General features: G+C 43.5%; 1 non-coding gene and 2 pseudogenes across 1 annotated transcript; 1 reads left to right on the forward strand and 2 right to left on the reverse strand.

Annotated features, from left to right (window-relative positions):
• Positions 1-7,830: 7,830 nt before the first annotated feature.
• Positions 7,831-7,959, reverse strand: LOC142454047 (small nucleolar RNA SNORA25). The gene has a single exon (XR_012785579.1). It is a non-coding gene; the product is annotated as a small nucleolar RNA SNORA25 (small nucleolar RNA).
• A 14,027-nt stretch (positions 7,960-21,986) lies between these two features.
• Positions 21,987-23,065, reverse strand: LOC142452494 (microtubule-associated protein RP/EB family member 1 pseudogene; annotated as a pseudogene).
• Positions 23,066-44,075: 21,010 nt separating this feature from the next.
• On the forward strand, positions 44,076-60,699 carry LOC142452495 (rho guanine nucleotide exchange factor 39 pseudogene; annotated as a pseudogene).
• The last annotated feature ends 83,480 nt before the right edge of the window (positions 60,700-144,179 follow it).

Raw genomic sequence — 144,179 nt, forward strand, 5'->3', positions numbered from 1 at the left:
GTTTCACAGTACTTCATTCCCTGGGCAGTTTTCTCACTGTGATGTTGTTTGGGCTTGGCTAGTTTACTATCCACTTACACTTAAATTACATCAAGGCACAACCTGAATCAAAACAAAAACTGTTCTTTGGGAAACAATGGCCGGAAATCATAATCTCGGTCCTAATGCCGGAACTGTGAGCTCATTGAAACCAAAAAATCTCCTTGCTCAAAATGGCGCCCCATCCTTTTGTAGCAGAATCTTATGCTGATCGGATAAGTCCCTGCTCTGAGCACTTTTCATTATTGCATATGAAGACTAAGTATCACGAAAAACCATGCCGAGCCCATCCAAATGGCTCATCACTTTGCCAAATGCAAGGAGCTTTCTAGTGAATTGATTTACACCTGAGGCGGAAATTGGCATCGTTAACAGCGCTGGCCCATGATAAGCAAGTCACTGGTCCTCATTTCAAGAAGCATCCATCTATTGAAATATTAAAGTCAGCCCCTTTTGTAAGACCAGATAATTTAAGTAATCCAAATAGCAAGTAATTTGCATTTTTAAGAAGTGAAAGGGCAACAACAAAAAGACATTTAGAGTGAATTCCACCTCCTAGCAACCTCATAGGATATAATAGAATTATCCCCCTGGGATTTCCAAGGCCAGAGTCTACAAGGAGCACCCTGCCATGTCTTTCTCCTGTGGAGCAGTTGTTAGGTTTGAACCATCAACCTGTGGTTAGCAGCCAAGCACTGAACCAACAGGACACTTCCACCAAAATATTGGTATTTTGAACAGTAAACACAACTGATCTGTTCCCTGATCATGAGAAACTGTTACAGTAAAACCTCTGAAAGCAGAAACTGTGTCCGTGGGAGCCTGTCAGAGAAGGAAAACTTGTCAGACTCAGACCAGCAAGGCCCGGTTCTCGCAGGTTTCACTGTGCTTGAGCATATCACAAGTTGCTCTATTAAAAAAATGTGTTTAAAGGTTTTTTTAAAATATGGAAATAATTAGTAATCTGTGTTTCCTTTACTTGTGAGACTGTTTATACTAAGATTCTTTTTAAAACATGGCACAAGAGAAGGTTTAACAAAGAATCCCATCTATATTTTCTCTTAAACATTGCCATTTTGACATCAAGTTATATTTCTATGCTTCTGGTAACATGGTTCTAACGTGCTTCTCCTTGCCCCCCCCCCCAAAAAAAAAAAAAGAGTGAAAACTTTGCTGCAGAATCCCACGTTGCTTCTTTGATTGAATAAATGAGGGCAACCCCCATCTGACGTGGGAGATTTTAAATCTCCTGTCCTGACGTCAATTTGATGCCCAGAATTAAGTACCTGTGAAAGCCAAACAATCTCATAAACCAAGACGTTTCTCTCTGTTTATTCCTCAGTGCTCACACTCCATTCTGCCTGTGACCTAGCCACCGTGCCGCACTCCCACAACTGCACCATGTTCGGTTTGAGGTTGATAAGCTGGTCTCCCTAGCCTCGCCCTGTCACCTCCTGTCTCCTCAGCCAGCTTCTGCCTTAGCTCCCACCCACTTAGCTATTGGGTGTCTACTTCAAATGTATAAGGTCATTAAAAGTTGAGATCAACTTGATGGCAATGAAGTTGGTTATTTTATTTGTTTGTGTTTTACTCCAAATGAGTATGGTGCTGTCAGATAAGTATTGGGTGCAACTAATCTCAAGGTCAGTGGTTCAAACCCACTAACAGCTCCGCGGGAGAAAGGTGAGGCTGTGAGATCCTATAAATATTTACAGTCTTGGAAATTCAATACAGGATCACTGAGTTGGAATCTGCCGGATGGTAGTGGGTTGACGCCAAACGCAAACATGCACTTCAGCCTCCTGATAGCCCGAGAGCAGGCTTCATTGAAATGATCCCATGCATATTTCCCATCTCCTCCTTCATGGACCATGTCCCTGATAGTTATGTCTCTGATTTGTGGATTCTCGAAATTTCATTTGTGAACTGCCTCTGTTTTTCCTACATTCCCTACTCTTTCCCTAGCTTCAGGTTTCTTCTCTCCCCACCCCTTTTCTGTATCTCATGTTATATTTCTCTGAACTCTGAACACTGTCCTTTTGTTGTCAATCCAGTTGGCCCAGTTGGGTGAGCCTCATATATATAAATCTCTGATCTCCTAACACTACTTCACTGCCAAGTATCTTTCAAATAGCTTTGGGCATTTTGAGACTGGTAATAAAATAGAAGAGTTTTTGACAGCATGTAATCTTAATTTATTCCTTAAACTAGATCTGTAAAGTAGGCATTATTATTTCTAGCTTGGTATTATTTTTAAAAAAAACTCACTGACCCATAGTGATTCTAAAGGCAAAAACAGAACTGCCCTTGTTTCTGGGGTTGTAAATTTTTATAAGAGCAGAAAGGTTTTTCTCCCTCAGAGTGGATGGTGGGTTTGAACCACCAACCTGTGGTTAACAACCCAATGCATATCAGTTAATATCACTTTAAGGAGCCCTTGTGGTACAGCTGGTTGAGCACTGGGCTGCTTGGGTGGCTCAAACCCAAGAGCTGCTCCATGGGAAAGATGAAGCAGTCTGCATCCAAAATGATTCACGGCCTCAGGTGCCCTGATGGACTACTTCTCCTCTGTCCTCTAAAGTTCACTGTTGACATGAATCAGAATTGACTCGCCGACAGTGGACAATATTATCTGACCAGGTTAACCACGAGGCACTTCATGTGGCTAATTTGGCAAGGTCTTCAAAAATAAAATTATAACCCTATGAGTAGTTGTATTATCATCTCCATTTTAACGAACAAGATGTGAACTTAATCAACTTCCCTAAGATTAGGCACCTCTTAAGAAGCATTAAGAGAAGAGGGAAGAAATACAGAGTCCTTGTACCAAGAAGAATTGGCCGCTATTCAAATATTTCAGGAGGTAGCCTATGATCAAGCATTGATCGTGTTGAAGGAACAAGTTCAAGTTGCACTGAAAGCAAAGGAGAAAAGCAAGGCTCCAGGAACTAAAGGAATAGCACTGGAAATGTGGTTTCGCATCAGGAAAGGTGTGTGTCAGGGCTGTATTGTTTCACCGTATTCACTCACTGTAAATGCTGAGCAAATAATCCAGGAAGCTGGACTATCTATAGAAGATCCTGGCATCAGGCTCGGAGGAGGACGCATTAATAAACTGGGAGATGCAGGTAACAGAAATTGGTTTGCAGAAAGCCTGGAGGATTTTAAGCACTTACTGATGAAGATCAGACCTCATTATGGATTAATCCACATCCTTCATTGTGGAGTACACCTAAACGTAAAACAAACACCAACCGTCACCGCTGGACCGTTAAGCAACTAAGCGGGGAGAAACCTTTGATGTTGTGAAACATTCCATTATACTTGGATCCACAATCAATACCCATGGAAACCGTATTCAAGAAGTCAATGATATATCATGTTACAGAAATCTTTTTAAACAATGATTAAAGCACAAAGATGTCACTTTGGGGACGAAGATGCTCCTGCCCAAGTATGGCATTTCCATTTGTCTCATATGCATGTGAATGTTGATGTGGTAGTTATATAATCTGTTGTCATGCCTTCCCCTGAGGATTCTGGGAGTTCCTCCTTGGAGGCACGATGCACCCACCCCCACCCCGAGAGACATTCTTGATGAGAAGCCACATAAAACTACCCTGATTCAGCCAGAGCCCTGGAAGCTGAAGAAACCACGTGGAGACTCCTGTCAGCACCACTAGATGTAATACTTCCAACCCACTGGCCTGTGATCTTCCTGTATTCAGCATCATTGCATGTGTTTTGTGAGTCTGAAGAGAACTTTATAGATTGGTTTCGGACATATGGGCTAATATCACACTTATGGACTTTATCTAGACTGGGCTGGGATGTCTTCTCAATATTCAATTGCTCTTGTCCATAAAGCTCTTTCCCATACAAATGCGTGTTTATGAATTTGTTCCTCTAGCCTACCCGGACTAACACAGTTGAGCAGTGAATAAGGAAACTGAAGACAATACTTCCTGCCGTTGAATTCTGGTTTTGGTCTTGAACGGACCACCAGAAGAATGAATGAATATGTGTTGGAAGAAGTACAATCAGACTGCTCCTTGGAAGTGAGGATGACAAGACTTTGTCTCAGGTCCTTTAAGCATATTAACAGAAGGGGCTACTCCCTGGAGAAGGCCATCATGCATGGTAAAGTAAAGAGTCATTGACAATCCTCAATGAGATGGATTGACACAGTGGCTGCCCCTGGGCTGAATTTAAGCAGAGCAACAATCATGAAGAGGACCAAACACCAGGGAGTGTTTCATTCGGTTGTACTCTGGGTCGCTATAAGGAAATACTGACTCAATGACACGCAACAACAACATCTGGCACACTGTTCAGTATTTGGCTGCTAACCAAAATATCAGTGGTTTGAACCCACCACATGCTCCCTAAGAGAAAGACGTGACAGTCTGCTTCCATAAAGATTACAGTTTTTGGAGCACGGTAGGCAGTCCTACTCTGTCCTATAGGAGGTAATGAGTCAGAATCAACTCAATGGCAACTGGTATAAGATCCAATTACATGGCAGAGGTGGTGCTTGCACTCAGGACTGAATCTGTAGTTGATGCTCCAGTCTGTCAGTTCAATTTGATCCTTCAACAGTGATTGCTTCCCCTGTTTAAAGGGGAAGAGGAGGGAAGAGGGCAAGAGTAGAATGCAAGGGAAGGAATCATCCTATAGGGAGCTATTACATGGATCAACCAGGAAAGGCCAAGGCACACTGCTGTTATTGATTGGCCTTGAATCGGCTCTTATTCATGGCAATCCCATGTAAGCAGAAGGTGCCATCTTCTTGTCGGGTGGCACGCTCAGATCCATCGTTGTGACCATGGTGTACTTTGAGTGGCTTTTGACCTCAAGGGCTCATCTTCCAGCATCACATAAAAAATATATATTGTTGCTATTCATAGGGTTTTCATTGACCACTTTGCAGTAATCAATCACTAGACCTTTCTTCTTAGTCTTGGTCTGAGGGTCTACTGAAACTTGTCCACCATCAGTGGCCCTGGTGTGTAGCTTCTAGCCTCACAACAATGCAAGCCACCATGATACTGTAAATTGACAGACGGGTGATGGATCTATTAGATACCTGACACTAATTTCTTTTCCTTCCTTAAAAATATATATTTAGGGACTACTCTGGCAGGCCTTGTACAGGGTGGAGATGAGAATGTGGAAGCAGTAATTGAGGATGTACTCTATTGGGGATTATGGGCTAATGGAAGAAGTTGTATTGCACAAGTTATTGTGGGGTGATTTCAGGTCATTTTCGATTCATGGTGACCCCATATGACAAGTAGAACTGACCCATAAAGTTTTCTTGGCTTTGATCTTATGGAAGCAAATCAGACTGGAGGTCTTTCGCCCATAAAATTTCTGGGTGGCTTCAAACAACCAACCTTTAGGTTAACATCCCAGCACTTAAGTATTGTGCCTTCAGGGTGAGGACATAAATCGTCAATGTACATGCTCCCTCCTGCATGACTCCACTCTGAATGTGTTCTCACCTTCCTTATGAATGCTGTGCTTATGCTTCCAGGACATCTGGTGGGTTTACTGTTGCCATATAACTATTTTCATACAATAGTTCTCCTGTTAGGAGGGTCATCCCTTCAAGACGGGAGGTATGTGCTGCTTCTTTGGCATTCTTGCCAGCTGTTAGCAGATAGAGACCTTAGCTCTGCATTCAACACTACAGAGACAATTCAAAACAACTTCTCAATGTGCATAAGGTTTCAAAACCAAGGAATTTCTACTTCAGTGATTACTTCAGGTTCTTTTCGTGAATGCTGCCTTGAAAAGGAAATGATACTGCACTGTGTGGCAAATCCTCTCTGGAAATCATGGCCAAGCTGTGATTATGTAAGATGCATGCTTGGCTGAGTCCGACTATTTCATTGCAGTCCCTTTTAAACAATTAAGCCGGATGTTTCACTAACATTTAAATACTGAATTTTCTTAGAAATATCATTGCAAACCAGTTTGAAGTAAGAAGTATAGTTAGAATCAAAATAAAATTAAAAAACCTCGCTTCCATTCAGTCAATTCTGACTCATAACAACCCTATAGGACAATGTAGCACTTCTCTGGTGGGTTTCTGAAACTATAAGTATATTCTATTTGTCTCTCACACACACACAGAGTCTCTAAAAAAAATCAACCCAGTGCCATGGAATGATTCTGATTCATAGTGACCCTATAGGACAGAGCAGAACTGCCACTTTGGTTTCTGAGGCTGTAAATCTTTCCAGGAACAGAACACCTCTTCTGTCTCCCTTGAGACTGACTGCTAACATTATTGCTTGAGGTTAGCAGCCTAACTGGTAACCCACAACACCAATAGATTCCTTTATCTCCTTAAAAGAGGGGTGAAAAAAAAGTCCCCAGGTGGTACAAATGATTGACTGTTCCACTACAAACTACAGAGTTCATGGTTCAAACCCACCCCAAGGAGCCTCAGAAAACAAGCCTGGTGATTTAATTCTAAAAGACATTATGGGACGGAGTTCGTCACTAAAACACATGTGTGGTCATGAATTAGAATGGACTCAGTAACTATTTATTGGGTTTGGTTTTTATTGACCACAAGGTCATCATTATTTGCTAAGACTTCGTAGGAAGATAGAGGAGGAAGTAAAATAAATGCTGATGGTGTGAGACATACTGGAGCAGTCGATCTCGTTTGCAGCCTTTGTCTCAGCAGTCGCTCCGGAGAGGGGCTGTCTGAGCTTCATCGGCCCAGTCTCTCTGCACATACACACACACCACAGCGTTTGAAAAAGTTGTGGGGAGAGGAAATTAACAGATAATACAATTTTTCACGAAATTTCTAAGCCTCCTCTCATGTCTGTTTCTACGCCTATACATGTTCTCTCTTCGCCAATGAACTATCACCACCACCTTCAAATCTCAACTGCTACCCCTAGAAAGTTTACTAAGAGTGGAGCAATCCAGGTATCGCACTGCCACAAGGTTTTGCTCTAATCAGGTAAAAGAGTTATGGCCAGCTAGCTAGGAGACTAAGCACTACTTGTATGTTATTTAACCTAAAATCAGGTATGGATTTTAGGTTATTTAACCAAAAATCAGGTAACCACGGAGCAAAAGACACACTGAAAGTTTCAGCACCTAATGAAGTAGTTAAGAGAAGCCTGGTGGCAGCGCAGACGACGTGTTACCTTACCAGCTGCTCTGGAGGCAAAAGACGAGGCTCTCTGGTGTGGTAAAGATTACAGCTGTGGACACCAGAGGGGCAGCTCTGCTCTGCCGACAGGGTCCATATGAGTCAGAATGGGCTCAATGCTAGTGAGTTTGCTTTATTTCACTTTGAGTTTTACAAAATAGGCAGTGCGATCACCAGCACCGGAGCTGTTGAAACACCAGGGTATTTTCCAAGGCCCAGGGAAAGTGACGCCAAGAGAATCAATCAGCCTTGGAGAAGTGCTGATCTCTAACGATCTTCCTCTTAGTGGAAGTGACATTTACCCAGTCTATTTACATACTGCTGTAAGTGAAATGAAAGGGAAAGGTAAGTCAGGACACAGACTTACAGAGACAGGAATTGAAAGCCACAAGGGCAGTTTTGTTTTAGGGGGGAAGAACTCAGAAAGAGGAAGTTTCTTATTTAAACAATTTAGTAGAAGATAGAAAATCAGAAAATTTAGCCAACAGGAAGTGTTGGGGGGAGGGCACTCTGTTTTGATGGTTGCCTTTTTCATTGATTCATTCATTTGGTGGAAGGGCAGTGGTAAATGTTTTAACCATTAATCAGGATACATTTTTTTTTCTTTTTAACATTGTATCTCCACAGGAGAAAACATAGCACTATAGAGTGACTATGGCTTTCCGTGGAGAACTTTCATCTCTGGTCACAGCGTTAAGAGCTCTTGGTCTCAGAGCCACAAGCCCTCTTTGAGATGACCTGCAGGATACATTTTTTTAACAAAATGAAAATTATAATTAAATCTATTCAGTTTAATTTTAAAAGACCTATTTTTAAAGCCCAGTTAATAAACTCTGTTCTTATTTCTATATTTTTAGGTCATGTAAAAATTGCAGTTTTATAAAATTCAAACATTAGAAAACTGTGTAAATTAGCAGGTGGGGGTCCCATAGAATCCTCTGTCTCAGAATAATCATTGATAACAGTTTGGTTTCTATTGAATCGATGCCTTTAGTCACCTGTGAAAACCTGAAGACAAGAATTTGTATTCATTTTTGAACGTGTAAATGTTCTAAACTATATATACTAATCTGTAACTGATCCGTTTCACCAAACAGTAAGCAGACTTCCATGCCAGAGTGTTCTATTTTGATTTGAGGCAAAGTAAAAAAAGTATTGAGTCTAGGACTCCCTTTCCTACATGTACAGGTTTATTTAGAAGAAAATGGCTTTAAGCTTGTCTCTGCAGTCAGTGGATGACTGTAGTTAGGTTCTCCCAGGAATGCCCTTGTCAAACAAGATCTAGTCCAAACAGTGGTGTCCAAAGGGGATCTACTGGGACAGCTATGTTCCAACACAGAGAGGTCATCTCACAAGGTTATGGTTGCAGTTTAGGGGGCTCCCAAGGGGCAATATAGACAGATTTTTTTAAAGGAATATATCATGAGGGCTTAGTAGGAAGAAGTTTTAAGAAAGCTGAAATCTGCATTGGTAAGAAAACAGGCACGGAAAGTTTCCAGGGAATTATTTTCCATCAGGACAACGCACCTGCTCACCATCCATCCCACAGCCCTAATCGTTGCCCTTTGTCTTCTTTTGGCCCCCATTCCGCAACGAAGATTGAAGAGAAGCACAATTCAACTCCGTCCTCGAGGGTGCCAATATTCCTGTTTGGTTGTGGTGTAAATTGAAGACCACAGTTCCTTGAGCAGGTTTTAGGAATTATGTTTTCCATATTAGAGAGATCTAAAGATCTAAATAGAGGCTATATCCACAAACAGTTGTTTCAGATTTTGTTATTTTGGTTGCATGAAAGCTTCTATGGTTTTGTAGCATTGCTTATTGTTTACTTACCCTCAGGTCAACTCATGGTTTTCAAGAAGTATTACTGTATTAATGAATTATGGCCAATTGTGTATTAATGGACATTTGAATAATTTCCAGGCTGTTTTCTGCTTCTTTTATTTAGTATCATAAACTGCTGCAGCAAACACCTTTGTATATAAAATTTTTTGCATACTTGTGTGGCATTCTTAATACAGAATTGCTAAAACAAATGCCAAGACCTATTTATAATTTTACTCAATTTGCCAAATTATCTTCCAAAAGAGTTATGCATCCTCAACAGTCTATATTATGACCAACATTGGGTATCATCAATCTTTTTCTTTTTGTTGTTGTGGTCAACCAGGATTTATTTATTTACATTTAGCTTCTCCTCAGAGTTTACCTTTTTTTCTTTTTAACATTTTATTAGGGACTCATACAACTCTTATCACAATCCATACATATACATACATCAATTTATAAAGCACATCTGTACATTCTTTGCCCTAATCATTTCAAAGCATTTGCTCTCCACTTAAGCCCTTTGCATCAATCATCAATCTTTTTCATTTTTGTCCAACTGGTAGGAGAATTACAGTTCCTTATATTAATTCAAACTATGGAAGTTGAGAATCTTTGCATAATACATTGAATATTTTTACCTCTGTCCCCCCAAAAATGACAACCCCTATTCTTGGCTCATATTCTTATTTTGTTACTTATCATTTTTTTATTGATGTGTAGGAATGCTTTGTTCTAGGAATAGTAATGATTTGTACAAGTGCTTGTTTTTGCTCTCAGATCCATTGCTCTCTCCTTCCCCTGGATGTGTGGCGGGGGGGGGGGGGAGGGGGCAGGGGGTTCACCACCATAGACTGCTTTCCCAGGGTTCCTTACCATCGGCTACAGGTGTCTAATGAGAGGCATTAATGTGAGACTAAAGAGTGTGGTAGCAAAATATTGACCTCTTTATTTTGTCATTAAAATTATTTTTTTATTGTGAATTACGTGAAAATTGACAGAGCATATCATAGTTTTACACTGAACAATCCATTCAGATTTGGTTTCATTTAATCCCTCTTAATGTTTCATCACTTATCCCAGTTTCTCCGTTTCCTGTTCCCATTCTACCTTCTATCCTAAACTTCTTTGGAACTCTGTTCTTCATGAATGCTGATCTTTGGTCTTAAGTGACTGATGGTTGTAAAATGAGGGTGAGCTCTGTTCCAGACCTCAAGACTGATGAAGGCTTATCGTCATGGGTGTCCCAACACTCTCCCACTCTATCCAGGACCTTTTCGTGGGACCCTTTTCAGTGCAGTTAGTAGCGGTCGGGCACCATCTAATTCTTCTGGTATCCATGCTGTGGAGGATGATGTTTCTGTGGCCCATTAGTACATTGTACTAATAGTTTTCCTTATGTCCTTCTATTTTTATCACTTTTTTTCCCTCTGGAAAGTGGTCAAAATATTGACCTATTAAAGATCTCCATTTAATCTTCAGAACCTGTGAATGTTTTGCTTTACATGGAAATGGGGAATTAAGTTACAAACAGAATTACAGTGGCTAGTCACTTGTCCTGAGAATAGGAAGATTTCCCTGGATTATCCAGATGGGCCCAATGTAATCACTCTGAAAAATCCACCACCATCGAATCAATTTGGACTACAGCAATCCTATAGAATTGCCGCTATGAGTTTCTGAGATTGTATCTCTTTACAGAAGAAAGCCTTGTCTTTCTCTCATGGAACTGGTTGGTGGTTTCGAATTGATCTTGTAACCACTATATGACCAGAGCTCCTAAATGTAATAATAGGGGTCCTTAAACGTGAAAGAGAGTGACAAAAGTAAGCCTGAGCCTCTCATTCCAGGACTTTAACCCATAATCTTTCCCATTTCAATCATTTTTCCAGTAATCCCACATTCCACAAACTTGATGCTGTTTTCAATTGAGCTCAATTGGCCATGACGGAACTGGTTCAAACTCAGCTTACTGCCCTGTTGTAACCCATTGTACTAATTGGAATAGGAATGAATTGTACTAATTGGAATAGGAATGAATTGCACTAATTACGATAGGAAATGAATACAGAAGGCAGAAGACAGGAAACGCCCAGACCTTTCCGCTCCATCCTCACTTCTTCAAGCAAAATCTCCAACAGCCTCTGTGACTTCTCTATGTACTCTGCTCGCACCAGAGAGATCAGTGTGGTTTGAGGTTCACCCTGGCGCTTGTTTTCAGGAATGCCATTCGTCCTTTTCTGCTTTCAGCCCAGAGACAAAGTGACTTTCTGCTCTTGCCTGTTTTTTAAAGTGCTCCTTTGACTGTTCTGCTCATCTGTCCCCTATGAAAACCATGTTCATATTAGATCATCTGTTTAAAATGTTCAGAGTCATCCTTCCTTCCCTCAGTGGAACCCCGTAAAGTCAAACTGCTCCACAAGGATCCCAAGACTGTTCTTTCATGGAGCCACAGAAGGGGTTCAAACGGCCAATCTTCTGGGAAGCAGCTTGTGGTAGTTACACACTTTCATGTCAACTTGATAAGAGAATGAAGGGGTGGAGTCTAGACTGTCAATCAGGTCACAGCCTGATTGGTCCCTCCTTGTGGGTATGGCCCTCTTATCTCTCTCTCTCTCTCTCTCTCTCTCTCTCTCTCTCTCTCTCTCTCCCTTGTGGGTATGACCCACTTATCTCTCTCTCTCCCTTGTGGGTATGACCCACTTATCTCTCTCTCTCTCTCTCTCTCTCTCTCTCTCTCTCTCTCTCTCTCTCGATTGTGGCATCAGAAGAAGCAGGCCACTGTCTCTTCTCTGCATCGCCATTCCTATTGACAAGCCACCTAGAGCCACGCTGATGGCAGCTAGCACTGAGATGCTTCCACTGTTTTTGGATCCACAAGACTTTTCACCCAGGGGCCTGTGATCATACAGCCTTCAGCGTCATTGCATGTGATGTGTGAGTCAGAAGAGGAATTTATAGACTAGTATTGGGTTATGGGCTATATTGGACTTATGGACTTGATCTGGACTGGGCTAGGATGGTTTCTCAATATTCAATTGCTCTTTGATATAAAACTCTTTCTTACACACATGTGAGTGTCTCTAGATTTGTTTTTCTAGTCTACCCGGACTAACACACAGTTGGTAAAAACCATTTTTGACACATGAAGTCACCATGTTTTTGACTTTCCATAGTAATGGATTTCATTGCCTGGTTGTACTCTGCTTGATACAGTTTTCAAAATAGTGTGAATACATTTTCTCTATTTGATGTTTGCTTGCCTTTTTGCAGTGTTTTTCTGCCATTCAGAATTTTTAAAACTACATGTAGTTACATTTTTTTATCTTAAAAAATGACTGATGAGTTTTATGTTACAGTTAAAATACTTTTTCTCCTTTGAAATTGCCTATAGCTTTAAACTCTTAATTGAATAATAATTAGAAAAGTACACATTTTTTAAACATTTAAAGTTATGTCATGTAGCCTGGATTTGAGAATAAGTGTAACTGAAGCATAATGTATGTTCTCTTCCATGACTAGCTTGTTCATAATGCCGGGGAACAATAGTTCCTATTTCTCTCACAGAGTGGAAATGCTATGTTGATTAAGCACTTAATTCTAAATATACTTCATCAATTTCTGTGTCCTTCCCTATTTTATAATGTGTTGAAACATATAATTGTGTGAAGCACTCCCCTCATCCTAACTACTAATTCTCAGAATTTAAAATGTATAAACATTTAGAATTATGAAAGGGCCTTGCCTCTACAAGAAAGAATGAGTCAATATCAAAAACAAGCTCTAGGACAGGTAATATTATTAATAGATTGTCTTGTGTAACCCTGTGCAGGTATTTACCTTTTGTTTCCCAGCTTAGCCAGGACCTGGCACACCTAAATATTTAGTAAATAAATGACTCCTAAGTCGGACGGAACATTAAAGGTACGCCCAACACACATTCTGGCTTAATTCCAATGGAAAATCAATATAACTTGGTTTTGCTCTGTCTTGTTTTTGTGCATGTTATTATCTCTGCAGGTCTGTCTAAATAAGATCAGCTGGATGAACAATCTGGAGGAGAAAACAACGGGACCGACAGTTCCGGGGGGACATGGGATCGGGGGAGGTGGGAGGAAAGGAAGTGGTGTTAACAAACCAAGGGACAAAGGAACAACAAGTGATCCAAATTGGTGGTAAGGAGGGTATGGGAGGCCTGGGAGGGCATGATCAAGGGTAATGTAATCAAGAGGAATTGCTGAAACCCTGGTGGGGACTGAGCATGATAGTGGGACAGGAGGAAAATCAAGGGAAATAGAGGAAAGAGCTGGGAGGCAAAGGGCATTTATACAGGTCTAGATAAAGACATGTACATATGCAAATATATTTATATATGAGGATGGGGAAATAGATCTATGTGCATATATTTATAGGTTTAGTATTAAGGTAGCAGAAGGACATTGGGCCTCGACTCAAGTACTCCCTCAAAGCAAGAATACTTTCTTCTGTTAAATTGGCATTCTATGATGCTCACCTTCCAGACACAACCACTGAAGACAAAGTGGGTGAATAAACAAATATGGTGAAGAAAGCTGATGGTGCCCAGCTATCAAAAGATATAGTGTCTGGGATCTTAAAGGCTTGAAGGTAAACAAGAGGCCATCTAGCTGAGAAGCAACAAAGCTGACATAGAGGAAGCACACCAACTGTGTGATCATGAGGTGCCGAAGGGATCAGTTATCAGGCATCAAAGAACAAAAAATCATATCATTGTGTGCTCACCTCCCTGATACGACCACTGAATACATATGTGTGCATAAGCAAATGCAGTGAAGAAAGCTGATGGTACCAGACTATCAGAAGATATAGTGTCTGGGGTATTAAAGGCTTGAAGGTAAACAAGGGGTCATCTAGCTCAGAAGCACCAAAGCCCAAATGGAAGAAGCACACCAGCCTGTGCGACCACGAGGTGTTGAAGGGATCAGGTATCAGGTATGATCAGAACAAAAAATCTTACCATAATGAATGAGGGGGGGAGTGTGGAGTGGAGACCCAAAGGCCATTTGTCGGCCACTGGACATCCCCTTACAGAAGGATTTCGGGGAGGATATGAGCCAGTCAGGGTGCAGTGTAGCAACAATTAAACATACGACTTTCCTCTAGTTCCTAAATGATCCCCCCCCCCACTATCATGATCCCAATTCTACCTTGCAATTCTGGCTAGACCAGAGGATGTACACTGGTACAGATAGGAACTGGAAACACAGGGAATCCAGGGCGGAATGATCCTTTCAGGACCAGTGGTGTGAGTGGCGATACTGGGAGGGTAGAGGGAGGGTGGGTTGGAAAAGGGGAACTGATTACAAGGATCTACATGTGACCTCCTCCCTGGAAGATGGACAACAGAAAAGAGGGTGAAGGGAGGTGTCGGACAGGGCAAGATATGACAAAATAATAATTTATAAATTATTAAGGGTTCATGAGGGAGGGGGGAGCAGGGAGGGAGGGGGAAAAACGATCTGATGCCAGGGGCTTAAGTGGAGAGCAAATGTTTTGAGAATGATGAAGGCAATGAATGTACAAATATGCTTTACGCAATTGATGTATGTATGGATTGTGATAAGAGTTGTATGAGTCCCTAAGAAGATGATTAAAATTTTTTTTAAAAAGAAAGAAATTTTGTCAGTCCTTACTTTTCATCTAGATATAGCTCTATATTTGTTAAACTATTTCAGAATTCTTAATAATAATTTTAAACATAAAATCAATACTCTTTAAAATACTTTAGTACTGCAATATGTTATCCTTTTGATAATAATCACATATCTTTCATGACTGTAAAATTCAGCTTATAAAACATATAAAAATGTCATCCTAGAAACATCTAGATTGCTTGTTTATGAGTGAATAATAAATCTTTCGATGACCTTTCTTGTTCCTATACTGTATCACAGTAGATCAATGGCAACTTGATGACTGATGGTACAAGGGATCAATGGTACTAAAATAATGTCCTCAGCTATTTTGACCCTCAACGCCTGAGATCAAACTTGAAGCTGACTAGAATGTTTGGCTGAATACCTTGGCCACAAATAAACTTCAGCATTACCTGGATAACACTTTTGTGATACAGACTCACATTTCTCGCTCTAGACCAACGGTTCTCAACCTGTGGGTTGTGATTCCTGTGGGGATCGAACAACCTTTTCACAGGGGTCACCTAAGACCATCAGAAAACATATTTCCGATGGTCTTAGGAGCTGAGACACCACTCCTCTATCTGTCTCCAGGTGTGTCTGCCCCCATGCAGAGACACCCACCTACAAGTACTGGCGTGAAGACTGTTACCCATGCTACATCACGCTTCAAGACAAAACTTCATTTGTCATTAAAAATAAATATTTCACACTATATAATCACATATTGTTTTTGTGATGAATCACTATGCTTTAATGATGTTCAATTTGTAACAATGAAAATATATCCTGCATATCAGATATTTACATGACAATGTATAACAGTAGCAGGATTACAGTGATAAAGTAGCAACAAAAATAATTTTTATGGTTGGGAGTCACCACAACATGAGGAACTGTATTAAAGGATCAGGGCATTAGGAGGGTTGAGAACCACTGTTCCAGACTAACTTAATTTAGGCTTGAGTTTCTGAATTTTTAAGGAATTACTCAATATTTCTGTTTTTAATAGAAACATTTTGAGAAAGCTAGTTGTTGGTAACTGCCACAGAGTCAGCCTGACTCAGCATAAGTGTTCATAAATTAAGTAAGATACATTAACTCATTGATGGGAAAGCCATATAAGGGAATAGAATACAACGGAAATATTCTTTTTTATTATTATTAAATGCTTTTATTGGGGCTCTTACTTCTCTTATCACAATCCACACATTCACCCAGTATGTCAAGCAAATTTGCACATACGCTGCCATCATCATTTTCAAAGCATTCTCTTCCCACGTGAGCCCCTCATATCAGCTCCCCATTTCTTCTCCCTCCCTTTCACTCTCACCCCCTCTCAAGAACCCTTGATAAGTTATAGATTATTATTTTCATCTTACATCCTCCTCCTTTGCCCCTCACCCAATTTTCCATTGTTCATCCCCTGGAGAGGGGTTATAGGTTAATGGTCTTTGTGATCGATTCCCCCTTTATCCCTGCATCCTCCCTCAATCTTTTCGGTGTCTCCATTCTCATTGTTGGCCCTGAGGGGGTTATCTATCCTGGATTCCCTGTGTTGCGGGTTCTTATCTGTAGCAGTGTGCATGCTCTGGTCTAATCCGATTTTTAAGGTAAAATTGAGGTCATAATATTTGGGAGAAGGAAGCACCAAAGAACTAGAGGAAAGTTGTGTGTTTCATTGGTGCTATACTGCACCCTGACTGGCTCATCTCCTCCCCACAACCCCTCTGTATGGGGATGTCCAATTGTCTACAGATGGGCACTGGGTTTCCATTCCATGCCCCCCCCCCATTCACCTTTGGTATGAATATGGAATACCACCAAGAAATATTAACTGAGAAAACAGTGTAGACTATAGATCATTTTTGTATAAAAATACATAAACATATATATACACATATATACATTATATATGTAGATTTTATAATGCTGCTCTAGTAGATCATTACAGAATTCATGGCTTATAAATGTTACTGTCTTAAAGTTCTGTAGATCAGAAATCTGACATGGGCATCACTGGGCTAAAATGAAGGTGTTGGTAGGATTGTGTTTCTTTCTGGAGGCTCTAAGGGAGAATGGTGCCTGACTTTTTTCTTCCTTGACCATCAACATTCTGTGGCTTGTGAACACCTCTCACCATCCTCAAAGTCAACAGCATCTAATCACATCTCTCTAATCATTCTTCAGTAGCTGTATCGCCCTCTGACCAACTTCTTCTGCCTCTCCCACTTGTCAGGATGCTTGTGATTACACTGCAGCCGCATGAGCAATCCAGGATAGTCACCCCTCCCGTTTTAAAACCAGTGGATCATCCAGCTTAATTCTCTTTTTTCCATGTATATTCACAAAATCTAGGAAACTGGATGCAGACATTTAGAGGGGCATTATTCTGTCTGACAGCATATTTCTTTACATATATACATTTTATTTATTTATAATTTTAATCAAAATTTAGGTGGAGCTAATCAGATCATCCCATTTGTAGTCAACTATATAAACTACTAATTAAACTCCCAAACAGGTGACCTTGATTTATCCTTCTCCCTCTTGAGGACTACTACCTTCCACTTCACCCATTTACCGTATATAACCATGTATAAGTCCAGTTTTTCAGCACTTAAGAAAAAACTTTTATTGAGGGCTCTTACATCTCTTATCACAATGCATTCATTCCCCCTGTGTGTCAGGCACATTTGCACATATGCCGCCGTCATCATTTTCAAAGCACTCTCTTTCCACTTGAGCCCCTGATATCAGCTTCCCATTTCTTCCCCCTCCCTCCCTCGCCCACACTCCCTCATGAACACTTGATAAGTTATAGATTATTTTTTCCATGTCTTACATCATCCTCCTCACCCATTTTCCATTATTCATCCCCCTGGGAGGGGGTTCTGGGTTGATCCTTGTGATCAATTCCCCCTTTCTCCCCCCACCCTCCTTAATCCTCCTGGTATCTCTATTCTCCTTGTTGGCCCTGAGGGGTTTATCTACCCTGGAGTCCCTGTGTTGCGGGTTCTTACTTGTAGCAGTGTGAGCACATTCTTTACCACAGTTTTGTGGTAAAATTGGGTGCGCCAGCTGATATCCGGGTCAGCCTGTACTCCAGTGTATACGGTAGCCCAGGTGAAGCACAGCCATCAACATTCTGGCTCATTGCTTTCTTTAGCTCCCCTCTCTTGCCCAACTCCTTCCTTGGCAATCTCCATAGTTTGCTTCCACTGGTATGAATGACTTTATCTTGTTGTTTGTTTTTCTCCCCCTTTTAACAGTGGTCTCATATAATGCTGGCCCTTTTGTGATCAGCTAATTTCACTCAGCATAATGTTCTCCAGAGCCAACCAGGCTAAGGGTGCTTCCTAGTTTCCTCATTGATTTTTTAGTGATCCACAGTATTCCCTTATGTGTATATTCCAGTGGTTTATTTATCCATTTGTCTACTGATGGACATTTAGGTTGCTTGCATCTTCTTGCTCCTGTGAACAGTACTGCAGTGCGCATGGATGTGCATACATCTGACTCTGTTAGGACTCTTCTGTAGGGTATACACCTAGCAGACGGACTGCTGAATTGTACCGAATCTCTATTCGCAGTTGTTTGAGGAAGAGTCATATCGCTTTTCATAGTGCTTATTATAGATGTACATTTCACAAGTCACCATTCAGTTATAGAAAACATCATCTCTAGCTAGAGGATTGTTATGAATTGGAATGCGGTTTGAGCTGGGTGAAGCAGAAAGGAATTTATTTCAATGGCCTCAGAACTATTGACTGAAGACCCAACGGAATTTTAGCCAAGTTTCCAGGAATGATTTCCAAAGAACATACTGTAGAAGTAGGCCACTCAACAGCTGGCCCGTCTGTCATAATCAGGTATGTGTCCATGAGATCAGGAAGCTGGAGTAAAGCTATTGACTGCTGAACCCACACCACCTGTGTGACAGGAAGCCACCTTTGCTGAACTGGGAATCCGGTACTCCTGCTGTTTTGATCTGCACTGCCTCTGCCGTGATCCACACTAGAAGAAGTTCACCTCACTTTCCGCAGTTCAAAAATCAAGCATCATATAGGTGCATCTGATTAAAAAAATCCCAAACCAGTTATCACTTAGTTGATCTTTTTGTTTTCACTTAGTTGATCTTGACCCATGGTAAATCCATGAGTTTCAGAATAGAACTGTGCTCTGTAGGATTTTTAGTGGCCATAATCTTTCATAAATAGACCACCCAGGACTGTTTTTTCCCCAAGGCACCTCTGATGGACTAGGACCTCCAATCTTCCAGGTTACCAGCCAAGTGTATTACATTTGTACCACCCAGAGGTTTCTGCAGTTGATTATTAATATCACAAGTCAACTATACAAGACAAACTAGAACTCTTACTTCCAAAGCTGCACATCTTTATGGGAGCAGACACCCTCATATTTATTCTTTTGGAGTAACAGGTGGATTTGAACCAAAACCCCTGTGGTTGGCAGCTCAATGGCTCAGCCCACTGTTCCACCAGGCCTATATGCGTTTGGTTGCCCACCCATTGCTATCAAGCTGTTTTCAACTCACAGCTACCCTATCCAACGTCTCCAAAGCCGCACATCTTCACAGGAGCAGATAGCTTCATCTTCCTCTCTTGGGATAGCTGGAGTGTTTGAACTGTTGACCTTGAGCAGACCAGAGTTTACCTGACAGCTCCTACAGGGCTCCTTTTTGCATCTGATCAGAGGGACTTCAGTCACATCAGGAATTCTGGTACTTAGTTCCCATACCTGGTATTTTTAGCTTTTCTAGCTTCTTGCAATACAAGAAGGCATACTGGAAAGAAGTTGAGAATGGATATAAACCAAGATATCTGCCAGGAACACATGATAGAGATGTTTCTTGAAAGAATTCTTTTTTGTTGCCATCAAGTCAATGATGACTCATCTTGACCCTTGTGGAGAGGGTACAACTTTCCAAGATAGTAACTGTTTATAGGAGCAGAAAACCATATCTTTCCCTGTGGAATGGCTGGTCGATTTGAACTCCTGACCTTGTGGTTAGTAGCCCGATGTGTAACCATGACCCACCAAAGATCCTGGGATGAAATGGATACAACAAATTGGAATAGTGAATAAGCTTGGGGAGAGGAATTGAATTTCTGGATGGGATCGGCAGACACTTTGCACGGTATGTACTTTTGTAACTAGTGAATTATAACATGCACAAGTATTAATCATTCAGAACTAAACTATTTTAAAAATTGTATAGGGCAGACCAGAACTAACCATCTAAAATGAAAAGATAATCAAAGCTTCTGAGACAGTCCACAGATTGGGTTTAGCAACTGTGATAGTAAAAGTTTACTTTGCCAACCTGGCCAATAAGCACATGTGGGATTAGTTGAAGGGCAGTGAGATAAATAACTTGGTGAGCCTTGCTTTTCTTGTTCTCTGGTCTCTTGTTCTCTGATGGTCAGACGAGTGTGCGGCTGCATCAGCTAGTTCTTTGCCTCAGCTGGCAAGGTTCACTTCCTGTGAGACATCCCTGAGGAGAAGCCACATGGACCTTCCCCGATGCAGCCCTGTGTGCTAGAGAAGCCGCGTGGAGACCCCAGCCAGCACTGAGATGCTTACATGCTAACTGATCCAGCCTTTCTCCTGCATTTGGTGTTAATGTGTGTGTTTGCGAGTTTGAGGAGGACTTTGTAGATTGGTGTCGGACATATGGGCCAATATTGAATTTATGGGCTTGGATAGCACTGGGTTGGGCTGCTTTCTTAATGTACACTTACCTTTTATATAAAACTCTCTCTTAAACACATATGGATTTGTTTCTCTAGTCTACCCAGACTAACACAGCAACCATATCAATAAGTACTTGTTGAAATAGATGTGTTTTCTATTCCATACACTTGAAGAGGTCCATTGTTAGGTGAAGCAGTGGTTGTTGATTACTGGAATTTAGCCTTATATTATTATTAATTATTTTATTATTTATAGATAAGCCAAATCTTTGCTGCCACCTAATTATGTCCTTTGCCTTGTATTTTGCTCTAATTTGTCCCTTCCTTTCCCATTTCTTAGGATGACTAGTTAACTGACATAGACACACACCAAAAAAAACCCCAAACATACGTTTAATTACCCGTCACTTGGGTAAGACTAACCACTGGGACATAACTCCCATAACCATAACCACAATTCCACTATGGACACTTGCAAGAATTATAGGCATGATGCCCAAAGGGAAAGTGTTCTATCAGATAGTCTTGCAAAATGAGAAAACATTTTACAGAATAAAGCAGAAATCATGCTGAGCCTGAGCGCTTTGAAGAAAGACTTCTTGTATGGAAGGAAATGTGGACAGACATGGGGAATCCCAGAGAGATGCTGTTTTAGTAGCCGTGGGTGGGTGGGTGGGTATAATGAGTTGGTTTTTGCTGAATATGAGTTGCTCGAGATGGCCCTTTAAACAGCAATGTCTAGGCCATCAGATGAAGTGAGGAACTGAAATTTAAAAGTGTGCAAAGCTGAAAGATGCCTTTACTCTTCATCCTTCCTTATAGAAGCTTCCCTAAACTGCTTTCCCACAGGCGAACCTCTGTGTGTTTTCAGCATACATAAAGATAGGAGTCTCCCTCTTAGTCGCACAAAGGGAAACCCTGGGGTCGAAAATGTGTGCAGATAGGAATCTGTGGCCTTCCTTCTGAGGAATGTGCAAAACAGCTGTAGCTGCATTTGGGCTATTGGTCCTTCTGGGCAGAGGTCACTGGGTTGACTTGTGTGTATTCTCAGAGACGAGAGAAGCAAGGGGGAAAAGGGTGTGCCGCCTCTGGGGGCAAAGGGAGCATCCTGGTGGTACTGTAGTGTAAGGTGATTGGACCGTCACCACAAAGCCTGTGCTTCAAACCCACCAGCCCCTCTGTGGGAGAAAGATGAAGCTATCTGCTTATACAGAGACTCATAGCCTCGAAATCCTATATCAGGTCGCTATGAATTTGAATCAACTCATTGGTAGTGGATTTGAGTGCTTTTGTTTAGTGACTCAATGTGAGTCACTCATTAACACCAAACCCATAACCATTGAGTCAATTCCAACTCATAGTGACTCTACAGGACAAGGTAGAATGGCTTCTATGGGTTTCTGAGACTACATCTTTTCTCTCTCTCTCTCTCTCTCTCTCTCTCTCTCTCTCTCTCTCTCTCTCTCTCTCTATCTATCTATCTCTCTCTCTCTCTCTGAGCCAACTAGATGTGAATACTGCCCTGCTACAAGGCAGAAAGTTCCTAACTCAAATGTATGGGAGAAGGAGTGAGCCTTCTGCACAGTGCAGTTTACGAAGAGGTACTTTTTGCTTCTGAAAAGAAACCAGTGAGCCCTCTAGGAATCCTATAAGCACCTGACTTGGTGTGAAGAATCCAGATAGTGCTCTGCTGGTCCAGGCTGTGAATACTCTCCTTGCTCCTCTTGTGCACCGCTCCCCTACCCACCCCCTTTCATCTGGTATCACAAAGTGCCCATCTGTGGCGGAGAGAATGCCCACGGTCGTCTGCAGAAAGGGTTGTTTCCCCCTCATTCTCCTGACAAGACAACTCAATGTTCCTGGGCTTCCCAACACAGAAATCCCGCTTCTTCAGGTCATCAACTGTAAGTTTCAGGAAGGTGACCTACCGCATCAATTCGGCTGCTTAGCCGCCCCCAGGGCCACACGCAGGCGACGTTAGCAGGTGCAGCAGTCCTGTGTTGCGTGGGTCTCCGTGTGGCTGCTCTCCTAGTGCTCAGCGGCTTCTCCGGTTTCTTCAGAGCTGGAACAACAAGTGAAGGGGCTACCGCTGCCTCCTGACCGTGCGTGGCAGCTACAGGGTCATAGTCTTTGCCATCGTCGTTTCCATCAAGAAACTTCTTGAACTACTGACCAAATGTAACACTGTCCTGAAACTTCCCTTGCAAACTTTTCCCACGGGGATGATTTTGTCAACACCCATCCTCTTAAAGCCCGCTTGTAGTATTGTGAAATTCTGAATATATTCGCGGTCTAGCTTAGCTCAGAATTTCACTCTCTTCAAGGTAATGGAACCAGGAAACAGCATGCCCATGAACTGGCAATAAGCAATCTCTGAGCACAGCTGTCTGATCTTTGTCAGGTTCAACTGCAGGGACTCATTGATCCTAGGCAGCATGTCCAGTCAGGTTCTCGCTGGTGACTGACGTCCAGTATATATTCTCTGCCAACTTCGGCTTTCGGTTGAACCTCGACCAGGGCCCATGCCTGGCTCCTGGCTCAGGTTCTGTCTTAGTCTCATTCAAACCGTCTTCGCCCACCCACGGGCCCGTGGGGTGGTAACTCTCTAGGGAAGCAGAAAGCCACATCTTTCTCCTGTGGTGTGGTTGGTAGTTTCGAACTGCTGACCTTTCAGTGAGCAACCCAGCGTGGGTCATTACTTGATGAAAAGATGAGGAAACACTTAAGATAGGTCCTGGATATCAATCCCCGCCCCGGTCCCCCCCCACACACACAAATAATTAAACAAATTGTAATAGAGTTGCCTTCAACAGTTAATCACTGACTAGAACCAGGAAGATAATTCTCAAGTGCTTCCAAAAATACAACTCTGTGCTAGTAGAAATCTGCACATATGCCCCTGGGCCCTGGAGCAGTCACTGGCCGTGGAGGAAAGAATATGCTTCCAAAAGTGACCTGACCCGTGACCAGCAGCTGGACTCCAGCAAAGAGCAAAGCTGCTACGACACGTGTCAGCTGCGGCGGCAGCACTGCAGGGAGACCCAGGAGAGCAGCAGGAGCGCAGCCCCCACCTAGGGCTTTGGCGTCTTGGGTCCCACATGACTTGGCTGTTTCTAAGAGTGGCCTGAGAAGTGCTGCTGTGGAACCAGGCCTGAAGGGAAGTGGTTGGCGACTTCACCGTTTCCCTAATGCCCACTATAAACATTTTGTTTGGGGAATAAACCTTACTTTTTTTAGCCAGCATCCTGGGAAGTGCGCCACTGACAGCAGGTATTAAGTAGCATCACTCTGTTGTTTGAGCGGCGCCTCTGCAGTAGACTAACACGCTGTCAAGTGAGTTAATGTGTCTGCTGAAAAATACTCTCTGGGTGTCCGGAGGAAATTCTGAGAGCACAGAGGTGAGCTGCCTTTGTTCTGGAAGCCCCTGTTGTTATTAGGTGCTGTCAGGCTGATTGTCACTCATTGCAGCCTCCTGTGATAGCGCAGAACTGCCCCCAGAGGGTTTTCTTGGCTCTAAGCTTAAAGGGAGCAGATCATCATGTCATCCTCCTAAGGAGGAGCTGGCAGTGCCACTTTGCTGGAGAAAGGAATTCTTTGATGGAGGGAAGGAAGAAGAGTCAGAAAGTTCCTTGGGACCCATGGGTCAGACTAGTGCCTCTAACATAGTTCACTCACATATGAACATGGTTCGTTAGGTTCCAAAGACCAGGTCATTATGAGAAAATTGACCTTATATGAAAATAGACTATGATCACATCCAGTCACAAGATGGACAATGACTATGGAATCACATAACTGTGAAATCGCGTTATGCCTAGCTGCCATTTTCATACACACCTACCATTTTCATCTTTGCATACTACCAAACCACTGAAAATCGTGACTCAGCCAAGCTGACACATAATCTCTTTTTTGGATATTTATTTCCTTTATTACTCTAATCACTCTAATACTTGGAATTTTCATCAACTACATATATATTTATTTTTATTTTTTAGCTGACACCTAATCTTAACCATCGCAACCAGACTCATTCTTGCACTCATTACTGCCAGGTGTAGCTTTTGAATATTCAAAAGAGTTGGATAGTAGACGTTTTACTGTTGGTGTGTGCATAAAACGCTGTATAGTGAGAAAATCAGTAAGTGAGAAGCAGGCCTATTACTACTCAAAGCAGTGGAACCATCTTTATTTTCCCAAATGAGATCTCATGAGCAAGAGCCATGTAAAGGCAGAGCTGTTGTGTTTGAGGGTGGATTGAGGGATATAGGACCCTTCCACCTGTGTGCTGAGCAAATAATATGAAAAGGTGGACTATAAGAAGAATGACACGAGCGTGGGAGCAGAGCTGATAAACCACCTTTGGAACGCAGAGGACACAGCCCTGCTTGCCGAAAGGAAGACTCGAAACACTGGCTAAGGAAAATCAAAGTCTACAGTGTTCAGTATGGACTGAAACTCAAGGTGAAGAAAATCCAAATCCTCACTACCAGACCAATAGACACCATCCGCATACACTGAGAGAAGAGATTTTTGTTGTTGTTTTTGAGACAGGATTTTTATCTGGCTTGCATGCACAGTCAATGCTCAAGGAAGCAACAGTAAAGAGATCATCACACAACAAGTTCCACTGGGTAAATCGCCACAAACCTCATTACAGCGTTGAAGAGCAAAGATGTACTTTGAGGACTGAGGTGCACATGGCCCAAGCCATGGTATTTTCAGCTGCCTCATATGCATGGACCTGCTGGACAATGAATAAAGAAGACCAGAGAACAGATGCATTTGAAATATGGTGGTGATGAAGAATTTGCAAAGTCCCATGGGCTGCCACAAGAGCAAACAAATCTGTCTTGGAAGAAGTACAGCCAGAATGCTCCTTAGAAATAATGATGGTGAAACTTTATCTCAAATTCTTTGGACACCTTGGCAGGAGAAAACAGTCCCTGGAAAAGGATATTATGCTTGACAAAATCCATCAACTCGATGGGCTGGCACAGTGTCTTCTGCAAACAGCTCAAACAACAACTAGGACAGTACAGGAGAGGCTGTGTTTCATTCTGTTGTACTTAGGGTCTTTATGAGAAAAAACCTACTAGACAGTACCAGACACAATTGACATGTGTTTTCCGTTGTAAGCAGGGTGGTGTAATGAGTTAGACTACAAGTCTACCCAAAAGAGCATGTGACAAGATGACAAGCCTACCCCAAGGAGTGTTGGAAAAAATACCTTCCCATCTCTTTTACAGAAAAATTGCCCCTGAGGAAAAGAGGAGAGAGAGAGAGAGAGAGAGAGAGAGAGAGAGAGAGAGAGAGAGAGAGAGAGAGAGAGAGAGAGAGAGAGAGAGAGAGAGAACGAACCACATTCTGGCACACCAAGCCTGGAGGGTGATGTACCTGTTCAGAGCAGCTAGCTCACAGAGAGGACAGCAGAGCTGGCCCCAGCTCCAGACATGACATCTGTGCCCTGGATCACAGCGTTCTAGAGGACATCACGGAAGATAGAGTTTGGGGAGCAAACCAAGAGGGGAATATAAGAGATCAGCAATGGGAACAAACTCATGAAGCCCAGGAAGAATCCTCAAAGTAGACTTCTGACTCAGGGGCAGCACTTGACACCTCATCTGAACTGGTTGGGGTGTATTCACAAAGGTCAGCAGGTAGACCTGGAACTATTTATATGTTGGGTTTTTGGGGTGTTTTTGTTTTGATTTTATGTCTATCTATACAAGATAGACAGGACAGGCAATTTCAAAAAGACAGCAACAGGACCAATGGTTTGGACTGGGGCTGGGGGTAGATCAGAGAGGGGTATATGGGGGGGAGGGGAAAGGTGAGCCAATATGCCAGGAACAGGGGAATAGCAAGGGGTCCACAATCAATGGCAAGGATGGTGTAGAATCCCTGATGATGTTTGATCAGTTGAGATGTACCCAAGAGGAATTACTGAGAAGCGAATGCTGGGCGAACAAAATAGTGGGTAGGAAGAAAATAAAAAGAAATAGAGGAAACAACATGGAAGCAAAAATTATATATGTAGGTATAAATATAGATATGTATATATGTAAATATATAAATATACTTTGTATTTATCTCTGTATATGTGTATATACATGTAAACACAATAAGGAAGCAAATGGACTGTGGGCCTCTACGTAAATTCTACCTCAGTATAAAATCTGTGTGTTCTACCCCACATGAAAGAAGCACACCATCCTGTGTGATCACGAGGTGCTGAAAGGGATCAGTTATCAGGCACCAAAGAACAAAAGATCATATCATTGTGTGCTCACCTCCCTGATACGAATTGCTGAAGAAAAATGGGTGCATAAGTAAATGTGGCGAAGAAAGCTGATAGTGCCCGGCTATCAAAAGATATAGCAGCTAGGGTCTTAAAAGCTTGAAGGTAAACAAGTGGCCATCTAGCTCAGAAGCAACAAAGCTCACATGGAAGAAGCACACCAGCCTGTGTGATCACGAGGTGTCGAAGGGCTCAGGTATTAGGCATCATCAGAACAAAAAATCTTATTATAGTGAATGAGGCGGGCAGTGCGGAGTAGAGACGAGCCAGTCAGGGTGTGATGTAGCAATGATGAAAAATACAACTTTCCTCTAGTTCCTAAATGCTTCCTCCCACCCCTCCCAACTATCATGATCCCAATTCTACCTTGCAAGTCTGGCTAGACCAGAGGATGTACACTGGTACAGATAGGAACTGGAAATGCAGGGAAACTAGGACAGATGGTCCCTTCAGGACCAGTGGTGTGAGTGGGAATACTGGGAGGGCAGAGATAGGGTAGGTTGGAAAGGGGGGAACCGGTTACAAGGATCTACATGTGACCTCCTCCCTGGGGGACGGACAAAAAATAGTGGGTAAAGGGAGACTTTGGACAGGGAAAGATATGACAAAATAATAATTTATAAATTATCAAGGGCTCATGAGGGAGTGGGGAGAAGGGAGGGAGGGGAAAAATGAGGAGTTGATGCCAGGGGCTTAAGTGGAGAGCAAATGTTTTGAGAACAATGAGGGCAATGTATGTACAAATGTGCTTTACACAATTGATGTATGTATGGATTGTGATAAGAGTTGTATGAGCCCCTAATAAAACGATTAAAAAATCTGTTTTTTCTAATAATGTGGCAATGTATGATACTCACCTTCCTGGTGTGATTGCTGAGGGCATAATGGGTGCATAAGCAAATGTGGTTAAAAAAAAAAAGCTGAGGGTGCCCAACTATTAAAAGACATAGTGTCTGGGATCTTAAAGGCTTGAAGTTAAAGTAGTGGCCATTTAGCAAGAAAGTAACAAAGCTCACATGGAAGAAGCACACAAGCCTGTGTGATCATGAGGTTTTCACAGGAATAGGTATCAGAAGTTCAAAAACAAGCAGTCAAAGTGGAGACCCAGAGCCCACCTGTAAGATAGTAGGACAGTCCCTCACAGAAGGGCCACATGGAAAGGATAATAAACACAGGGTTCAGTAGAGCACTGATGAAACACATAAGTCTCCTCTAGTTCTTTAAAATTCCCTCCTCCCACTACTATGGCCTTTGTTTCCCCTCACTAATCTTGCTAGACCTGTGTATGTACGTTACTACAATTGAGGTCTTTCAATGCACAAAATCCAAGATAGATAAACCCCTCAGAAACAGTAATGGGAGTAATGATTCCGAGAGGTTATGGGAAGAGAGGAGGGAAGGGAGGAAAGGAGAACTGATAGCAATGATGTCTGTATAACACTATTCAAGGGGATCTAACAACAGAATTTTTGGTGAGTGGATACATTGGAAGGTGTAATTTATGAAGAAAAAAACCCCATAATAATAATACATAATATATTAAGGTTTCAGGTGGGGGGGTAGGGTAGGGAGGAGGGGGATAACGGGGAGCTGATATCAAGGAGTTCAACAAGAAAGAAAATGTATTTTGAATGATAATGGCAGAAAATATACAACTATGCTTGATCTAATGGGCCTATGGATTGTAATTATATATGTAATATATAATAAAATGTTAAAAAAAAAGAGCAAGCACAAAATAATTGCCCTTGAAAACAGTATGAAACATTGTTTGAATCTGATACACAGGAGGCTGCCATGAGTTGAAATCATAAACAGCAACCTGATCGGCTTCCTTGATTCATTTCAGCCTCTGGCAAACAAGCACACAATCGTCCCCACCCCACAAACCATCACCACTAATAGACTTACACTTACTCCAAATCCACCTGCTTGCTTCCTAAAAACACTTGGCGTCCCTCCCAAACACATTATTTGAATTTTATGAAGCAGAAAGCTATGGTTATATGTAAACCAAAAACAATGGAGAAAGGTGTATACACAAATGACAGGTGATAAGGAAAAGCTGACAGAAGAACCAAGAGAACATCCGGTGGCTAGAAAGAAGCCATATAATCATTCCCATTTGCCTTTGGTCCCAGTCTGTTACTCTGCTCAGAAAGATTTTTCATGTAGTTTCTGCCTTAGCAAGGAAAGAAACGCATTTTTGCATGAAAAAAATTTGAATAAATGAAACCATCATATTGTAAACTACTTACTGTGTGGCTGTGGTTGGAGATTAGAAAGAATGATGGCTAAAATTATTTATTGAGCATTTGCTGTTCAAAAACTACCTTACTTGGATCATATGATTTTAACTTACACACTGCCTTGAGCACTGGTGTTTGCAATATTTGCAAGGATGTAAACAAAATCTCCACTTCTCAACCGGTGAAGCTGAGCCTCCGAGAGGTTAATGATTTGCCTAAGTTTGTCAGCTCAGGTCTTAGCATCCATATCTGACTTCAGAGTTCACGCCCTGCTTAGCAGGCTATGCATTGCACTGTCAACCACAAGGTTAACAAGTCAGGCCCACCAATCACTCCGAGGGAAAAAGACAAAGCTTCTGCCCCTTGAAAGATTCAAGTCCTAGAAACCTAAAGGGACAGTTCTACTCTGTCGCATGCTGTTGCTGGGTTCTGTCAACTAGATGTTCACTTTATAGGAACCAGATGTGAATAGAGTAGAATTGTCATATAGGGTTATCTAGGCTGTAGTCTTATTTGGTTGTTTGTTTGTATTATTATTTTTCAGGTTAAAATGTGCATGTCATATAACTCGATCATTCAGTCATATCATGGAGAATTGTGCAATCACTCCCACATCGATTTTAGAGCACTCTCCCCCCCCACCCCGTGGTTAAATCGCCTTTAAGATGATTTATGTATAATGATCTGTTCTAGTGCTTCCTCCCCACTCCCATCTTCATATGCTCTGTCCTTTAGGGAGCATATCACTAGGGTGGGGTTTTTTTCTCCAAGAAACTTCTGGGTTCCAACGGCTAACCTTTCAGTTACAGCTGAGTGCCTAACTGTAGTGCCGCTCTCATCATGGCCAGGGAGTCAATTCCGAAGCATAGTGACTCCATTTGACAGGGTAGAATTGCCCTGTGGGTTTCATAGGCTGTAATTCTTTTCGTTTTTCAAATCATTTTACTGGGGGCTTGTACAACCCTTATCACAATCCATCCATCCATCCATTGTGTCAAGCACATTTGTACATATGTTGCCTTCATCATTCTCAAAACATGTTCTTTCTACTTGAGCCCTTGGTATCAGCTCCTCAAGTTTTTCCCTCCTTCCTCTCAAACCCTTGATAATCTATAAGTTTTTATTTTTTTGTCATGTCTTACACTGTCTGATGTTTCCCTTCATCCACTTCTCTGTTGTCCAACCCCCAGAGAGGGGGTTATATGTAGATCCTTGTGATTGGGTCCCCCTTTCTCCCTTGCCTTCCCCTTATCCTCCTGGTATCGCTACTCTCATTACTGGTCCTGTGGTGTTTATCTGTCCTGGATTCCCTGTGTTTCCAGTTCTTATCTGTACCAGTATGCATACTCTGGTCTAGCTGGATTTATAAGGTAGAATTGAGATCATGATAGTGGGGGGAGGAAGCATTAAAGAGGTAGAGGAAAGTTGTATATTTCATCATTGCTATACTGAACCCTATACTCCTCCCCACCACCCTTCTGTAAGGGGATGTCCAGTTGCCTACAGATGGGCTTTGGGTCTCCACTCTCCAGTTCCCCTCATTCACAATGATATGATTTTTTGTTCTTTGATGTATGATATCTGATCCTATTGACACCTCATGATCGCAAAGGGTGGTGTGCTTCTTCCATGTGGGCTTTGTTGCTTCTCTGCTAGATGGTTGCTTGTTTATTTTCAAACCTTTAAGATCCCAGATGCTATATCTTTTGATAGCCGGGCACCATCAGCTTTCTTCACCATATTTGCTTATGCACCCACTTTGTCTTCAGTGATCATGTTGGGAAGATGAGCATCATGGAATGCCTAGGCTGTAATTCCTTTGGGGAGTTGAAAACCACTTCCTTTTCCTGTGGAGCAGCTGGTGGTTTTGAACTGCTAACTTTGAGATTAGCAGCTTACCATGTAACCCACTATGCCACCTAAGCTCCTGTAAGGCCATTAGCGCTCCTTATTTCCTATTACGTAAAGCTCATTTAAAGTGTGGAGATGCTATCTTTTATCAAAAACATTTATCATGCCACATCTGTATACCATAAAATACTTCTCTTATAGTTCCCACGTTGGGTAGGTACTTTGAGTATCTAGAAGGATTATGATGGCCAACAAGTGTGTTGAAGTAATTGTCGTGGCTGTGTACCATCTAGTTGCTTCAGACTCAGCGATCCTATGTACCTCAGAACAAAATATTACTCAACGCTGCACTATCTTCATGATTGTTGGGATGCTTGAGCCCATTGTTATAGCCACTGTCAATCTCTCTTGTCAAGGTTATCCTTTGTTGCTGGCTCTCCACTTTACCATGCATGCTGTCCTTCTCCAAGGGCTGCTGATAACATATCCAAAGTACATGAGGTGAAATCTCACCATCCTTGCCTCCAAGGATCATTCTGCTTGTGTTCTTCCAAGACAGATGGTTTGTTCTTTTGGTAGTCCACGGTATTTTCAACCTTCTTTGTCAGCCTCCTAATTAAAATGTGCTGATTCTTCTTTGGTCTTTACTATTCACTTGTACAACTTTCACTTTCACATGCACAAGAGGTGATTGGAAATACCCCACCTTGGGGCAGCTGCATCATAATCCACAAAGCAACATCTTTGCTCTTCAACACTTTAAAGAGGTTGCATGCAGCAGGTTTGCCCAATTCGGTACCTTGTTTGATTCCTTGACTCCTGTTTCCATGAATATCGACTGTGGAACCACGCAAGATGAAATCCTTAACAATTATGGAAACCAACTTGGCAATACCTAAAACAAATGGTAATTGACCCAGCAATCCCCCTACTGGGCATATACCCAGAAGAGATAAGAAACAGACCACAGCCAGACATCTGCACTCCAATGTTCGCGGTGCAGCTCACGATTGCAAAGAGTTGGAAATAACCTAAGTTTCCATCAACGGATGAATGGATTAGAAAACTGTGGTACATACATACAATTGGGTGCTATGCATCCCTAAAAGAACAGTGATGCACTCATGAAGCACATCCACACATGGGAAGAGTTGGAGGAAATTATGCTAAGCAAAGTAAGCCAAGCATACAAGGACAAGTACAATATGAGTCCACCGAAGTAAGCTTAAAAAGCACTAGAGGCATAGGGGAAAGCTACAAAATGCATACAGTCCTGGGGTCAGGCCCAGGCACTCTGGTTGGGGTCAGACCCAAACCAAGGATGCATACAGCAGTCAACTAAAAAGGAAGGGAAAAGGGGGTGGGGAGGACATGGATAGTGGGTGAACAGGGTACTAAAAACCCACCCATGAGGAGGGTATTGTTTATGTCTCCACAGGAAAGGGAGAGAGGGTCTAGACCTCCGCCTGTATGCCAAGTCTTGAGGGCAACATACCAGCATAAAGCAGCAAACTAATAGTAAGGCCCGCAGCCGGCCGGCCAGCTGGCCCCAATCCCAGCTATGTCGACCCCCTCCCCAGAAGATTGCAGTACTACAGAGGACAGCACTGAAGACACCGCCCCGGGGAGCGTGGCGGGTCTGCCCAGACCACACAGGAGCAACCTGAGCGGGAGAGAGAGAGACAGAGAACCACATCCTTGCCCACTAAGCCCCAAGGATGACCCCTCTGACTCAGAGCAGGCAAGCCACAGGGACGACCATAAGAATGCCGACCCCACCACAAGGCACGATGTCCCCTCATTGACACATAGTGCTATGGAGAGACAGTGCAGGAATTGTGTCCAGGATGAACAACCGCCCCCCACCACCCCCACCACCTCCACCCCCCCACCAGGGTGAAACACGAAGGGCGTGCAACCGAGCAGCAGCAGCAAGGGGAGGGAAACAATGAAGTCCCCGAGGAATCCTGAAAATGGACTTTAGACTTGGAGGGCAGGGCTTGGCACCTCATCAGATTCAATCACAAAACATACATAAAGGTCAGCAGACAGACCTGGAACTATTTATACTTGCCCTCCCCCTTTTCTTCTTCTTTTTTTTCATGTCTAACTATATAAGATAGGCATGATAAACAATCCCAAGGAGAAAGCAATGGGACCAGTGGATCTGGGGGGACAGGGAGAGGGAGACGTGGGGGAAAAGGAGGGGGAGCCAACAAACCCAGGGACAAGAGAACAAGAGACCTAAAATCAATGGCGAGGAAGGTTTAGAACCCCTGGTGGTGTTTGATCAAGTGCAATGTAGCTGGGAGGAAAAACTGAGAGCCAAGTGAAGGCTGAACATGATGGTGGGACAGGAGGAAATAAAAAGGAAACAGAGGAAGAACTAGGAGGCAGAAAACATTTATAGAGGTATAAATATAGGCATATATATGTAAATATATTAATATATAATGATAAGGATATAGGTCTATGTACATATATTTATATGTTAAGTATTAAGGTAGCAGAGAGACATTGGGCCTCTACTCATTTCTCCCTCAAAGCAAGAACACTTTGTTCCAATAACCTGGTGATGTTGAACCTGATGCTGATAACCTGAACAAAAGTGATGCTCGCCTTCCCGACATGATCGCTGAAGAAAGAAAAAAATGGATGTATAAGTAAATGTGAAGGAAGCTAATGATGCCTGGCTCTTAAAAGATACAGTGTCTGGGGTCCTAAACGCTTGAAGTTAAACAAGCAGTCACCTAGCAGCGAAGCAACAAAGCCCACATGGAAGAAGCACACCAGCCTGTATGATCACAAGGTATCCATGGGATCAGGTATCATGCATCAGAAGACCCAAAACAAACAACCATTTCAATGCAAATGAGGGCGATTAGAGTGGAGACTCAAAGACCACCTATACACAATTGGACATCCCCTCACAGATAGGTTACAAGGAAGGGATGAGCCAGCCAGGGTGCAGTGTAGCACCAATGAAACACAACATTTCTCTAGTTCTTCAATGCTTCTTCCCCACCACTATCATGATCTCAGTTTTACCTTACAAATCTGGCTAGACCAGAGCATGTACACTGGTACAGATAATAACTCTACAGACACAGAGAATCCAGGACAAATAAACGCCTTGGGAACAATAATGGGAGTAGTGATACTGTGAGGGTAGGGGAAGGAGGGGGAAAAAGTATACCCCTCCTTCCCCAGGGGGATGAACAACAGAGATGTGGGTGGAGATAGCAGATTGTATAAAATATGAAAATAATACTTTTTAATTTATCATGGGGTCACAAGAGTGGGAGGGTGGGGGAGGGAAAAAAAGAGGAGCTGATACCAAGGACTCAAGTAGAAAGTAAATGTTTTGAAAACACTGATGGCAACATGTGTACAAATGTGCTTAATATAATTGATGTATGGATTGTTATAAAAGCTGTAAGAACCCCCAAGAAATTTATTTATAACATATATATATATATATATATATATATATATATATATATATATATATATATATATATATATATACCCTTAACAACTTCAACCTTTTCTCCATTTATCATGATGCTGCCTACTGGTCTGGTAGTGAGGTTTTTCATTTTCTTTACATTGAGTTGCAATCTATATTGAAAGCAGCAGTCCTTGATCTTCATCTGCAAGTGTGTTTCAAGTTCTCTTTGTTTTCAGCAAACAAGGTTGTGGTGTCTGCATATCACAGGTGGACCAGTCAATCCATTGTGGTATGACAGACTTTATTCCATGCAAACATTTTTTCAAATTAGTTATATATATATATACACATAAATGTGGAAAATTCAAATAGTATTTTCAGTTATAAACTGAAAGGTACAAGTGAAGTTTCTTCTTCCCTTGTTGAAGTAGATGGGTTAGGTTCAAGTGTGTGTGTATTCAAATTTTGATGCTGTCATTGCTGGATGCCTTCCAGTGCAGCCCAACTCACTGCAGGCCAGACAGTGATGAATGGTGAGCCCTGCCACTGGGTTTTCCAGCTTCAAGCACCACATGGGCCCTGGGAGGAGAGGGTTGGGTAGACACTGGGGACTCTGATATTTCTGGGACCTGGAGCACTGGGGGTAGAGACCCTCAGACAATTTGCCCTAAGTTAAATGGAGGCTGAGCGGTTTCTAGCATCTCCTCAAGGGCCGAACCTGCCACAGAGAAGGTTAGGGAAAATCTGGTGAGGGACTGTGGTATTATTAATCAGTGTTATAAAGACTTTCTAGCCATGATCTTGTAACTCCCATCAAAATTTTTTGTGGACTATGCAAATAAGGTGCTTATGGGCCACCTAGAAAATTGTACAGCTTAAACATGGCAAATGGCACCCATTGGGAGTGGAACCTGGCAAATACAGCATAGAAACCTTAATTGGCCCGTTTTGCCATCTTACTAGATTTAAAAGGAGACATCCCAGAGGCAGATGGGACCAGTGATGAGTATTCTGAGAACCTCCTGGGCACAGGAGACAGAGAGAACTGTAACATGGAAGACAGCAAGAGACACAGCACCAGTGAGAGTGTATCAGCATGCACCAGGAGACCCACTCGAGATGGCTGTGATGGGGGTTGGCCAGTAACTTGCCCCAGAATGCCTTTAGGAGGAGCCAGCATCTAGCCGAGCCCAGCTGTAGAGAGCAGGTAAGAAGAAGCTGATCTGACCGAAGAACTGCACCCTAAACTGTCCTGATAATCCCTCAGTTAATCCTGCTCCCAGTTGTACCCCATTTCTCTCCTAGTAAACCACTTACCTGTAAGTAGGGCTCTGGAGGAACACTGGTAGTGTAGTGGTTATAAAGTGGGCTGCTAACTGCAAGGTCAGCAGTTCGGAACCACCAGCCTCTCCTCGGGAGTCAGGCGGTACTTTCTACTCCCATAAAGAGGTACAGTCTTGGAAACCCACAGGGACTGTTCTACTCTGTCCTGTAGGGGACAAAGTCCCTCTCAGTCAGCATCCACTCAGAGGCAGTGAATTTGAATTTCTGAGGGTTTGAGTTCAGTGAGATGTTTCAGTAAATTACCAACTGAACGCAAAGACAAGGGAGAGAGAGAGGGGGCACACTGAGGGGTGGGATGTCCTTGATGGTAGTGATAATGGGGTGCTCCGAATAAACAAAACAAAACTCACTGTACTCTGGGGCTGCTTTGGGTCAGAATCAACCATGGCAGTAGGTTTTTTTGTTTTTGTTTTGGGGTGAGGTCAGAGCTGAACAGTGAGATGAAGCAACTTTCACATGTCGTTGGTCTGGCCTAGCAGTAGCCTCCCCTCTTGGAGCGTGTCGACCTGGGCTACACGCCCCCTTTTGTCCAAGTGACCTCTCTCACTTGCCACTGACACCTCTTTTCCAGCTCACACATACACAGGTGCACACAGAGCACAAGTACACACACACACACACACACACACACGGACTTTGTCACGGTGAAAAAGAAATTGCGCTGTACCAGGAGACCCACTGGAGTTTGAGCTGGAACCCCCTGCTCCCTGCTGTGGCACCTCGGGGAGGCCATTTAGCTTCTCTGAGCCTCAGTTTCCTCCCTTGCTAAGTAAAGATCATCACACCCAGCCTCTCAGGGATTTAGAGGTGATTCAGTGAGATCCATATATGAGGGGGTTGCTGGGCCTCAGGGAAGGTGTCAGTCGGTGCTGGCTTGTCCCTTTTGTGATTGTCCCCACGCGACTCTGGAATACGCTCACCTCCTGACACCTTACCTTCTTCTGTTTCCCGGTTGTTTCACTAGCTCCATGTCGGGTTTCTGGCTCTGGCTGGCGGTAAATCAACAGTTATAGCCCCCTGAAATGGCAGAAGAGCAAGGAATAAGTTGGTTTTGTCCACCAACGTCCCATTTGGGCGGAAGACCCCCACACTCACTTCCTGGTGTGATCCTCAGGGGGTGCTTGCCCTCCTACAGGCTCCCAGCCCTGCCTCCAAGGCTCTGACACGGTTCTTAAACTCAGGCCACGTAAGGCTGCCAGGTGAGATCACTCCCCTGGGCATTTGGTTTCGTCTGCTTCGCCCCATCACGTTTCTCCTGACGCCTTCTCGGTGCCTCCCCTTGCCCTGCAGGGTCTCACTGCGCGCGCACCAATGCGCTGTGGAGTGGAAGCTTCTGGTGTGGTTTTACATGTGCTCTGAGAAAGCAGAGACCCGGGAGGTTTGAGACACTGGCCCACGTTTCCCGTGTAGGTGTCAGAACAGGAAGGAAAACCCAGTTCTCCCAGCTGCAAACCCTCCCTGGCATCACGGGACAGATTTTGTAAACCGAGTTAGCAAACAGAAAGTCTGTGTTCACCTGTCCCTGCCCCCAACAGAGGCATCATGTGTCCCTGAGTCACAAGACTTGGCAGGCTGCTTCTGCCATGTTAACACAATCCCAAACCTGCTACCTCTTTTTGTCTTTTAATCCTGGATGAAATTTCCATTTGAAGTGCGCTTTCCAACAATGTCTGCAGCTTATAAGCAATTTCAGGAGTGCCTCATGACTTCTTGTTGGATGGTCAAAACAAACAAACAAACAAACACTACCCTGTTCTAGTCCCACTTTCACTTCATCGGTGCACGACTGGCCTAAAGAACCCAGTTAATGAGGGAGGGGGAAGCGGGGAGGAAGGGGAAAAAAGAGGACTTGATGCAAAGGGCTTAAGTGGAGAGCAAACGCTTTGAAAATGATTAGGGCAAAGCATGTACAGATGTGCTCTATACAACTGATGTAAGTATAGATTGTGATGAGTTGTATGAGTCCCTAATAAAATGTTTTTAAAAAAAAAAAGAACCCAGTTAAAAAAAATACAGAGTGATTGTCAGTGTCTCTTTAACGGCCCAAACCAGAAGCTACCTTGCTTACCATCTAATTTGAAATGGAAGTGGCTTAATGATTGTTCTTAGGCCAGCGAAGATCAAAACAGGTTTTTTGCCCCTAGGACAGTAGTAGCCAGCGCTGTGATCACATTCACCTTGTTATGTGAACACTGAGCGTGAAGAGAAAAAATCATAGCCCTGGAAATGGATGGTCACAGTGGCTGCAGCAATGAGCTCCAACCCAACAGCAGATGGGAGATGGTGCAGGACATCGTGTGGCTATGTGTGTCAGAGGCAACTCAATGGTACCCCTACCCCCACCCCCACCAATGCATGAGGACAAACAAGACAATGTTCCCAATTTTAGAAAGTGTTCCAAAATTAATTGTGGTGATGACAGCACTCTTTTAAGTCCGGATAAACCCTTGATTGAAAGTGATGTGGATTCTGTGTCAGTAAAAGTTGTAAGAAGTCTGCTTTTAAAAACTGAAAAGAAAAATAAATAAATAAATGGAGCCATCTCGGAAACAGGAAGGTTGAGGTCACTACCACCAAGAAATAAGAAGTGAACATCCTTTTGGCCCCAAGATGCTGGTGTGCTGAACTTCCTTGAAGTCGGAAACCAGGAACTGTGATATCAAGGGCTGGAGGCACAGGGAATCCAGGGTGGATGATACCTTCAGGACCAAGGGTGTGAGGGGCGATGCTGGGAGAGTGGAGGGTGAGTGGGTTGGAAAGGGGGAACTGATTACAAGGATCCACATGTGACCCTGGGAGAGGGACGGCAGAGAAGGGGGGCGGGGAAGGGAGACTCCGGATAGGGCAAGATATGACAAAATAACGATGTATAAATTACCAAGGGCACATGAGGGAGGGGGGAGCGGGGAGGGAGGGAAGGGGAAAAAAAGGAGGACCTGATGCAAAGGGCTTAAGTGGAGAGCAAATGCTTTGAGAATGATTGGGGCAGGGAATGTATGGATGTGCTTTATACAATTGATGTATGTATATGTATGGATTGTGTTAAGAGTTGTATGAGTCCCTAATAAATTGTTTAAAAAAAAAAAAAAGAAACATCGGACCCACAGTTCCCTCTGCGCCCTACAGCCGTGGGCTTCTTGCACAATAGTATATCAGAAAGTCAAGGCTCTGGGCACCATATCGAATAATAAGGCACAAACGATATCTGTCCAACACTGTCACTACCTGGCAGAGCTCAATGATAATCCTATGTCTTCTGTGGTGCAAGGAATTGCTTACTAGGGCTCTTCTAGGTCATCTCTGTAATTCCTACAATATAACTGGGTAGGGCTATGGAAATGTGAGGTATTTGTGGCCCAACAAGATTAGAATGCATGCTAGTGAGATAAATAAGGTAGATGGCAACTTTGTGGGGCAAAATGATGCAAAGAGGGTGCGTGGAACTCTCACATAGGGATTAGTCAGTAAAAGGCCGAAATCCATTTACAGAGCCCCCACAGGGAGTAAGCCTACATTGATTTCCCTTGGTCCATTGACCAGGTATTTGAATAGCCTTGTCTCCAGATAGAGGGCACTGGAAAGTAGATTACTGCAGATATGGTCCCATTAAAACTTAACTCTTTACTAACCGTTTTCCCTTTTGACCCAGTTTTTACTTTGTTCTAGTTTTTATGAGGTCCTGCTTTCTTTTGGATTAAGGGTTTTCTGTGTTTTGCTTTGTTGTTGTTCTTGTTTTTTGAGATTTTTTTTAATATGAGATCCAGAATAGGTAAAACTGACAGGTCGCTAAATTAGGAATAAAGGGCGTTGTCTTCCCAAATGCCAATACCAAACAAAAATTAGCTGTCTGTGCCACCATAAAGGGATTGGAAAGACACCAGACACACTAATCAGATACCTGTGGGCAAACATCTGGACCCACACACAATGCTAGACCCCAGCAATATGACATCAGACAGGTGTGCCTAAACTCAGCCAGTAAGGTCAGCCAATACCCCCAACCATGCCTCCCAGCCAGTGGGGATAGAGGCTCACAGCTGAGCCCCTCTGTCTCCCGTCTCTCTTCTCTTTCAGGTGTGTGGACAGGCAGGCAGAGGGTGAGAATCTCTTCTGTGTGCATGGCATGTAAGCACCCGCTGGTCCTCTCGGTATCTGGGGATTCCCTGCTCTTGGTTCTGTACAAAGAGAAACTTTATGCATGCTCCTGTTCTGCTCAATTCCACTGTGAGGCTCCCGCAAGCCTTGTATGCTCAACAGAAGTAGTGTGTACTTTTCGAGACTGTAATCCCTGAAACTTACCTTTCCCTCACAAAGGTACTTGGATTTACAAAAGTGCTACTCATGTGTACATTCTTTCAGCATTGCAAAGCAAGAACCAAAGTATACCGCCCCAGAAACCTAATAAAATTATAGAGACAGTAACTAGATTAATAGCTTCATTGGGGTTATTTCATTGGAGGTTGAAGGGAATAGGCAGCTAATGATAATGGATGTAAGATCGAAGACAATGTTCAGAAATTGTGGTAAATGATTGCATGCTTTCAACATATTTAAACCATTGCTTGTAAGGCATGTGAATTATACGCTCATATAATTGATTTTTAAAAAAAGAAATTAAAAATAAATAGAATGAGCCATCTCAGAACCAGAGGGCTGATTTCACTACTGTCAAGAAACAAGAGTGGAGCCTCTTTTGGACCCCAAGATCCCTGTGTGCTGAACTTGCTGGAGATAGGAGACAGAGAAGAGTGGTACTGAGAAGCAGCAGAGAAGCAGCGACAACAGAGGCAGCAGAACCAAGAGTGTGAGGCAGAGCAGTGGGCTTCCTAGACCATAGCGTGAATAAGACTGAGTGCCTCAGGCAGGGGCCCCATGTGTGGATTAGGGGACCTCCAGGTGTAAGGAAATTCTAACTAGGGAATTTTAACCTTTAGAAAAGAAATACAATGGTCCATATACTTTCTCATTCCCAGAATGGATGAACCATCCCAGGACCCCTTCCTCCTTTGCTACCAACCTTGTCTGCACTAGAAATCCCTGCCTCTCCCCTCTGTGTCCTTGCTCACGCAGATACACTGCAAAATCTACACCCACCAACACTCAGGGCCCTGACCTTCCAGAGCTCTAGTTCTCCTCGGCTAATAAATTTTCCCTCTTTCACATTCTTGAAGAGTCCAACCTGTTCATTCCCAAATTACGTTTTTGCTGTTATACAGACACTTAATCTGGGGTGCTGGGTTTGCTGACAACACAGTGAGAAATGAACACCTTCAGGCTGAAGCTGATGGCAGAGTGGAGTGCCCTTTGAGCATTTATTGGCAGAGCGAACAAAACTTTGTAAGATTGCTAAACTGGACAGAGACCAAGGGGCTATGTGGCTGAGGGACCATGCACCCCGAAAAGGAGTGCCTGCACACATGACTGAGAAGAGGTGACCCTGCAAGGAAGAACTGTATTCTGTGCATTCCTATTCCTGGTGATAGCCTGCTGCCTTCCCGAATAAACTCCATAATCCTGAGGATGGCTTATGCGTTCTGTGTGGCCTTTGCAATGAACTTAGAGAAGCAGAGAGTTCCTTGGGAGGGACAGTTAGTGTCAGAATTGGGAAAGGAGATTAGAGGGTAGAAGGGATTGGAGCTAAACCTAGGAATATTGTTTGATTCTCTCTTTGTGTGTGTGAAGCCAGGGGAACTCAGATATTACCCTGTGCTGGTTTTACAATAACAAGCAAACTTGGCAGTATTATGTCTTGTGATATATATTGGTGTACAAGTATGAGAGGTTTCAAGAAATTAATGAAGAAGAGAATAGAATTTTCTTTTTGAAGTCCCTTCATATATTTCAAAGTTGTGCCAGAAAGAATTCATTCAGAAAATATTCATTTATCCTCTACTATAGATTAGGTATGGTTTTAAGTCCAAGGGGAGATAAAGTAAATAAGTAAAAAATGTTCAGGTTTTAAAAATTTTTTCTAATTCTCCTTATTTTTTCAAAACAGAACAGTGCAGTCATATCAAGAAGGGGGGTGCAGTCCTTGTCACAATCAACTTTGGAACATTTTCTTCCTTCTTGTTTCCACTGAGGTTGACTCCCCACTTCCCCAACCCTCCCATGAAGCGACCCCCCCACACAATGATCATTCCTAATTTCCTCCATCCCACCTTCCCTACACAAACAAACATCCAAAACAAGGACAAACAATAACCAAGGACCCCACCACCATGATCATACAGAGCAGGTAAAGACTCTAAGCTGAGAGAGAGAGAGCAGAGAATGTTAGAAATATAGACTATGTTCACATTGGATGCAGAGGGAGAGCAAATGAAAGGGTGCTACCTGCCAGTCTAAGTGCAATTGCTAAAATCCACTTTGCAATGCTTTTGTCTGGTGTTAGGGTTGTTCAATGTCCGGAGCCCGTGTGCCTTGGGGATTCACTGGAGACTCAGTCCACTTTGGCACTCTTCAAATTGATTGGGGGCTATCCCTATCATCCATAGCTTTCCACATGCCAGGTCCCATTCCGTTGTCCAGGAACACTTGGATCTTATTATTTGCAATCCTTGGATCACACAGGCGAGTGTACTTTTCCGGTGTGAACTTAACTGACACCTCACTTAGATGGCTGTTTGTTTTGAGAAAAGCCTATTTTTCATGATAATCAGGCACCATCTGATTTCCCCACCACACTTTGCTATGGCACTATGTCTTCCGCGGTCTCCTCATGAGGCTGAGTAGCAGGCAGGGCCGCGAATTGTTCTTATATTAGGGCTACGATCAAGTGAGAACTCAAAATCCATTCATATAACTTGGTTCTATAAGTGCCTCATTCCCTTTGGGAGACTCCACATTTTATTGTAGTACATCATAGACCTTCCTCCTGGGGCTGAAGGCAACTAGATTGACAGCAACATGGTTTAGTCACTGGTAAAGCACGGGTGAGCAGAGGATTTTTGACATGTGTAGGTCTTCTTATCAGACTCTAATGTGTAAAATGTTAACTTGTATATTTCCAAAATGTGGGTGACTGGACAGTAGCCACATGTGCTGTAACAAATGGAAACAGGGCCATTCTTTCACCTCTTCAGGAGTATGGAACCGTGTCTGGGAGACTAACACATACCGCATAAAGACAGAGAAACCGTGAAAGCAGCAAACATATGTCGGTCCCAGGTTGCCATTCACTGGACACCGTGAGAGCAATAGGTTTAAACCCACCCAAAGTCCAATGGCTAAAATTCCATGCATCCGGGGATAGCAATTGCCTTCTGCTTCTTCCACTTGGAATTTCAGCTTATAATTCAAGGGAATATTTCCCTTCCTTGGTTTTGTTTTAAGAGAGTCTAAGGCAAAGTCTAGTTCACTTAGTTGGGGTTCCAATCCCTGTTCCTTCTGGTGTGTTCTGAGCAAGGGTGTTGTGTACCTCAGAAGGACAGATTCTAATGTACGGGTTGTCTATAGCACATTGCCGGGGTCACCAGGGGTCGGTTAGGGAGTAGGTCAAAAGTACCCAGTTAGGAACATAATACTGGCACATTTTCCTCCTGGAGGCTCTATAAGCCAGGTTAAATGCTTTTCTCAACGACTGGGTGCCCCACTCTGCCCCCGCCCCACCATCAAATGTGCATTTCCCTCTCTAAAACAGAAATGAACCCCTTCTGCCCCTGGATCCAATCTCCCAGTGAAGTTCACTGGTTACTCTGGTAGATTATCCGTTCTTTTGGAGTGACCTTAGAACACTGCTACATGGTAGGAATTCACTGATCTTTTCCTCTCAACATGAGAAACTGAACCTTTCGATAGTGAGGCCACCTCTCTGGAGTGGGTTTCAATGGTATTCTAACACGGGGCTGCTATACAAGAGTACGGGCGCTACCTAGGTCCGCTGCTTGGTTGCTTGGGGGATCAGCCTGAGACCACCTGGCCTGGAAACCAGAGCCTGTCTTTGTCGTGTTTTTATCCCGACAGTGCACTCACGCAATACTTGTCCCTTTGTGGTTGACGGATTTTGATCAGCATGGTGGTTTCCAGCTCCCTCCATGTCTTGAGGTGTTATGTGGCTTCATGCCTGCTTTTTAGGGATGCATAGATTCTATCATTCCATAGTATTACATTATGTGTAGGTACCAGAGTGTCTTTCCATTCTTCAGCGGACGACATGTGCGCTGTCTCCAGCTTCTTGCTATTGTGCACTGTGCTGCAGTGAATATGGGGCAGCTTAGGTCTGTTCATGCTCTTTCTCTTACTTCTTTGGGCCATATGCCCTGCGCAGTTATTGCTGGATCGTATGGTATTTCTTGTCCCAGTTGTTGCCGGAAGCACCATATCATTTTTCAGGATGGTTTACATGTTTACAGTCCCCGCAGCAGTGCAGGAGAGTTCCAATCTCTCCACACCCTCCCCAGCATTTGCTGTTCTCTGTTTGTTTATACTGGGTTATCACTATGGGTGTAAGGTGAGCCATTGTTTGCCTTTGCATGATACAGATAGCTGGTGGTCACCAGCATGCCATCCTGTTATTAGCCATTGGAGTGTCTTCTTTGGTGCATTCTCGGTTCCTGTTTTTGCCCACCTTTTAATTGGATTATTTGTTTTCTAGTCAGTTCCCTAAACATTAGCCTTTCTCTATTGATCAAGGAGGAGTGGATAATTTCTTCATTTGTCAGTGAAAGTTTTGCTTTCCTGAATGTTCCTAACAGGTATACGTGAAGTAACAACCTGTGGCCGTACTGTTCTGAGGAAGGAGGATGGTTTCCAGTTATATAATCTAGGTTCGGTATGTCAGACAAGCCACTTCAATTTTAAGAGGTCTCAGCCCCTCTCTGTAGAATGAATGGGTTGGATAATGTATGAAATACATCAGAGACTATCTGTAATAGACAACTTGGCCATCCCACCAGTCCTCCTTGCCAGAAGTCCATTCCCACTCTTGGCAGCCCGGGGTGTTGTAGAGCTGGGCTGTTTTCCATAAGGGTTTTAAAATCTTAAAGCCAGTTGTCAGGAGTTACTTCTTTAGACGGATTAAAATAGCTAACGTTTCAGCTAGTAGTCAAGGATTCAACTGTTTGCGTACTCACCCTGGCTTCAAGAGTTGAGGAGACTTATTGGCTCATACAACTTTAAGTTTAGGCATGCCTTTGAGCAGGCTTTGAGGTTGGCTTCTTGCTCCTTTTCTTCACAATTCTCCTGTCTCTCTTTTTCTGAGTATTAGTTCTGTCTGCTAGGGGCTTCCCTCTTGATGGCAAACTGACTGGAAGTTTAGCAAGTTTTGTGTCCTCACCACACTATACTGAGAAAAAAGAATATCTCTTTGGAGCTTTGTTTGTTTGTTTTAACCACAAGGAATAATTGCTCATACAGGTTTCCAGAAAGAATCCCTCCTTATGGATTCAAATTGGGTCACTTCTAGTGCCCGGTCCCATCCGAATGGCAGTGACTTTATTGGTCTGAAGTAGCCCTGGTGGTGTAGTGGTTATGAGGAGGGCTGTGATCCGAATGGTCAGCAGTTCGAAACCATCAGCAACACCTAAAGAGAGAGACTGGGCTTTCTACTCCCCTAAAGGGTTACAATCTTGGAAACCCACATGGGGTGGGGAGTGAGATCGCTATGAGTGGGCATTGACTCCCATTCCCGTGAGAGCGTAGTTGTGCTGATGGACCTAGACCTGGATTCCTGCACCACTGAGACCATCACTCTGCTAAGTCAGGCCATACCCCAGAGCGCAGAGGTGACCTTGGGGAGGGTGGGACGGACAGGTGATCATTGATTGGGCTGATAGAGTCAGTAATCAGCAGCGTCCACTAGAGGAGGGCTGTTCTCAATTGAGTGCTAAGATCTCTCCTAGCGCTACAATCTGATGGTACTAAATCCTATGTATTTTTCTCTATGAAGTAAGAAGACGTCACTGACTATAAAGCAACAGCTAGCGCTGTAATGCACTTGACTGGGAAGGTTGTTGTAATTAGATGCCAATGAGTCTGTTCCCACTCATAGCAGGGGATAGAGGATGATTGCAAAGTTATGTTGCCACCCAAAGTCCATCAGTAGTCATTTGGACACAACCTGTCAGAATGGTCCCAAGGAAGAGAAGAGCCAGTCAGGGTGCAGCATAACACCAGTGAAACACACAACCTTCTCTCCACCCCCACCACCCCCTTCACCCCACCCACACGCACTACCATGACTCCAGTTCTTTCTTTCAAATCTGGCTAGACGCGCACATGCATAGTGGTAGATATAAGAGCTCAAAACACAGGGAATCCAGAACAGATAAACCCTTCAGGACTAATAAGGGGAGCACTGATACTAGGAGGGTAAGGGTAGGGGGTGAGGGTGGAGGAAGGGGGAACTAATCACAATGATCAACGTATGGCACCCTCTCAGGGGGATGGACAACAGAAAAGTGGGTGAAATGAGACAGCAGTCAGTGTAAAACATGAAAAAAAATTATAAGTTATCAAGGGGGCATGGGGGAGGGAGGGTGGGTGTGGGGGAGATGAGCTGATGCCAGGGGTTCAAGTAGAAAGAGAATGTTTTGAAAAAGATGATGACAATATATGTACAGATATGTTTGACAAAATGCACATATATGTGGATTGTGATAAGAGCTGGGAAAGACCTCAATAAAATAAATTTTTTTAAAAAGTCATGTTGTCAAAGAAGCCAGCATGGCAGATGACAGCGACCCAGGGTCATAGCTCGGTTCTGTCTTTGAGTGGCAAGGGGAAAAATGCCTATGAGCTCCAGCCAACTGAAGGGGGGAGAGAGGAGAAATCATTTGACGCATGTGGAGAGCGGTTTCATGCAATAAATGTAGATCAGTAAACGTCGAAGGGTGGAGACAATTGGCAGAAAAAGTTCTTTAGCTTTTGACTTGGTCTTTATTTGTGTTACCTGAACCAGGGAAGAGGCCCCTGGCTGCCTCCAGAGATCAAGCCCTTGATAAGGAACCCAAAGGCCAGAGGCTTGAACCACCCTTAGTGGCTGGGGGGCAGGGCTGGCGATCTGATTCTGAAAGGTGACCACCTTGACACGGTGCGGACCCCGGTTCTCCTGTGCAGCCCAGAGGGTGGCACGGAGGCAAAGTGAGCACAAAAACAACTGGGCGAGGAAAAATCCAGAGCAGGGGGAATGGAAGTTTTCCAGGCCAGTACGATCAAATAGCAGCCTGGAAGATAGGTGTCTACAGCAAAAGAGCCAAGGAAAGGAATTATGAACAAAAGCACATCTCAGAGCATAAATTCACATTAAATTTATGTTTAAGGTTAGCTCTTTATCCTGAACTATGGGCAGAAAAATGGTTGCCGTCTCAAGGACATCACAGAAAAAAACATTCTTCCCCAGTCTTGCCCCTACCCCCTCTATTTTCTAATGTTGTTAAGTGCTGTCGAGTTGGTTCCAGCTCAGCTACCCGAGTCACCACCGAACAGGGCCTGATTCTGCGCGTCAGGTCAGCACATTCTAAGTGATCCAAGTCGGGGTTCATGGGGAAGACATGGGGGCCCCAGACTAGATGGAGCCACACACTTCTAAGACTATTGTTTTCGGTTTCACCTTATCTCCATCTGTTTCTCACCTAAGTGGGGGCTGAGATGAAAAGAATGTTTTTATCAGAATTTTTCTCACTTCTTCAATTACTAGAATGATTTCACTCTTAGAGAAATTTCTTGTGCAAGGAGTTCTGCTTTATACACTTCCCTTCAAAACTGTGTTTGATCGGTGCGTGGAAATAGGGAAGGTCCCCAACCAGTTCCTATTATTTTCTAAGAAGAAAAATACCACTGATGGCTTTTATATGGGGTAATTACTTAGTGAAAGACTCAGGGGGGAAGAAGAAAAAGAGCAAAGAGCCTCAGCAAGATGTTTTCCATTTAGATTGCTTTATTTTTCATGTTCTCAAGGAAAACTATAATCTCATTTATACATTTGCAGTTTGTTATATCTTTGCAATAGGGCAAGAGTGTTAGAAAATTTTGGACAGAACAAACAATAATTAAAACAGAATCTTTCTGTTAGAAAAATCAAAGGAATGTCATTCTTTACATTTATTTTCCTATGGTGATCTTTAAAATGTGTATATATATATATACATACATACACATTTCTATTTCTATATATAATCTACCTTTATATTTTATGATTGCTAAGTTTGTTGAAAGGGGGCCCTGGTGACATGTTGGGCTGCTAATCACAAAGTCAACAGTTCAAAACCATTAGCTGCTCCACAGGAGGAGGATGGAACTACCTGTTTCCTTATAAATGTAAAGCCTCCGAAGCACGAGGGGGCAGTTCTACTCTGTCCGATAGGGCTGCAATGAGTGCTACTTTACTGGATGTCAGTGAGTTTGGTTTTTGAGTTTAAGCTTGTTGAAGATGAATTACACGTTGTGGCTGTGATTGGCAGAGGCAAAGGGCAATGTCCCACATTACAGATCACCAAACCAATTAAAAATTAAACATTTATCAGATCACTAGGGGAGGTTTTCTTGTGCAATTAAATGAGAGTAAGATAATGCTCTAAAGACATGTCCTTTTGTCCTTCCCACTAACATGCCCAAATACTTTTGAAAAATTAGCAAAAATCTAGGATCAATGCCATTTTAGCAATATAAAATTTTAAACTGACCTAAAATTTCAACTGACTTAAATAAATCAGTTGATACTTAGTATAGGTAAGACTAAGTGTGTTCATAGGCCTGCAGTTATGAAACGTACACACAATCTTACTGTTGTGGTGAGGTGCCACAGAGTCGGTTCCTTCCGTAGCAAAATTTATGTCCGACGTGGTGAAACACCGCCTGGTCCTGGTGCCATCCTCCAATCGTTGTGTTTGAGCTCACTGTCGCGGCCACTGTGTCAATCCACACCGTTGAAGGTCGTCCTCTTTTTTGTTGACTTTATCCTTTACCACGCATGATGTCCTTTTCCAGGGATCCCCTGGCCCATATTCCAAGTACCTGAGATAAAGTCTTGCTATCTTCACTTCTGGCTGTACTTCTTCCAAGATAGATTTATTTGTTTTTGAAGTCCATGATACATTCAATATTCTTTTCCAACACCATAATTCTAATACATTAACTGTTATCCAATCCTCTTTATTAATCATCCAAGTGAATTTCACATGCATATGAAGCCATTTCAAATACCATGACTCCCATACCTTAACTCATGTAAAAAACAAAAACCAACTACAGATGGATCGAAGACCTAAATGTAAATCCCAGAAGTCTAAAAGATAATTAATGAGAAAATACAGACACATTTTTGGGCCATATTACAGGGCAAAGACACACTATCAAATATAATAAAGGGAATACACACAATAGTAGATCACTGAACCTATTAAAAACTAGACACTTATGTGCCTCAAAAGAGTAAAGGGGGGGGGGGTGGAATTGATAGTGACACAAAGGGACTAATCTAAAATCTATAGAAAATGGCAAGACCTCAATAAGAAAAAGACAAGAAATCCAATTAAAAAGTGACTGAGGACATGGACAGACAGTTCAACAAAGATGACTCTCAAATGGCCAACAAACATATGAAGATCATGATCAGCAGCCTGTGGGGGAGGAAAATCTAACCAATGACGAGGTAGCACTTACACTGACAGTGACAGCCAAGTACACCGAAGCCACAAAATAACAAATGCTGGAGAAGCTGTGGGGAGAGAGGAGCCCTCCTGGGCACATTTTCACTCTGGTACACATGAAACTGCCATGGGTCCCAGTCCACTCAGTGGCTACTGATTAAGAGATCAGGCTGAAGGAAAGAGTAAGGGAGAGAAACCCCCTAGCATTTCGTTTATGCCAGGACTTGCAGGAAGAGTACTTGTATTCATATCAATCATATATACTCAACCCCCCCCCCCCCAAACCAAGCAAACCCACCATCCTTGAGTCAGTGCCAACTCACGGCAACCCTATAGGATTGGGTAGAACTGCCCCTGTGGAGCGTAACTCTTTCAGGAGTAGAGGCCCTCATCTTTCTCCCTCTGTGTGGTGGGCGCTTTTGAACTGCTGACCTTGTAGATCCCAGTCCAAAGCATAACCAGTATGCCACCAGGGATTCTAAATCTTACATAGAAGGGATTATTAGCACCAATGTCAGATCCTCCAACTAGCAAGATAAGCATGGACTTACTAGTACTTGTATTATTAATCCGTTATGGGCAATTTTTCACCACATCAAAGATTTTGCTTTTAGATATGGCTGGCATCTGTCTATATCCCAACCCCACAGCATAAGCACCTGCCTACAGAATCAAAGCCTCTTTTTAAATGCACAATCCCTGACAGGGAGAGTGCCTAGGTAGTTTAGGCAAACAGAGTGCAAAGTAAACATGGCCTTTCTTGTGCTTACCTGCTGATCTGTAGCGAACAATTCCACATGGGTTTCACCACTGTAAGTTAGTGACTCAGTCCTGGTAAGCCTTTGCTTACATTGCATATTAGTCAATCCGCCCTGTATATGAGTCACTTGCCAAGAATTCTGCCCACAGTGAGCTTATGGTTTCTTAGAGGGAATGCAACTTTGTGCTTAAACCACAATGCAAACTGGGAAGAGAAAGGCAGTGAGTCATCAAATGCTGCTGACGACTAAGTGTGGAGCATTTGAACCGGGAATTTGGATGTGCTGAGATACAGCGAGGAAGGTGTCCCGAGCAGAAGAACAATAAGCATTAGGGAAGATGAAAGGCGTGTTTTGTAAACAAAATCTAGCATAGAGAAGATTAATGAGGAGTAATTGGAAAGATAGACCTAGATGAGAGAGGATGACAATATAATTCATATTATTTTATTCTAGCAGCAATGGAAAAATCCGTAGTGGCCCTGTCCAGTTAGTATTGGACTGAAAACTGCAAAGTCAATTGTTCAAACCCACCAGCCATTCCAGTGATTCAAACTCCTTAGAAGAAGAAACAACTATGTGTTCCCATAAGGATTTCTAGTCTCAGAAACTCTATGTAAGATCACTCTTAGTTGGAATAGACTCAACAGCAGGGAATTTGGTTTAATTTAATTATCAGAAGTGGGGAGCCACACCTGCCTGGCACGATCGTTGATGACAATGGATGCACAGGCAAATGTGGTGAAGAAAGCTGATGGTGCCCAGCTACCAAAAGATATAGCACCTGAAGTCTTAATGACCTGAAGATAAACAAGCAGCCATCTAACTGAGAGACAACAAAACCCACATGGAAGAAGCACACCGGCCTGTCCTGACTAGATCGCTGAGGACAAAGTGGGTGCATAAGCAAAAGTTGCAAACAAAGCTGATGGTGCCTGGCTATCAAATGATATAGCATCAGGGGTTTTAAGGCTTGAAGACAACCAGGCAGCCATCTAGCTAAGAAACAGCAAAGCCCACAAAGAAGAAGCACACCAGCCTACCCCTACGCGAATGCTGAAGACAAAGTGGGTGCATGGGCAAGTGAGGTGAAGAAAGCTGATGGTGCCAAGTTGTCAAAATATATAGATTCTGGGGTCCCATAGGCTGGAAGATAAACAAGGGGCCATCTAACTGAAGAACAACAAAGCCCACATGGAAAATGCACACCAGCCTGTGAGATGACAAGGCATCGAAGGGATCAGGTATCAAAGACCAAAAAAAAAAAAAAAAATCATAGCATTGTGAATGAGGGGAGTGCAGAGTGGAGACCCAGGGCCCATCTAGGGGAAATTGGACATCCCCTTGTAGAAGGGCTGTGAGGAGGTGACAAACCAGTCAGAGTGCAGTGTAGCAACGATTAAATATACAATTTTCCTCTACTTGAATGCTTCTTCCCCCAACAATCATAATCCCAATTCTACCTTACATAATTTGCTGGACAAGAAGATGTACACTGGCATGATAGGAACTGGAAATATGGGGAATCCAGGACAGATGAGCCCCTCAGGAACAGTAGTGAGAGTGGTGATATCGGGAAGGTGGAGAGAGGGTGAGGGAGAAAGGGGAAACAGATGACAAGGTCTATATGTAACCTCTTGCCTGGAGGACGGACAGCAGAGAACTGGGTGAGGAAGACATCGGATGGTGTAAGATATGATAAAATAATAATTATTTATAAATTATCAAGAGTTCAGAGGGAGTGGGAGGGAGAGGAAAAATGAGGAGCTGATACCAAGGGCTCAAGTAGAAAGCAGGGGTTTTGATAATGATGATGTCAATATATGTTGTGCTGGACACAATGTGCTGGACACAAATGATGTATGTATGGATTATAAAAAGAGTTGTATGACCCCCTAATAAAATGATTTAAAAAAAGAAGTGGGGAGCCACAATTGATTTTCTTAAGCCGGGCAATGACAATGACCTCAATTATTTTTCTTGGGAGGAATATTCTGTAAGAAAGATAGTAAAGGAGGTTAGGAAGCTTTTGTATATCCAGGTAAGAGCCAGTGAGAGCCTGAATCATAGCATTGTTGTGTCTTCTATTGCTTTGGTAAGGGTACTGCACATCATACCCCTAACTGCACTCAGCTTCTCCTTTATCAAATAACACATTGACTTACCCTTCTTTGCATTTCTTAACCTCTTTTGCATTCATTTCTTTTCACTTATCAATATTCCTGGCTTTCTGATATCTACCAAACCCCCTGCTATTACATCGATTTGAAATCATTGTCCTACTTAGGGTCTCTGAGGCTGGACATCTTTATGGGACCATATAGCTTCATCTTTCCATCGGAGTGGCTGGTGTGTTTCAATGGCCCATCTTTCAATTAGCAGCTCAGCACTTAACCCACAGTGCCACTAGGGCTCTAGGCCCAATTTATTTTACCTAAATCCTTGTTGTTGTTGTTATTGTTTTTGCTATTTGGACAATGGTTTTCTACTATAAAGGCGGCTTCAACTTGTTTTTACATTTGGGGAGTATTCCATTGGCTCATGCAGGCTCATGCTGCCTCTACGCAGTGCTTAGTCCAGGGTCTACTATCAAAGGTTATCCGTTAGGATCTTTAGATACAAATAGAATAAAGGATGCTTGTTACCTCATAGAAGCTCTAAGCAAGTCAGAGGTCTCTACAGTTGGGAGCAATGCCCATGACAGACTGTAAGTTTGCTGCAGAGGAGAGGACAGTACGGCAGCAGCTTGACACAGACCCCACAACCTACATACAGGCAAGACCCTGGGGTTTCCCACCAGAACTTCCATTAAGGACTCCTAGAGGAGCTGCTGCCTCTGTTCCTAATCTTTGGAAATGATAGATTCCAGGGCCTCCTGCTTCCTAGGCATGCTTACTTCTGAACTGAAACCTTTGTAAGTACATCTCATTGGTAAATCCCAAGCTCCATGTAAACATGGGTTTACCAAGAAGCCAAGGACACTTAAAATTCTGGATTCCTTAGTACAGACCGAGAGTCCTAGAAATATATATACATAGTCAGATGTCGGTGTTAATTTTTCAAAGGTATGGATATGGTAACCGTAACTCTGACTTCACCTGCCGCTTTCTTTTTTGAGTATTCCTTTAAAATGTCTCTTTTGGATGTAATCCAATCTCCATGATTTATTAAGAAATATAAGCAGTGACTTTAATAAGGGGTAGAATCTGTTGGTTTCGTTTTTCTTGCTGATATCTTCTGCTGGATGAGTGTATGACTCAATTCTGTCAAATTATTGATGATGATAATTTTCTTCTTATATATCCCAGGTGGACATGATTTCAACAGCCATATCTATGCATAGAGAGCAAATATATTTCCAACCAAGGCTTATATACACTCAGCGGGCCTGTAAATCCCCCTAATTACAGGTAACCACATGCGTAACCAGAAAGTGTTGTACAGTAGGCATACACGTGACAAGATGGGCATGAGCTAGGGATATACTTGCCACAGGAAGAGGACCTGCCACTGTTACTAAATGTCCATCTTGCCAACAATTCATTGGGAAACTTAAAGAAACTTGTCTAAACTATCAGTCAAAAATTTTTTTTTGATAAATCATGCTAAAGTTAAATTTTCTTTAGATTGTTTTTAGGTGTTATGAAATCATTGCCACATGAAAAGGCAATCAAAGAGTGGGTAGCTAATGAAAATGATATGAGATATGCAATAAAGAACTCCTTAAGCAGAAGAACAAAGTAGGAAGCCTCAACTGCCTGACCTCAAATTTATTACACGGCCACAGTACTTAAAACCATTTAATACTCATACAAGAAAAGGTATATAGACCAATGGAACAGAATAGAAAACCCAGAAATAAATTAATCCACCTACAGGCCAGTGATTTTCAACAAAGATCCAAAAAGCATTCAATGGGAAAGAGATAGTTTCTTCAACACATAGTGCTGACAGTTTCCAGAAGAATGAAACAGGATTCATGCACAAAAACAAACTCAAGATGGATGAAAAACCTAAATGTAAGTTCCATATTCAAAAAGACCACTTTAGGGCCTTATTACAGACCATAGACATACTATTCAATGTAAAAAAGGGAGCAGCACATAACAAAAAACAAAATAGATGACTGGAACCTACTAAAAATAAGACACCTATGTGAATCAAAAGAATAAACAATTCACTTCAGAGGACAGCTCTGAAGCTACAGCTCAGGGAGAAAGACATATCTGATCAGAGCACACAGGAGCAAACGAAAGGGGAGGGAGAGAGAGTGGAACACATCCTGGACCACCAAACCCTGAGGACGATATTCCTGCTCAGAGCAGCCAATACACAGAGAAGACCATAGGGCTGCCCCCACTACGAGACATCCCTCACTGATTCACAGCACTATGGGAGATAACACTGGAGACACAGTGTGAGAATTGCTCCCAATCTGACCCTACCACACCAAGGCCAAACACTAAAGGCATGCAACAAAACAGCAAGGGGGAGCAGAGCAACGAAGTCCCCGGGGAATACCAAAATAGACTGTGGGACTAGGGCGTGCCACCCCATCAGACTTGACAGGAAAATGCTCCTAAAGGTCAGCAAACAGACCTTGAATTATTTGTAAGCTTTTCTTTTTTTATCATTGTTTTGTTTTCTTTTGTTGCTTTGCTTTACTGTCTTGTTTTTGTGCTTATTATTATCTCTGCTTGTCTATCTAGATAAGATAGGCAGGATAAACAATCTGGAGGAGACAACAACAGAATTGATAGTTCCGGGGACATGGGACAAGGGGAGGCAGGGGAAAAGAAGTGGGTGTTAACAAACCCAGGGACAAGGGAACAACAAGTAATCCAAAATCAATGATGAGGAGGGTGTGGGAGGCCTGGTAGAGCTTGATCAAGGGGAGTGCAACTGAGAGAACTTACTGAAACCCAAATGAAGGCTGAGCATGATAGTGGGACAGGAGGAAAGTAAAAGGAAATAGAGAAAGAACTAGGAGGCAAAGGGCATTTATAGAGGTCTAAATATGGGCATATACACATGTAAATATATTTATATATGATACCAGGAGGTTGGAGGTAAGGTGGAGTAGAAAGGGGGAACCAATTACAAGGATCTGCTACATAAAACCTCCTCCTTGGGGAACAGACAACAGAAAAGTGGGTGAAGGGAGATGTCAGACAGTGTAAGATATGACATAATAATAATAATTTATAAATTATCAAGGGTTCATGAGGGAGGGGTGGGGAGAGAGGGAGAAATATGAGGAGCTGATAACAAGAGCTCAAGTAGAAAGCAAATGTTTTGACAATGATAATGGCAACAAATATACAAATATACAAATGTGCTTGACACAATGGATGTATGCATGGATTGTGATAAGAGTTGTACAAACCCCCAATAAAATGATTTTTTAAAAACCCCAAACACAACCAAATGTTATTTTTTTTAAAAAAGAGGTGCCATAATTATTCTTAAATATGCATATAATATGCATACTTTTGTGTGTGTGATGTTGGTTAACTTATTCAATTTTGTAATATGCGTTGATATTTTCCTCATTCTAAATAAATACACATTTAAGTCTGATTTTATTTAATTTTTAAAATAATAAATTTATTGGAGGCTGTGACATATAACAATCCATACATCCATTATATCAAGAAGACATGTACAATTATTGACATCAACAATGTGTAAACATTATCTTTCTTCTTGAGCCCTTTGATATCAGCTCCTCTTTTTTCTCCCTCCCCTAACCTGCCACCCCTTGCACCCTTAATATATTATATATTGTTATTATTTATATATATGTTACACCACCCTTTTTAATCCCTTTACCTACTATCCAAGTATTCACCCCCTCCAAGAGGGTTATTCTGCCCTCATTGACCCCTTCCCTCCTTTCTTCCCCCTTCCCTTCCTCTACCCCCCTGGAGTCATTACTCCCATTACTGATTTTGAGGGTGTTTTTCTTTCCTGAATTCCATGTACTGAAAGCTCTGGTCTGTGCTCCTGATTGCACACTGGTCTAGCAGGATTTACAAGGTAGGACTGACATCATAATAGTGGAGGGAGGGAGGATGAAAGAACTAGAGGAGTGTTGTGTGTCTTGACAGCGCTAAACTGACCCGGGATGTGTTTTCTTCTCTGTGCAGAATATCCAATTATGCTTGGATGGGCTCTGGGTCTGCACCTTGACCCCTCGCCATCACCTTGGTGAGGCTGTTTATTTGTGAACTTCTGGCGCCTATTCACATGGACACACATCACGATCACACAGGCTGCTGTGCTTCTGCTATGTGAACTTTGTTGCTTCCCTGCTAGATGACCGCTTGTTTGGCTTCAAGTTTTTAACACCCCGACACTATTTCTTTTAATAGCTGGGCACCATCTGCTTTCTTCATATTTGTTTATATACCCAGTTTGTCTTCAGCAATCGTGTCTGGGTGGTGGGCAGCGCCCAGTGCCACATTATTAGAACGAAGTATTCTTATGTTGAGGGAATACTTAAGTAGAGGCCAGAGTCCATCCACTGCCTCAATTTACTGCCATATAAATATATGTACATAGGCCAACACCCCTATTTTTATGTGTTAATATGTTTACATATGTAAATATATGTACACCTCTATGTTTATGCCTCTATAAATAGTTTTGCTTCTAGTTCTTTCCTCTATTTCCTCTTTTCACCTTCCTCCTGTCCCACTATCATGTTCACCCCTCATTTGCCTCTCCGCAGTTCCTCACAGCTAGATTATGGCTGATCCACCACTACCAGGAGATCTCTGCCCTCCTTGCTATCGATTTTAGATCCCTAGTTGTTCCTCTTTCCATGACCTTGTTTGCTTCCCTCCCCCACCCCACCCCTCCTCCTTCCCCAAGATCACCCCAGAGTCATCAGTCCCATTGCTTTCTCCTTGGGCTTGTTCCTCATTCCTATCTTATATAGATACACAAAACAGATACGATGAAGACAAAACACCAACCAACCAACAGACAACCAACCACTACTACCACCACCGACAAAACCCTATACATAATTCCAGGTCTGTCTGCTGACCTTCATGACTATCTTCACACTGGTCCAGCGGGGCTCCAGGCACTGCCCCTTCGAGTCTGTTGTCCATTTTCGGGATTCTTCAGGGGCTTCGTGACTTTGTCCCCATGGGTGTTGTTATGTTCCTTCTTGGTCTGCCCCACTGTAGGGGGGTCAGACCAGACTCACTCCCCAATATTGTCCTCTGTAGCGCTATGCTCCAATGTAGGGACATCATGTCTCCTGAACTGTTGTCGGCTCTACAGTCCTCTCTGTGCCTTAGGTTCTCCAAGCAGGGATGTCGTCCTCGGGACTTGGTGTGTCAGAATGGGGTCTAATCCCTCATTCTCTCTCTTTCTTTCTGAGTTTGCTCTCATGTGGGCAGGACGGTAACCTTCTCTATTAATGGGTTGCTCCATGCTGTTACATTGCACGCTGCGATGCTGTCTGAAATCTCACTCCTTTTCCTGTGGAGACATAAACAATACCTTCCCCGAGGGTGGAGTAGTGTCCTGTTCCCCCCAATGCCATTGTCTATTCCTTCATCGACCCCCCTTTCCTTTTCCTGTTATTTATGTGTGATGCCAGATGCATCATTGGGCTTGGTCTATCCCCTATCTGTGTGCCTATCCCTCAACTGGTAAATTATGTATTCTTTAAGCCTAATTTTAAATTAATAAATTTTGCAGTTGCTCTCTTAAAGAAACCATTACCCTGGCCCATATTTGTATAAACCCGAAGCTTCACAATTCCAAGATTGCCTCTAGCTAGTTCCTTCAACCCTAACTGAGCTGAGCCTAAGACAGTCTTTAGCCAAGACTCATAAGATGGGAAATTCCCGAAACACAGAAAAACTGTTTAAACATGCTGGGTGGCCCCAAACTTGATGATTGTCCTTAGTGACCTTACTTTATGCTTGAGCATAGTTCTGACATGTAGGAATAGCTCCTCTCTTGGGGAAATACATTGGCTAGGATTTGAAAAGAGAATAAGAGACTGGAACACTTACCAGGAGTATTGGGTAGACACGGATAGAAGTTGGACTGTGGTGAGAATAGATGACCCTGATCATTAGCATAGAGATCCCAATAACCAGGGCAGAGGGCTCAGAACTGATGCGCGTTCATTGAGAGTTTGTTTCTGAACATCCTTGAACACACTTGTGAGAGTCCTGGTGATGCAATGGTTAAAGAAAGGGCTTATCTCCTAAGTGAAGGGCCAGGAGTTCAAATGCACCAGCCAGTCTGTGTGACTAGAGTGTGGCATATGGCTTCCTTAAAGATTTACAGTCTTGAAAACCTTATAGGGGCAGTTCTACTTTGTCCTCTAGGGTCGCTCTGAGTTGGAATGAACTCAGTGGCAAGCTATTTGGTGAGGTTTTTGGCTTCTTTAAAAAAAAACCAAAAAACCTCAACTATGCCAGTTTATGTAATGACTACGGTTCATAGATATACCAAGACCATACTCACTACTATTGAGTGGATTCTAATTCATAGCAACCCTATAGGACAGAGTAGAATGGCCCCTTTTGGGTTTCTGGGAGTTTAACTCTTTTAAAAATTTATTTAAAACAACACACATTGATTATCTTTGAGTTCTGGAGGTTAGAAGTTAAAAACAAACAAACACAAAAAGCCCAGACTTACTGGGCCAAAAACAAGGTGCCGGTCGACCTGTGTTGGAGGCTTGTTGTCTTGACCAGAGTCTGCCCACGTGCTTTGCTCAGGGCCCCCTTCTAGCAATGACTTGGCTTCTGCTTCTATCGCCACCTCTTCTATGACTTTCCAGTTTTCTTTCTTCCTTTATTGGAGCAGGCTTCAAAAAGATTGTGGGAAAAATTCCATTAACTTTCATTTACATAGAATTTTGTGATTAGATTGGACCACCCAATTAATTCAGGATAATCTCCCCATCTCAATACCCTTAACTTAATGATGAATATATAGAGTTCCTTTGGCCACATAAGATAACCTATTGATAGGTTCTGGAGATCAGGTTGTGGTTATCTTTGGGGGAGTGTTGTAAATTATTCTGTCTACCACAAGTATTTTGTCATCAAAATTGTTCAGCATTTCTCATTTATTGTGATAATGAAAATTAGTCAGACTCTTAATTGATTAATATTGAATTCTCTATAGGCTATGTATTTCTTTAGTGCCTATAATTTCTAGAAAGGCTCATTTCCACTGTCCCCTCTTGCTGCTCAATGCTCATGACTGTTTCATGCTCTCTTCAATCCATTTAGAGTATAACTCTTTGGTAGTTAAATCTTTATGGGAGTAGACAGCCTCATCATCCTCCCACGGAGTAGCTCAGGGATTTTGAACCATTGACCTTGTGGTTGTCAGTTCAATGTGGAATGCGCCACACCACCATAACTTCTTAGATCTATCATAATTTTACACAAATAATGTATTTTCTCCTGTAAACCTGCAGTCTCCTCCCCCGTTTGTTTCCTATGCATGTGGGCTATTCATGTTACATGTCAAACCTATAAGACTGATATCAACTCACCCCTCATGAAGAACAGTCAAAAGTACATTGTATAAATGTAACTTTGCAGTCCAGGGAGTAACCTAAGATAAGAGACCGAGGGCTGACCCCTCCGGCTGTCCATGGGAGCCCTTACCCCGGCGCGAGGTGCCCACTGTAGGAGCACCGTGCCTGTTGGGAGCGGAAACAAGCCTGCACTGGCCGGGATCTACTGGAGACCGAGCAACGTTACCAGGAGCAACTGAGGCTGGTGGCCACGTACTTCTTGGGGATCCTGCGAGCCATGGGGACCCTGCGACTCCCAGAGCACCAGGCCCTGGGAGCTCATGTATGGCACCAGCCAGCCCTGCCTCGCTACCTCGAAGGAGGACCCTGGGGACAAGGCTTGGACAGCTTCTGCTGCCCCTTGGAGCTCTACACCCAGTTTGCTGCCAAGGCAGAAAAGTCCCGGATCACCTTGCAGCACCTAAAGGAACACTAACCTGTCCGAAGGCGTGTGCAAGTTCAGGAAGGGCGCCCACAATTCTCAGGCCTTCAACTCCAGGACCTGCTCCCTCTGCCCCTGCAGCGGCTCCAGCAGCATGAAAATCTCGTTGTTGCACTGGCTAAAAGCACAGGTGCGAACAGCCCTGACCACCAGCAGCTCCCACGGGCTGTACGGCCGATCAGTGAGACCGCCCAGTGTGTCGATGCGACCGGTCAGAGGCTGAAGAATGAACAGCACCTCCAGTGTGTCCAGGTTCTGCTCAGTGGCCGCCAGGCAAAAGGGCTAGCACCTACCTCCTATTTTCCTCGACTACTTTTGCAGTACAAACGTTCCTCGCACCCTAGGGTGCTGGCTCCTGCATCAGGGCTGGCTGCTGCCTCCCCAGGTGGGGCCACAGTCCCTTATGTTCTTCCTCTTCACCGACCTGCTCCTGAAGGCCAAGCCTCGGCCCCCACCCCCTTGCACCTGCTGCAGAGTGGCACCTTTGCCTGCCAGGCCCCCTACCCCATGGCCCAGTGTCAACCCCACAGGGTCTTTGGTCACTCAGGAGGCGCTTGTGGTGGACTGCGTAGTCTGTCCTTCCCCCACGAGAAGCTACTGCTTGTGTCCACAGACCAGGAGGACCTGTCGCGCTGGTACCACAGTCTGACTTTAGCTAGCAGCCAGAAGAATTTACAAATTACAGAACCCAGAATGCCTTGGGGATAAGTCACAGTCAGGAGTACAAAGGAAACTTCTTCAGTAGTTAAACACAAAACCCCTTCATAGATGGAGGAGGATCATTTTGTATTTTTTGCCTGGGACCAAGCCAAGCTGGGCCATTGACCAGCTATTGATCAGGATTCCAAGGCGGACTGTCCCAGCACAAATGTGGCAGGCTTGGGACCCATGGGCACAGCGGTTACCACTGACTGCTGTCCAACAGGTCAGTGATTCAGATCCACCAGCAGTTTGGAGAACGATGTGGCAGCCTTGCTTCTGGAAAACACAACGTCTGAAACCGGGTGGGCGTTCATTGGTGCTCTGCTTTATAGGGTCACTGAATTGGGATCTGTCTGATGGGGGTCTGGGTTGGATTTTCAGTTCGGTGTAAAGCTCAGGGCTGTGTTTACAGCCAGACGTTTGTATCAGGGGTTCTGCTTGTAGACACAGTTATTGTATATAGTTTCTATTATTTATTTCCCCCCACTAGGTTTAATAAAGTTTGTTGGGTTTCTTTTGAAAAAAAGATAAGAGACCGATTTAGCAAAAATAACCAATGTAATTGAAAGGCCAGCGTAATGAAAGGACGCGTTAGGCAAGATGTCATTCATCATTAAATGCCAGAGATCTGGCTTTGCTTTTAAACGAACTTTACTTTTTTTCCTCTCTAAAAATAGTGCCAGTAGGGAAGATTACCCAACACCTTACAATAATAACAGCTGCTTATGGAAGATTTACTGTGCCCCAAGAACGGTGGTAAATCATTTCTACAGCAAGGCCTGCGCAAGCCAGGACCTGTCGGGGAAGCAAAGCTCCAAGAGAGAGCGACAGCGAAGTGACCCGAGCGCAGCCTGTCAAAGGTGCGAAGCAACAAAGACCCGGGAACACAAGGCAGGCTGGTCCGGGGCTGGTTCGCACACGTTCACTGAATGTATTTCCTTCATGATTCCTTGTAACAACCCACTATGAAAGTGCCCATTTTATAGATGATAAACTGTAACTTAGGATGGTGAAATAGCCTGTCCATGTGAAGACAGGCGTCTACACTCTAAGATCCACGCTCTTCACTAGAACCCCGTGCTCTGCAGCGTAAGCCATGCCATCTGCCTCATGCTGTTGATTGGAGAGACCGTTCTGCAAATACCCATGCTTTGTGGCGCCACCATGACAGGCAGGTAAAGTCATCATTGATGGCCTCACATCCTTACTAACGAACCATGACCCCCTTAGAGTTATACAGACATAAGTGGGAAAGTAGACTGGACCCCACGCAAGCCTGGCTTTGGTAATGTTGGTGCTTAGAGTGGAGAGTTTGTGTGGGGGGAGGCAGTGCAGCCTAAGGTGAGCTCATTTGAAAAAAGATGAAAAATTTATCAGTGGGACATAAATCAGGATTACTTTTTCTTTTTCAGTTTAAGATGAGAAATGTTCACAACAATTCTAGAGAAGTTTAAACTTAAAAAAAAAAAAAGGCAAACTCACTGCCATCAAGTCAATTCTGCCTCATAGTGCCCTCATAGGCTGGGTTCGGAGGCAGGCAGTCTTTCCAGGAGTAGAAAGACGCGTCTTTCTACATTGAAGCAGTGGGTAGTTTTGATGTGCTGACCTTTCCGTTAGCAGCCCCATGACACGCCACCACGGCCCCTTTCCAGGAAGTTAGAGCCGGGAATCTCTGGGTATGCTTCCTAGATGCTTATCCATAGGCAGATAACTGTACGGGTGATGAAATAATCTTATCGTCCTAGTTTAAATGAAGTAGAGAAGCAAGAGAAATGAGAAGTTCATATTCTTAGACGTGTTTCCTTTCTTTTAGGCAATACAGGAACTGGAGATATCTGGCTAAGTCACCATGCTATTGTTTGTAATCCCTTCTGCATATCTCTTTAACAGAGGGATTTTTAATATTTGCTTATTGTCTCTCCCTCTAGAGCATGCACTCTTCATGGGGTAATATCACTCCCATCAGGAGAAAAATTGGTTCTTGGGGGCAAAACAAATAAAAAAACTTAAGTATTATATATATAAAGAACAGATAAAGACATAGCCTATCTGTGGTATTACAATGTCATGGTGAGAGTGGTTATGGAAAAAAATATCTAAAAAGGTACCTTGTTGTTGTCAGGTGTTGTTGAGTTCATTTTAACTCAGACTGACCCGACATACAACAACTAGATACTTCTAGGCCCTGTGACACCTTGATACTTTTCTTGTTTGAGCCCATGATGGCAACCACCAAGAAGGGCAAGTCCTTCTCGAGGACGCATCCCTCCAGATGATGTGTTCAAAGTACGAGAGACAAAGTCTCACCAGCCTGCCTTCTAAGGACCACGTATGCTGCACTTCTTCCCAAGCAGATGTGTGCATTCTTCTGGAAGTCGCGGTGAAGTCCACTAACTCTGCCAACACCACAACTAGAAGGCATCCATTCTTCTTCCTTCTCGCTCATTCAGTGTTCCTTCAAGGGACACTAGTAAAAGGCTTCTTAGGGGGACAGTCATTTTTAAAAGGTAGAGAAACACTATTCTAGCAGATAAACGTCAGAAGAACAGGCTTACAGCAACACTGTCAGTGGTAGCCCTGCAACCTAGTACATCGTGCTCATAAACCCATACCCTTTGCAGTTGAGTTGATTGCAACTCCCAGAAACCCACTATGACAAGATAGAACTGCCTCATAAGGGTTCTAAGTTGTAATCTTTACAGAAGCAAGCTGCCCTGTCTAATGTGGGCCAGCTCGTGGATTTAAACCACCAAGATTTAGCTTAGCAGCTGCATCCTTAACCTCTGCCTTGCCAGGACTCCTACCTTGCATATATGAAAAAAATTAACCTCCCATGGCCATCAAATAGATTCCTATTCATTTCAATCCCATAGGCTAGAGCAGAACTGCCCCACAGGCTTTCCAAAGCTGTGCACCCTTATGGCAGTGGATGCCTCATTTTCCTCCTGCAAAGCATCCAGTGGGCTCAAGTGGCTGACTTCCTGGTTAGCCGCCAAGCTCTTTAATCACTATTGCACCAGGGCCCCTGGTCTTCTACATCGTGAAAGTTACTACATAACTTGATGGATTAACACTTCATTTTCCTCATTCATGATAAATCGTATTCCACAGCGTTTTGGCATATTTTAAAAGAGAGGAAACAGTTGGGAGCATTGTGTAGAAAAAAATCCCCCCACCACCCTGGGTAAGACAGGAATAGATATATAAATAATTAAGGTTTCAACTCACCCCCATTTTCAAGAAGGCTTACTCTGCCACAGGGAGCTTGTGCTGACCTTCAGAGAGCTCGGCGTTACATGCTTAGCCAAAATGAACGCACAGCATTGAAGTTAGAATTTTCTTGTTCTTCCTCTGCTTTGCTTGGTGTCTGTGCTAACAATCGCCCAAACTAAACTCACTGTACCTGAGTCAATCTCAACTCACAACCACCTGACACGAGGCTTCCAGGGTCCCCAGTCTCTATGGAAGCATTCAGCCTCATCTTTCTCCCTCAGATTGGTTAGTAGGTTTGAACGGCCAGCCTTGCAGTTAACAGCCCATTGCTTACTTGACGGTGTTACCAGGCCTTGCTAGGTAGTGCTACATCTTTCACAGGAGCTCAGACGTGAATCTGGTGAGCTCAGACTCTCGAATTCCAAGAAATGCTCGTGAGGAGGCATCAGGTGCGAGAAAAGAGAGGTGGGAGGCTTCCAGACTTTTCATGGTATCCAGTCTTGAGCAGGTAAGCACCAGCCTCTTCCTTCTTCTGATGGATTGACCTTGGGTGGTTTTCAGGTGTGTTAGTCTGGGTAGACTAGAGAGACAATATCACAGACACTCATATGTGTATAGGAAAGAACTTTATAGACAAGAACAATTGAATATTGAGAAAATATCCCAGCCCAGTCCAGATCAAATCCATAAGTCTGATATTAGCCCATATGCCCAATATCAATCTATAACGTCCTCTTCAGACTGACGAAACACATGCAATGAAGCTGAGTGCAAGATGATCACAGGCCAGTGGGTGGGAAGTCTTGTGGAGCCAGTGGCAGTGGAAGCATCTCAGTGATGGCAGAGGTCTCCACGTGGCTCCTCCAGCTCCCAAGGCTCTGGCTGCAGCAGAGTAGCTTCATGCAGTTTCTTGTCAGAAATGTCTCACCGGGAGTGAGCGAATGTCTCGCTTCCAGTGAGCTATTTATCTCCTTAGTGCCTCCAAATGAGGTCATCAAGCTGTGATCTGATTGACAGGTAAATTCCACCCCTTCACTCATCCATCTCAAATTGACAACAGATTATGCAACTACCACATCAGGTCAGAATTGGGGCAGCTGAAGGAACCAAGACCTGGGGACTTTCTTGTCACCTCCACTCCAAGTCCAAGACTTTTGTTCTGCAACTTCCTCTCATCAAGTGAAAGACACAACCTCAGAGCAATCTTCAGGAACAGAAGTAATGGTACACTCATGATCTGCTGCTAATTTCTCCTTGACCCTGCTCTGTAAGTGTCCATGATCAGATAGGAAATTCTTTTCAATGCCAGAGTTTTAAAGGATAGTCGATCCTATAAGGTCTATGAGGCTGGGCATAGCATCAGCAAGCTAAGCGGTGCCAATTACATAACCCAATCATGGCCCTCTGATAGGACAGAGAAGTGCCCCCATCAGGTTTCCCAGGCTGTCCATCCTATGGGAGCAGGCAGCTTCATCTTAGGAAGCAAACTCTGAGGGTGGTTATGAATCAGAATTGATTCGATGGTAGTGGGTTTGGTCTGGGTTTCTGAGACTGCACGCCATGTCTTTCTCCCACGGAGTGTCTAGGAGTTTTGAACTGCCGACCTTGCACTTAACAGCCCAACGTGTAACCACTATGCCACCAGGGCTCCTGTTCCCAAATGTTTCAGGGTCTATGAATCGTTATAGAAGCTGAGAGTCTCATCTTTCTCCCTCTGAGTGGCTGGTGGCTTTAAAGTGCTGACCTGGCAGTTAGCAGTCAATGAGTCACCAGGACTCCTTAAAGGAAGTTTACCAAGTTTATTTTGGAAGAGGCTGCTAGCTGTGAATGATTGCACATCTCTCTGACACGAAACAGGAAATACTCCCCACAATTCTCTATGCATTTAAAGATACTATTAGAAAAAAGGATTGCAGAAGGATAAATAGTTCTAGGGGAGAAAAAGTAGGGGATTTTTGATGGTGAGAAAGTAGAATGCTTGTATTTGAGAAGAATACATTCTTCTTTTGAGACTCTTGATGAAAGATAAGATGATTTTTTTAAAAGAATGAAAGAAGGCAAACAAAACTCATGCCTATTGAGTGTATACCTGGAGACCCACATAGCACAGAATAAGACTACTCAAATAGGGTTTTCTTGACTACAATTTTTAAAGAAGCAAGTCTTAGTACTTTTGTCATTTTTTAACGAATTAGGTGGGATCTTAAATACCAGATCCCCATTTTTGCACTCAACGACTTGAGCAGTTTGTCAAACCTCCCCATGGCTTGCCCTATTCCTCTCCAAGCCCCCCAGGCCCCCACTTTTTTTACTACTCTCTGTTAGGGTCTCGTCCAGCGAGACCCTCACACAGTGACCCGGAGGGGCAATGAACCTGGATGGAAAAAAGACACAGAGACATGGGGCAAGACAAGTGCTGATCGAGCTTGTTTATTTTGCCAAAACTCGGGGTATATATTCACAACAGAGAAGGAAGTGGGAGGCACATATTCCAATGAAGCACACTGTGTAACAACTGCACACTGTACAACAACCAATCAGCCACAGGTTCCTAATAAGGTACAAAGGGTGCACAACAGTACTCAAAGACGTCCATGGTGACGTCCGCATGCAAATCAAGGCTTACCAGGTGAACTTATCACTATGTTCCTAATATGGTATATCTGCAGTTCAATGGGTGCTCAGTACTTTGACTAATGGCAACAAGGTCAGTTATCGCAACTGCCCATGCTACTGAGCACATAGCTTGGAATGTGGGGGTGAAGTTGGGCAGGAATAAAAGCTTTGCTGTTAGAAAGCGGCCAAGTTTCTGCTACGTGTCCAAGGCTAGGGTCTTTTTTTTTTTAAAAAAAAACAATTTATTAGGGGCTCATACAACTCTTATCACAGTCCACACATATACATACATCAATTGTACATTCTTTGCCCCAGTCATTTTCTTTTTTTTCTCCTCTTTTCTTATTAGGGACTCATACAACTCATCACAATCCATACATATACATACATCAATTGTATAAAGCACATCCATACATTCCCTGCCCCAATCATTCTCAAAGTATTTGCTCTCCACTTAAGCCCTTTGCATCAGGTCCTCTTTTTTTCCCCCTCCCTCCCCGCTCCCCCCTCCCTCATGTGCCCTTGGTAATTTATACATCGTTTTTTTGTCATATGTTGCCCTATCCGGGGTCTCCCTCCCCCCCCTTCTCTGCTGTCCCTCTCCCAGGGAGGAGGTCACATGTGGATCCTTGTAATCAGTTCCCCCTTTCCAACCCACTCACCCTCCACTCTCCCAGCATCGCCCCTCACACCCTTGTTCCTGAAGGGATCATCCACCCTGGATTCCCTGTGCCTCCAGCCCTCATATGTACCAGTGTACAACCTCTGCCCTATCCAGCCCTGCAAGGTAGAATTCGGATCATGGTAGTTGAGGGGAGGAAGCATCCAGGATCTGGGAGAAAGCTGTGTTCTTCATCGGTACTACCTCGCACCCTAATTAACCCATCTCCTCTCCTAAACCCCTCTATGAGGGGATCTCCATTGGAGGCCAGGGTCTTAATGGCTATTGGCTCCCAACAACTCTCCCTCTTGAAGGCTATTGTCACCATATTATAACACCTGAGCCCTGCCAATATTATGCGGGTTACTAAACAGGCTGCTAATCTGAGGGCCCAAACCACTAAGGACTGACAATCTCAGAAATCCACAAGGTCCATTTTACTCAATGGCAGTGTGATAGTTAAGGTTTATTGTGCTAACCTAGCCAATGAACACATGTGGGTTTAATTGAAGGGCAGAGAGGTAAATGGCTTGGTGATTCTCAACTTTCTTGTCTCTTGTTCTCTGATGGTTGGACCGATGTGAAGCTGCCTTAGCTAGGTCTCTGCCTCAGTTTGCAAGGCTCACTTCCTGTAAGACATCCCTGAGGAGAAGCTGCATGGACCTACCTAAGACTTTATTCTAAGATTTTGATCAGAATATTCAACGAGTGGTGATAAAGGTCATCCTTGCCTGGCTGCCATTCACAAAAGGTGTGGTTTCCGTTTCTTCCCACTGAGGAAGAGGTTGTCCATTGGTGTTGGGCATGTGGCCTTTGTTATGCTGAGGACTTTCTGTTCTATTCCTAGTTTGAATGTTTTATCAGGAATGACTGCAGGGTTTTCTCAAATACCTTTTCTGCATCCGTTGATAGGACTGTGTAGTTCTTTTCCTTTATTTTATTCATACAGTGAATTACATGGATTGCTTTCTAATGCCAAACCATCTTTGCATACCTGGTATGAATCCTTCTGTTTCATGATGTATTGTTTTTTTTGACATTTTATTGGATTCTGTTGGCAGCATTTTGCTGAGAAGTTCTATGTTCATAAGCGCTATTGGTCTGTAATTCTGGTAATAACTTTGTCTGGTCTTAGTATCGAGGATATGCTTGCCTCTTAAAATGAACTTGGTAGTTTGCTGTCCTTTTCTTTATCCTGGGATTGAGTAGAATTGATATAAACTCTTCTCTGCATTCTTGATAGAATCCCCTGGGAAGCTGCCTGGTCCTGGACCTTTTTCCTGGGAGTTTTCTAATGGCTTGACCGATTTCTTCTATTGTTATGGGTCTGTTGAGATTTTCCACGTCAGGCTCTGTGTAACAGTTCTCTGAGTGGATCAATTGGGTCTCACATATCCCTCTATTCACTCAGCAGCAGCATGGAGCAAGAGGGCGGCCCACTTCTCTCTGCGTGCGGCACATGGGAGAGTACTCTGAGATATGGTTAACCAGCTGAGAATTCACTGTTTCTCTTGATCTCTTCATGTGAATCCCACCCTTTAATTTTCTTGTTCAGTGTTTGGACCACCTGTTTTCTCTCCTCAGAGATGCAAGTCCCCAGGTTTTTCCTCTGTATCTTTGCCCTCCCTCCCCCCCCCACCCGACTTCTTTGTTGGAGAGGGTCAGTATAACATGTTTGATTGGTTGCTACCCTTACCACAGGACTTTTCCTAGCTAATGCTATTAATCTTACATCTTGCCGACCAAAAATAGTCAGGAAAGGTTAAGAGTTTCCACATAAGCAAAAGGTTTAAACGTTTATTAAGAGAGACTACAGTGGAGATAGGGAGGAACCATGTAATGCTCAACTCCCATCTCCCTGAATGAAAACATTGATAAGGATTTTCAAGGTTCGGACATTATGTTGACTAGATAGATAAGAATTCTCAGAAAAAGAGATGAGTCCCATGGCTGAGGCTTGTCTACTAACCAGCAAGACGTATTCTGGGGTGTCATGCCTGTGCAGTTGGTTCAGGTCATCGGCCCACATTCCTGAAGGTTGTGTTGGTGGAATGGCATCCTCAGTGCGTGCTCAGGCTACCAATCAATTTAGAAGGATGCCATGATTGTTGCCATTTGCTAAGGTAGCAGCCAACCTCCTTCAAACCAATGGTCTTTGGAGGATATTTCTTTCCTTTTTAAAAAAATAAATCATTTTATTGGGGCTCATACAACTCTCATCACAATCCATACATACATCAATTGAGTAAAGCACCCTTATACGTACGTTGCCCTCGTCATTCTCAAAATTCGCCTTCCACTTGGGTTCCTGGAATCAGCTCCTTTTCCTGGGAGGATATTTCAACAGGAAGCCCTGCACAAAGGTCATCATTTACATAATTCAACTCGCTACCCTCTAGTCCAATCTGACTCATAGTGACCCTAACGTTTGGGGTGGACCTGCCCCTGTGGGTTTCTTTATGGGAATAGAAAGTTTTGTCTTCCTCTGTAGACCAAAGCATTTTGAACTTCCGGCTTTGGGGTTATCAGTTTAGAGGTAACCTACTGGGCCACCAGGGGTCCCTTCAGTTGCATAGGCGGCTGTTTTCTGATTGTGCTGCGGCAGGAATGGGCTGGAAGAGAAGGGAACTGAGCAGGTCTGCCACCACATTAACATAAAGAACTTCCAAGGTTTGGACGTTCACACAAAGAGTGTCCGGGCTTGTTTGCTTAAATTTTAGGATCTTGGTCTTCCTTTTAAATGAAACCCAATAGAAAATTGTATCAAAGTCATGCCAGTCCCACTCAAAGTCATGGACAGCCTATCTCAAAGTGGTCAGAGGGCCCCAGAACCAATCCCCTGAGCTTTTATGATCTGCAAAAGCACACACACTCTTTTCCCCCTTCTGTAGCCCCACTTGCTACCGTTCCCCACCAATCATGATTTTGAGACAATTTCCTTTGTTTTCCATGTTCTATATCCGTCGCCACATAGCTGGGAATCCTCGGTACAGCGTTATGGCCTCACTCTGAGGGTCTCACTCATCTGGGTGTTGGTAGGGGCAGAGTCTGTCTCAGCCCTGGCTGTGCTAACCCTGCAGAAGGCATTCCGTCCCAGGAGGGTGACAGAGGGCATTGACTCTCAGTGAGGGCACGGAAGAGGAACTTCCCAGTTCCTATTTTCAGTTAGGAAACAATTAGAAAGGTCTAAGGGGAAAGCATATCTTGACATAAATTACTCAAGCAGAAAAAATATGTTATCAGAAGGATGAAGGACATTAATATTGATGTTTAAATCTAGAAAATTCAAACAACAATATGTTAAGAGTGAACTATGAAGGTACAGGAGAACTTATCTTACTTTTCCTTTATTTGCCCATTCTTCTCCATTCTGACAGATGTCCATAGTATACTGGCTTGTTGATGATTTCCTAAATTCACTTCTACTCCCATCAGTTGAATTTTTTGAGCATATACATGTACAGCCATTGGCATGGTTAAGTTCCCAAGACCAGATCATGATGGTAAAGTTGTAGGCTATGCCCAATTATGTTAGTCCAGGTAGCCTAGAGAAACAAATCCAGGGAGACTCATATGTGTACAGAAAAGAACTTTAAATAAAGAGTAATTTTACATTACAAAAACATCCCAGCCCGGTTCAGATCAAGTCCATAAGTCTGATATTAGCCCATATGTCCAGTACCAATCTGTAAATTCCTCTTCAGACTCACACATCACATGCAATGATGCTCACTGCAGGAAGATCCGAGGCCAGTAGGTGGAAAGTCTTGTGGATCCAGTGGCAGTGGAAATATTTTAGCGCTGTTGTGGGTTTCCATGTGGCTCATCTAGTTCCAAGGCTCTGGCTGCTATCAGCATAGGTTCATGTGGCTTGTCAACAGGAATGTTTTGCAGGGGGTGAATGTGTGTCCTGCCTCCAGCAAGCTATTTATCTCCTTAGCACCTCCAAATGAGGTCATCAAGTTGCAACCTGATTGACAGGCTAAACTCCACCCCCTCACTCTTAATAGTCTCAAGTTGACAACAGATTATGTAACTACCACAGGGATCTTCAACACTAGTGTCCCACCATGCCCCTTCTTCCCCATGCTAGCCCACTACTGCAAGGCCTCCAGGGATTGGAAAGTGGGGTAGTGGTGGTTGTCAGGTGGTGCTCACTGCCAAAAGCCCTGTGAGACCCTCCTTCCTCCACATCCCTCTCCCCGCCAGCCTGCCAGAACCTTTAGGTCTTTGCCCAACCTCCTTCCTCCCCCTTCCATTGGTGAACCATTCTGCTACTCCACACCCTACATGGCCAGACCAAGAAGTTGCGCATATATGGGAAAAGACATTTCACAGCCAGTCAACCAACATCCTTCATGTGGCCCAGTAGTTTCTCAGGTCTCTGGTATATTGTTCAAAGTTGTCATAAATGTCAGACAGTAAGACAGTCAATCAGTGAGGCATAATTTAAGCCAGGAAGCCGATTCTGACTTGTAGTGACTCTTAATAGGGGTTCCAAGGCTGTACATCTTTACAGGAGCACAGAAAAGCTTTGTCTTTCTGTCACACAGAAATGCATGGGTTCTGTGATAGAGCTTCGATTGGGAGCACTAAGTTTGTGGGACATGATGCTTTGCCGTGCAAGCCCGAAAACCCATTTTAGAGTCTCCACATACATTCAACCCCCATTTGAATTCTTTCTGACCAGCAATGTGACTAGCATTGGCCTCAGGCAGAGCATATTAAAGAGTGGATCAGGTCTACTCCCAGAGCCAGCCCAGGGAGGGGCAGTGTCTTACTTAGGGACTTGTCTGGGTGTGTCCTTGATGGCAATTGGCGTATAAGGGTAGCATGGGCATGAGTCATACTCTCATTGCTTTGGTCCTTGAGCCCCAGTCAATCTTGTGAGCTCCAGCTATCGAGACCAGGGCTTGGCAAACTTTTGAGAAGGGTGAGACAATCCTGTGCCTCACAGCAATTAAAAAATTACTCAAGAGCCATGAATATGCATTTTTACAAATGAAGTCACCATTATCTGAATAATATCTTTGTTTCCCCATTTCACTGCAGAGGCACATGGATGTTCTGAAATAATCACATATGTCTCTCATGCTGCTGTTTGCTGACGACCCATGAGCTGGCATAGAGGGAGTGTCCAATCAAGGCCCTTATCCTGCATCCAAAGTCCCGCCTGCAACTGTGATGTACTGATCTGCCACCATCATGCTTTGGTGATAGCCTCCTTTGCCCTTCCACATTCTATTTAAGCATCCGGCTCTATAAATCCTTGGCTGTCTTAGGGCCTTGTGTGGATGGTCTCCCCTGTCCAGACGAACATCTTTGTCTTTGACCTGTTTCATCCTTAATAAGTGTGTCTCTATAAAGTATATTTAGATTTGGGGATCCCTTTGTTCCCTACAAAAGTTTGAACTGCAGAAGGTTTGGTTAGCAGAACAGTGCTTACCTGACAGTTTCACCAGATGAGCAAGTGAGAGAAAATGCTAATGAACCCTGGCAATACAGTAATTAAGCACCCAGCTGCTAATTGAAGGTTGGCAGTTTAATCCCACCAGCTACTCAACTCAGAAGGCAGGGGTGGGAATTGATAGTCTGCTATCATAAAGACTTATTCTTGAAACAAAGAAAGGAAAAAAAAAAAGATTTAGTCTTGGAAAGTCTATGAGCTAGTTCTGCTATCTCCTATCAGAGTGCTGTGAGTCAGAATTGACTCAAAGGCAACTGGTTGAGTTTGGCTGGATATATGTACATACCATATTTATAGGCAGGTAATACAAGGCTCCTTCCACAGTTGTATGCCACCTGAGTTCTTACCCTGGAGGTTCGTAAGTCCATAGCCAAGTGAAAATAACGCATGTGGTTCAAAAAAAATTAGCATGTGATGGTACCTGGCTATCAAAAGAGATAGTGTCTGGGGTCTTAAAAGCTTGAAGGTAAACAAGTGGCCATCTAGCTCAGAAGCAACAAAGCCCACATGGAAGAAGCACACCAGCCTGTGGGATCATGAGGTGTCGAAGGGATCAGGTATAAGGCATCATCAGAAAAAAAAAAATCTTACCACAGTGAATGAAGGGGATGTGCAGAGTGGAGACCCAAAGCCCATTTGTTGGCCACTGGATAATCCCCTCGTAGAGGGGTCTAGGGGAGGAGATGAGTCAGTCAGGGTGCGATGAAGAATACACCTTTCCTCCAGTTCCTAAAGGCTTACCCCCTCCCCAACTACCATGATCTGAATTCTTCCTTGCAAGTCTGGATAGAGCAGAGGATGTACACTGGTGCAGATAGGAGCTGGAGGCACAGGGAATCCCAGGGCGGATGATACCTCCAGGACCAGGGTTGTGAGGGGCGATACTGGGAGGGTAGAAGCTGAGTGGGTTGGAAAGAGGGAACCGATTACAAGGATCTACATGTGACCTCCTCCCTGGGGTCGGACAACAGAAAAGGGGGTGAAGGGAGACGTCGGACAGGGCAAGATATGACAAAATAATAATTTATAAATTATCAAGGGCTCATGAGGAAGGGGGGAGCGGGGAAGGAGGGGAAAAAATGAGGACCTGATGCAAAGGGCTTACGTGGAGAGCAAATGCTTTGAAATTGATGAGGGCAAAGAATGTACAGATGTATTTTACATCATTGATGTATGTATGGATTGTGATCAGAGTTGTATGAGTCCCTAATAAAATGTTTTTTAAAAATTTGCATGCACCTTTTTAACTTACCTGGGGTGGGAAGGAGTGGAGCAAACAAAGGTAGCAGGCTTGAATAATTTGTGTAAAATTATAATATGAACGTACATATACACGCATATATAAATTTTAATGTATGGTAATTTTAACAGAAAATATACATATCCCATATATATGTATAAACATTTTTTGGTGTACAGACTCATAGAGGCTCTCTATAAAACAGATTCAATAGAGATCATAACTAGGGCAGAGGAGAACTGCTTTAAAATCTTTAAGGAAGCATACATTATTTTTAATTTTAATAAATCATTTTGTTGGGGGCTCTCACAGCTCCTATAACAATACATACATCAATTGAATCAAGCACATTTATACATGTGTTGCCATCAACATTTCCACAACATTTTTTTCTGCTTGAGCCCTTGATATCAGCTCTTCCTTTTCCCTTCCTCCTTCCCCTAACCCCTACCCTTGTGAACCTGGATAATTTACTATTTTTATTTTCATACTTCACACAGTCCGCTGTCTCCCTTTACCCATGTTTCTGTTGTTGGTTCCCCTGGGGGGTGGGTTGGGTTGAATGTCTATCATTGTGCTTGGTCCCTCTTTCTCCTTTTCCACTCACCGTGGAGTGAGTGGTATTTCTACTTTCATTATTGGTTCTGAGGGGTGTATCTGCCCTGGAATCTGTGTGTGGAGAGCTCTTATCTGTACTAGTGTACATGCTCTGGTCTAGCCATATTTGTGAGCTAGAACTGGGGTCATGAGAGTTGGGGAGGGGGAAGCATTAAAGAACTAGAGGAATGTGTGTGTTTTGTTGGTGCTATAATATACCCTGACTGGCTCGTCCCTTCCTGGTGACCCTTCTGTGAGGGCATGTCTAATTGTGTAAAGATGAGCATTGGGTCTCCGTTCCAACCCCCTTCATTCACACTGTTTGTTTTGGGTCTTCTGATGCCTGATACTTGATCCCATCAACACCAAGCATAACTCTTTAAGGGACTATGGAATGTCATCTTTCTTCTAGGAGAGGCTGGTAGGTTAGCAACCCAATGCTTAACCCAACCCTCCACCAAGGCTTCTTTAACAGAATGCTAAGGAGGGATAAACTCCCACAGGTCGATTCCTTTTAGATGGTCTCTTCTGAAGTCAGCTCAGCTCAGCTCTGCAATCAGGCCATCCTACTGTCATTTCAGACGGGGGTAAGAATCACCACTACTTCAGACAAAAGGAGGCAGGACTTAGGAGCTGGGATCAGTATCAGACACGACAGATGGCTCATTTCACACCCATTTCAAGCTTTCTTCCCCCTAAAATATTGCTTGTCCACACTCCTTTTGCCATTAAGCATAACCATGACTCTGTTAGTCCAGCGAGATGTAGGCAAGTGGAGAGCTTCAGCTTCTTGTCTTTAAAAGCTGAAATGCATATAAAATGCTCGGAACTCTAGAAACCGCTGCTGAGGAATGGAAAAACACGTGGGTGAAAAGGCCTACTTGCTGAGAGCTTCATGCAGCACCTGTACCCGCCTGGTAGTGCCGTCTCCTGGGCGCCTTGCTAAGGAGCCCTGGCGGGGCAGCAGGCTATGCATGTGGTTGCGAACTGCCTGGCTGCCATTTCAAAACCACTAATTGCTCCTTGGAAGAAAGATGACGTTTTCTACTTCTGTAACGATTTCCAGTCTCTCAGACCCACCGAGACAGTTCTACTCTGTCCTAGAGGGTGGCAGTGGGTCCGAACTGATGTGATGGCAGTTTTTGCTACGTTAAACAAATCCCTATAAAATTAAGTCATTGTTTGAGTCTGGGTACTTTAGAGAAACCAATCCACAGAAACTCATGTATAAGAGAGAATGTTACATAAAGGTTAAGTGCACATCAAGGAAATATTCCAACCCAGGGCTGCCCAAGCCCACAAGTGCAACATTAACCCACATGTCCGACACCAATCCACAAAGTCCTCCTCCATCTCACAAAACATACGCAATGATGCCGACTGCAGGAGGAAAGCCGAGTCAGTGAATGCGTAAGCCTCTCAGCGCTGGCAGGGGTCTCCACACGGCTGCTACAGCACCCAGGGCTGCATCGGGGGTAGCAAGAGACCCGAGAACTAGAAAGGCGAGGCTCACCGAGCTATTTATCCCTCCGCCTTTCAATTAACCCCACATGTGTTTATCAGCCAGGTTGGCAATTAACTCACTACCTCGGTCATCTACAGAGAAAACACATCCCCTAGTGCTTGGCGGCTGCTGCAAGATTGGTGATGTGAATCACTGTCCCCAGTGGTTCTACAGGACAAAAACCTGGTGAGCTGCCCATCCCATCCCTCAAGGTTACAGCCTAGAAGATCCTATGTGGCAGTTCTACTCCATCACATGGGGTCGGCAGGAGTTGAAATCAACTTGCTGTCACCTAACAGCGACGGCAAAAGGTTAATTCGAGCTGAATGGTTGTGTTTGGGAGAGGAAAAGGGGCAGTAGAGGGAAAGAGAACCAGAAGGCTCCGAGGTGATGAGTACTGAGATGGGAATAGTCTTAGGCGACACGCCGAGGTTCTTGAACCTGGAGAAAGAAAGGGGGCCACGATGAGAAGAACAGAGCAAAGAAGTCATGTGCAAATCTCCCTGACTGTGCTAGAATAGAAGGTGAAATAAAGTGCTGACCGGCCACTTGCTGGGATCCTACATATGTGTTCAATTCGTGCTGAGCTGAGCTGATTTATTGCAGACAGAACTGTTCATTCTTCCGTGAGGCAGGGATGTGGTGCTAAGGTTACCCTGTGGTTAGAGATAGTAGCAATGGACCTGGAAGGAGGGTATGTGTTTGACGTTTATTGCTGTAGCAAAACTATTTAAAGTTATCCAAAATGTAGCACACTGAACGTTATTGAGTAGGCAGGCAGCGCCTAAGTATTTACTTTATGAATAAATGCAAGCATAAGTCTCAAGCCTTCAAGGATGATTTACCGTCACTTCTAAATGGAGCCACCTGGTTTCTTTTGCGTACGCTCACCTGTTCCTGAGCCCCGGCCCATCCTGCTCTTCTTCCACAGAACTGTCCTCCTCCTTCCCACCTAATAATGCCCGCTCCTCACTTTCCGAATCACTCTATTTGAAATCTATGAGATTTTCCATTCTCATCGCAACTAGTTTGAACCCTGTTGCCATCAAATTGATTTTGATACTTAGAGACCCTTATAGGAGGGAGGAGGACTACTCTCTAGCCTTTCCAAGCCTGTAAATCTTTATGGAAACAGCATGTCTCATCTTTCACCTACAAAGCAGCTAGTGGGTTTGAACCATGGACCTTTGGGTCAGCAGCACAACATGGAACCCTTGCAGGGCTCCGTCAAGTAGCCTCAGTGACTCCCCTAGTCATTGCAGGCACAGAGTATTAATTTCTTATGGTGTCACTCTGTATGCTACTTAGTTGAGACTGTCTACAGTTTATGTAAAGCAGAAGTAGGTTTCTCTATTGTTTCTATACGATGGAAAGCTGCCCAGAAAGGATGCGTATCTTGTTTTGTTTTTTCAATTCCATTTCCTCATACTTCTGCTTTGAATACTGGAGCTATTTTTCACTCAGTAAACATTATGGATTCATTCTGGGAAACAAGTTTCGCAGTTTTATTTAACAAGAAATGTAAATGACCAGCCAGACCCAGTTCCCTCATCACTAAATAAAGAAGCGCCCGTGGGTCATCTGACCAGTGGATTTCCAAATAAGAACATATATTTAAAACGGACTCAGAAATCTCACTGTAGATTTGGATTGTGACCCTGACTTCTTTAGGAACCTAAACAAGGTCATGTAATATCCGGGGTGAGTTCCTGTTTTTCTGATAAGAGATGAGTTGTCTACAGATTGTTGTTGTCGTTAGCTACCTTACCTTTCATTGTCCCCTGACCCCTGATGACCCTACAGGTGACAGAGTGGAAGTGCTCCTCGGGCTTTCTTGGTTGTAACTTCACTGGCAGCAGTTCACCAGAACTGTCCACTGTGGCGTCACTGGGTGGGTTCGCACTGACAACCTTGAGGTAGCAGCTGATCCTAAACCACTTAGAAGGCCCAGGCTCCAAGGTCTATAGACTCGTTAATCTAGGACGCCCTCCTTTGAACTCCCTCCATGGCGTTAGCCTCTGTAGGGAGGTGGGACGGGGCATGAGCAGCTCTTCTGAGAGGGAGAAACCTCAGTAAGAGCACACACAAGTAAATCTCGACACCTCTGCCCCATCTTTGCAGCTGGCAGGTCTTGAGCCCTTACGGGAAGCAAGACTTAACTTTCATGGCCAAGGCGAGGTCAAATGATCTTAAGGTCATGTAACCCAACTCCCTTACACGACAGACAAGAGAAGTTGGTGGGTTTTGCTTCCCTTTTCAGGGTGTTGCCACTTTTCGGTGTGAGTGTCAGTGGGGGGCAGGGAGTCTCTCTAGGACTGCCAGAGAAGGCTGTGCTGGAGAAAGTGTTGGGAACTGCCTTACGGATGGGAGGCTCTTGTACCAGACCTGAAATGGACTTACATCAGAACACAAGAAATAACAACAAGAAGGATTTTCACCAGGCTGCTACTGTGCGTGAAGAGACAACCAGGTGCAAAGCTAAGCAGATGCATTGGGCTGTGTGATCCACGAGGTTAGGCAGTTCTGGGACAAAGATGGTTTCTGCACTCCTACGACTTGTAGCTTCAGATACTAATAGGGACCATTCTACTCCCTGCAGGGGGTTTCTCTGAGTCGGAATTGACTAGATGGCAGTGAGTCAGGATTTAGGAGCCCCCGGGTGATACAAATGGAACAGGCTCAGCTACTGGCCCCAAAGGTGGAGCTCCGAATCTACCCAGAGGCCTCAGAAGCAAGACCAAGTGGATCACCAAAATGTCAGCCTTTGAAAGCCCACGGTTCTACTGTGCTATAAATGAGTTGACATCTGCGGTAACTCACTTAATTTCCGGTTATAGAATATAATCAAATGGTATTGAGTTCTGGGGGAAAATATATCAGCAGTGAAAAATAGCAACTATCCCTTGGGTAAAGGTATTTTATTTTATTATGGATAATGGGTGACCTTGATTCGAATGTATTAGGAAGTAAATGAGGAGCCACATGATAATTGTCTTGGTCTTTACTGTCTATACTTTTATTGATCTGCTCTTTTTTTTTTTGGTCTTTTCCGTTCTCTCTCAGGGTGGGGATAGCAGTGATAAACTAAGGGTAAGCAATCGATGCAAAATGCTTGCTAAGGATCACTTCTCAACATTGACAGGCACTAAACTCAGTGGAGAAAGCAATTTTAGAATAACAAATAACCCCGATATGTTGTCTTTAATAGAACTTTTATTCTCTATGTGACTAGATTCTTTCACATTAACGTTATCACAAGTCCCAGGTGACCGGCAACTTCTACTTGCCCTTTAATCCTGAAGCAATTGGAACCAAGTCCTATTCCACCAATGTCTTCACAAGCACCTTCACTTACAGTTTTCAGATATTGAAAAGGATCGAGAAAAAGCTTTGAACCTTGTTTTGCACCAGAAATAAACAACAAAATAAAACAAAACAAAAACGAATGCTGTGGAGTTGATTCTGACTCACGTGATCCTCTAGGACAGGGGAGAACTGCTCCTGTGGGTTTGTTCCAAGGCTGTAAATCTTTACTGGTGTCGACAGCTTCACCTTTCTCCCTGGGGGAGGCGAGCAGTTTCAAACTATTGACCTTGCAGGGAGCAGCCCAATGCATAACCCACTCTGCCACCAGGGCTTCTTTCTTGCACACAAGTAAATAAGAACCAAGTGCAGGGGACGAATAACAGAAATGTGGGTGAAGGGAGACAACAACAGACAGTGGAATACATGAAATAACAGCAATAATATATAATTGCTCAAGGATTCATGGGTGGGAGGGTGGGGAAAACAGGACTGATATCAAGGGCTCAAGTAGAAAGAAAATGTTTTAGAAATGTTGATGGCAACATATGTCCAAGTGTGCTTAATACAATTGAACGATGGATTGTCATAAGATTTTCAAGAGCCCCCAAATAAAATTATTACCAAAAAAAAAAAAAAAAAGAATCAAGTGAACTTGGTCCTACTTACCTACAAACTCTTCTGGAAGACAGACACACATAGGAACAGAGCTTATTCATAACCTGGGGACTGCCTCTCATTCCAGAGGAGTGACTCAGAGTTCAGAAGGTTGAGGCTTCAACCACCCACAGCTGTTTTCTGGGCAATGCTAAATATTTCTGCTCTGATAACGATGTATTGGACACCACACCTGGGAATGGTCTTGCTTCACTGCCCACCGGCTAATCAAGCATCTCCCCTTGCTTCCTCTTTGAAAAGGTGAAGAATGGCATAAAAATATAAAGGAGAAAGCTCAGGGCTGGAGTCTGGGGATGCTGCTTTTTTGTTTGTTTGTTATCTTTCAACGTGTTAGCAAAAAATACTTGCCAAGGCCAAAAGCAAAAGAGAGTGAAGTGGAGCTTCTGGGACTTTAAGCTGTATCCAGTTAAAACAGACAGTGTTGGCCCCATTGCTGAGCCTGCTCTGAAGATCTAACAAATACACGTCAGCTGTGTGTTTTGCTCTCCTGTTCCTCACCATTGCATGGGTTTAATTTGGGGGACAGGATGGCAGGATGCCTGCAGGAAGCGTATGCATTGCGATCACCTTAAAAATATATCATTGAACAATCATTTGGGTGAGTTCTTGGAAACAATGAGGAAGAAAGCCAGTTATCCAGGACTCTCACAAAAAACCAAAATCACCGCCATCGAGTCAACCTGACTCCTAATGGCCCTGTGGGGCAGGGTGGAACTGCCCGTGTGAGTTTCTGAGACGGTCACTCTGGAGTGGAGCAGAAAGAAATGGGCGATGATTTTGAACTGCTGACCTGGTGGTGGATAGGCCCAACATGTCACCACTACATCACCCTGGCTAGACAATTAAAAGAAAATAAGTTTGTTTTTGAGTTGCCTTCCCCCACCCACATTTCCCCCCTTTTGCTGTCATCCAGGGAAAGGAGGGTCAGCATGATCTACTTGTAAACGACTGGGGTTAATGATTAAATGCGGAGGAAGGCAGGGCTTGCCAGGCTTATTCAGAGGCAAAGCATTTCTGGATAAGATGCAGTCATAGCCAAAGCCAGGGACCTCATAATTAGGGGTAAATTCCCCTCCATTAATTGGATGCCAGGCATAATGATTCTTAATGTAGGAAAGACTTTGGAAAAGTGGAATCACCTCTTTGGGCCTTTAATTATCTCTTAGCAGGAGCAACGTTTTTGTTTTGAAAGGTTTGAGTGGAGACAGGAGCCTACGTGGAGAACAAGAAATAGGAGACACGTGGTTCTGCCAACAGATCTCCTCCCAGCCTTCCACTCACTCAAAAAACAAACACACATGGGTGTCACCTCCTAGAGGCTTCTTCCCATCCCAGTTTATCATCAGCACCCCGGCCTTCAAAAACACCCCGCAGTACTGCCTCCCGTGGCTAAACGGAAGTTTTCTATTTTCATTTTCCTTCTTCAGGATTTTCATGTAATCAAACTAGTTTTCTCAAGCGCCATTCCCCAGAGGACTCAAATCACAAAAGTGCTTGATAAGGTATCACTTCAGGTTAGAAACAAAAGGTTTGAGGTTCTTGCTAACTAGACTTCAGGCCCTGATGGCTCAGTGGTTACAAGTTGGGCTGCGAATGGCAAGGTCTGAAGTTTGAAACCACCAGCTGCTCTGGGTTCAGAGAAACAGTGCTTTCTACTCCCATAAATAGTTATACTCTCTCGGAAACTCACAGGGGCAGCTCTACCCTGCTCTAGAGGGTCCCTGTGAGTCAGTCTTGACTGGATAGCAGAGTTACAGACCGTAGGCCAGATCTTTGGCTCACACCTGTTTTTTTTCTTTTCCTCTAATTTTCGGTATCATTCTGAACAATATTTGCTTTTTTTTGGCATATGCTCAGTAAAAACAATTAAGTATTTGAAAACAGCTTTACTGGTAGCTAGAAATTGTGTTCCTGATCTGATTCGGTATGGCTTTGTGTCAATTAGTATGAAATTGTTTATGTTTTAATTAATCTCAAACTATATTAGCAAGTCAGTTTTGAACTGGTAAGGGACATCATCTAATTTGTGGTATCTCCGTCCTTTCTATGTTCCCCATAGCTCTTAATTTTTAGAGTGAATTTGCCTCTTGGTTGCCGGAAATGAGACATTGCGATACAAACCACTCATTTGTGTCGTCGCCAGACATCACTACTCAGTCCCTGCTTATTTCGGAACCTTCACTATCTCCCTGCCATTGTATTTGCTCTTCTACAATGACCAGCTCCCCACACGATGAACAAGAGTTCAAGAGGCCTATGCAAGGGAGTAAGCCATCCCCCCTCTAACCTGGCACAGCCAATCACATGACAGGAATCAAGGGCTTGCTTATTCTTCATCCATTTACATGTTTATTATTTTAAAAAATTGTATCTGGGGTGAAAGTTGACCGAGAAAATTGGCTTTCCACTCAAATTGTCATGCTGCTGCTGTAGTTCGGTGTCATCGGGTCAGCCGTGACCTCCGGCGATCCTATGAGCCACGGAATGAAACACTGCCCTGCCCCGCACCCTCCGTCCAAAGGGTCCTGTGCCGGAGCCCATTGCTGCAGCCACTCTGTCAGCCCTTCCTCTTCTTCGCTGCCCCTCCACTTTACCAAGCATGTTGTCCATCTCCAGGGACTGGTCTCTCCTGACAACATGGCCAACGGACGTCAGATGAAACCTTGCCATCCTTGCCTCGACGGAGCACTCTGGCCGCACTTCTGTCAAGACAGACCAGGCACCAAGCAGCTCACACACTGTCCTAGAAGACAGTTCGTGCACATTTCGTGTCTGTGACCCCTGCTGTGACAGCATTCCTCCCACTTCCTCCCTGTGGACCCATTTCCTCCCGGCCTTCTTTCCCACCCTCCTCTGCTGTCTAAACTCTGTGCCTGGCTCAATGCTTCCCTCCCGATCTCCTGTGGTTAGATTCATTGATGCATAGATTCTGAGTTTGGGTTTCCTAAAAGCAGACCCTGTGAGATGAGGATTCCAGAATATATTGCTTCCTTGGAAGGTGATAATCCCAGGAAATACCACTGGGGAGGCAAGGGGGAGAAGGCTACCAGTAAGGTTTGTGTCCTTAAGTCAGTTACTACAATGGACATCCTGACAGTAACCCTCCTGGGAGCTGGGGAATTCTGTGAAATGCCAGCCTCAAAGCTGTCCCCTGCATGTGACATGGGAGCTGGAGTATTGCTCCTCGACTTCCTATTAGTCACTTTTCAAGGCTACTCCCCAGATGGCTGGTATTTCCAAGCCAGGTGTAGCTGCCTGAATTCTAGTGACAAGAGACAGTCCTTGTTCAAAGGCACCTTGCTACGGTAGCTGGATGTTGATCTAGTACAGACCTAGACAAGGTTGAAGGATTGACAGCGAGTGCCTCAGAAAATGCTTTTTACCCAAACTGGACCTCTACTCACGCATTTAAATGGGAAAAGATGCCTTGATTAGGAAGATCCTGCATAACAGAACCTGGTGGGTGAAATTTGGAGGAGACATTGCATGTAGAACAACCCAGAGGGTAACCCCATGAGGGAGGTTATCTAGGGTGAGGCACAGCACCCTGAGGGAGAAAGATGAGACTTTCTATTCCTGTGTAGATTTTCAGCCTCAGAAACCCACAGGGGCAGTTCCACCCTGTCCTGTAGGGTTGCTATGGGTCAGAAGCCATTCAGCGGCTCTCAGTCTGTGGGTTGTGTCCTGTTTGGGGGTCGAATGACCCTTTCACAGGAGTCGCCCGATTCATAACAATAGCAAAATAACAGTGATGAAGTAGCAACGAAAATAATGTTATGGTTGGGGGTCACCACCACATGCGGAACTGTATGAAAGTGTCACAGCATGAGGAAGGTGGAGAACCACTGATCTAGAGGACAGTGAGTTTGGAAGTAAGGCAGGGAGGGCCTGTGTCCTGGGCACAGCTGGATGGGGGCATCTGTCACTGAGCAGTTTCTGTCAGCCACAGCAGTTCCCATATAAAACTGTGTTTGAGTTTCCAATTCTGAGCACCCAGTGTGTAAAAGGCGGCAGATTAAAGGGAAAGTCCTAAATCTACAAAGATTCAGCCTCCAGTGAATTCTTCCTGACCCATAACCAGTGAGGTGAATAGTTTGCCTTCAGGCAGGTTACCACCACTCCCACGGCCAGTCCACAGAGGGGTTGGTCCTCTGTCCACCCTCGGGACGCCTTTAAGGTCATATGCTGATGTTCTCCCTTCTCTGGATGATGTGCCTTTGCCTTTAAACTGTTGAAGGCCTAATAAGTCTGCTCTATCAATTATATTTGATACATGGAGTCCTTTTATCCCTGTGACAAAATGAACACTTTCATATTTGAGAGTCTCGATGGGTCAGGGCAGACGGTGTGATCTTGCTCTGAGTGTAGCCGGAGAGTGGGGTGCGGGGCGGGGATGACTCGGGGCCCACGCCGGAACAATTTTCCTCAGTGGAAAGCCAGCCAGTCACAGCTGTCATTTTCACACAGTATCACAGCGGGTCGAGTCAAAGATGACCGGTTTTGTAAAGTTACCGAAAAGAAAAGTGTCTGATATGGAGACAGGAGCACGATTTGTTTTCTGTAGATAAATGTCTGCCCCTAGGAAGGAGAGAGATTAAGGGACTGGGCACTATTCTCAGCAAACCCAGGAGGTGGTGGAAGAGCAGGGTGACTGATCAAAGGGGAGTTTCATTTACATTCCAATGAATGCCCCGGGCAGGATTCTCATTGTGAGACTCTATTGTGGAATTGTTTGAAACTTGGGAACTTTGGTGTTGTTTGGTGTGGTTTTCCTCCCTGATGGTTTCCTGTCCTAACTAACTGTAAAACCAAACCTAAAGAAACAAAGAGTCCCTGAGCACTTGGCAAACAAAAGTTAGGAGGTTTCAAGGAAGGTTTCAAGGGGGTGGGGGTGGTGGTGGTGGGGGTGTCACATACGTTCCTCTGGTGCAGGGGGAGAAGCAAGGTAAACGGAAATCCTCATGACCCCACCACTGGAAATGGAAGCAGATGCGATAGAAGTGAAAATGAGGCCCCATAGCCTGTCCCTCAAACTCACTGCACTGCAAGTACAAGCCCCCCTCCGGCTGCAACTCCAACACAGACTCTGCCCTCCAGTGGATCCCAGCTCCCAAGGACCCCAAAGGACAAGAGTTCAACTTCCCCATGGGTTTCCAAGACTGTAACTCTAAAGGAGTAGAAAGCCTCACCTTCCTCCCACAGAGCAGCTGGTGGTTTCAAACCGCTCACCCTGCAGTTAGCGGTCCAACGGATAATCCATTGGGCCACCAGTGCTACATCACTCTGGCTTGGCACTGAAGAAATCCCTATCATTTGAGAGGGGGTTGGGAAGAAGAGTTATGATCTTGACATTTTGAAATAAAAACTTTCTCTGTGAAAACATTCTAAAATTATCATTTAAATGTGTTTTTGTCCTCTGAAGGTTTACTGCTTTCTCATTTTGGGGGTAAACTCCCTTTTGAAGTCAGGAAATTCCTCAAGTGGGAGACGGGGTGAGAGCATAAAGAACACTGGGGGCAATAAGGGTTAAGCCTTGGGCTGCTGACCACAAAAGTGGGCAGTTCAGACACACCAGTCAATCTGTGGGTGAAAGTCCAAGTTGTCTGCTTCAGTAACAATGTATATGGTATAACATCTTTAAGAAGGTTTACTGCCTCAGGGAGGAGAAGAGCCAGTCAGGGTGCGATGTAGCAACGATAAAACACAACTTTCCTCTAGTTCCTAAATGCTTCCTCCCCCCACGCCCCTGCCCCCTATCACGATCCCAATTCTACCTGGCAAGTCTGGCTAGACCAGAGGATGTACACTGATAGAGATAGGAACTGGAAGTGCAGGGAATCCAGGGTGCGTGATCCCTTCGGGACCAGTGGTGTGAGTGACGATGCTGGGAGGGCGGAGGGAGGGTGGGTTGGACCGGGGGTGGGAGGGGGGGTGGGGGTAGGGGTGGGAGAACCGATTACAAGGAACTACACGTGACCTCCTCTCTGAGGGAAGGACAACAGAAGGGTGACTGGGGGACAGGGCAAGACATGATAAGATGATGGTTTGTAGATGGTCAAGGTTTCGTGAGGGAGGGGGAAGTGGGGAGGGAGGGGAAAATGAGCTGATGCAAGGGACTTAGGTAGAGAGCAAATGTTTTGAGAATGATGAGGGCTATGAATGTACAGATGTGCTTTACACAGTTGATGTATGTATGCATTATGATGGGAGTTGTATGAGCCCCTAATAAAACGATTAAAAACAAATAAAAGATGAAATGCTTCAAAAAACAACAACAACAAAAAGAAGGGTCACTGCAAGTCAGATTGGGTTTGGGAGATTGCACATTTCAGTTACTGACTTGGATTGTATTTTTAAATATGTGACGACATTTATGCGGTACGAATACTTAAAACACGTTCTGTCTTTTTCACACCATTGTGCATGTAATGCTATACCAACCCTGCCTTCTCTCTTAGAAGGCTGTACTGGGCCGATGTTGCCACCTCGTGGCCAATGTGGGAAACTGCGAGAAGCAAGTCAACCTTTCTTCCTCCCCTAGGGTGACTTGTAGCACATTCCACACAACACACCACACACACACACACACACACACACACACCCCACACACACACACACACCCACACCCACACCCACCACCACCACCACCACCACCACCACCACCACCCTCTATTCTGTCGCAAGGTTCTCTCAACACTTGGGAATCCCTGGATGGGCACATGGTTACCTGGCTAACCTGCTAGACGACTGCTCACCAAAGGGTTGGAAGTTTGAGTACTCCCAGAGGCACTTCGGAGGAAAGGCCTAGCGATCTGCTGATGAACCCTATGGGAAACTGTGGTCCACGCTGACGCACAGCTCGTGCCACATGCAGAGGTCAAGTGGGCAGGAACTTCTCGGTTACTGATTCTCAGCCTCATGATTGGCATCTTTCACTAGCACAGTGATTCTCCACCTTCCTAATGCCGAGACCCTTTGGTTTATATATGTCTCTGGTTCACTTTAAAGATATCATTATCATTTTATGATAAAGGACATTATGTCATCCAAGGGGTCATAAGGTAATTTTACTGATAATATCATTAATTTAGTCAGTGGTATAGAATTTAAGACACTGTTGAGAAAAGGAAACTGTACAGGTGTAGGCCTGCTTTTTCATATCACATTACATGAATTGCCGACTTGTACAGATTAAAAACTTAAGGCTGAACCATGAGGGTTGGGGATAGGGCAGACTTTTCAATAGCACTCATTCACAATATCAGAACCATGCCTGCAAGACTAATATATGTCATTCAATATAAGACAAGAGATCATTAAAATAGTAAACTTGTGATCGTGCCAAGTCCACTCGCTGGACACCCTCACCGCAAGCGATCCGAACTAGAGTCCCAGGACCACCAATTCCATCACCTTGCACTAGCAGTCATCTGCTGCTTCTCGCCCCACTGCCTTTTCCGCCTTCAGTCCAAGGGAGCATGTTGGTTTCTTACATCGGAGCTTAAGGCAAAGCCCGATTTTCTGAGTGGGGCTTCCACATCAAATCCTCTGGTGTAGCCTGTGAAGGGTGTTGCACGCACCTCAGAACCACAGGGTCTGAGGTCCCTATTGTTTGTGTCTATAGCACATGGCCTGGCTCACTAAGGGCTGGGTAGAAACTAGGTCCCAAGTGTGCAGTCAGGGACATAGTCCGAGCACATTCTCCCTGGGCTTCTTTGTAAGTGGTGTTGAGTTTTTCGCATTGACAGGTGGTCCCACCCATGATACCCACCAACAGAACTGGAATGGACTTCTCTGAGACAAACATACCCCGCCCTCATGTCCTGGATATTCAAATCAAGACATTTAAAAACTTTTTCCTCCCTCCTCCACCTTCCCTCCCCCATGTCCCCTTGATAATTTACAATTTTTTTTTTCATGTCTTACACTGACCGCTGTCTCCTTTCACCCACTTTTCTGCTGTCTGTCCCTCGGGATGGGGTCATACATTGATTTTATGATTGGTTCCCCTTCTCCCCACCCCCCTCTTTCCTTACCCGCCTAGTATCGCCGCTCCTATTATTGGTCCTGAGGGGGTTATCTGTTCTTGATTCCCTGTGCCAATATACATGTTCTGGTCCAGCCAGATTTGTAAGATAGACTTGGGGTCATGGTGTGGGGGGGAGGAGAGAAACCATTATAGAACTAGAGGAAGGTTGTGTGTTTTGTTGGTGCACTGCACCCTGATGGCTTGTCTCTTCCTTGTGGTCCTTCTGATAGGGCGTGTCCCATTGACAACTGATGGGCTTTGGGTCTCCATTCTGCCCTCATCCTCATTCCCATTGACTGGATTTTTTGTTCTGTCTGGGTCTTTGATGCCTGATACCTGATCCCATGATACCCTATGATCACATAGGCTGATGTGCTTCTTCCATGAGGGCTGTGTTGCACAGCCCTTCTTAATACAACTAAACTAATGAATTGTATGATAGGGAGCCCCGCTGGCATAGTGGTTACTTATTGGGTTGATAACCTCGAGGTCAGCAGTTTGAAACCATTTGCCACTCTATGGGGGGAAGACGAGGATTTCTATTCCTGCAAAGAGTGACAGCCTTGGGAACCCACAGGGGCACTTCTACCCTGACCTATGGGGTTGCTGTGAGTCAGCATCGATTCGATGACAGTGCATTTTTCAGTGAATTATATACCAAAGAAACTGTAAAAAATATGTTTAAAACTTTTTAAAGGATGGACTTTGCTTGTTTCCAGCACTGTTTCCAAGACCATCTAGGGCCAGTGTATACTGTTCAGATTCCTATTAAGTTCCAAGGGATCACTTTTGGAGAGGTTTCTAAGCAAGATACAGGGAGCCTTCACAAAACGGATGGAAGAATGGAATGAAAGATAGTGGAGTCATCCCACGAACTTTTTGAAGTCTCCTTGTATGGGATTCCCTTTTGGGGACCCTGTCACCAGCCACGTAGGCACCTCTGGGAAGCCTCAGTGGCGCAACTGTAAAGCACTCAGCTGTGAACTGAAGGCTAGTGACTTGGATCCACCCAGGAGCGCTGTACAGCTGACAGCCAACAAAATCCTATGGGACACACGTAGCCATTGTGCATTGAAATCCAGTGCACAGCAACTCGTCTACTTCTATGAAAATGTCAAATCCGAGGGAGTCCCTCAGAGAAGGGTCACAAGAAAGGAATGAGTCAACCAGGGCACAGTAGAACCTCATGAAACACACTATTCCTCTGTTTCTTTGAAGCTTCCTCCCCACCCACGATCATGACCCCAGTCCTGCCTTTTACTGTGGGCTAGACCGGAGCATGTACATTGGTACAGGTAAGAGTTCATGACACACAGGTCAGACAAATCCAGGTCAGAATACCCCCGCAGGAGAAGAAATGGGAGTATTGATACCAAGAGGGTCGGGAAAAGGTGGGGGGAGGCGGGGAGGAAGGGAGAACCGATCACAGTGATCGATGCATACTCACCCTGGGGAGGAAGTGAACAACAGAAACGTGGGTGGAAGGAGATAATGGTTTGTGTAAGATATGAAAAGAATAATAATTTAGAATTCTTCAAGGGCTCCCAAGGGTGGGAGGCAGGGGTAGGGAGGGAATAATGAGGCGCTGATCCCAAGGGTTCCAACAGAAAGTAAATGTTTAGAAAATGATGATGGCAACATATGTACAAATATGCTTGATGCAATTGATGTATGGATTGTTACAAGAGCTGTAAGAGCTTCCAATGAAATGAATTTTTTTAAGTACATAGTTCATTGCAGATACAAGACTAAGAGGAGAACCAACCCCACTAAAATAACAGATTCTGGAGGATTCTGCATCTCCTCCACCCTTCCGAGCTCTTTGCCCATTTAAGCTCCTCAGTAATTCAAACTATTTCTTCCAGGGTTGACAAGCTTAGGAGGTTTCAACAGATGGGATCTGCAACAGCTGATGTTCCAGATTATGTCAAAGATGCAAGACCAAATAAAATAGCTCCCAGGTCCCAGAGGTGTTTATAAAATTATAAAAGGGACTGCTATTGGTCTAATGGTGGCTTTCTACCTGACCCTGTGTGCAGAAGTCCTCTGACACCAGCACTCACGACTGCTACGGAAATGTCACACATGCGTACCTGACTCCAGAATGACTCCCTGCCCTTGATGTCTGCCTGGTCCCAGAGACACACATGCTCCCGTTCCCCTCCGAGCCAGGCTCATTACTGAAGAGCAGATTGCCAGGCCTTTCTTCTCAATTGGGAGCCCTGGTGGCATAGGGGTTACGTGTTGGGCTACTGACTATAAGGTCAGCAGTTTGAAACCAGCAGCCGCTCCAGGGGAGCAAGTTGAGGTTTTCTACTCCCATAAAGAGTTTTAGTCTCAGAAGCCCACAGGGGCAGTTCTATTCTGTCCTACAGGGTCACTGTGAGTTGGAATCAACTTGATGGCACCGAGTTTAGTGTTTGTTGGTTGGTTCTTCTAAGGGGCCGCTGAGTTCATTTGTACCTCCCATCTTTCAGTTAGCAGTGGAGAAGGTTAACTACACTTCCCTTGGACCTCTTGAGCCCTGGTGGTGAAGCCCTCGACTGCCTAGTGGAGAAAGATGTGGCAGTCTGCTTCTGTCTAAAGATTCGCACCCGTCAGAGCCCAATGGGGGCAGTTCTACTCTGTCCTGTAGGCTCATTATGAGTTGGAATCGACTCACGGCAGGGCAGTGGGCAGGGACTCCCATAGGTGTTCTTTTTGACTGTGACTCTTTGTCGCCATGGGTCTTACCTTTGTCATCAAAGCTGCTGTCTTCTTCGTTTGCTCTTTCCCTTTGGTGACGTTGCATTGTGATCTGGGTGGATGGCTCCGTAGCAAATGCTTTGTTGTAAACACAGGATTCTCTATCATAGGTGAATTTTTATTAGGTTATCCCTTCTGTCTGTAGTAGGCAAAGTGATCCATGAAACTATTCTCACATTGAGCTCAGGAATGTGCTATAGGCGCCCACATAATTCACAATTAGCTCTCTCTCGTCTCCAACCCCCATGAACAAACAAGATTTGCAAATCCTTTCAACTGAGTGTTCGATAATTTACATGAAACATGCTTCAGGGCCTTAGGGCTGGCTCTGTCCCCACACAGAGCTCCAGATGGAGCCCCCAATAGAAAGTGCCTTGTCAGATCCCTTATGGCCTACAGCCAACCTTGTCCTCCCCAGGACAGAGACTGAGCGTGTGGCACTGATCGCCAGGGCAAGTATTTGAATGACCTTTACTGACACTCTAGTCTATTCTGACTCAAAGTGACCCTACAGAACAGAATAAAACTGCCTTTGGTGGGATTCTAAGGCCGTAAATCTTTTAAAAAGCGCAGAACTTCATCTTCTCTCCCTTGGAGTGGTTGGTAGGTTTGAACTAATGAACTTACGGTTAATAGCCCAATGGGTAACACACAACACCACCTGGGTTCCTGTGAATAGACTTGAAGGTGTTTTGTTTTTTAGAATTCCTCATCTCTCTTCCCCCTAAAACATTCATTCTAATAACTTCTCTTTTTAAAATCATTTTATTAGGGGCTCATACAACTCTTATCACAATCCATACATACATCAATTGTGTAAAACACATTTATACATTCATTGTCCTCATCATTCTCAAAACATTTGCTCTCTACCTATGCCCCAGGCCTCAGCTCCTCATTTTTCCCCTCCCTCTCTGCTCCCACCTCCCTCATGAACCCTTGATAATTTATAAATCATGATTTTGTCATATCTTGCCCTGTCCGACATCTCCCTTCACCCACTTTTCTGTTCATCCCCCAGGGATGAGGTCACATGTAGATCCTTGTAATTGGTTCCCCGTTTCCAACCCACCCTCTTCTACCCTCCCAGTATCGCACCTCACACCACTGGTCCTGAGGGGATCATCCGCCATGGATTCCCTGTGTTTCCAGTTCCTGTCTGTACTAGTGTACATCCTCTGGTCCAGCCGTATTTGTAAGGTAGAATTGGAATCATGATAGTGGGAGGTGGGGGAGGAAGAATTTAGGAACTAGAGGAAAGTTGTATGTTTCATTGTTGCTACATCGCACCTTGACTGGCTCGTCTCCTCCCCGAGACCCTTCTGTAAGGGGATTTCCAGTGACCTACAAATGGGCTTTGGGTCTCCACTCCGCATTCCCCACCTCATTCACAATGAGATGATTCTTTGTTCTGATGATGCCTGATACCTGATCCCTTCAGCACCTTGTGATCACACAGGCTGATGTGCTTCTTCCATGTGGGCTTTGTTGCTTCTGAGCTAGATGGCCGCTTGTTCACCTTCAAGCCTTTAAGACCCCAGACACTATATCTTTTGATAGCCGGGTACCATCAGCTTTCTTCACCACATTTGCTTATTCACCTGCTTTGTCTTTGGCAGTTGTGTTGGGAAGGTGAGCATCATAGAATGCCAATTTAATAGAACAAAGTGTTCTTGCATTGAGGGAGTACTTGAGTAGAGGTCCAATGTCCTTCTGCTACCTTAATACTAAACCTATAAATATGTGCACATAGATCTATTTCCCCATTCTCATATATAAATATATTTGCATATATACATGCCTTTATTTAAACCTTTATAAATGCCCTTTGCCTCCTAGCTCTTTCCTTTGACTTTCCTCTTGTCCTACTATCATGTTCAGTCTTCACTTGGGCTTCATTATTCCTCTTGGTTACATTACCCTTGATCATGCCCTACCAGGCCTCCTACACCCTCCTCACCGCCAATTTGGATCACTTGTTGTTCCCTTGTCCCTGGGTTTGTTATCACCATGTACCCCCTACATACCCCTCTCCCATCCTCCTTCCCCTTCATCTGCTCCCATGTGCTCCTAAATTCCATCTCATTCCTTTCATGTCCACTACTCCTAAGTTTCCTACGCTTCTCTGGGCTGGCCTTTTATCCTACCCCCTTCCAATTTTGTCATTGCAACCAGAGCAACTTTTCCAAAACACAAAGGTGATCGTGTTGGGTCTAGTAACTTGAGATTCTTCTTGGGGTCCTATATTGCCCTCTAAATAGACTCCAACTCTGAGACCCATAGTTCCCACTAGCTTCAATGCCAGGACCCCTCCCCACTTTCACCAGGCTAACTCCTATTGACCTTAAGGCTTGAGCTCATTTATGACTTCTATTGAGAGAGGAATCCCTCCAATCAGGTTAGCTTTCCTGGTGCTACCCCACCTGACTCCTGTTCCAGATGATCTTGACTAGTCTATCTCCTTCACTCTGCTAGAAGTTCTTTGATACAAGCAAATGTGTCTACATCTGCATTTTAATACCCATAGCAGGTGTTCTAAGGAGCCCTGTGGCAAGAGGGACTATGTATTGGACTGCGAACCTCAAGGGCAACAGTTCAAACCCACCAACTTCTCCATGGGAGAAAGATGAGATTTTCTGTTCCTGTCAAGAGTTACAACCTCAGAAATCCAAACGGACAGTTCTACCCTGTCCTATGGGTCATGATGAGTCAGAATTGACTTTCTGGAAGTGAAGGGGGAAGAAAATAGGCACTCAGTAAATGCTTACAGAATGGATTAAGCAAGTGATCCACCTCAAACAAGCAAACTCTAGAGCAGCATAATACAAAACAAAAGGGAGTCGTTTTACGTGTAGTAGTCTGTGACTTGGAAGAACAGAAGCGCGAGCCGTTAATGGCAATGTATGAGTTCTTGCTATATTTAGAAAGAGCTGGTATGAAGCAATGTAAAAAGACAAGATGACTTGCTCATTTATGAACCAAGAAGGAATGAGACCCTCCTGTGTGCCAGGCCCTGTGAGGCGGGTTGGCAATACCAGGCTCAGTAAGACCTGGAATCTGTTGTCCAGGAGCTCAGTGCTGAGTGGGTGTTAGACTCATGGAATGTGAAACTTGGAAGAGAAGCAAAGCAAAGTCAACCCAGCCCCCCTCACTTTCCAGAGGAGCTAGAGATGACAACTTCAATGCCTTTCCAAACTATTCAATCATTACAGAACAGGACATTATTCCCCTTCATCCCCCCCCCCCCCTTCGACTAATCTACCTCCCTGAAAGGAGAACATTGTACCAGTGATACTGTGAGATCACAGCCAACATCAGTCCTTTCTGGGAGAGAAAATCATTTGGTCCACCAGCACAGCCTGGAGGGGGTTTCTATTTGATCTTTTGGCAACCTATATGCTGAAGGGGAAAGGGGGGAAAGCCTGTCTGCTTGAACAGACTTACAAATAATCATTCATTAGAAAGATCAAGCTCTGTTAGCAGAACAGGCAAGGAATTTGATTACACCATCTGACTCAACCATCCATTGACCAGAAACTTGTTTTTAAAAGAGATTGTTTGCTGAGGTCTTTTCACATGAAAGATAAATTAGTTACTGGTTATTGTAGGAGTTTCACTGAAGTGAACGCTTATGCACATTTGGATCTACTGATGTCCATTAATGATAGGTCAAGTGGATCACCTCAGGTGAGTTCTCAGGAAGTGGACTGTCACCCGTTGTTTTTGTTGGATGAAACAAATCTTTCTAACTTGGTGTGTGCAGCTCCAGAGAGGATAAGTATAAGGCAGCCAGGAAGTAACATGTTGAAAATACCCTCATCTTCCAAGTTAGAAGGAAAAAAAAAAAAAAACGAAGTTTGTAGAAATCCTGCCTTAATTATCATTTTCATTCATTCATATGCTACCTGTTTCCTCAGGCACTCACCAACCATAGATGGGCTCCCGCCATCCTGATGCTATATTTACAAGGCCACTGACCTTAAAAGACCCCCATGTGTGCAGACATTTCTGTTGCAGAAGTTAAATGAGCCCGTCAATAGTGCAAACAGGTCCATGACTCTTCGGTGCTAGCCAAAAGGTTTGGAGGTTCAAATACACTCAGAAGTGGTGTAGAAAAAAGCCTGAGGATTGAATTCTAAAAGATCAGCTATCTAAAACCTTGTGGAGCACAGGTCTACACTGACACACAGGGTGTCCCCATGAGTTGGAATTGACTGGAGGGCAATGGTAGGGGTAGAGGGGGGAGGGGTTAAGTAGATTGGCCATTGATGATGTTTGTACCTTCTTGTAATTCTTCATAGGAAGCTTATTAATGAATCAAACTATTTCTCCATCAAATTGTGGGCATAATTCCCCTTGCCATTTGAATTTTGTAATCCTTGGAGTGAGGGCGGGGGTGGGGTGGGAACACCCACCTTTTCTTTAGTTGCCTAACAGATTGGCAATGACACACATTCCTTCAGGTAGAAAAAGCAAAAGTTGCGCCCCATCGCAGATATCAAACAGCTCTTCATTTATATGTTGAGCTCACCATATCTGGATGCCAGGGAATTTCAACTAGACACATTCTCAGGCCCCTGAGAGACTAAAACCACCCTGTGTTTGCTAATTACATAAGTGCTGAAGCTTAGATGATGGGTGCTGGGGAAAAAAATCTCTAGGCAAAAATGACGCTGTGCCTGCTCACGGCTCACAGCACAATTTCCTTTCACATGCGGTTGGAGACCTGCCCCTTCTGCCCAGGCTTCTCTATGAATTGGATAAGTTGCTGCTGCTGTTCCCTAATCCTTTCAGATGTGGGAGGAGCCCTGGTGGTGTAGTGGGTTGCTCATTGGGCTACTAACAGTAAGGTCAGCAGTTTGAAACCGGCTGCCGCTCTGTGGGAAAATAGATTCACAGCCTTGGAAGCCCACGGGGGACAGTTCTGCCCTGTCCTAGAGGGTTGCTGTGAGTTGGAATCGACTCGATGACAGTGAGCTGGGTTCTATGGTTTTTCCGATGAGTGAGACCTTTCTTGCTTTCTCAGCGGTAAATATCTTGTAATGAAAACCAAGCCAGATCACCAAGGCTTTTCTTTGGCAGGGCCATTGGTGGGCTTCAATCACCGTCTTTTTGTCTGCTGTATCTTCAGGGACAATCCGGAGTGAGACTGGACATACATGCATGATGAACTTCTGACTCTTCACCGGTAAAACAGAGAAGAATTCCAAATTTAAGGAAATTGTAAACAAAGCTGAAGTATGATACATATTTTTTCTAACAGATTGCAGAGATTACTGGAAAATATCACTAACAGTAAGTGTGAGTAAAATTCGGCCAGAGACCAGTCGATAAGGGTTGCAGAGTAAATCGACAGGGAGCTACCAGAAATTCAAGTTGGTTTCAGAAGAGTAAATTGCATGAGGAATATCACTGCTGGTGTCAGATGGATCTTGGCTGAAAGCAGACAGTACCGGAAAAATGTTTACTTGTGTTTAATTGACTATGCCAAGGCATTGAACTGTTTGAATCATGACAAATTATGGATGACCTTGAGAAGAATGGGAATTCTTGAACACTTCATTGGTACTCATGAGGAACCTGGAAATGGACCATGAGGCAATCATTCGAACAGAACAGAAGAATGGTTTAAAATCAGGAAAGGTGTGAATTAGTGTTAATTCTGTCACTGTTTCTTATTCTATTTGTCTGCTGAGCCAATAATCTGAGATGCTGGACTATATGCAGAAAGAAAAACCTACTAGCAATGTAAAGATAAAATAAAAATAAAGAATAAGAAAGAAAAGACCACCATCAATATTTTAAAAGACAGAGAAAAAATTTCTGTTGTGGAACAAGCAAGAAATACTTGAGCCTGGAGTAAATTCAGGTTGAGCCAAAAGGGAGGTCAACTGACCAAATATCATAGTCTACCATGGTTTGATTCACCATAATCAAGTTTACAATAATGTCTGTCTGACAGTACATAAACTCAGCATATTTTAAACAGAAAGAACTCGAGAAAAAATTCAAGCCTCAATTTGCAATATTAAAAGATATGGACAGAATATTGAAGATGCAGGAAATATCCATGTAAGATAGAAAGAAGACACAGCGTCACTGTACCAGAAAGAACCGGTTGACTTCCACCATTTACAAGGTAGCATATGAGCAAGAACCAGTGACACTGAGAGAAGAGCTCCAAGCTGCTCTGAACATGCCAGAGGTTCAGGCTGGATTCAGAAGAGGATGTGGAACAAGGGATATCATTGCTGATGTCACATAGATCTTGACTCAAACACCAGAAAGATGTTTACTTGTATTTCATTGGCTTTGCCACGGCATTTGACTGAGTAGATCATAACAAACTATGGATGACCTTGAGAAGAACGGGAATTTCAGAACACTTCCTGTGCTCATGTGGAACTTGAACCTGCACCAAGAGTCAGTTCTGCAAAGAGAACAAGGGAATGCTGCACGGTTTCAAATCAGGACAGGTGTGCATTAGGATTGTATCTTCCCACGTAGTTATTCAGTCTGTATGCTGATCAACTAATTGAAGAAACTGGATTCTATGACGAAGAATACAGTATCAGGATTGGAGGAAGGCTTATTAACAATGTGCGATATGCAGACGATACAACCTTGCTTGCTGAAAATGAAGAGGACTTGAAACACTTGCTGATAAAGATCAAGGGTTGTAACCTTCAGTATGAATTACAATTCAATGTAAAGAAGACCAAAATCCAAAAGATAGAAATTGTCAAGGATTGCATCTTGCTTGGATCCGCAGTCAATGCTCATGAAAACAACAATCAATCAACGCATTGCATCGGCGATATCTGTGGCAGAAGACCTCTTTAGAGTGGTGAAGAGCAAGGGCACTACTTTGAGGAGTGAGGTGTGCCTGATCGAAGCCATCTTGTCAGCCACCTCATATGCATGCAAGAATTGGGCATTGACTAAGGGAGACGAAAGAAGAATCGGTGCATTTGAATTACGGTGCTGGCAAAGATCGTGGGCTGCCAAGAGGACAAACGATCTCTCTTGGGAGAAGTAAGGCCAGAGTGCTTCTTAGAGGCAAGGATGGTGAGACTTCATCTTACGATCTTAGGCCAAGTTGCCAGGAGCGACCAGTCCCTGGAGAAGGACACTATGTTTGGTAAAGTCGAGGGGCAACGAAAAAGAGGAAGTCCCTCGAGCAGATGGAGTGACATCGTGGCTGTCACAAAGGGTTCAAGCTTAGGGACAATTGTGAAGATGGTGCAGGACTGGGCAGCGCTTCCCCCTGTGGTGCATGGTGTCACTGTGGGTCAGAACTGACTTGATGGCATCTAACAACAACAAAGAGTTACAGTCTCGGGCAATCTGGTGGCGTGCTTGGAGTAGGGGGTCCGATTCCAGCCTAATAGATGAGGATCCTGGGGCCATGAGAGGGGAACTGCTGAGTTATCCAAGTCGTGCAAGGAAGTAACAGAGCTGGGACTAGAACTCAGTTTTCCTTCCTTGTTAAAATGAGTGCAGAAACATCCCACCCCCACCCCTCGCCTTTCTCCCAGTGACTTCTCAAAGCAAATCATCATTTGACCAGTTCTGGTAAAGTTAAATTTGGGAGTTTCACCTCTGAAATGTATGGGGCCAGTATGAGAACTCACATCCTTCCCTCCAACCCACTCTGTAAACCGAACCCCACCTTACTCCTCTGCTAGCACCCAGCATGTGCCAAAGTACTCAGTTTACGGTGATGGCTCAGTAAACCTTCCAACAAGTAAATAGGCCTCAGAATGACGTGAAAAGCAGAGAGACCAGCTGGAGAGAGAGCGCCCTAACCTGAAACCTCGCACTGGCTGCTTCGCTGGCCGCTTACTTCCCAGCCCAGAGCCTGCACAGTGACCCCAAATTAGTTCTGCATAAATGGGACAAAGAATTCAAAGTGAGTAGTGCCAACTCGCTTGAGAGACAGCGAGGAATAAATTTGGTTCCAACGGAGCAGAAATTCAATTTTGGCCTCCACTCAGCTCTGAAATAAGGTCACTTGTTTAAATTTGTGTCCCTAGGAAAGTCTGAGTGTCTCAGGTGATTATCTTCAAACTGCCCCAGCGTTCCGGGGCACCCACATGAGCCTTCACTCTCCCTGCGAGCCTTCGCATCAGCAGTGAGCGGCCCTGTGGCCAGCCTGCTTGGTGCTTGTGTTTGCAGTGTTTCTTCCAGGGCGCCATACGAACAGGTCTTCCCAGGTCATCTTGAAAGGTCATCCCTCTACAGCAGGAGCCCTTTGTGTTCATCTTGCCCATCCTTCTCCAGAAGGCCATCCTCTTGCTGTTTGTTTTTTTTAAACATTTTATTAGGGACTCATACAACTCTTATCATAATCTATACATATACATACATCAATTGATTTGATTACCCACAGGCTATGTTGCTCACAGTCTTACAGAGATTTTGTAGTAAAGACTCGTATCTTGATCCAAACCCAAACCAAACCCATTGCTGTGGAATCTGATTCCTAGCAACCTTACAGGATAGAGTAGGGCTGTCCTCTCTAGTTCCAAGGCTATTAAAACATCCATAGAGGCAGCCGGCCACATCTTCATATTGAGAAGCAGATGGTGAATCCAAACCAGCAACCTTTGAATCAGCAGCTGAGTGTGAACCACTGTGGCACCAGGGCCCCTTCTCTACTGACAAGAAATGGCTCATTAGTTCAGGAGCCAGCATTTATTGAAAGATCAGTGTCAGATATGCCGAAGGGTGGTAACCGATAAAAGAGATGACCAGACCTTTCCCCAGGGTTTGTGGGGGACCAGTTTCCTGTCTGGCTGCTGGGGAAGCTATAGGGTTTGCAGGTGGGCTCCAGCCTGGCTCAACTTCCAGTGAGGAGAAACACCTGCCACCTGAGGGGCAGCAACTCGTTGAGGAGATGCTGGAAGAAAAGGGAAAAGAGCAGGTGTGGGCCTCCTGTGATTACAGAGGACTGAGAGGCCAGCCTCCTCCTATGCCCACCCGAGGACATTATTCAGCTATGCTCTAGGAAGTTCCCCTGAGGAGCTGGAGGTCTCTCTTCCCGAGTGAGGGCTTCAGAGCCCTTCACCTGGACACCAGCCAGCACAAGGGCTTTCTCCCTTTCCATCACTCTCCTTGGGAAGTTTGGTTGACCCATACCATCATCTTTTAAAAAAATAAATCATTTTTGGGGGGCTCGTACAACTCATCACAATCCATCCATCCACCCATTGGGTCAAGCACATTTGTACATTTGTTGCCCTCATCATTTTCAAAACATTTTCTTTACACTTGAGCCCTTGGTATCAGCTCCTCATTTTTCCCCTCCCTTCCCACCCCATCAATCCTTGATAATTATTCATAAATAATTTTTTCATGGCTTACACTGACCGATGTCTTCCTTCACCTGGCTTTCTGTTGTCCATCCCCCTGGGAAGGGGTTATAGATAGATCATTCTGATTGATTCCCCTTTTCTGCACACTCCCTTCCCACCTTCCCCTTACACTCCTGGTGTGGCTACTCTCAATATTGGTCCTGAGGGGTTTATCTGTCCAGGATTTTCTGTGTTTTCAGCTTTTATCTGTACCCGTGTACATGCTCTGGTCTAGCCAGATTTGTAAGATAGAATTGGGCTCATGATAGTGGGGGGAGGAAGCAGTAAAGAATTAGAGGAAAGCTGTATGTTTCAGTGGCGCCATACTGCACCCCGCAGTGCTCATTTCCTCCCCACGACCCTTCTGTAAGGGAATGTCCAGTTGTCTACAGCTGGGCTTTGGGTCTCCACTCTGTATTCCCCTTCATTCACATTGATATGTTTTTTTGTTCTGGGTTTTTGATGCCCTATACCTAATCCTATTGCCACCTCATGATCACACAGACTGGTGTGCTTCTTCCATGTGGACTTTGTTGCTTCTCAGCTAGATGGCTGCTTGTTTACCTTCAAGCCTTTAAGATCCCAGATGCTATATCTTTTGATAGCCGAATGCCCCAATCTTGTAACCTTCCTGGGTCCTGGCCATTCCTGATCAAGAAAAAGGCACAAAAATAAACCTGGGGTTAACTCTTAGGTCCCCTGGGACCCTTTGGTTGGAGTCCCCGTGGCTCCAGGGTGATGGCCCTCTGAAATGCTAAGGGCTGTGAAAAACCACACCCACTGAGCACATCTTTCAGGTCCATGAAACAGCAGCTGGCATCCTCCACTAAGGTCAGGGATCTATACCACATGGGCAGGGACTGCCCGATAAGGATTTGGGAAGACAGAAACTTTGAGAGTTGATCCTTCTGCATCATTTCTGTACGCTGCCTTTAGGGCTTCTGACATTTCAGGCCCACGGACTCCCCCTGGAGCTGGGTCTTCCCTTTGTTAGAGGTGCCGTCGTTTGGTCAGATGCTTCAGCCCAGCTGGGTGCAGAATGGGAGTACACTTTTACAAAGGAGCAGATGTCGGAAAGCATTGGACCAACAGGTGCTCCGGCGTCTCCAAGCCCATCGCTGGCAAGGTCTGTTCTCTGAGATGAGCCAGTGGAGGGAATAAAGGCAAAAAGGATCACGGGGATAAGGCAGATTTCAAGCCTGCTCAGGCACTGACTATATCCTAGTGTGAGATTACGCCTGTGGCCTCTCTGATTTTCAGTTCTATGGATATATACACACACATGCATATGGCACATATTGACAAAGAATACTGAATAAACTGTGGACTATAGGGATATATATCTGGATATATAATCTATGTGTATAAATGGATTATGTATTTATACATACACAGATATGACGCTGTTAATCGCCACCCAGTATGCTCGGTTCCATGACACTCTTGTATATGAAAGTGCAAAATGTTATTCGGTTCTGTGCCGTCTTTATGATCCTTGCTATGTTTGAGTTTCTTGATGCAGCCCCTGGTGAAGTGTCTTTCCACCTAGGGGTTCACCTTCCAGCACTATATTGCACAATATATTTTTAAAACATTTTATTAGGGGCTCATACAACTCTTATCACAATCCATACATATACATACATCAATTGTGTAAAGCACATCTGTACATTCTTTGCCCTAATCATTTTCTTTTTTTATATTTTATTAGGGGCTCATACAACTCTTAACACAATCCACACATATATATACATCAGTTGTATAAAGCACATCCGTACATTCTTTGCCCTTGGACAATATTTTGTTGTGCTCCTTAAGATATTTATTGCCGAATTTTCAGAAGTAGATCACCAGGCCTTTCTTCCGAGTCTATCTTTAGACCGGAAGTTCCACTAAAACTTATTGTTATCTGCAATACTGGTGGTAACTTCTAGGATCAGAGAAACACATATAGATAGGCTGACAGTTGTAATCCAGGTCTATACATCCATTACTACATCTAAAGAAAGACATATGTGGATTAACACAAAGAAAGCCTTATACATCAAATAGGTGGGCATAGTGATTGTCTCTTTGTCCCCAACTCACATTTGCTGGAATAAACTGGAGAGGCCAAGGAATCCTCCCTTTTATTTTTGGCATGAGGACTGGACTCAGATCAATTTCTCATAGGGCCAAAAGGTTCTAGTAAATAATTCTAGAATCCTTTAAACAGTTGTTACTCACACTCAGCCCTTTGGTACCCAAGCTTAGGCCATGTTGACTTACTTTCAAGAATATCCCAATACTGGCACCACAGAAGGGAGGATCCCTGGGCGGTGGAGCACAATTCTGTGTGGTTTTCCCCCAAGTTCCTCCACTATAAAAGAGAAGAAGAGGTCCCAGCATCTGCATCTCCTCTGCCCTGAGCTTCAGTAGGCAGCTGACACTGGCAGCTACTCACTCAGTTGACACTCAAAGTGTTGACTTGAAAGTGGGGCTGGGAGTGTTGGTCGGGGAGTGGGAAGGATCTATCTTTAGCTTTTGTGCTGTACGTTTTACTTGCTAACGTGGGCATGTTTGTCATGTTAAATCCAGTCAGTGTCAATAATAGCAGGCACCAAAAGATTCAGTATTCTTCCCAAATGTAAATTAAGGCCATAATTTCCAGGGGCTGGCTGGCTTGCATGTTGTTTAGAAGGTCTTAATCAAGCACTGATGGTGCTCTCGTGGACCAGTGGTTAGCACTTGGCTGTTAACCAAAAGGTTGGCAGTTTGGACCAACCAGTCCTTCTGTGGGTGGCAGATGTGACAGTGGGCACCTGTGAACCTGTGCACACTTGGAAACTCTAGGGGGAAGGTCCGTCTTGTCCTGCGGGTTCCCTCTGAGTCATCAGAATTGACTTAACTTGCCTGCGCTGGCCACATCAATGACTGTTAAGTTTTATGACCGTCCCCAAAGACCTAGTGTTCCTACATTTGCAAAGCAGAGAGTGAGAACCATGCTGACGTTCAGACAGATCTTTTAAAGTGACTTAGGCAGAAGTCCCTTAAACAAACGAGATGATTTTAGAAAGGAAAGGAAACATTTGGGCCCCAAGAGTAAACTTGAACAACTAAAAACACAACGGGGCCCCAGGAAAACACAGCTCCCGTGGCAAAGGCACTTCCTTAACCAACTGGAAATCGAAATAGCACGAGACCCAGCGATCCCTGGACTTGGTGTGTCCCCTGTTCCTGTAGCAGGAACATGCATGTTCATCGCCGCATTGGTCACAAAAGCAAGAAGTCGGAAACAACCAAAACATCCATCCGCGGAAGAGCAGCTCGACGTTGGCATGCGTGGAGTGAAATATTACATCACATTCAGAAATAACGGTGACTCTGTGAAACATCTCACGGCATGGCCGCGCCGGGAGGACATAATGAGTACTTTGAACGTGTAACAGGAGAGACCAGTCCCTGGAGATGGACGTCCTACGCTGTAAAAGGAGAGGCAGCGCAAAAGAGGAAGGCCTTTGACAAGATGGATTGACACGGCGGCCACAGCAATGGGCTCCTGCATCAGAACGGCTGGGAGGACGGCGTCTGAGCAGGCGGTGTTTCTTTCTGTTGTACGTAGGGAGGGTGGCTCTGATTTGGAGGCAGCCTGATGGCACCGACATGCAACATGTTGCATGAAGTTGGTCAATCACCAAAGGACAAATATTGTATGAGATGACTCTTTTTTTAAAAACGTTTTATTAGGGGCTCATACAACTCTGAGCACAATCCATACATACATCAATTGTATAAATCACATCTGTACATTCATCGCCCTCATCATTTTCAAAGCATTTGCTCTCCACTTAAGCCTTTTGCATCAGGTCCACTTTTTCCCCCTTCCCTTCCCCCTCCCCTTCCCTCATGAGCCCTTGATAATTTATAAATTATTATTTTGTCATATCTTGCCCTGTCCGACATCTCCCTTCACCCCCTTTTCTGTTGTCCGTCCCCGAGGGAGGAGTCACATGCAGATCCTTGTAATTGGTTCTCTCTTTCCAACCCACTCATCCTCTACCCTCCCAGTATCGCCCCTCACACCCCTGGTCCTGAAGGCATCATCCACCCTGGATTCCCTGTGCCTCCAGCTCCTATCTGCACCAGTGTACAACCTCTGTTCTATCCAGACTTGCAAGGTAGAATTCGGATCATGGTAGTGGGGGTGAGGAGGAGGAAGCATTTAGGAACTAGAGGAAAGCTGTATTCTTCATCGGTGCTACATCACACCCTGACTGACTCATCTTCTCCCCTAGACCCCTCTGCAAGGGGATCATATGACACCACTCTTGTACAAATCTTTTTAAAAAAAAGAATAAGAAAAAGTTTTCGTGGTAAAAAACAGACTTTGATGGTTACCAAGGTGGGAAGGGAAATACAGGGAAGCCAGACACTAGAGAGGGGCTAACCTGAGGCAAGGGGAAGACAAGGTGTAACAAGAGGAAAGGGACCTGAAATGATGGAAATAGAGCAAGCTATTGGTTTGACTGAAAAGTTGAATACAAACACAATGGGTGTGATCTTCTCTGTCAGAGCTCACCGAATTCACAATGAGAAATGAATGTCATTAGATTGAAATGGAATTCATAAAATCAGGTGCTCCGGGAAAGGAAAGTATTCGGTTGTGGAGCATCTCAGACAATGCCTGGCCAGCTTTTTGTCATTCTGCATGGATTCTTCAGGACAACATGGCTCACCAATCAATCTGACCTCAAAACTTCACGCCAGGTAAGGGGAAGACAACGAGCTCTCAAACGTGACATGTGAAACAATCACAAAGGGGGAGGCGGGCTGTGGCTTCACATTCCTGACACTCAAATCAAGCAAGACCTATTCTTATCCTTCGCGATGTCTCTGGGATCATGACTTTTCAATGGGCCGTGGCACCTCCAAAGCAAAGGCAATTGCGTCATCATGTTTCACTGTCCTCATGAAGAGGTACACAGAGCCACATTGAGCTAAACTGTTTTAGCCCTTCCTCAAATTGATGAATCACTGTAGGTTTCAAAAAGGGGGAATTCCTTGGTACTGTACACGACCAACTTACAAGCTTCTCTGAACATTACAGATAGAGAATGTGTGTAGGGGAAGGAGGGAGAAAGGAAAGGAGGGCGGGGGAGGAGGGAGAAGGGAGGAGGGAAGGAGAAGGGAGGAGGGAAGGAGAAGGGAGGAGAGAAGGAGGGAGGGAACAGGGAAGGGGTGAGCCGCTCTCATTGGACTTGGATTCTTAGTCGCGAGAGACTGTAGTCTTCTCTAATTTCTTCGTGCACTCCCACTGCCGCCCCTCTAAAAGCTGGCCGACACCGCGATGACCTCTTTCTTTAAGGCATAATTATGATATTCATGTTTTAAAAGCGAGATTTTAACTGCACCTGGCAGTTTCTGATGCTACTTCCAAAGGCTCTCAGCTCATTGAGGTTTCGTCCATGTAAATCTTTTGTATATAACTGCATTTATGCTGTTGGGTTCACAGGGGTGGACAGGCTTCCCGAGAAATGAGAAATGGCCACATGAAAAGAGTTCAGTATTTTGCATAATCTCCATTGCTTGGGTAAAGTAACTTTAATTAGTGCTGTTTTCTATTTACCAAGTCTTGTCAGGAGAAAGTTTTAAAAAGATCTGGCTTAGAAGAATGAATGTGTGTGTGTGTGTGTGTGTGTGTGTGTGTGAATTCAGATGTCAGGCAAAGAATCAATGTGGGTTGAGTAAGTACAAACTTTCTGTCCAAAAAATAGGAGACATTCAAAACAATGTGCTTCAACAGATACTAAGGCCTCTTAATAACATCCAATCTATTATTTATCACCTCTGCCTCCTCCTCCCAATGTCTGGGACATTCTGGTGAAAGCCATTCCTTACTCTGTTTTGTTTTTTGTAGGTTGTTCTCCCCCTACCCTCCAAGTTGTTGTTGTACAGATGGTTTGTTTATATTGGCTTTGTGATTTCCAAGCATCATAAGGCTTATGTTTGTGCATTCACATCTTCTGGGATGTCACTAAAGTGATTGCTTTCATCATGTTCAATAGTCATTTGTTCCACACCAATGTGTTTCTAGGAGAATTTCCACAAGGTTCTTGGAGCCGGTGCATTTTCTTGCCCTTTCACCTTGGAATGATTTTAGGACCTGTCACAAAGTACTTACAAAATCGTCACAAAAAAGAAAAGCGAGAGACACACAGCTAGGGTATAATGAAGATAACAAAAAATAAGATAGCTGATTTGAACATTTTCCAGCTCTTTTGTAATTTTAAAAAGAGAAACCAAAGCATTGGAGTTTTGTTATTTGTTAGTACATGAATATCAAAAACTTAAACTCTCCTTCTTTGAGTTGATTTTGACTCATAACAAAACTATAAGGCAGGGTAGAACTCTCCCATAGGATTTTCAAGAATATAAGTCTTTATGGGAACAAATGGTCATTGAGTTGGTTCCAACTCATAGCAACCCTATGTTCAGTATAACAAGGGTCCTGAATGTCATCACAAAGTTTCCTACGTTTAAGCCCATGGTTGCAGCCATTGTGCCAAACCATCTTGTCCAAGGTTTTCCTCTTTTTCATTGACCCTCTATTTTAATGAGCATACTGTCCTTCTTCAGAAGCTGGTCGCTCCTGGTCACCTGCCCAAAGAACATGACAGGAAGTCTCATCATCCTTCTTTCTAAGGAGAACTCTAGTTATATTTCTTCCAAGATAGATTTATTTGTTTTTGTGGAAGTCCATGGTATAGTCGGTATTCTTTGCCAACATCACAATTTAAGTGTATCTTTCATTGTCCAGCTTTTATAGGTATACGGAGTAATTGAAAAGACCAGAGCTTGGGTTGGTTGCATCTTAGCATCAAACGGATATCTTTGCTCCTGTAGAAAGCACTTATCTCTGTGCTGTGAGACTTGGCCAATTTTATTAATGGACTTTTCCTACTTAGTTTCTATTCCTGGCAGCCATGGTTGGGGTAATATTCTTTGAGGGCTCTATGTGGGTTTGGTTTTGGTTTACTAATTACATTTTTTTCATAAAATTTTTCATAAGCTTTACTCTCCCTTATACAGGAAAGAATTAAACTAGCAAAGGCCGTACAAAAGTGGCTCTTTTGAAACATAGTAAATAGAGTCTTGTGAGCCATACATACTCACCTACTTGTTAATGGTTCATTCTGTTTCCCATGCGATTCCCTACCTCATTCAGGAGGAAGACTGAATTATGTATGAACTTCAAGTCTCCATCCTAATTCTACATCATTTCAAGGTTGGATACCAAGCTGGTAACCTAAGACTCATTTTTTTTTCAGACTAATAAGATGAAATAAAAAAAATCCTCACTGCCATGAAATTGATTCTTACTCACAGTGACGCTGTAGGATAGGGCTTCCAAGACTGTAACTGTTTAAGGGAGATGAAAACCTCGTCTTTCTCCCACAGAGCAGCTGGTGGCTTTGAATTCCTAACCTTGTGGTTAGCAGCCCGCGTCATAACCCCCTACACCACCAGTAGACTGAAATGGTTGGGCACATCTTAATAGCCCCAAATGGGAATTGTCCATCAAAAAGGTCAACTAAACAATAGAATATTACCAAGCATTTTAAAGAACATCATATACTGACATGCCAATGTCTGTAAGTCATCTTTTCAAAGCACAAAATAAATCCACACACCCCACCTCTTTCTATTCTAAGTGGTGTCTCTCTTTTAGGTTTCAAAGTTTGCCCATCCTGTCTCTGGTGTGTTGTATTGTCCTTTGCCTTATACCATCGGCGTTCTCACGGTTGTTTTCTGGAATCGGAATGCTTCAGTGTTTGTTGAGCTAAGCCTAGCTCTCTTCATCTGGATTAATCAATGTTAAGACTTACCGTGTCCGGACTAACGAATTAGCTGTACTAACTCCTAAGCTATAGCTACTGCTGGGCCTTGAGTACTCCGGAGATGGAAGAGTGTTCCTGCCTTTCCCTGCACGCTGGAAACTGCAGGAGGCAGCTATTGATTATCTAGAAGAGTGGTCCTCAGCCTTCCTCATGCCGTGACCCTTTAACACAGTCCCTCATGTGACCCCCAACCATAACATTATTCTCGTTGCTACTTCATCACTGTAATTTCACTACTGTTATGAATCATCATGTAAATATCTGCCATGCAGGATGCATTTTCAATGTTACAAATTGAACATCATTAAGGCATAGTGATTAATCACAAAACAATATGTAATTATATATTGTGAAATATTTATTTCTAATGACAAATAAATGAAATGTTGTCTTGAAGCATGGTATAGCATGGGTAACTGTCTTCACGCTGAGAACTCATCTGTGGGCATCTCTGCATGTGGGCGGACCTGCCTGGAGATGGATAGAGAGGTGGAGTTTCAGTTCCTAAGATCATTGGAAATATGTGTTTTCCGATAGTCTTAGGCAACCCCTGTGAAAATGTCATTCAACAACCCTAAGGGGGTCGCGACCCACAGGTTGAGAACCACTGATGTATAAACAGACCTGTATTGCTATGTGTTCTTCCTTATTTTCCCCTTTCCTTCTTCTGAATTCTGCAGTGCATGGCAACAATGGGGGGGTTTGCAAAAGTCTCCAGATTTCTTAAGCTGGGAAAGAGTGGTTTGAAGGTTGAGTCTCCAACTCCTTGTGAAATGTGGACAGGGTCCATGATGAAAGTATCTAAATACCTCTTGGTGAAGAGAGCTTTGTATGCAGGTGGACTCCCCCAAAGGAGAGGGTGAGGCCCAAACCATCTTTTCTACTGGCTTGCCAACCTGCCTGTAGTTCCCAACCAACACTTAAGAAATATTTCTCGGCACATGGAAGTGTGTGATTGGACAAGACCAGGTTGTTGAAATAGTGGTGCAGGCTATTTTAGCATCCCCTTTGGAAAGAGAGGAGAAGAGCGAGGCCAATTATGGAAGAACAGTTAGAGAGCCAGGCCTCAGGGTCTGTGCAAAGGTCCCCCTGTGTCTCTCCGTCCAGCATTCATCCTGGCTTGATTCGTGCTGGGGTCTTTCCAGGGAGGCTTCCTTCACTTGGGGCAGAAATGGCTTGGGGGATGCTCACTCCCAGGCCCATGCACACAGAGAATTTCTTTTCCAGATGCCCATATCTGAATTTCAAATAAATCTCTGGTTGGCTCTGCCTGGGTCACAGGATCACCACATGCCTATGGGTATGGGAAATGGGGAGGCTCACCAGGATAACAAGAAAAATGGAAGAATTTCCTAAGGAAAAAGTGTGCTTTCTCCTAAAGAGCAAAGAAGGGAAAGAATAACACATGTGAGATAGTTAAGATTTATTGCGCCAACCAGGCCCATAAACACATGTGACATTAATTGAAGGGTGGATGGATAAATGACTCGGTGAGCCTTGCCTTTCTAGTTCTCCGGTCTCTTCCTCTCTGATGGTTGGACCAGGGTGCAGCTGCCTTAGCCAGTTCTCTGCTTCAGCTGGCAAGGCTCACTTCCTGCAAGACATCCCTGAGGAGAAGCCACATGGACCTACCCTGATGCAGCCCCGGATGCTGGAGCAGTCTTGAGGAGACCCCTGCCTGCACTGAGATGCTTACATGCTTACACGCTTTCTTCCTGAAGTCAACATCATTGCATGTGTTTTGAGATGGAGGAGGACTTTGTGGATTGGTGTAGGACATTTGGGCTAATGTTGGCCTTATGGGCTTGGGCAGCACTGGGTTGGAATGCTTTCTTAATGTACACTTACCCTTTACATAATACTCTCTCATATACATATATGCGTTTCTGTGGATTTGCTTCTCTGGTCTACCCAGACTGACATGGCCTGATAGCTGGTGCTGGTCTCTCAAAGTTCCAACTGCCAACCTCTTGGATAACAACTGAGCACTTAACTGTTGAGCCAGCAGGAGGTCTTCAGCCAGATCTCTGTTAGAGAGCAAAGTGCAAGAAACCTCTGACACCTTGTTAATTGCTTTGTTTGTTTGTTGCTCTGTAACTTTTAAATTTTTTTAATGAAGACTCCTTGTTAACTTTACTTCATTGATCTTATAAAAGGCTAAATCCTGGTATTAGTTTGAACATGTACTAGGGGAAAGTGGTCAGAAACAGCAACTCTGTCTGTGACCAGACTGGTTGCCAGGCCTAACCTTATCATCAAAGAAAAATAGAGTGTTTGCATGGCTCATAAACTCTTAATGGAATCTCGAAGCTCAAGACCAGAGCAGCCATTTGATTCTTTTCCAAAGTGACACTGTGTCCAGAAATCCATGAAGCCGGGCAATAATAAACTACTAAGTTCCACGCTGCTGGACTGGGAGGGCCGCAGGTGCGCATTCACTCATTAGCTTCTGCCATGAAGCGAAATAACAAGGCCAAGCTAAGTGAGAGAAGAGGCACTGGCCCTATCCCAGCAGAGGGAGGGAGAAACGGGGGTCCAGGTCTTGGCTCCAAAATATCCCACAGATCTATGGGACTAAACCGGAAAAACCTTGAGAAGTGAGTCAACTGAGTGAGAATAAAGGACTCAGGGTTTCTCTTTGGAACATGAGGAGAAAAGAGGACCAGAATAAGACGTGTTGAGGGCGTAGGGATATTTTCAGGGAGAAGGCGTAAAGGAAAGACCCCCGATTTTGTTTCTCGCTTCTTGATTGACAGGCGTCATACTTGATGTTGTGAGCTGCCATCCTGGTCCCCCCACCTCCCCACTCCATGCTGACTCATGGCGACTCTGAGCACAATGGAGTCAGATGATTGTCACCCCCAGGGATTTCCTTTCATCCGTGGACTTGGGGAGGTGGGCCACCAGGCCTTCCTTAGAGTTCGTTATTTTTACATGAAGCTCTGTTTTTAGTTAACTTGTGACAACATTTCCAGCGCAAGTCAACCATGGTCAATGACATAAAATTCTTTTTTTCTTCATCCAGAATCTTAACCAAGCTGTGGTTGTTTCCCAGTGTCAAGGGACCAACATAGCTCAAGAGGAAATAACTTTTCTGGCATTAAATTAAAAGCCTAAAAATATGGCAGTGATGGTAGGCTACACTCCCACTGGCCAGCAGCTCTGCTCTTTTCCTGTTTTCCCAGCAATTTCTTCCTTCCTTCCATTTGGGTGGGTAGCAGTGTGGGAAACCGGAATCTAGAAGAACCAATACTGATTTGGGCCTCCAGCTCTGAGGACGGACAGGCCTGCACCCCAAATGGCAATCCTCTCAGCCTCATGTCTGCGGGGACATGGGCGGCAGAGATCATGGAAGTGGATGTGGCCAGAGCCCAGGCTAACAGCTGAACATTTTCTACCAATGTGTTGTAGGGAGAGGCATCGCCTGCAGTGGCCAAAAGAAATAGTCTTCTTCAAAGACCAATTACAATCTGCCTTGAGGTCGGGCACACTGTGAAGTGAATATAAGCATTTGAGAAAGTAGAACATTGTAAATAAGTACAGTCAAATGTGGTAGGAAGAACAGGCGCAGAACCATGAGTGTAAACACAGGCTTTCCCTCTTACTAGCAGGGTGGTGGGTAATTTGTCATAAAAGAGAAATTTCTGGAAATAAAAACTTAGCACAATTCATTACTTTGTCGATGAAAGATTCTATAAGCCCTAAATCATTCAGATATTTTCAACCTTTAGACCTTTTTTTTTTTTTTACCTCAATCACCTGAACGTCAAGCTGAATTCAGAAGAGGACCTGGATCAAAGGCGACCACTGGGGATATCAGCTAGGTCTTGGTTGGAAGAAGAGAGTGCCCAAAAGATGTATACCTGTGTTTTACTGATTGTGCAAAGACGTCGATTCAACTGTGTGGATCCCAACAGATTGTGGATAACTTTGCGACAAGTGGTGAGAACACTTCACTGGGCTCAAATGTAGACCGTAAACAGAGCAAGAGAATAGAACAAGGGGACAGTAAACAGTGTACACCAGGAACAGCTTGAATCCTGATTGTGGTCTTTAAACACACTCCCTCAGTCTGTATGCTGAGCAAATACTAGGAGGAACAGGTTGAGAACCGCCGCTCTAGAGACTAGCTTTTCTAACTCTTGGGACATTACTGAATCAGAACGTATGTTTAACCCACAACTATGCCTAAGGGCCATTCTGGGTTTTTCAGTTCTTTCGGGAGGGTGTATGTGTGTGAGTCTACATAAATACATATGTACATTTTATTTTATATTCACCAAAAACAACACTATTCTAAACAAAAACTGACTTTTAACCACCAGGGAGATCTCTGTGTTGTTTCAGAGATGCTATCTTTCTAAGCAACTCAAGAAACGGATCACCTCAAGTACAATAGAGGAGAAATTGTAAGACATGAGTTTTTGAATCAAATAAATGATCAGGAATTAATTGGACAACTTATAAAATCTGTATCAAAACCTATACCTATAGAACCATGGAAATGAAACTGTTTATTTGCAAAATTCCTGAGTGAAAAAATTTTACCATTACTCAAAACCTCCCACCAGGATAAGAAAACTGGACTAACATTGGTATGTTTTAATAAGCCAAGCAATAATTATTACATATGTGGGCAGCTGTTCTTTTCAGAGAGCTAATCCTTTACAGGAAGTTGAAATCCCTGTGCTTCATTGACTAAAAGGTCATTATTGACTAAAAGGTCTTAGGACCTTGCTGATAAAAAAATTCTAATAAAATATTTAGCGATGTTGCATTTTAGGACTCTCTGGCATCAGTGGATGAACAAATTTGTAATCTCAACTATTGACCTGCATAGTTTCTTTTGTTTTTTTAATCTCAACCCATTCTTTACATGTAAATTCAATCTTCTCCGTATTTGGGTAACTCTACTTTAGCTGAAGCCAGCAAAAGTAACTTTGTAGTAATCAGAATGGTAATCAAGTGTTTATTAATAATGCTATTATAAATACTGGGGAACAGTGGCCAGTAAATAGTTTTATATTCTTAAAAAAAAAAGATTGAGGATGGCGAGACTGAATCTTGTGTATTTTGGACATGTTCCCAGGAGGGACATGTCACCTTGGTGACAGAGACCGTGTTTGGTAAAGTAGTCGGTCAGTGAAAAAGAGGACGCCCTCACAGTGGCTGGAACAACTATCTCAAGTGTAGTGATGAGGATGAGGACGGCGCAGAAGCGGCAGTGGTTCGTTCTTTTGTGCATGGGCTTAATGGGGTCACCTAATAGCAGCGGCAGCAGCTATTTACGATCGCATCATTTTCGGCAGTTTTTCTTTTCTCGTAATGGGTAAATAAGCTCAGTAAGGGCAGAAAGAGAAATCTATGTCTTAGATCTCTTAGTATGCTCTTTACTAAGGAAAGGTTTTCCAACATTGGGACTCTTTTGACCATTATTGGATATTTATTATTACTGGAAAAAGCATTAAATACCAGTAACACCTGCCAGTCTTTGCTACCATGCCCTTAAAAATACCCTTAGAGATTTCCAAACATTCCCAAAAGGGTTGTAAAGCCTGTGATGGAGAACCACTGAGTTTCTAATATACCATTTTATTCAATAAATATACATTTGTTTGTTCATCAAGCATATTTGTTTCATAAGAGACAGTAGAGAAATTTGGGTCTAAAATCCATTACTTTGTCAACCAAGAAATGGATTCATCGGATACATCTTTTCCAGTTCATTTTCACTTGCTGGACTTGGTGTGTGGAGTGGGGCAAAGCAAAGGGAAAATCTGGGATGTGATGCAGTTTTATCAAGGGCTTGGGCCAGCTCTGCTGCTGAAACGGCCTGTCAGGGTCATCCTAAGCCAGAGCAACAGACTTGGCCAGAAATGTTGTATAACCTTGGCTAACCCAGCTATCTTCGGCAGAAGGCACAGGACAAAGAGCACTGACAGAGAGGGCCACTTTGTTGGCAACACTCCCAGCGGCTGTTGGAAGAAATGTTAAGGTAGGGGATAAAGGAATCATAATTTTGCAAAATGTGTTGTATTGATGATACTCACAATTAAGGGGCTTTATTAAAGAAGTGAACAGGTTACAACAAGTCTAGATCAATAAATAGTAAGGATAAAGTCATTGGTCCAAATCATGGCTAGAGGCATACATCTCTCTCTCTCTGGTCTTCAGACTCTCAGCCATGCAGTCCCTTGGCTTTTGCCGCCATTTGCCAGGAAGCCCTCTTGGCGGCTCTGCATCATCATCATATAATTTCCTCGTTATTCCTCTCTTCCAGTTTTCCTAGATTCATGCTTCATACATTCCAGCTTCCCATCGTTAGCAGACTTTTGCAGCTGCTGGTCCCCACTCCGAGTCATGCCCATCAGCAAATGAAGATCCCACAGGCTCCATTTCCAAAGCTTTCCCCAACTCTGTCCCCGTGGTCAACTCCACTCGGAGACATCAGCTCCTCCGCGGTCACAACTCGGAGTGCCCTTGGAGCCCAGGGGCCTATCCTCTGACACGATACGTGACAATGCTCTAGTTGCATGCATTAGGCCCTCACTATCTGACCCTGTTTTGAGGCGATGCATAAAGTTTTCAGCAGCTACCTCCTCCAAAGTGGAGACCTCCGTCCTTGTTCATGGTCCGTTCTTACTCTGGCAGCTCTGCAGAAGCCTGTTCATGTTGGGTGACCCTGTTGCCATTGAAATACCCGTGACATAACTTCCAGCAGCACCCAAGCCACCACAGCACATTGAATTGAAATGGAGTTATTAAAAGGACTAACTGACCTGCTTTGGAAGTACAGCCAGAGTGCTATTCCTCAGAGGCAAGGATGGCAAGACTTCCTGTTCCAGACGTTGGACATGTTGCCAGGAAGGACCCGCCTCTGGAGAGGAACATCCTGCTCGGTAAAGCGGAGGAGCCGTGCAGGAGAGGAAGGCCCTCATTGAGCCAGAAGGACACGGAGAAGGCAACAATGGGCTCAGACGTAGGAACGATTGTATAGGAAGTGATTGTAATCACTGTAAGCAGCCGGGCAGTGTTTCCTGCTGCTGTGCACAGGATAGCGATGGGTCCCAGGAAACTCGGTGGCACCTAACAGCCACCACCTCTGCTCTAGTCCATGGTGTGTACCTCAGCCTCTGGGCTCAGCCTCTAGCACTTCAGAGATCTCAAACACGCTTCACTTCCAATGGTCCTGGGACTGCCCTGGTGTCTTCCCGCTTCTGAGATGGCTCTTCTACACAGAGGCATGGCTTTGATTTCTGGCTTCCAGCAGAGCATATGCACAAGGAAGCAAAAGGTGGTAGTCTGGTTCACACACTCTACTAAAGTGGAGCCTTAATTCCACCTTAATCCTTTCCATTAGCATAGTTGAGAATGTTCTCCAAAATGGAATCATAGCCACAGGCACAGAGGCTAGGGTGGATAATATAACCCATAAGGGGTTGTGGCTGGAAGGGTCTTATTAACTGACTACATCTCAAGGAGCTAGCCCTGCTATTTACTAACTATGAGGATTCACAAAACTCACTTAAACATGGTCCATCTCTGCTGCTTCCTCTATAAAGTGAGAATAATAATAATAGTATCTTCCTTATAGTGTTTTGGTAAGAGTAGATCAATTAATGCACACAAAAGATGAGCACCTAGTCAACAAGGAGTAAGCACAAAATAGGTGTTGCTATGATCACCATTATTATCATCTTAAGGTGAAACTACAGGTTCAATCCTCATTACAGTCCGATGTCTAGAAACGATGCAAATGGATGCCTGGAATCAATGCATTTACTACTGCTATATGGAAAAGACTTCCGGAGACATCAAACAGTGTAAGACACGACAAAATAATAGTTTATAAATTATTAAGGATTCGCGAGGGAGTGGGGAGCAGGAAGGGAGGGGAAAAATGAGGACCTGATGCCAGGGGCTTAAGTGGAGAGCAAATGTTTTGAGAACGATGAGGGCAAAAAATGTACAAATGTGCTTGACACAATGGATGTATGTATAAATTGTGATACAAGTTATACAAACCCCAAATAAAATGCTTAAAAAGAAAAGAAAGAAAAAGCCATCCATGGTTCCTTGAGACTGGGCTATTTCTAAAGTCACCGGAGACCAGCAATTGTCAACCATTTAACAGACAAATGAGAACAAGTCATAATAAAACCAAGAACTAATTCAAGTCAGAATCAGAAAAGCAACCAACCATATGGCATAAATGGTTCGATTTAATTGGACTCTGTTTATATAAAATCATAAATTATTATGACAGTTTTAAATTAAGTAGGGACCATTTAGAATAATCTTCAGTTGAATCATAATTGTGTTGGAAAGTGAAGACTGTGGGACAACTGTTCTTTTTGCCTCTAAAATGAAAAGAAAAATAAAAAGACATGGTACCAATAAATACATTACACTTGGGTTTCTGGCAACTTTTTAACATTCATCAAGAATTTACATACAGAGCATATGAAACAGCTCCCTGTATCTAGCAGTTATTGAACAACTTTGTGTACGTGGCTGCAAGCATATATTTTCTAATTTTACTCTATCAGCACAGTTTTAAAGCTGAAACCTATTTGTGCTTTTTGTCTTCCCTTAAATACTACTCCTCCAAAGAAGCATTTTTGACCATCAGGTTTTAGAAATTTGTTTTAATCATCACCACATATAGTGTATTACCTACCACATTGCCAGGATTGTAAATTTCACAATTCTAGAGATACGTATAGTTTATTCTCTGTCTATTCATTCATCAGAAACCCTGGTGGCATAGTGGTTATGTGTTGGGCTGCGAACTGCAAGCTCAGCAGTTCGAAACCACCAATTACTCTGAAGGAGAAAGATGGGGTTTTCAACTGCATTCTTGGAAGCTCACAGAGAGCAGTGTTACCCTGTCCTATAGTTTCACTATGAGTTGACATTGACTCGATGGCAGCGAGTAAGTGATTTACTTATCCATTTATTTCTAGGACCTAACACCGTTTCTGTTAGATGTTGAATGTCAGCAGGAATTGCTGGGGAAAGAATGGTTTGTTGAATGAGTGTTAGTATGACTCTTAGCTCCATTGTGCAGTTTGGAAAACTGATGATCAATATTCCACTTATGATTCTTTGATTACAAGCATCAGAAACAAACTCTGACTAACTTAAGCAAATGAGGGAAATTATTTCACCTATGTGAATTGGCGCACTGAATGGATGTAAGGCTCTGAAACAAGAATGGAATCAGATAATTGGACAGCCCCTCACAGAAGGACCACACAGAAGGGTGATAAATGTAGGGTGTGGTGTAGTGCTGATGAAGCACATACCTATCCTCTAATTCTTTAATATTTCCTCCCCTTACTACTATGGTTTGTGTTTTACCTCATTAATCATGTTAGACTTGCATATGTTCATATGTATAATTAAGATCCTTCTATGCATGCAAGCCAAGACAGATAACCCTTCAGAAACAGTAATGGGAGTAATTACTCCCTGAGAGTACGGAAAGAGGGTAAGTGGGGGACAGGGAACTGATAACAATGATGACTGTATTACCCCACTTGAGGGGAATGAATAACAGAATTGCAGGTGAATGGATACATTTGGATGGTGTAAGATATGGCAATATATATACGTGTATATATATAATATAAAATAAGGGTTCCTGGGGGGGTAGGGTGGGGGAGGGAGGGGATAAAGGGATACTGCTATCAAAGAGTTCAAGAAGAAAGAAAATGTTTTGAAACTGATAGTGGTAGCAATTGTATAATTATGCTTGATCTAATTGAATTATGGACTCATAATATTCATAAGAGCTCCCATAAAATGATTAAAAAATAGAATCAGAATAAGAAATGTTGCAAGCATCCTTCTAGCCTTTGTTCAGATTCCACTCCTGGAGTGAATCAACCTTCTCTTATCCATCCCTTGGATCAAAACTGTTGATGGAAGAAGAAACAGCTTTTTTAAGGTGGGATGTGAGGAAAACATCCCATCTTTGATTGAACCACAAGACACCGAATGAGAGGTCACATCCTGGCACAGGAGTTTTCTGAGGAGCCTCGTTAGGTGTTGTCTCCGACGAACCCAGGCTTAGTAAGTGCATGTAGAAAAGCAAATACATGAAACCGCACCACACTGTGCCTCACTGCACTTGATTTTATATTCAACATATGTCCTAGCTTCGCCACAATCCACCCCTGAATTCTCTAAACAGAAACTGCTTACAGCCATGGCGTCTGGTTGGATCACTCAGGTCATTGGATAGGATGCCTTTTAGGAATCTGTGGACAGTTCCATCTCACCTTGATGAAGAGGAAAGGACTTTAAATTTTTTCATAGACTTTATTTTTAAGAAAAGTTTTATGCTTCCAGAAGCATGGTGCAGACCATATGGGATTCTCATACGCCCCTCTCCCAACTACTCGTGCTTTCTTGCTTGTTCTGCTTACCAACATCTCGCCCTCCCATGGTACAGTTCTTTACAATTGATGAACCAACATTGATCAATTAGTTTTGAAGCCCATAATTTATATTAGGACTTATGAATTTTCTCTTATGGGCTTTGGCAAATACCTAATGTTACATATCCACCATTACTTAATACAGAAAAGTTTCACCACCCTAAAACGGTCCTATACTCCCATTTATCTTTTTATTCCCCTGAATCCCTGGAAACCTTTGAATTTTTTCCTCTTTCAATTTAGACTTGAATTAATGAAATGATTTATAAAACCATGCTTATATTTTTATCATGGTTTAAAGGAGAGAAAGGACTGAGTATAAATAATATAAATTTATTCATGCATAATAGTTTTATAATTACCCGGTCCCAACTATTCTTTTATGAACACAATCTACATGTCATTAAAAAAGCCTTTCACTGTGAATTAAATGAAGGTTTACACAATCCATATGCATTTTTGCTTGATGTCATTGATTGCAATGTGTACATTATAACCTCACTGACCCCACTTCCTCCCCGTGTTTCCTGTTTTCATCCCTTTCTTTCCTAACCCTTCTGAATGTTGCCCTTTTGATCTCAAATGGTTGACTAGTCTAAGGTATGTATACCTCACTAGTCCCATTATAGACTTGTCTACTGTTTGGCTCAAAACTGAGCCATGGCGTGAGTTCATTTCTACATATGAAGCGTGACTAAGGACTATAATGCAGGGGAGTTCTACCCATCTCTACCTGTCTCGAGTCGGGACCTCTGTCCACCTTGAAGCTTTATATTTAACTTATTAACTTTGGTTTCCCATCACTCATTTCTATCCAGTCAACTCTGACTCAGCAAAGCTTCTTAAACCTTTTCATGCCCCTTTAACCTCATGACCCCTTTTTGCCTGAGTTTTATGAGCTCTTGGTATATAGACATAAAGAATATATACAAACCAATGTACTGATATGATTTGATTAAGTTTAAGTCTATCATCTACTATTGAATCTATTTTTCCTTATTTCTTTTTTTCTGACTCTTATTTACTCAAATATTTCTTATGGTTAGACTATCTTCTTTAGATCTTGTTTTTTAATGTATATGCTTAAAATGAAAAGTAAAGTATTATTTTAGTGAATGCTTTTTTATGCCTCCTGAACTTATGGCAGTCTACACTGAATTTGTATTGAACCACTTCACCAAAAATGCAATAAGTCATGCAAAAGTGTCGTTCACTTATCCCCAACACAAACATTTTGTGGTATTGTCATCTATTTTGCTTCTTCTAGTATATAAACCCTATAGGAGCTGAGCTGCTAGCATATCTCCTAAGAGAAGGTATAGAGGGTTAAGAAAGAAGGAGGATGAAGAAAAGAAACCCCAGGAGGACATAGGATGAGTGACAGCACACTGAGCAGATGCAGAGGATGAGTTGAGACAAAACGCGTACGGACTGTTGAATGCACAACAGATGATCTGCTTTGTCAACTTCCACCTTTTTGTGAAGGTACTGGTTTTCATAATATTGTAAAGCCCAACATCTCAATCTGCTGATATGTTTTGACTATGAGCAATGGTGGGCTTCAACCATTTGGCACAGGGTTGGCAGAACCGATACCTCATTTTTTGGTTGAGTTCGGCAAGCTGGCTGTGAAAGTGGCCCTTGTCATCAGTGTTCTCCCTAAGGCAGACCAGTCGCCCAATGCGAGAACCACAGATTCATATTCCCTACTCTTCCAACGACCGTGTGTGCAACAGTGTATTCTAAGTGCCTGTAGGAATGCTCATTCCATCTATAGGTATAGACAATTAGAACTCTGCTTATAATATTTGTCTAGTCATTTCATTATACTTCTGATGAAGTGGTACATTTTTGTTCCCTTGTCTGTGTTACTTTAGTAAACAAACACACAATGTAAAGAGAAAAAATGCCCGACAACCAGAGGGTGAGAGGGATATTCGTTTCAGCTTTGTGTTACACCCCAAGTTCCCATGAGATATGATGGGTGAATCACGCCATTCCTGAAAGCATGCGAAGGGCTAAACTTTTGTCAGATCAATTGCTGTAAGTTTAGCAGAAGTGGAAAGGAGTTTTTCCAAAGATGAACATGATATCCTCCGAGAAGAGTAGTCGCCTGCTTCAATTATACCAAACACAATGACAATTGTCTAACTGGTCTACCTTTAAAGGAATGAGATCCTACTCCGACAGTGAAAAGGTGATTTTGGATAAATTACACGGCCAAGATGAAGCTCGGATAAAAGCAACGAATATTGAAAGCAAGGATGCCAATCAAGAACCAATATGGAAACATAACTTAAACACGACTTTGGCTGGGTCTGCCAGATATTTTTCATTAATATTTTAAAACTTATAATCTAGTTTTGTGCACTTTTATTGTTATTTAAGCATTAACTCTATGAATTCATAAATGACCTTTTAAGCTATCATTTTTTTATATACTTAAAATGGTCATAAGGGCAGGGAAGCCATGGTTAAATTATTTGACTCCCGCCCCTGGCTCTGACAGAATGTGCAGCCTTTAAGGACGAGCTGGAAGCTTGACTACAGTGACTACGGAGCAGCCAGGAAAAGGCACACATTAAACACTGCAAGTGTGGTTGGTTCTGGAGGCTTCCAGACACGGCTCCACTAATTAGTGACGTCAGTCTTGGAACCATAGAGCGGTGAACAGCATAACAGAGTATTGTAAGGGGGTTTGTAGAAGATAATGGGAGCAGGCGACCTTGAATGCCTCACCATGAAGGGTGTGTGGAGAAAACAAACAAACAAAAGCAAACCGTGGTTTCTGGTGATCTAAGGTAATTATTGGTTCTAAGAATCTAAGTATGACCCAGCCAATGTCTTGGTTTCAGACTCCTGGCTGCCAGAACTGAGAGGGAATATATTTATTTTGTTTCAAACCTCCCACTTTGTGGCAGTTTGTCACAGTAGCCACAGGAAGCTAATATAATCATAGAGAGGATTATTGAAAAAACAACTGCACAATTCAGTGGCCATCAATTTTCCTGGTTCAAAGCCATCAGGACAAAAATGAAGTTTTCTACTGCCATAAAGAATTAGCCTTAAAAAAAGAAAAATGACTGAGGGGCCAGCCCCAATCCCAACTACTACGTGGACATCTGCCCCTCCCCCCAGAAGAATTTATTTCAAAGGACGGCACTGAATATGTAGCTCCAGGAGAGGGTCATGTCTGATCAGAGCACATGGGAGCAGATGAAGGGGGAGGAAGAGAGAGTGGAGCACATCCTGGCCCACCAAGCCTTGAGGATGATGTTTCCCATTAGAGCAGTCAGTCCACAGAGAGGACCACATGGCCAGCCCCACTATGAGACATAACGTCCCTCACTGAACCACTGCCCTACAGGGGACAACACTGAAGACACAGTGTGGGAATTACACCCGATCTTATCCTGCCACACGGAGGCAAAACACTAAGGGCGTGCAACCAAACAGCAAGGGCACAGAGGGGTGAGGTCCCCAGGAATTGCCGAAGGTGGATTTTGGGGCCAGGGCTTGGTGCCCCAACAGACTGGACTGGAAAACACTCCTAAAGGACAACAAACAGCTTGAACTAACTACAAACTTTTCTTTCTTGTTGTGTTTTGTTTTGTTTGCCATTGGTTTGTTGTTCTTTTGTTGTATATTGTTGTTTGGTTTTGCTCTGTCATGTTTTTGTGTATGTTATTATCTCCGCAGGTCTGTCTAAATAAGATAGGCTGGATGAACTATCTGGAGGACAAAACAACAGCACCGACAGTTCTGGGGGAACATGGGAGAGGAGGAGGTGGGGGGAAAGGAAGTGGTGTTAACAAACCCAGGCACAAGAGAACAACAAGTGATCCAAATTGGTGGTGAGTAGGGTGTAGGAGGCCTGGTAGGGTGTGATCAAGGGTAATGTAACCAAGAGAAATTACTGAAACCCAAATGAAGACTGAGCATGATAGTGGGACAAGAGGAAAGTAAAAGAAAATAGAGGAAAGAGCTAGCAGGCAAAGGGAATTTATAGAGGTCTAAATAAAAACTTGTACGTATGTATATATATTTATATATGAGGATGGGGAAATATATCTATGTGCATATATTTATAGGTTTAAGTATTAAGGTAGAAGAAGGACATTGGGCCCCCACTCAAGTGCTCCCTCAATGCAAGAATACTTTCTCCTATTAAATTAGCATTCTATGATGCTCACTTTCCCGACACAACTGCTGAAGACAAAGTGGGTGAATAAGCAAATGTGGTGACGAAAGCTGATGGTGCCCGCTTATCAAAAGATATAGCGTCTGGGGTCTTAAAGGCTTGAAGGTAAGCAAGTGGCCATCTAGCTCAGAAGCAACAAAGCCCACATGGAAGAAACACACCAGCCTGTGCAATCATGAGGTGTTGAAGGGATCAGGTATAAGACATCATGAGAACAAAAAAAATTTTTACCATAGTGAATGAGGGGGGGGGGGAGTGCAGAGTGGAGACCCAAAGCCCATTTGTTGGCCACTGGAGATCCCCTTGCAGAGGGATCTATCTGAGGGGACAAGCTAGTCAAGGTGCGATGTAGCAATGATGAATAATACAACTTTCCTCTAGTTCCTAAATGCTCCCTCCCCTCCACTATTATGATCTGAATTCTACCTTGCAAGTCTGGCTAGACCAGAGGATGTACACTGATACAGATAGGAACTGGAAATACTGGGAATCCCGGGTGGATGATTCCTTCAGGACCAGGGGTGTGAGTGGCGATACTGGGAGGGTAGAGAGAGAGTGGGTTGGAAAGAGGGAACCGATTACAAGGACCTACATGTGACCTCCTCCCTGGAGGATGGCCAACAGAAAAGTGGGTGAAGGGGGATGTCGGACAGGGCAAGATATGACAAAATAATAATAATTTATAAACTATCAAGGGCTCATGAGGGAGAGGGGAGCAAGGAGGTTGGGAAAAAATGAGGACCTGATGCCAGGGGCTTAAGTGGAGAGCAAATGTTTTGGGAATGATGAGGGCAATGAATATACAGATGTGCTTTACACAATTAATGTATGTATAGATTGTGAGAAGAGTTGTATGAGCCCCTTATAAAACGATTTTAAAAACCCAATACTTTCTTCTATTAAATTGTCATTCTATGATGCTCACCTTCCGGACATAATCACTGAAGACAAAGCAGGTGAATAAGCAAATGTGGTGAAGAAAGCTGATGGTGCCCACCTATCAAAAGATATAACGTCTGGGGTCTTAGAGGCTTGAAGGTAAACAAGCGGCCATCTAGCTGAGAAGTAACAAAGCCCACATGGAAGAAACACACCAGCCTGTGCAATCACGAGGTTTCAAATGGATCAGTTATCAGGCATCAAAAACCAAAATATCATATAATTGTATGCTCACTTCCCTGATATGATCACTGAAGACAATGGGAGCATAAGCAAATGTGGTGAAGAAAGCTGATGGTCCTCGGCTATCAAAAGATATAGCATCTTGGGTCTTAAAAGCTTGAAGGTAAACAAGTGGTCACCTAGCTCTGAGGCAACAAAGCCCACATGGAAGAAGCACATCAGCCTGTGTGATCATGAGGGGCCGAAGGGATCAGTTATCAGGCAATAAAGAACAAAAAATCATATCATTGTGTGCTCACCTCCCTGATACGACTGCAGAAGACAAATGGGTGCATAAGCAAATGTGGCCAAGAAAGTTGATAGTGCCCTGCTATCAAAAGATATAGCATCTGGGGCATCATCAGAAAAAAAAAATCATATCATTGTATATGGTGGTGGGGGGGTGGTGGTACAGAATGGAAACCCAAAGCCCATTTGTAGGCCCCTGGAAATCCCCTTACAAAAGAGTCTTGGGGAGGAGATGACACAACAGAAAAGTGGGTGAAGGGAGATGTCGGACAGGGCAAGATATGACAAAATAATAATTTACAAATTATTCATGAGGGAGGGGGGAGTGGGAAGGGAGGGGAAAATGAGGAGATGATCAGCCAGGGGCTTAAGTGGAGAGCAAATGTTTTGAGAATGATGAGGGCAACGGATGTATAAGTGTGCTTCACACAATTGATGTATGTGTGGATTGTGATGAGTTATATGAGCCCCAATAAAATGATATTTTTTAAAAGCCCTGAAAACCCACAGGGGCAGTTCTATACTATTTTATAATGAACGTTGCTGTGTGTCAGAATCTACTCCATGGGAATGATTTTACGTAAGTTATATCCCTCTGTTGTTTTTCAGTTGTATGCTTTAACTGCTTTCCAAGGATCCAATCAAGAGTTTGTAGTGTTAATTACCATCTGAATCCTGCTGGAGGTCAAGTTGAACTTCTGGTTTTCCTGGTCCTTGTGAAAGGTTTGATATGACATAATCATTTGGAACATAGATATGAAGATAATGAATTATAAAGCTCTGTTCATTCACTATATCTTATGGGGTTCTTGCAGCCTGTTGTGTACTTTAAGAATTATAGTGTGTAGTACAGGATTTATGTGATTAGAAACTTAGTATAAACCTTGTTTAGGAGCAAAGATGAGCTGAGCACCTGCCGAACAACCTAGCTTGCTGTTGGAGGCACCATTAACTTTGCTTCTTCATAAATGACTTTCTCTTTCTCCGACCACTTAGTTATTGATTGAGCTAAATTGTGCTAGGGATATTTGGGAGCAATGATGGGAAAAAGATGAAGCTGTCTGCTCCTATAAATAGGAATCACTATATAGGGTCTTTATGAGTCAGCAATAGGTTGTAGATTTAGGGTAAGAGACAGATCTCTGCTGTCACAGTGGTTAGGTACTTAGACGCTAACAAAACACTCAGAGGTTCTAAGCCACCAACTGCTCCAAGGCAGACGGATGTTGCAGGCTGTACCGACTGTAACCTTAGAAACCGTGTTAGTCTGGGTACTTTAGAGAAACAAGTCCACAGAAACTCATCTGTATAAGAGAGAGTTTTATATACAGGATAAGTGCACATCTAGAAAACATCCCAACCCAGTGCTGCCCAAGCCCACAAGTCCTACATTAACCCATATGTCCAACACCAATCCACAAAGTCCTCCTCCATCTCACAAAACACACGCAATGATGCAACTGCAGGAGGAAAGCTGAGTCAGTGAACGTGTAAGCATCTCAGCGCTGGCAGGGGTCTCCACACAGTTGCTCCAGCACCCAGGGCTGCATCCGGGTTGGTCCCTGGGGCTTCTTTTCAGGGAAGTCTCCCAGGAAGTGAGCCTTGCCAGCTGAAGCAGCGAACTGGCTAAGGCAGCTGCACCCTGGTCCGACCATCACAAAGCAAGAGCCCCGAGAACTAGAAAGGTGAGCCTCACTAAGACATTTATCCCTTTGCCCTTCAATTAACCCCACATGTGTTTATTGGCCAGGTTGGCACAGTAAACTTTAACTAACTCAGAAACCCTATGAGAAGTTAGTTCTTCCCTGTCCTATACAGCTGCTGTGAGTTGGAATCTACTTCATGGCAATGAGTTTGGGGTTAGCGCAAGCGAACCTGGGATTGTTGTTGATTTAAAATCTGTACATGAAGTAAGTGAAGGGAATATTCATGACGAATCTGTTGCAAGTAAGGGCTGGTTTAATCATTTCAAAATGAAAGCAAATGTATATAATATTAAGTGATGGAAAGCCTGTAGGTGGAGTAATTGGGGGGGGTTGTTAGAGTAGGGGTGAGAGGCTTATTATACTCAGAAGAGAGCATTAACTTGAAATCATTGTAAGTATAAGTAACTCAGAGAGATCAATGTAGACTTAATAACATTATCAAGAAGAGTCTCTAAGAAATATTTGATCTGTGTCCTGAAAGATCAGGATTGAATTAAGGAGTAGGACTTGAGGAAGGGCATTTAAGGCCTTAGAGAGTTTGTGATCTGAGGCACTCTTTCTTGGTAGATCCTCCTGAATGGCCTCCCCCAGTCAAGCTGTAGAAGGCTCCTTTTGGGCTTCAGTCGTGAAGGTAGTGCTGAAAGCAGAAGGAACAGGTCTAGGTGGAGTTTCCATTCCTTATTTTCATTGTTTATCCTTCTTTTTCTGAATTCCTGGAGGGCAACAGATGGGTGGCACTTAATTACTGTGCCAAATAGGAAGTGAGGGACAAACAAGGTTTGATCCGTAGTTAGGCTAAGTGGCAGGTACCAGCCACTCCACCTACTGATCTCACCTGTGCTCTGCCACTCTGAACAGGCCCAGGGGATTCTGACCCAACATATATGAACAATGTAACCCTGGCCTTTACCTTGCAGGTTACATTCATGATAAAGTGATATTCATTTGTGTGATATTGATTGAATCCAGCTTCCCCACATTTGGACATCACATTGGACATGAGAGTCTGGACTTCAGTGTGACTGTGACTCTTAACCTTGGCTGTGTGACCTTAACCTTCCAATCTCAGTATTCAAAAATGACTACACCTACATCCCACAACAAATCCACTATTTCTTACTTGAACGATAAGTTCTATGAGAGCAGGGACTACCTGACTTGTGCTTTGTTGAATCATCGGAACAGAATGGAATCTATTGAATATAGCAGAAGGTCTATAACCACTGGCTGAGTCAATGAATAAATGAAACATACATCATCTCACATACCCAAAGTGTCTGAGGTCAAAATGGTTCAGAGTTGTGAAAACATGTCTGCACACAAGTGCAGTGTTGCCCTTGACACAAAAATTAGCGAGCAGCACATGGTCTGATTTGATACCCTTCTATGTATTACAGGGATGTCACCACGTCTTTGAACTAGACTGTACCACGCCACAGACCTCTTAATGCTTTGTAAGTACTTCTGGAACTGAAAATAGTTCATACACCTTTATTCCTTCTCCAATGCTACTATACTTTAGATTTCTTTCCAAACAAACAAAAATGCATCTAAAGTCCTCTTCAGGGCCAATAACACATTGTCTTCTATAAAGAAGCCATTAAATTGAGTTAGCTAGGTCTTGGGTTGAGTGGAAACAATTAACCCCAATACTTTGCCTTTCTAGAAAATTACTGAAATGTACCTCTAGATCTAAAGTCTTAGGGTATGAACATTATCTCAAACACAATCTGTGTGAACAGGAACTTGTGGTGAGGCAATGGGACAAAGTGTTGCTCTTTTCTTCCTATCTATTTGTTTTGAGTAGCTGTGAGTCTTTCCTTGGTCCTCTGTTTGCCCAGCTGACCTATGATGGACGTGCGAGCACCACACCTTCCCACAAAGACCATAACTTTGACGTCAGTGAAGCTTCATTAGCTACTGTTTGTCTAACCAAGAGAATACAGGTGAGCTCGAAGATGTCTTTTAATGATCTGTCTGCCCACATGCCAGGTGCCTCTAACCCAGCTTTCAGACCGAGATTGGCATCAAATAGAAGAACCCAAGCAAGGAAACATGGAATAATAGAAACAAAAGGGAGACAAAGAGTCCAAGAGAGGTTGTTGAGTGAGCCAAGCATCGGTCTGGGCACCATGTTTTAGGATGGTGTGGTGGAGACTTCTGGTGCTTGGAAGTCAGGCAAACCCTGATTCCATCCAAGCTTTGTCATATATCCACCGAGGATCATTTTGGAGTTGCTTAGATGTCTGAGGCCTATTTTCAAAGTTAAAATAGGAATAATAATAATGTGATTGTTGTTAGAATCAGAGACGTGAGTGGAAACCATAAGCCACGTGGTACAATTCAATAACCAGTAGGCTTTGTTCCTGGCACTCTAGAGAGCAAAGGCCAAAGCTTCAGAGCTCTGGCTGTTTGTCCTGGTGGAAGGAAGTAGCCAGTTGCCCCTTCCAGGCTAGAAGAAGTCATTGTCTGTTGGCAAACTGGTTGGCAGACTTTGAAAATGAAGAGTTTCCTTTAAAAAATAGCCCTTTGCCTTCCATACATGTCAGGTTTATTTTGTTTTGTTCTGCCTTTTCCTGAAGCCTTCTTCCTGTCACCCCTTGCTTAGCTTTTACAGCGGCTGCTGGAAAGGAATTAGAAATAAAATCTAAGTTGTTGTCTGCCCGATGGGTCTCCCTCATTCCATCTCAGTTGTCTTGATGACTTGGTGTAGTCCATGTTTCAAATTCCCACCAACCCAGACAACAAAGCCGAGCCAGTGGAAGGCTGTGCCCCCTTCTCTCTTAAGAGGTCCTCACACTGCTCTTCAGGAAGCTTCTGCGTTGCAGGAAGTCCAAGAACACACACAATTCTTGGCACGGGAAGGGAAGCCATGGGAAGACCGCGCAGACTAGTATGCTCTTGGCTGTGGGGCCGAGTTTTGAGGGAACTCTAATGAAACCATAGTCCAAGTAAAAGCAGGGGCTTTTCAAGGTCAGGGACAGATCCCCCACCTACCTAGAGAGAAGCCGAAAGATAGAGGAGAAGCGGGGGAGGGCTGGCCATGTGTTTGACCCATTTATTAGCAAGTAACCTGAGGCAAGTTACATAACGCGAGTCTTATTTTACATCTGTAATCTTATTTTCCACATCTGTCAACTAGAGATAATGAATACCTACCTCACGAGTTTCGTACCAGGATTAAATCAGATGCTGTTGAAGCACCTTGCAGATTACCCAGTACTGAATAGGTCCTCCATAACAGCGGTCGAGACCTCCTTTCCAGAAACCCTCTTTGGCATCCAGTAGCATACTGGAGCGGGCTCACAATTGCAGATCGCTTCCTCATCCATGTTTAGAGATTTCATATTGGTAGCTTAAATATTTGTACTGTGGAAATTGGCAGGTGCTTTAAGTCCAAGGTTCTTTACTCTCATTGCTCCCAGAAAGCTTGTTGTTAAACACTGTCCAGTACAACATTGGGTTTTGATCAGGTAATTTGAGTTAAACAAGAAAGAAAAATTTGGAACTACTGAGAGTTGGACATTCAGGTAATGATTAGTATGAATGTTTGCTAGACAGGGTGTTAATAGTAATTCTTGCAGGGAAGGGCTCTCAATCCCTGGTTGTACCTCAGTAGATGAGGACAAAGGTAAACTTCTTAACTAGAATAACAATATTGAGATATAAGTTTCATGACAAGGTTGAGAACAGGTTGCTCAAGTGTTGTCCAATGTGACTACTGAATACTTGAAATGGGGCTAGTCCAAATTGAGAGATGTTTTAAATGTAAAATATATACCAAATTTTGAAGACTTAATATAAAAAATTAATATTATGTCATTGTATTGGTATGGGTACTTTAGAGAAAAAGATCCATAGAAGCTCATGTATAAGAGAGAGTTTTATATAAAGGGTAAGTTCACATCAAGAAAACATCCCAACGCAGTGCAGCCCAAACCCAGAAATCCAACATTAACCCATATGTCCAACACCCATCCACAAAGTCCTCCTCCATTTCACAAAACACACACTATGACACCAACTGCAGGAGGAAAGCCGAATCAACGAACATGTAAGCATCTAAGTGCTGGCAGGGGTCTCCACACGGCTTCTCCAGCACCCAGGGCTGCATCGGGGTAGGTCCATGCAGCTTCTCCTTGGGGATGTCTTGCAGGGAACTGGCTAAGGCAGCTTCACCCTGGTCCAACCATCACAAAGAAAGAGATCTGAGAACTAAAAAGGCGAGGCTCACCGAGCCATTTATCCCTCCACCCTTCAGTTAACCCCACATGTGTTTATAGGCCAGGTTGGCACTCAGTCATTAATCATTTTATTATACAAATAGCATGTTAACATTTTAGATCTAGTAGGTTAAATAAAATATATTACAGTTGTATCTGTTTCTTTCTACTTTTCAAATGTGGTTATTAGAAATTTTTTAATTGCTGGTGTGGCTTGAGTTATAATTCTATTGGGCTATGTTGCCTTAGAAGCATATAGAGGGGAAATGAAGCCCATTTATTGGCGATCAAGGAAGACTTCCTGGAGAAATTCCTGTTGATGATGAATTGTGCAGATGCTCTGAGACAGGAAGATTGAAGAAGAGGAAGCATGTTCCAAAGTGAGAAAGAAAACACACAAGTCAGGAAGTGAGTAGTGTCTCTGTTATCATTGGTATGTCAAAAACATATGTGATCAGCAAGATACATCTTTAGTCCCAAAATTTGTTCGTGGTGCTTTTGCTACCTTGTGGACAAAACATGTTCCAGATAAAGCCATGGGTGCTGTTGGTGAAATGAAGTGACTTGGTGTGATTCTTCTATCCGTGGTTTTTTTTTTAAGTAACGGTTGCATGATTGAGTGGGACCATGCAAGTAGGGTGTATGAAACACCTAGAGACCAGAGAGAGATGTGCCTACTAACCTGCCTGAGGAGAGTGCTGCAGACTAAAACACTGTATCTTACATTTTTAAAATTCTAATTTGTAATCTCTTAACTTTTCTAATGAGCCCCATAATTGTGAATGTTGTCTCTGAGTTCTGTGGGGCCATTGCATTGCATTGTGGTACCCAGCAGAGAAGTAGCATGCGTGGGAGGGACAACTGGTGTCAGAATAAAGGAGGATGGAGGACAGAAGCACATCTGACTTCTGCCTCATAGGCATCATCCTGCAGGTGTGCAGTTGTATCCTCCTCCTTCCTTGTGGAGCCTGCCAGATTGTTCATGAAACATGATAGAGAAATGTGACTGTTAAAAAAATGAACTCTGTATTTGAAGAAAGTAAAATCAAATATCTATCTTACATTATTTACAAAACAAAGATAACCTTCCACAGACTAAAGGCCTACAGTAAAATATTATTAGATAATATAGGGAAAATCTTTTTGTCTTTAGAGTAGGTAGTGATTAAAACAAAATAACAGCTTTATTGAGATACAGTTCACAGACCATACATCTCATTCAATTAGAGTGTACAGTTCATTTAAAAAGTATATTCGCAGAGTTGTGTAAACATCACTTCATTCCATTTTAAACATCTTGAGTATCATCACCCTTTAAAATGAGTACCCATTAATAATTGTTCAAAGCAACTTAATTTCCCAACTCACAAATCTACTCTTTCTCCCACCCCTAATTGCTTTGGATCTGCCTTCTTTTTTCAGTGACCTGCCTTCTTTTTTCAGTGACCTGCCTTCTTTTTTCAGTGACCTGCCTTCTTTTTTCAGTGACCTGCCTTCTTTTTTCAGTGACCTGCCTTCTTTTTTCAGTGACCTGCCTTCTTTTTTCAGTGACCTGCCTTCTTTTTTCAGTGACCTGCCTTCTTTTTTCAGTGACCTGCCTTCTTTTTTCAGTGACCTGCCTTCTTTTTTCAGTGACCTGCCTTCTTTTTTCAGTGACCTGCCTTCTTTTTTCAGTGACCTGCCTTCTTTTTTCAGTGACCTGCCTTCTTTTTTCCAGAAAGTCAGGTGACTGATTTCAGATAGTCCTTTTTCCAAATAGGCATGTATAGGAAATTTGAGCCCTGCTTTAGCTGCAACCCACAACTTTTGGTGTTTCTTGGCATCATTTTCATTCACCTAAAACTATTTTCCAATTTCCCCAGTGAATTGGTGACTTAGGAATATATTACTTACTTTTTGAAAATATTGCAAATTTCTTTGTTGATGGTTTCTGATTTTATTCCATGGTGATGAAAAGATAAACTTGGTATGATTTTAACACTTTAAATTTTGTTGAGTGAGTCTTTTTTATGACCTAGCGTAGGATTTATTTGAAGCATGACGCGTGCACTTGAGTTGGCAAGTGGACTGCTTGACAGATCAGTGTTGAGACAATTTGTTTATAATGTTGCTTAGGTCTTCTTGTTCTTGCTGATCTTTCTAGTTGTTCTATCCATTATTGAGATTACAGTCGTGGAGTTCTCTGTTATAGTTGGGGATAGTCTGTTTCTCCATTCATTTCTTTTGTAAAAGCAGTTTAACAGACATATAATTCATGTACCATATAAATCAACTGTTTAAACATATTAAAAGAGTTGTGCAATCATAACTACAATCAATTTTAGAACAATTTTTTCATTCTTGTACCCAATATAAATAGTTCCCCGCTACTCCCCAACCTCTCCTGCCATAACCCTAAGAAACTATTAGGCTAGTTACTTAGCTTTCCCTATCCTGGACCTCATATAAAGAAAAATCATACCCCCAAAAGTCCCCCAAACAATGACAACAAAATACCAAAACAAAAACATCAATCCAAGAGAAAGCAGAAAGTAATAGAAACTAGAACAAATTAAAAATGGGTCAAAAGGAGAAGGAAATTGATAAATTGTTAAATTTTAACTTATCTGTAGTAGTCCACTTTCCAAGGCACTCTTTTGAGGTCAAGCCTAGTCACATCCCTGGTCAAGAGAAGCTTAATTGGAGTGAGAACCCTGCAAATAGATTTGGGTTTTCACTGTCATCCACCCATTTCCCTGTTAGCCTTCTGCAAACTGAGTGCTCAGAATTTAAGCTGTAATACAATTTTCTCCTCTCATCTTGGATTTTGTTGTTTATACTCCTTGGGTCATAGAAACTAGTGTACTTCTTCCATATGTACTTAGTTGACATCTTATTTAGATGGCTGCTTATATAAGACAAATTCTTTCTTAAATCATTTTATTGGGGGTTTGTACAACTCTTATCACAATCCATCCACCCATCCACTGTGTATAAGACAAAATTTTAAGAGCGCAGATGCTGTTCTTTTTGATGGCCAGGCACCATCTAATTTTTTTTTAACCAAGCTTTGCTATAGCACCATGTCTTCAGTAATTGCTTCATGATCTCTCTTAGTTTCTGTCAATTTTTTTTACTTCATATGTTTTGTGATAATGTGCTTACAATTGTTTTATTTTCCTGAAAAATTGAATTTTATTTTATTATAAAGTATCTTTTTGTCAGTAGAAACTTTTAAAAATGAAAGTATATCTTGTCGAATAAGACTATAGCCACACCAGCTGTTTTATGAGTGGAAAAATCTATAAGCCCCTGCTGTCAGGTTATGGGAAGAGCTAGTGACATTCTTCTCTTGGAATGACACACATGCATTTTAAGCAGCACACTGGAAGCAACAGCTACTCTTCTTAGTGTACTTCTCTCAGTGTGGAGGCGTTTCCTTCTAGGTGAAATGGGTCCAGAACAGTTAGGGCCCCAATATTCTCAGCCTGCTGCACTTTGAGTGGAGCTTGAGTGCACTCTCTGCCCTATGAGTGCAAGTTGGGTGGAGAAAAAACCTTTTATCTCTGAACTCCACTCACCAGGATTTTAGTGTTTACAAATTTGATCTGGGCATGTAAGAAAGGGAGGCGGGGGAAAGGTAGTGGGTGTTTACAAACCTAGGGACAAGGAAACAACAAGTGGTCTAAAATCAATGGCGAGGAGGGTGTAGGAAGCCTGGTAGGGCTTGATTATGGGCAATGCAACTGAGAAGAATTACTGAAACCCAAATGAAGGCTGAACATGATAGTGGGATAAGAGGAAAGTAAAAGGAAATAGAGGAAAGAATTAGGAGGCAAAGGGTATTTATAGAGGTCTAAATACAGGCATATACATATGTAAATATATTTGTATATGACAATCGAGAAAAAGCTATATATATATTGATTGCTAGGTTTAGTATTAAGGTAGCAAATAGACATTGAGCCTCTATTCAAGTACTCCCTTAATGCAAGAACACTTTGTTCTATTAAACTGACATTCCATGATGCTTACCTTCCTGACACAATCGCTGAAGACAAAGCAGGTGCATAAGCAAATGTGGTGAAGAAAGCTGATGGTGCCTGGCTATCAAAAGATATAGCATCTGGGGTCTTAAATGCTTGAAGGGAAACATGTGGCCATCTAGCTCAGAAGCAACAAAGCCCACATGGAAGAAGCACACCAGCCTGTGTGATCACAAGGTGTCAATAGGATCAGGTATCAGGCATCAAAGAACAAAACATCATATCATTGTGAATGAGGGGGAGTGCACAGGGAGACCCAAAGCCCATCTGTAGGCCACTGGACATCCCCTCACATAAGGGTCGCAGGGAGGAAACGAGCACTTCAGGTTGCAGTGTAGCAATGATGAAACATACAACTTTCCTCTAGTTTTTTAATGCTTCCTCCCCCTGACTATCATGATCCCAATTCTATCTTACAAATCTGGCTAGACCAGAGGACGTACACTGGTGCAGATAGGAACTGGAAACACAAGAAATCCAGGACAGATAAACCCCCCAGGACCAATAATGAGACTAGCAATACCAGGAAGGTAAGGGAAAGGTAGGGGGAGAAAGGAGGAACCATTCACAGTGATCTACATATAACCCATTCCATGGGGGATGGACAACAGAAAAGAGGGTGAAGAGAGGCATCAGTCAGTGTAAGACATGAAAAAATAATAATCCTTTATAAATTATCAAGGGTTCATGAGGGAGGGAGCATGGGAGAGGGAGGGGGAAAAAGGAGCTGATACCAAGGGCTGAAGCAGAAAGAAAATGTTTTGAAAATGATGATGGTAACAAATGTCCAAATGTGCTTGATACAATGGATGGATGTATGGATTGTGATAAGAGTTGTACAACCCTCCAATAAAATGTTTTTTAAAAAAGAGAAAGAAATTCTAGCGAACTACCATTTTGTTGAGATACAGCCTCTCTTGATTGGGAGCTGAGAGGAGAGGGAGGCTTGTTTTGCTTTGTGTTTTGTCATGCCCACCTAGAGTAGAGTCTTTGGACTGAGGTAAGGAGAACAGAGGGAGGAAGCTGCATTTGGCTCAAGTACCACAAACTCTCAGTCTGTGTACAAAGTTTGTACACACACTTCCTAAGTTTGAGTACATTTTTTTGAACAAATGTTTCTTCACTTCCTATAGGCCCTCAGGTCAATGTCCATTAACTTTAAATGATTGTTTCAATGTAAATCTTACCAATTATGTTTCAAGAAGAATGGGTCTGTGGAGCATATCAAGCTTCCATTTTGGAATCAGTGATTAAAAACAAGACAAAACAAAACAAAACAAACAAAATTCCAAAGCCATAACAGGGACCTGTATTGATTTTTACTATATCACAGCAAAGGGTTTCCAACACCAATGGATGGTCTAAGCGAGTCAACTGGTGACTCTCAGACAGCATTCTGAGATAATATATTTCCAAAGTATGTTGCTTTCACAGAGCCATAGTATCATGGGTTAATCTAACCACTGTGTCAGCAGTTCAAACCTACCAGTTGCTCTGTGGGAGAGAGGTGAGGCTGTCCGCTCCTGTAAAGATCGCAATTTCAGAAACCCAAAGGAGCAGTTCTCCTCTGTGCCTTAGTGTCACTGTAAGTCAGAATTGACTTGATGGCAGTGCTTTTTGGTTTTTGCATGGGGATAAGGGGGTGGGATTATAATGCTCAGCTAGAAGAAATAGATGAAGAATTCCTGCAAATCTATCAGGAAATGATAGGCAATATAATAAACGTGGCTAATTAAGGTAAGTAGGCAGTCAACAGAAGAAATAAATTCTTTTGCTCATGAAGAGAGACTCAAGATAGACTGAAAATGATGACGGCAGGGCAAGATATTGAGATGTCTGTAAGAGATTAAGCCAGCAGAGGGAATGCAGTTACATGCACATTCCTGCAACAGTGGTGACCTACAGGTAAATGCTTCTAATACATAGGCTAAACAGATATGGGAGTATACTTATTAACATATAGAGATTTGACAGAGGGCCACTGTATATGTGTATTTATCTTTTGCTGTAAATCTATCCATAAATAGGATCGAGCATACAGGAGGAAAAGTTATGAATTCTTTGAGAGAAGGAATTACTGGGCTTAGGGGCGGTGTCAAAACGATAGTCTCAGGGGATAACGAGTTGTATTGGCCCAACACATATCACAAAACCCAGTGTTCTACATCCTACTTGGGTGAGTAGGGACAGGAGGCTTAGGTGCTCGTGAGCAGCCGTCTAAGGTGCAGTTACTGGGCTCTCTCCATCCAGAGGAAAGAAGAGTGATGAAAATCAAAAGATACATGGAGTGCATTAGTCTAATGTCCTAATGGACCAGGCAAGCACCAGTCTCCAAGAAGATCTTGATGGTGTCCTGCTACCACTACCGACTGCTGTGAGAAGACCATGCTACAAGGTCTTGAATAGAGTGAGAGAAAAATACAGAATCAAATCAAACTCAAAATCGTAACAGAGACCTGGCTTAGTGATCGGATAGAGACTGGTAGAACCCCTCAAGACTATGGCCCATATCCTTCAGATCTGGACCGGAACCCATCCCTCTGGTAGAATAACCAACCATCTGGGGCAAAAGGGCAGCATTTGCTCAAGTGCAAAATTGGGAGGGTTAGGAAAGAAGGAAGGGGGTCAGGAAACACAGGCAGGAAGTGGGACGTTGGATGGTCCATTGATTCTATGTGCTTGAGAACTTCACGGTGTTACTGATGAGATAAAACGTAATAGATTTAAGCATAAGTGTCTAGCAGTGAAATCTCCCATTGATAGTTCTCCTGTCCTTTCCGGCCACCTTGCAGGCCACACACTAGAACTAAGGAGATAAAGAAGTACGCGGGATGGGTTTTGAAATCCCCCCCATAGGAAAGGTAATTAGAATATCTGTAATAAAAATTAGGCTTGAGTGACTGCGATGACAATGAATATCTATTTGTTTAAACTGGTCAGCTGCTCAGTCAAGTAGGGCCGACTGGGAGGGCAGAGTGGAAAAGGTAAATATTTCAGCAAGGCAAGTCATCAAGGCTCATATGAATTATGCTCAGAAAACAAAAATGAAAAATCCTGACAAAGTCTGTACATCATGAAATATGGTTCCAATGGAGCCATCTGCTCATAAATGCATGCCAGCAGCGGCTATTGGAACTTTCCAGCACTGGGTTGGACTGTCTCCACAAAGCTGCCTAGACACAATTTTGTGGCACCAGACCATCAGGAGACTTTCCAAGGGAAGAAAACCATGGGTATGATTTCATTCTCTTTTGCTTATTTCTGCACCCAAAACTAAAACCAAATCCACTGCCATTAGGTGGATTCTGATGCATAGTGACTCCCCAGGATTCCCAAGGCCGGCAATCCTTCCCGGGATAACAAGCCTCATCTTTCTCTGGTGGAGTGGCTGATGGGTTTGAACTGCTAACCTTGCAGTTTGTACCTCACGGCCATAAAAAACAAATAATCAAATAAAACTCACTGCCATTGAGTCAATTCTAACTTATAGTGACCTGATAGGACAGGGCAGAACTACCCCGGTGGGTTTCTGAGACCGTAACTTTTTACAAGACTAAAAAGCCTTACCTTTCTTCCAGGCTCTCTCTATTTTTGCACACCAATCCCCCAAATGAAAAGTTTAAAGAGATTTACCCTCATAATCTATTATTGAAAATTATAATTATCTGTACTTCCAATGCACTAAAATCTGGCATATTCCAACTTTACAATTACCATCCATTCTACTGGAAACCATCATTTAAATCTCAGCTGAAGTAGAATTCTCTGCAAGGGTTGGTGAAATGGGCTAGGATACTGAATCTAGAGATACTTGGGCACAAATATTGATTTGATTTCTTATTGGCTTCAGTATGGTTTTTAATAACTTTGTGCTACAGTTTCCTGAGAAGTGAAATGGGAAAGGTCGTACCTACTTTCTTAGTTATTCAGAGAATTAAGCAATTAGAGCAGGTCCTTAAATCAGTATCATGCATTATTATTCTTGCTTCTCTCACCCACTTCTTGGAATTTCTCATATCCCACCCCACCCCCCAGCCGAATGTAGGTAACCCAAACTCATCATGTCATTTCCAACTCATAGCAACCCCTGTGGGTTTCCAGGGGTATAACTTTTTTATAGGAGTTGAAAGCCTTTTCTTTCTCCCAAACGCGTAGATCTGACTCAATAACAGCCTCTTCAGTGTAATCTCATTCCACAAGTGTAAGCCTCGTCTCAACAGGAAGAAATTGACAGCGCTTTCTTCATTTTCTGATTTACCCTTTGTTATGGGTTGAATTGTGTCCCCCTACATCCGTGCTGTAAATCCTATCCTCACTCCCTCGGTCATAATCTCATCTGGAATGTGTTGCCTTTCTTATGTGATTGAGACGAGGTTACTCTAGGGTGTGTCTTAAATAAATCGCTGTTTAGATAGAAAAGCTGAAATAAAGGAAGTGAGCGAAGCAGAGACGAGGGAGAGAAATGCCAAGGCTCATGAAGACCATCCAGAGGAGAAGTTAGGACCTTCTTTGAATGGCAACACAGAGAGGAAAGCGTCTCCTGGAGTTGACACCCTTGTTTGAAACCCCTCATCCCCTGGACAGCGAGAAAAGACAGCTATGTTGGTTAAAGCCACCTACTTGCATTTACTAGAGCCGCGCTCGATAACTAAGACCGAATTTGGTTCCAAGATTGAAGGTGCTTCTCCAACATGTACCTACAGCATGAAAATGGTCTTGGAATTGGGTAATGGGTGAAAGCTGCAGTTTCTAGGCACCGTTGTAGTAAAGGGCTCCGTGGCACTGCCAGGTTAGCACTAAACTGCCAATCGAAAGGTCAGTGGTTCAAGCCCTCCAGACTCTTCTTAGGAGAAAGTTGAGGTTGCCTGCATCCTAACGATTTACAGCCTCTAACTTCAACATCTGAGTAAAAGAGATGAATAATCCAATTAAAAATGGGCAGAGGACATGAACAGACAGTTCACCAAAGAAGATATTAGATATTCAGGTAGCCAATACACATATGAAGAAATACTTGTGATCATTAGCCATTCAAGAGATGCAAATTAAAACAAAATTAAGATACCACCTCACCCCAGCATTGAAAGCAAAGTTGAAAACCAAAAAATAGCAAATGCTGGAGAGGGCACATAGGGATAGACACTGTACACACTGCTGTGGGGTAGTGAAATGGCACAACCCCAGTGAGAATGGCTGGAACATGAATGTCATAAGATCCAGCAAACCCTTTACTTGGGGTTGATCCGATAGAAATAAGCTCCTTAGCATGAATAGATATAGACTGTGGTAGACCAGGGTGACTAGAGAAACAAATCCAGAGACACTCACATATGTATAAGAATGAGCTGTATATTAAGAAGTACTCGTGCATCAATAAAACATCCAGTCCAGTCCAACTCAAGTCTGTAAGTCTGATACTAGTCCATAAGTCCCTCTTCAGACTCACAGCCACATACAATGGTGCAGCATGCAGGATGATCACAGGTTGATGGGTGAGAGTCATGTGGATCCAATGGCAGTGGTTCTGGCAGCAATCAGGGGCAGCCAGCAGGAAGGGGAAGGCAGAGAGAGAAGGGGAGTTCCCCAGGGGCCCTCCGTATGAGAAGACCGCACCCACAAGGAGTCACCTTCAGGTTGATTGACAGGCTAAATTCCACTCCTGCACTTTTATATATCTTCAAGTTGACATGGAATTATGTAACTACCATGTATACACACCCGTGTTTGTCGAAACACTATTCACAATGTCAGAAAGATGGACGAAACCTAAAAGCCCATCCGTGGAAAAATAGATTAACTAACCTTTGGAACATGCACACAATGGGCTACTGTACAGCGGTAAAGAACAGCGATGCGGCACAGCAAAACCTTGTTCCACAAATGAATCTGAAGGATATGCTGAGTGACATTAGACAAGCCCATAAATATTGTCTGAAGCCCTTCTTATAAAAAATCAAGAAAATGTTTTCACACTATAAGAAACAGACTTTGATGGCTACTAGGGATGAGAGTGAAGAGGAAGTCACAGGTTAGGAGGTAGATAGGTGTTAACTTGGCTAAGACCCTACAGCACAAAAGCATAGGAAGCCAGATGCCTTTTCCTTATGGCCTATCTTTTATCCTCCCCCAATGACCCCTTCCAACCTATGCACCACGAATCACTTATAGTTCAGACCAGAAGTCACCCCAGATTCTTGCTGAGCGTGGCTGGAGGAATGTTGAGCAACATGTCCTAGCAGCACATTCTGCTCAACTCTTCCATTATTGTAAGGCAAATCTCCGAATCTGCGTGGTGCCCACAGGGTGTGCACACTTTCTAGAAAGCAGGGACAGTTCCATCAAGGGAACTCACTGCCGTCTAGATGATTCCAAGTCCTAGTGACCCAACAGGATAGGGTAGAATTTCCCTTGTGGGTATCTGAGGCTGTTTATTAGAGTAGAAAGTCTCATCTTTCTCCCAAGGAGTGGCTAGTGGTTTCGAACTGCTGACCTTGAGGCTACCACTCCAAAGTTGTCTGGACAGAGATGACGACTCTTCTCTGTGTATCCCACTTTGTGCCATGCGTAGGGGTTCACTGAAACCTTACCTACTGCCAGTCACTTAGGTGGACTGTAAGCCTGTGCTAAGTGTGTCCCACCTGCACCATGGTGAGAAGACTTAGAAAACTTCCTCTCTCACAGATGGAGGCAGCGATCCTAAATGTCCAGGGCATTTGGAAAAAGCATTTTAAAAATTAGTTGAGGACTTAGGGTTGACTAGAGAGCCAAATCCAGAGACATTCATATATGTGTAAGAAAGAGCTTTATATCAAAGAGCTATTATATATGGAGAAAACATCCCGTCCCTGTCCCTGTCCAGATCAAGTCCATAAGTCCAATATTGACCCATAAGTCTGATACTAGTCCATAAAGTCCTCTTCAGACTCACATGGCACATGCAATGACGCTGAATGCAGGAAGATCACAGGCTGGTGGATGAAAAGTCTTCTGGATCCCGTGGCAGTGGAAGAATCACAGGGCTGTCTTTTTAACACTGAATCCTAGAGAAGAATTTTTTTAAAATCATTTTATTGGGGTTCTTACAGCTCTTATCACAATCCATCCATCCACCCATTGTGTCAAGCACATTTGTACTTATGTTGCCATCATCATTTTCAAAACATTTCCTTTCTACTTGAATCCTTGATATCAGCTCCTCATTCTGCACACACACACACACACACACACACACACACACACACACACACACACACACACACACCCAACCCTCCTTTGAGAAGAATTTTTTCATGCATCCAGATTTCTCCAGCTCAGGCACAAACCACTAGTTCAAAATTCAAAAAGTTAACATGTTCAGTCTGTCAATAGGCCCCGAGGGAAGTCTCTTCGAATGCAAATGTCCTGAGTACAACAAAACACTCTCCTTGACCAAAAATCAAACCAGCTGCTCCATTCTAAAGACTGGCACACTGCCCCTGGTGGAGCGGCAAGTCTATGGGGGTCCTCTGACAGTCCTTGGGGGGGGGGGGCTAGGTTGGGGGTGGGTGCTACAGTGGGCAGCCAAGCCCAATGAATTAGGATCAACTCCTCAGCAGTGGGATTGGGTTTTGAGCTCTTGTTTATACATTGTTATGATTCTCAGGTTTGCCCCTGATCACCTCTTAACCCCTGCATCTCAATTGCTTTGAAAACACAGGTCATCAGGAGAATTGCAGTGGAAAATAGGCTGAGTCCCTAGCAAGGGGAATTACAATTCATTATGTTTGTCCAGCCTGAGTCTTCCAGAAAGACCCTATAATTGCACCTGTTCCCACTGGAGATAAAGAAAAATGTGTTGTTTTTTTTTTAACAAAAAATAAGAAAGCTCTTTTATATCCCCAGCCTGTGTGACTAACTCCATCTTTGTCCAGAAGCACCCTACTGCACATGGCCTTCTCTGGTTTCCCGAGGAGGGGGTGATTAGGGGCATTGTTTTAATTCTGCTAACAGATGTCAGCATTTATCTTCATTGGGGTAGTGGGTTATATGTTGGGCAGCTAACCATAAGCTCAGCAATTTGAAACCAGGAGAAAGATGAGAATTTTTGCTCCCATAGAAAGTGGGTGAAGGGAGACGTTGGACAGTGTAAGGTACGACAAAATAATAATAATTTATAACTTATCAAAGGTTCATGAGGGAGGGAGGGGCAAATGAGGAGCTAATAGCAAGGGCTCAAGTAGAAAGCAAATGTTTTGAGAATGATGATGGCAGCATATGTACAAATGTGCTTGACACAATGAATGTATGTATGGATTGTTATAAACGTAGTACGAACCCCCAATAAAATGATTTTAAAAAGTTTGTCTTGGAAACCCACAAGGGCAGCTCTGTCCCATACTGTCCTTATGACTCAGAATCAACTCGATGCCTTTGAATTTATTTGGGTGAACATAGATCAGGCCTCAGTGAGAGGTAACTTTTTCTCAGACCTAAAGATGGGAGTGAGAAGGACGCGGGCAGGAAGAGAAACAAATCCACGGCTACCTGGGGGCTTGTGCAAAGGATTTGCTCTTCCCACGGGAGCATTAGGGCCCGCAGATTCTTCCGCAGGGTGCGCCTTGGGCCCCCAAACGACATTGCCTCACTGTGAGAGGGAAACCTTTGTCCCTATATTGCCTTATAACCCAAATATCTCCCACTTATTGGCCATTCTTGTTCAAACCTCTGAGGTTAATTCTATGAGCGCCTTTACTTTTGCCAAGGAGGAAACTGAAACACAGAGAGTTTGATTGCTCGTTCAGTGTCTACAGCCTAATCTCAAACTGCACAACTACACCCCCTAGTCAAACAGAACACAAGGAAAGAAATATCCCGCCCTGTTTCCCAAGTCACAGGGAACAGAAACCTTCCCCTGTAGGTCCTACAGTTTGTCTAGGGTGTGAGCAAGTGACGTGGGGTCCTTCCTCGCTAGTCAATCCTCTAGAGACGATTTGATGAGATTCAGACTCAGTCAACAAGGTATTCCTGCAGGCCTCCACTGGCCTCACCTGGCTGCCGAGGTGTCCAGAGCTCTTGGGGACAGAGTATTTCTTTTCATTTCTTTTTTTATTGTAGAGTTTTACTACATAAGCGTTCTTTTAATTTTAAAATTTTTTATTAATAAATCGTTTTACTGGGGGCTCTTACAGCCTTTACAACAATCCAGACATCAATTGTATCAAACACCTTTGTACACATGCTGCCATCATCGTTTTCAAAGCATTTTCTTTCTGATTGAGTCCTTGGTATCAGCTCCTTTTTTTCCCCTCCTTCTCCTGGGAAATGAGAATTTCTATGGGAGTAAGCCTCAGAAGATTTCATTAGCAGGTGATCTAGTCATTAGCAACCCAAGAAATCACATCCCAACATAGGTTTTTAAGAAAAACCCACCTGTCCAAAGGAAGAGGGGAAAAGAGGAAGATATGCTCCTTCATATGCTATTAATCAGCCTGAATGTATGTTATTACCAAAGTTACCTTAGACAGGGCCTATGGGAGCTTTGCTTTTCTCTAAGACTATTCCATTATATAATATTCCACTATATAATATTTACATATATATTTATATATCTGAAAATGCTCATAAACAAAATTTAGTTAAATGTGCTCACAGAGAATACACTCCTTTGTCCTGACATCTTCCATGAGAGGTGGGATTCCTAGCAAGAGGAAGTCCACCCCCTTTGTTTCACCTTCCAGAAGTACAGCACAACCCAGTTCGCTTTATTCTGCCCCTAAGATGAGAGGAGGGTAATTTATTTCTCCCATGATACAGCTAAAGAGATAGTCTTTTCACCCCATAGCAAGGCAACACTTGCCATGAGAAGGGATTCAAACTCAAAATTCCACACAACCATTCCATCTGCAGTTGATACACCAGACCAGAAAAAATAGCTTCATTTCATTCTACTGTCGCCTAATCTTAAAATTTAAATGCTCACAGGGGGTATTAATAGTAAAATTTCACATCACATCTTAAATCCAATAGACAGTTCCACAGATGTACCATCAGCTCATTTCTACAAGATTGCCTGGAAAAAGATATACTTTCTATTTTTCCGGAAGCCAAGTTCCCTGCTTGGGGAACATCCATATCAGAACGGTCCTTAGGATACCAACCACTCAGCCAGCTCCAAGATGTCCAAATGGTCAGAGTTCTTGGGTCCGAGGACT

Source organism: Tenrec ecaudatus, chromosome 7 (assembly GCF_050624435.1).
Source record: "Tenrec ecaudatus isolate mTenEca1 chromosome 7, mTenEca1.hap1, whole genome shotgun sequence".
Taxonomy (NCBI): domain Eukaryota; kingdom Metazoa; phylum Chordata; class Mammalia; order Afrosoricida; family Tenrecidae; genus Tenrec; species Tenrec ecaudatus.